The following is a 103825-nucleotide window of genomic DNA, read 5'->3' on the forward strand; positions in this document are numbered from 1 at the left end:
GGCTGCCCAGAGCCACATGCAGCCTGGCCTTGAATGCCTGCAGGGATGGAGGAGCAGAAACTGAGAAGGCATTCGTTTTATTTGTAACATCGTTATTCACTTATGCAACTGTTTCACTTCTCTTGGAATATCTTCTTGTTTGGAGGCATTACCTGTTGCAATGCAAAGAGGCTTCTGTTTGTACTTTAGGAAAGCTGATGGATTTATTCCCTCCTTGTTGATAGGGCAAGGGGGAATGGATTTAAACTGAGATGGGAGGTTTAGGCTGGATATCAGGAGGAAGTTTTTCACCCAGAGGGTGGTGACACACTGGAACAGGTTGCCCAAGGAGGCTGTGGATGCCCCATCCCTGCAGGCATTCAAGGCCAGGCTGGATGTGTCTCTGGGCAGCCTGGTCTGGTGGTTGGTGACCCTGCACACAGCAGGGGGTTGGAACTGGATGAGCACTGTGGGCCTTTTCAACCCAGGCCATTCCGGATTTCTATGATTCTATGGGTCCCTATGGCACCCTGTGCATCCTCAGGGCATCCCTATGGATCCTTATGGCACCCTATGGATCCCAGTCTCACCCTATGGATTCTCAGGTCATCTTATGGATCCCTATGGCACCCTATGGATACTTATGGCACCCTAAGGTGACCTATGTATCAACAGGGTGCCTTAAGGGAACCTATGCATCCTTAGTGCAGCCTATGGATCCTTATGGCACTCTATGGGTTCTTATTATAGAATCACTGAATATCACAAGGTTGGAAAGGACCTACAAGATCATCTAGTCTAACCATCCTCCCATTACCATTGCTACCACAAGTACTGGAAGGCCACAATGAGGTCTCCCCAGAATTATTAGCTTAATAGCACCTGATTTTCTTTTGAAGTTATGAATTCAACTTGTGACGTCTCACCTGCACTTCTGTCCTGTTCTGCTGTGCCATAAAGTTGCCATGTGATGCTCAATGGCTCCAGTGATGAACTTTTGCTTGTGTAGTTTGCTGGAGGCCTTATCCAGCAGGGAGCACAATGCTGCTATTTATACAGTTGTTTACATTTATTCCTTCACTTAATTTATGCTAAATCACTACAATTGGAATTTGGATATTAGAAATTATTGAGGTTGGTAGATAAAGTCCTAGCATGTTTTTAGATGAATCAATACATATTAATATATAACCTGATAAAGATAAATCTTTTTTAGATGTTTTTAGATAAATCAATAGATAAATCAATATATATTAATGTTTTTTAGATAAATCAATATATATTTTTAGATAAATCAATATATATTAATATATAACCTGATAAAGAGCTCAGCAGTATTTCGTGTGCTTGAGGCCTCCCGTCCCAATTAGGATGGGTAAGTTCAGACCTCTTTGGCTCCTGGTGCGGATATTCCCCATTCAAGGCAGAAAGATGGAACTGTTTTTCCATCATGTTGAGTTGCAAATCTCCCATTTCCCCCCTTCTTTCGATTCTGTTTCTCTCTGTTTATTGCTTTAGTTCCTAATTTAGCATCGTTAGAAAGTTAAAAGTGAGGGATTGCTGAATCAGAGCAGCGGATCCAAACAAAGCCTTGCAGGCTCGCTATAAGGTTCTGCTCCAGTTTCCTAACTGTCTTTCTGAACACACTCCTGCTCTGTCCTCCTCCGAGAATTCCTGCATTGAATGGCTGCTGGCAGCTCAGTTCTGTCGGTAGAGGTCAGCCTGACATTCTTTTAGAAGAGCACAGAATGGAAATCTGTAGAAATGGAGATCTTCATAACACAGGAAGCTGCTTCCACTGCAAGCAGCAGTGGGTGGTTATGGTGCTTCAGTACAGTTTGGGATTCTGTCTTGTCACTGCTTTGTATGGAATTGAAAGCTCTGGTTCCTAAATCCCTCTGTGTGTTAATGGGGCAAGGAATGAACCCCATGAAGTGACCTCACTCTGCCGAGGAGGCGGCTGATCTGTGACTAAGGCTGTTGGAAACTGAATTCTGTTGAGTGAACAGAGAGGAGGCAGCTCTGGGACAGACCGAAATAACCTGACAGGCACCATCCAAGCAGTTCTGATAAGGAACACTGGGGAAGAGGTGAAAAAAAGGAATAACCATGTAGGACAGTTTCAGTATGTGCGAACCCTGTGGATTACATGTGCCTGCATCAAGCCACCGTGGCTGTCTAAGAGGCTCTACCATGCAGCAGCAACGTGCTGTTGTGTGGGTGCCATCTCAGTTAAGATGCGGACACACATCTTCAACAGACACTTACTGACTGTTTCCAGTTCCAAGTGCAAACAGATTGATTTAAAATGATGCTTTTATTACATATCTTGCAGAAGATGCAGTCTGTGCTCTGGTTACCATGCAGTCTAAAAACAAAAGTAGAGAAAATTCAAAGAAGGAGTTTGGGAGGGGCCTGCAGAAAGAAGAATCTGGCTCTTTAAAGGTAAGTGAGGAATGTTTTGTTGCTCTTGTCAGAGAGAGCTGCATCACTGTGACACCGTGTGGGGCAGAAGGAATGCCTGGGGCCCACTACATTGTGCGGTGGAATTGCCAGGTCGCAGCCTGAAGCAGTGGTTGAGCACAGATGGGAAGGCACAGCTCACCCAGGGAGCTCAGCTGCAAGCAATGCACCTGGAGCCTGGATCCACCCCTCCTCACCCCCATTTAGGGGCTGGCAGCCCAGGGAATGGCATCTCCTAAGAATATGGTATAGAGACATGATCAGACTTTTCTTTGAGCTGAACGTCTGATTGCAACTCTGTGTATTCTGTTAGGAAGTTTGCAAGTTTGCAGGCAATGTATTTTTGTTGACTGAAAAATGAGTTGAAAATTAAAAAAAAAGTAAAAAAAATTAAAAAAAAAAATCAGAAATCTTGAAACCTATTCTCAAATTCCTTCTTTGTAGGGTTTGTGTCTCAAGTGTTTCATCAGTGATAGAGTGGGATGGAGTGCACCTTCAGTGTGTTTGTGGCTTACAGCAAGCCAAGCGGTGCAGCTGATGAGCCAGAACTGCCTCTCCTCCCCATCCTGACTTCCCATTCCCTCTGAAGCTTACAGCCATCAGTTGTAGCACCCCGTTGTGTTGTCTCATTGATTTCCAGTGATAGAAACTACTTTGCACCTTTTTTTGCTGCATGGTGGCTACCGACTCTTCCTGATTGTTACCCATGCTCTGGTACTGAGCCACACCACTTGGGCCATTGGCCACGTCACAGTTTGGATGAATCCGCCCCGATATGTCGTGTCATGCTGTACCTTGTAGGGGCTTCACAGATGTTTCCTCCCCTGTTGGTTCCTATTACACCAGCAGCTCCTGGCTCAGACTTCATCTCCGTTCAGCACACAGAGGCAGGAAAACGAGCGGTGTGTTTGCTGGATTATGGGTTCACTAATAAGGAGAACCGAAGTTTAGAAACTGCAGACTTTGCACGGGGCAAATGGAATAACTCGAGGTTCTAAAACGTAAAGTAAACTTTATTATCCTTGAACCACAAAATAGATTTCTTTGGTTGTACAAATGTCACTAGTTACAGTCTTGATGCGCTAATTAATTTTCCCTCAGAGTCTCTCAGGAGAGAAGGGGAGAGAACCCAGAGCCTGGCAGCGGGTACCAAAAAGGGAAAGGAGAAAGAATCACGTTAGTCACCAAAACAAATCCAAGATTGTTTCCAAAACTGCTCTTGTTAAAAAGCGTATGCTAAAATTAGGTTTCAAAAAGGAAAAGCTCCAATTGCTGATGATGGAAGCAGCCGTAGCGGCAGCTTGAGATATCCGAGTTCCCCCCTTCGGAGCCCTATCAAATTAAACCACGTGGAGTCAGTTCAAATGAGTTTGGCATGAAGGGAGATTCTCAACCATAAAAAAAAATGCATCCAGTCATTCAGCAAATGCATGAGCAGAAGTGCCTGCTGCTCCCAGGCCACGTCCCAGGTAAGGTTCAGCCCTGGCCTTACTGCTGGAGTTCAGCAGAGAGCACCAATGGATCTGGATGGACAGATCAATGACTGCTGAACTCTGATGCCTTTCTCTGTATTGGAGGCTTTAACAAAAGAAAAACCCAAACCAAACAAAATCCATTAAAATAAAAAGAAAAAAAAAGAAAAAAGGAACAGGGATGTTTTAGTTCAGTAGTGGGCAGTAGAGCAGCAGAGACTGATCTCAGTGTTGTGAGCAGCACCAGCCTCCTCCACGTCTGTAGAGCACGCTGGATGCGAACTGTTCACAGCCACTGTTCCATGTGTGGCAGCCAGGAATCACACCCCCACCCTTTTTTCCTTTTTCCTTTTTTCCTCTTGCTTGGACAAGCACGTGTTTGCCCTGTCCTATGCAGACAGGGGCCTGAAGTCAACACGCTGGCAGAGAGCAGCACCGAGTGCTTATTGCAGGTTGTTCCCAGATCCATTCCACCCCGCTGTGCTCCCTGTCTGGTAGGCAGTTACTCCTTCAGACCCCATAGGCACCCTCACAACATCACCTATCATCTCACAGCCAGTGGGACTCACCCACCAGCATCCTACCTGTAAGACCCCATTAGTCCTAACCTGACCCCAGCAACGCCACTTCCTACCCTTCCCCGTTACCTGAATCCTAACCCCCTACCTTATTTGCTGTTTACACCTCCCACCTCTGCCACCGTATCCTAAGCCCTCGCTATTCTGCTCGCTATTGCTGCCGTACACTCACATTGCTATCGTTCCTACAGCTTTTCAACTCCTTTCTCATTCCTGCCCCCATTCAGCTATGATGCGGACAGCCGACAAATACCCGTCCCTGTCTGAACCCAGCAGTGTGAAGTGGTTCACACTATGTGCACACAAAGATGTGTGCCTGGGGTAGATACCTGCCTCCCGGGACAGTCAAACACTGCAGGTAGGAGCAGTTCCCTGCATGGGACAGATGCTGCGCTCACAGAGGCAACGGAATGGAGCTGATGCTTCCAGGAGCTGGCACAGGCTCCGGCTCATTCAGTCTTCTTTTGAGCACACAGGTGTCAGTGTCAGAGGGAGGCACTTCACTAAAATTTCTTTTTTTTTTTCTTTTTTTTGTTCTTTTTTTTTTTTTTTTTTTGCCTCCAAGCTTCCACACACTCCCAAAAGAAAGTGAGGTGACACAGTGTGGGAGGTGGAAGAAGATGCTTCTTGGCAAAAGACTGGAAATTAAATAGGAGTGAAGGCTGGAACTTCCTTCTCATTCAGACCAGAGTAGAAGCTCTCGTATTAACCATTAAACAAAAGATCCAAGTTGAGGAAATAACAGCTGGAGCCCAACACACTCACACTCTATGTTCTCCCTGTCCTACCGCCCCCCCCACCCCCCACAATATTTACAGGCTAACAAACTGCAGCTGCCGTCTGTCCTACCCACGCTTCCTCTAGGTTAGCCATCCGTCAGTCCCGTGCCATCCCATTTGGGGTTAGGACGTGCCCCAGTGCACCGCTGGGTGAGAAAAGTAGGGCGGTTCACAGCCTTAAGGAAGTCGGTTGACCACAACGCTCCTGGGGTGCTCAGTTCCATCCGGAGCCCAGGAGGCAGCGCTATGGGCAGTCTGGTGCTACTCCTGGAGCACGGGAAGTTCAGGAGCCCCATGTTGGGCCATCCCAAAGCCCAGGAGCTTCGGATCGCCTACGTCGGGACTGCGGCCTCCAGGCTGCGCCGGCTGTGTCGGAGTTTGCGTTTGCTGCTGTACAGAGCCATCTCTTCAAGTGCAGATGCAGTTGGTGTCGATGAATCACGTGTTAATAGCATTTCCTCCTCCTCTGGCTGTCCATCTTGCTCCTGAGGAACTGCATAGATAACAGAAGCAATGGATTTAAGAGGAGGCGCTAGGTTTAAGTGCACGACTGGTGCAGTTAATGACAACATCATGTTCTGAGATGTAAATTACAGTAATGCCATGCCCAGAGCTTCTAGGTGATCTGTACCTGAAGTGGCACTCCTCAGCAGGCATCTTCCCAAACACCCAGGATTCACTGACAATGGCACAGAAGTGCCAAACTTTATGAATAATCAGTACCCAGAAGGGACAGTGGGACATGCTCGTGCTCGAAGCACTGCAGTAGTTCCAGCAGAGTGCTGAGTGCTGAAGAGCAGTGTGAGTATTGGTATGGCACTGAGAGAGGTGAGAGCTTTGGTTTTGCTTAATGCTGAAGCTGGAAGACTAAAGTGCTTTCTGTAGACTGCATTTTGGTTCCTGCACCAAAGAGCCTCCCCACAACAGTGGCAGTGCCACAACTGTGGCAGAGCGGACCCTCAGTTAATGTGGTCTGAGGCTTTTCAGGATGAGTTTTGCACCTGCAGTGCATTGAGCTTTCACGTACCCCAGAAAATCCACCCGTTCTGAAAATGTGGCTTGAACAACTTCCATGAAGAATTGGTGTAAAAAGGAAAAAGCTTCATGAAGCCACAGAATTTTTCCTTTTAGTTCCCGAGAAGCCCCTCTGAAGTCTCTGAATTGAGTAGAGAGCCTCAAATACAGAAATCTATCAGACCTGAGGTGGGCAGTCAGAGGTGCTGAGCTGCACTTAATGGCCCACCCCCTGCTCTACAGCCATGCTCATAGCAATGTCCCCTTCCTTACAGTCACCAGGTAGGAGCACTGGTTATGATCCAGAACCCTTCCTGAACTACTTGCGTAGCATCAACCTGCGGTCTGAAAAAGACTTGGAGCCAAGAGAACACAGGCAACCAATCCTGAACTACTGCGTAGCATCAACCTGCTGTCTGAAAAAGACTTGGAGAACACAGGCATCCAATGTGACATCTTGGAAGGGTGCTGGGACTGACAACCAAGGGGCTCACTTTCAAACAAAACGAACTGGAATAAAACGAAGGCGATGGCGGATTTGTAGAGAGATGTTCAAGCTGGGCAGAGGACTCAGTGTGGCTGGAGGGGGGTCACTGCTCTTAGAGCTGGTGGAATTTGCCAAAGGAGCCATCAAACATGCAAGTAAAAATGACCTCACCACAGCAGACTGCATTCTTCTAAAAGCTTTTAAACTGCTCTCAGCCAAAGCTCTTAGTGAAAATAAACTGCTGTGGGACAAGAAGACACATCCTTTAGTGTGTAAGTAAGTAGTTAAAGCAGAGAAAAATCACAGGAAGAAACGACCTGCCCTCACAAAACGCAGCAGCTGTCTGTAGCCGGCTCTGTGTTCCATAACTAACAAGAAAGAAGTGATGACGACTGCACGGAGCAACACTACAGATCATCCCACACTGTGCACTGGTGGAACTCCACTCCAAAAAGGGCATTAGGATCTGACAGAGGTGGCTGGGCAATAAATAACGTGGGAGGTGATGCAGATGTGTATACAGATTCAAGAAGTGAACAACTCTGATATTAACGCCTGTGGTTTATGGAATACAAAACCAAACACAGGTTGCAGTTTGGAGAAGTATTCTGGAAAGAATGACTTTATGCTCCTTTCTTTTATGCTCTTCCTTAAGCAGCTCAGTGTCAGATCATCCCAAGCCTTGTGCTGACATCGTGCTTTTATGCTTCTGCTTGAAGCTCGGGTTCAATATAGGAAGTATGTAGCTCTGAGTTAATTCTGTTGTCATTAGGAGGAGCTCTCTGAAAACACGAGCGCATCTCCTAGAAATGTAATTTCACTTTTTACTGTCAGATATCAGAACAGATGGGAGAAGAATCGAGCTTAGAATGGATCACCTCGAATGAAAACACCCAGATTTTCATTCTGAAGGTTGAACATCTCTGCAGCAGAATCCCCTTTGCCAATGTCCTGTGTATGGATCGGCCACCTGGAGTGGAGCCTTTGCTAAGAGTGATTTGCCAAGATAAAACTCATAACTGAGCTGTGTAAAATAGAAGAAAAACAAACAGCTGCAGAGTAGGCAGAAGGCAGCCTGCATCTACTGCTGAATGAAAGGAAGGCACTATTAAGGAGAAGGTACGCCCTGCTGTGCTCCACTACAGCACCTGGAATGAAGCAGGAGATGGCCTGAGCTGTCTCTTGTGGCTGGGAACACAAACTGCAGCCAGCACAGTAGGAAGAGATACAGAAGTCAAAACTTCAATGAAGTGCTTACTGAGGTGAGGTGCACAGAGCTTAGACCGCGTGAGTCACCTCACTGAGCTCCAGCCAAATGCCCCCCAGTGCCAAAGCAGGACGACCACCTGCACTAATGTCCCTAATGGTGGAGGCCATCCTCTTCACAGCAGCTGCCGGAGGCCAGGCCTTCCCACCCACATTCTACCACCACTCTTCACTCAAGAGCACAACACAAGGTTAGGCATGCTTGTAACAAACACTTCTCAGCAAATTAGCCATTAGAAAGCACAATGCAAATATCCTACCCAAAACTGAATGTGGCGAATCTCAAGGTTTCATTCTAGAATGGACAAAAAAACAAAAAAGGACAATTCTTCAAGCAGCAAGAAAGTGAGGTCCTCAGGGCTGACTCCACAGTCGGGCTGAGAAGAACACTCTAGAACCATGGATGGGACATAAGCAGTACAGAGGAGTCTCCTTTGGCCATTGGCTTACCTGAGTTATTTCTGTCCTCGACGTATCTGAGGTCATCAGCTGCATCAGGCGACTGGAAAGAAGAAGAAATGAGCTTTCACCTCTGTAGCAGCAGTGCCAGGTAATTTCCCCCCCAAGCCTACGATGCACTACAAGAAAAGCTTTTGCCTCAAAGGCTCTGGTGGTACAGCAGCCACAGCAAGGCCCTCACATTCAAGTTTGCTGCTGCAATCAAGCAGCCCATTGTCTGAAGCTTGAGATGCCTGCCCACCACAGCCCTCCTATTTGTCTGGGGAGGGAGGAGGGAATACTAAGTGACAGGAAAGGCAAAAAGCACGAAGGCTGTTAAAAAGGAGCAGAAACACGGGAGGGGACTGATGACACAGGACAGTGATATTTCCTTGAGGGTCCTGGATCCCAGTTCTGCACCTGCGCTGCTCTCAGGCTTCTTAGGCAAAATCAGTGGGTGTTTTTTTTCCTTAATTTAGTTGTCTATGGAATCACAGAAGCGTTAAGGTTGGAAGAGGCCGAATAGATTACCAAGTCCAACCCCAACCCATCCCCACCATGCCCACAAACCATGTCCACAGGAGCCACATCTCCATGGTTCCTGAGCACCTCAAAACTTCTGTCACCACGGCACCCACCTCACGCATCATTGCACCTACACTGCCTGTGGTGTTAGTTCTATCTGCGGTGTATTTGAAGAAGCCCTTTCTATTGTCCTTGACCCCTCTTGCAAGGTTAACCTTACAGCCTTCATGGAGTGAAGATGACGCCAGCAACCAACCAGAGGTGCCTGTAGTTCAGCAGATCAGAGCAACACGGCCATGTGAGAACAACACCTTTGGGCATGGGACAAAACTTGTGATGTGGCCTGAAAGTCGCTGCTCACCATGGCATCACAGAACTGCAGGGGTTGTAAGGGACCTCAAGAGATCACCACATCCAACTCCCCTGCCCAAGCAGTTCCCTCCAGTAGGTCACGCAGGTTGGCGTCCAGTTGGGTCTTGAATATCTCCACAGATGGAGACTCTACAGCTTCTCTGGGCAGCCTGTTCCAATGCTCTGCCACCCCTACCATAAAGATGTTCTTTTGTGTCCTAGTACAGAACTTCCCGTGTTTGAGTTTAGGCCGTTACTCCTTGTCCTATTGCTACAGATTACTGAAAGGACCTGGCCTCATCCACCTGCCTCCCACCTCCCTTTAGAAATCTATAAATACTGATCAGATCCCCACTCACTCTTCTTTTCCCCAGGCTGAACAGACCCAGGTTACTCAGCCTTTCCTCATTTGGGAGATGCTCCAGGCCCTTCATCATCTTTGTAGCCCTCGGCTGGACTCCTTCTAGGAGATCCGTGTCTTTTTGGGGCCGGGGAGCCCAGAACTGGACAGTTTTCTATCAGCCTCGACTGATACTTGCAGTTATTCCTTCCCAGGTGCAAGACTCTACACTTCCTCTTGTTAAACCTCATCAGGTTCATCCCTGCCCAACTCTCCAGTCTGTTCAGGTCTTGTTGAATGGTAGCACAGCCTTCAGGTGTGTCAGCCACTCCTCCCTGCTTTGTATCATCAGCAAACATGCTGAGGGTGGACTCTATTCCTCCATCCAGGTCATCAATGAAGATGCTGAACAAGACCTGACCCAGCACCAAACCCTGCGGAACACTGCTGGCTGGTTACAGGCATTCAACCAGACTGCGCCGCTGATGACCAACGTCTGAGCTCTGCCAGCCAGACAGTTCTCAACCCACCTCATCTATCCTGCGCTTTCTAGGTTTCATAACAAGGATGCTGTCAGGTCACACAACATCCACTGCTCTCCTCCCATCTACCCAGCCAGTGACGACATCACGGAAGGCTGGTAAAGCACGATTTCCCCTTGGTAAATCCATATTGACTACGCTTGATAACCTTCTTCTCTTCCAATTGCTTGGACATGGCACCCAGAACAAGCTGTTCCATCACCTTTCCAGGGACAGAGGTGAGGCTGACAAGCTCATAGTTCCCCAGATCCTCCTTCTCGCCCTTTCCAAAGACTGGAGGAACACTGGCCATCTTTCACTCCTCCCTCTTGCCAGGACCTTTCAAAGATGACAGAGGAGTCATGTTCAGCCATCATCTCTGCCAGTCCTCTCAGCACACGTGGGTGAATCCCACTGGGGCCTGTGATGTGTGTGCGTTGATTTTGGCTCTCTGACCAGATCCACCTCAATCAAAAAGGTCTCCCTTTCCCCAGACTCCCCCTCTTACCTCCAGGGTCTGGGATTCCTAAAGGCCAGACCTGGCATTACAGACTGAAGTAAAGCAGGCATTCAGAATCTCTGGCCTGCTCGGTGTCCCTTGTTACCACCTCATTTAATAGGGGACCCACATGTTCCCTAATCTGCCTTTTAATGTTGACAAGCTTTAAAAAAACCCTACTATTGTCCTTTACCTCCTTTGCAAGGTTTAGTTCCAAGAGGGTCTCAGCCTTCCTCATTGCACCCATACAGGCCCTGGCAACATTCCTATAGTCTCCCCATGCGGAAAGGCCCTTTTTCCACAAATGTGGAAATGTGGACTTTCTTCTTTTCTTTCAGTTTATCCAGGAGCTCCTTGCTCGTCTGCACAGGATGATAAACTTGTCCCGAGCCCTCTTTGTTTTGCTCTCACAGAAAACTTAATCCAGCTGCACGTAGTGCTGTGAGGACGTAGGCATCCAAGTACTCTGCATCTGTTCATCTACTGTTCTTCATTTGCACTCAAGACTTACCTGAGCTCAGCACTTCAGAACTACGCAAACCGAGCCTAGCACTGCAGAACTGCACAAATGTTTCACAAGAGCTCAGTATTCATTTTAATAATGCCAAACTCTTATAAAAACTCTGGCCACTGTTGATCCAAATCTTTCTTTTGGAGAGTCATCTTGTTCAGATCAAGAACAGCAAGCAGGAACTTTGTGTTCTTGTGGTAGGATAAAAAATGAAGGCTCTGTGCACTTCTGTAGAAAGCATTAGGGAGTTTCACAGCTACAAGAAGTGCCAGAAGCCCTCCTCCCACATCAGCTTTGCCTATTTTGTGCGAGAAACAACGTTGGTGGAGGTAGAAATAGAGGGAGATGATCATAGTCCAATTAAGTGCCTTAGAAATGAATGCATGTAAAATGCATGCTCTTCACAAGCAGCAGAGTACAGGGAGCTGTGACAGATCTGCCACGGTGCAGCCCAAAAGTAGCGCACTGATCCAAAGTCAGCGCCATCTGTGAGGTTATGGCTGGGAAGAAACTCAGCCTTTGAATGAGCTGCGGGAGGTCCAGACGAGCTGCCTGGTAACACAAAGGTGCAGCCTTACCCTGCAGAGGACCCCAATTCCTCCAGTGAAAGGAGTCAGCCAAGAACGGGAACTGAATAATGTTTAACTGCTGAGACTCCTCAAACTAGAGCTCTGATAATGTGGGAGGACACCTTGTAGACACCTCCTGACAGCAGGTTGTAGTCCAGCATGTCAGTATTTGCTGGCTCTCCATGCACACAACGAATGTAACTGCTGGTATCTGCTGAGTGCGCTTCATAGAAAGCTTAAAAAATCCTAAGATCCCATCATCTGCTCAAACCACCTGCCACAAACGCAGTCAGCTAACGGCCCACTCAGATACAAAACAGGCAGCACAGAAATCACAGAGAACGTCACTGAAACGACAGAGCAGCTCGAATGAGGTTTTCTCCTCCCACCAGAACTTTGTTAATGCACTTATGCCCACAATATGATTACTTCACCATTATGGTAACATCTACAGCAGAGCTAAAACTAAGACAACTCAGCACAGCTGCTTCTGGGGAAGGCTGCCGGATAATTCCAGCCTGAAGTTAACATCAGCTCCCATTTGCAATCTGTTGGCAACCTTTTCCATAGCTTCCCCTTCCCTTTTGGCTCTCGTATTTCACTCGTAAACATTTCAGGATCAGTTAAGGTGAAGATGTGGTCGCTTTGTATTTGCAAAGGCTTTGCCATCGCTTTCAAAACCATCCGGACCAACTTTTTAACACCTGACCGACAGTGGCTCCCCAGTACAGCACGGCCAGCTCTCATTGCCCCATACATGAGGGGGACCCTGATTCCTCACATCATTCAGCCTCTGCTCTGAGGGTCGTCACTTCGTATGCAGCACTTCCACTAAGTCAAGCCCTGCCCAATCCGACAGCAGGCAGAAATTCAGCATGCAGTGAATACCTGGATTTCGTAAACAGGTTTGGAGGAAGGAATAGCAGCAAATTCCCGGTAGTCAAACTTCTTTTCAGACATGGACTAGAAGGGGACAGCAAATGAGAAGAAAGAGAAAAGAGAGAGTGAGGAGAGAGGAATGGATGGACACGCAGCAGCATGCTGGGTGATCTATGGAGAGTTAGGAGCAAAGCATCATTCACGGTTAGTGTCAGTGGTGTCTGGATCCGGCCTCTGGGAAAGAAGGCATCCCGGGGACACTGGGACGCTGTATTTGTCCATCCTGCTGCCAGGGCAGGTGCTCCAGGTTGCACAGAAAACACAGCGTGCTCCAGTGAACTGCACATACGCACCAGCTCAGGTAAGAACAAGATTCCTGACTGCTCCAGCACAGCTGGCACTTAATTCAGAGCTGGCTGTAGTGCGTGACCTTGGGCAGAACCGCATCTCACCATTCTGCTCTACCAGTTTTGGCAGTTCTCTGCAGCAGTGTCCTGCTGCGCTCATACAGCACTTACTTAGAAAAGTAAGATGCTGATCTCAGCTTTTCAGTTTTATGCTACTGAGGAGGAGACAAGAAAACAGAGAAATGGAGAACAGACACTGCTGCGTATTTGTCAAAAAGGAGATGCCTCTGTCAATGGGCAGAGCTCCACGCAGCGCCCTCCTCACAACTCTGCCTCAGGCTAAGCACTGAAATGGGGGCTTCAGGGCCCAGATGCACGATCCACACCCAAAGTGAGTAACTGAGAAACCCCGGGATTACAAAGAGAACAAAAGCAAGCAGGATGTGTCATACCAGCCTTCCTGGTGAAGTGACGTTCCTGGGGCTGCAATCTGCAAGAGATGAGATGAAAACACTTTTTATTGAACGTCTGCATAATATGCAACACACGGGCCTGTCCCTTCCATTCAGCAGTTATTTAAGCGTGATAAAAGACCACGCTCACAACAGACACTTTCAAAACAAATGCCTCCTTCCTGTCTTTTCAACTCTGCTCTCCTTTCTCAGAACCACCACTTCAATGTTTCGGTCTCAAGTTTTCTGTGTGTCAGGAACATAAGTTTCCTGTGCTGAGAAATCTCACGTGCCCAAGCAGGCCCTTCCAGGCTCAGCTGAATGGAGAAACTGCATCCCGCACGTCTGCTTTCAAGCAAGTTAACCTGGAAAAGCATCAGCTCTTCCTCAGAAGCTGCTGTACGGTACCTTCCAGTGGTGTCGGTGATGGGGTAGGAACGGGCGAAGGTGACTCTGTCACCTGCTCCAGAGTGCTGCGCTTCTTTCCCTCCTTGGACTTGGCAATGACCATTTGGGCTTTAAGAGCATCCTGTTCAAGGGATTTCATCCTGTCTCAGAAAGGGGGAGGGAAGGGAGGAGAAAAAGACATCAGATATTGCTTTCTCTGTAAGAGATTAATGCCCTCTTCTGTGCCCAGCAGCTGGACCGCAGTCAACCAGCTGAGCGCAGAAAAGCCAGATGAACCCTTGGCTCCCCATAGCAGGCAGACTTTCAGAGCAGGAGAGAACAGCTCGGTTTGCTGTCATCAGCCATTGCTGTCCTGAAATGCACACGTTGTCACGTGTGCTGAGCAGAGCCTGGAGCTCAGCATCAGCCCACTGAGATGCTGCAGGCCTTCCCAGAGCTGCCGTGTATGACAGAGAGCAATTCAAACTGAGGAACACGGAGGGGAACTGCCAGGGCTCAACGAGTAGCTGAGTTTTCAGGGTTTTACTCTTCTCTGTGTTCCAAAGCGTGACACACTTTATCCCTCTGCTGCCACTGGGACATTATGAATCACCTCTGAAAAGAGGGGGTCGGCCCTCAGAAACGTCAGCTCCCACCCAACCAGACAGACCAGTGTCCCCCCATCATCATCCCCACTGACTGCCAGCAGTCCGCGGTACCTTAGGGGAATGAACTCCAGCACCACTGAATCCTCCCTACCCCGCTAAGGACACACAGCTGGGAGCACGGTGTTAGGATGGGGGACACAGACAGGACGGAGCATGCAGCTGGCAGGGATGGGGCTGTGCACACCTGGATTGGTTTCCTGACCCAGGGGTTCTCGAGGCGTGACTCTGCACTGGACTAGGCATCTGAGCTGGCCTGGCCCCGGGAGCAGGAGCCCATTGCCGGGACTGGTACAGCTTCCTGGCCAGATCCTGCTCGTACTGTTTAATACTGTCTTCAAGAGTTGAGGATCTGAGGAGGAGGAGGAGGAGGAGGAAGAGGAAGAGGAGAAGGAGAAGGAAGAGGAGATGATGGTAATGAACATCACAGCGGACAAATACAGGGAAAGAAAGAAACAGATACAGGAACATACCCTGGCAAGGAGAAATGTGTGTCTGAGAAAGGAGCAGCTATGATTACAACAGGCTCCTACACGTGGTCCTTCCCAACATCAACTGCTGCGGAAGGAGCAAACCTCCAGAGGGCAACCTGGGATGACGTACCCAGAAGTGCTCATTTCACAGCCTGCATGTTTGGAGGTGGCCCTCCTTACGTGCTGGGAGGACTGGAAGCATCAGCAGACCAACTCAAAAGGCTCAGCAATGGCTGCAAGGAGGCGTGTGCGTGTGTAAAGCTGACTGATGGAGTACAGAGTATGAGTGCGTCTGTGTGCACTTCATCACCTCCATGTGCACTGCACACTTATACACATCCGACCATCTGTTAGCACCTTTGTTTGGTCATTGTAAAATGGGATCACAGCGTACGCTGAGTCAGAAGGAACAAGGAGCACCGAGTCCAGCTCCTGACTCCATGAAGGGCAACGTGAGTGTTAAACCACATCTCTAAGAGCATTGTCCAAGTGCTTCTTCAGCACTACTGACAGACCTGGAACCACGACCACCACCTTCTGGTGCAGAACCTTGCCCTAATCCCCAGCCTGTTCCCCTGACACAGCTCTGTGCTGTCTCTTTGGGCCCTGTAAGAGATCCTAAGTTGGCTGTGGGCTGCCCCGAATGAGCTGCAGGCTGCCATGAGGCCTCCCCTCTTTCTCCTCTAAGTTGAACACATTAAGTGGCCGCTCCTCATACATATCATAGAATCACAGAACAGCTGAGGTTGGAGGAGACCTTAAAGATCATCTAGTTCCATCCCCCTGCCTTGGGGAGGGTTGCTAATCACTACATTAAGCTGCACGAGGCCCCATCCAACCCTGCCTTGAATGCCTCCCGAGATGGGGCATCCATAACTTCCCTGCGCATCCTGTTCCAGCACCTCACCACCCTCTGAGCGAAAGATTTCTTCCTAACATCTGAACTAAATCTCCCATCTTTTAGCTTAAAGCCATGTTCCCTTAGCCTGTCACTATCAGACGGTGTAAAAAGCCGGTCCCCCTTCTGCTTATAAGATCCCTTCAAGTACCGGGAGGCCACAACAAGGTCTCCCCAGAGCCTTCTCCAAGCTAAACAAGCCCAGTTCCCTCAACCTTTCCTCACAGCGGTGTGCTCCAGCCCTCTCATCACCTTTGTGGCCCTCCACTGGATGCACTCCAATTTCTTCCCCTCTGGTCCTTTAACCAACTTTGTTGTCCTCCTTTGGGCACATTCTCATGTTTTTATGTCCTCCTAATACAGTGGAGCCCACGTGCACCAGGCAAAGTGAGGCCAAACCAATGCAAAATGAACAAGCACGCTGTGAAGGGTCTGTTTGCCACATGCAATCTCAGAGCTGAGTGCATCCAGAAAGGAGCATTTCCACATTGGGAAAACCAGAGGGATGCACACAGACCTTGTTGGGCTGCTGCTCCTTCTCAACATGTGCCTATACCCCCTCAGTCCCCCCCTTCTCGGGCCACAGATGTCAGTATCTGTGTGTGCTGAGAACGCCCATGTAGGACGTGTCCTCCCGTGTCTCTCCCAGCAGAGGATGGGGAGTGGGTGTGTGGTGGTGGGGGGCACCGCATGTCCTGGCAGGGCACTGATGACACAGGGAGAAAAGGGAAAGCCCAAGGTGGTGCGAGTTGATGGGGTCACAAGTGACAGCACACAGACCAGAGAACTGGAAAGAAGCAGAAGATAGAAGATTAGAAAGGAAGTAATAAAATCATGCACTTAAAGAAAATACAGGTTAGTGAGGCTGCAGCCCAGCCTGCGAGGCAATCCTCCCCGCACGGCACGTGGGGAAACACGACGTGAGTCCTGGCTGCCACCACGTCACTATGCTGCAGGAGGTGGATCCTGAGATGACCACAGTCGTGAGATCCATGGCAGAAGGGACAGTCTGTCCTGGGACTGGAGGAGCTGACTGTGGTGACTGATCCCTGCCACTATAAGTCAGGCCTTAACACCACCCAAGGAACAGCAGACGCTTCTTTGGGAGCTGAATTAAAAGTCCACCTTGCTACCAGAAACAAAATGGAGCTGAGAAGCTGGTCTGCAGAACTTATCCACTGAACACTGAACCTGACAAGTGAGAAACTGAAAAGCAGGGCAGCTGCAAAGGGCTTCTTGGCATATTTTCCCTTAGCTCTAAAAGGCTTTCCCTTCACCAGCTGAAAATAAACCAAAAAAGCACCATGTTTAAAGGCAAGAGACTGAAGATTGAGAACACACTGATCTCTGTTCTGTCCGCAGTGGACAAATATACTCTTCTCAATGCTGCATATTCCACACTCACAAACTCTCCTTCAGCATCACTGCACTCCTGAGCAGCCGGCATGCGTTCAGTGCTATGAGCAGAGTCCTTGCAATGGCTCTGTCATACTTCTCCACTTCTATCTACCACAAACAAGGGTTTTGTTATGGCATTCCTCAGACATGCTCATGTTCAGGCTTAGGAGAGATCAGAGCTGACAGAACCTGCCCCGTCATCTGAGGGAAGATATGCAGGACGTGCAGGCGTGAGGGAGAGAACAGCCCAGCATTCCGCCTGGGAAGCGATGGTTGATCAGTCCCACTTCTCAAAGCAGAGTGATGCTGAATTCCAGGCGGGGAAGCACAGCAGCCAACTTCTGTTTTGTTGGAGCAAATACAACAGTGGAGGTTGGCGTGGTCATTTTTTAGTTTGTTTTTTTCTTTAAGACACCGAACATGAGCAGCAGCTCTACAGAAAATGCCATCTCCGAATGTGCCTGCGGTACTTAAACAGCGCCGTATTCATGTACAGTTTTTAATGTATTTAACGTTCACAGCCTTCCTGTGAGACACAGTCGCTGTTACAGTCTTCTTGCAGTGCGGAGACTCAGAGATCTGACCAAGTTCATAAGGAACCACGTGCCAGAGACAGAAACTGGATCTGGGATCAGACCCAGACCAAGTTCTCCCAAGCAATAGTCTGCAAGCACTCATCTGTTGCCCAGAGATGTGGTCGATGCCCCATCCTTGGGGACTTCCAAGGGACCAAGCCCTGTGCACGTTCCTGTTCATTGCAGGGGAGTTGGACCAGATGGCCTTTAAAGGCCCCTTCCAACTCCAAGGATCCCATGATTCTATGACTCTTTCTGTGACACCCACCCAGCTTCTCATCCTGTAATAAAAGGCCGATGCCTCTTTTACGGCAAGAACTGCCGACAAACACCCTTCCTTACACACGTACTGTTATTGGAAAAGGGTTTTATCCCTGGATTAATGTGAAAATACAGAACTTTCATTTGCAAATGAAGCCTCCTGAAAAGCCGTGACACAGAAACCGCAGGAAGAACATCAGCTAGAACAGGAGTGGGCAGCCACAGACAGCAGGGAGGAAACCTGCCAGACCACACTGCGGTCGCTGCTGTGCCTGTCTGTTGGCATTCCCATCGCTGGGGTGCAGGCAAAGGAGAGATGGCTGAGTGCAGATTCACTCAGGTTGGAAAGGACCTCTGGGGGTCACCTAAAACCACTCAAAGAAGAGAAAAAAGCAACAGCCGAGACAGACCAGGCAGAGGAATCACAGCAACGGAGCTGGAGGATGCCAAGAAAGTGTTTTCCTAAAGGGAAAGAGCCTCAGGAACTGCAAACCTGAGCTCAGCACAGCTCTAAATAAGTATAAGCAAAACCATAAGCAGAGCTGTTGTACGATGCAGGAACGTGGCACCGTTACGATCCACGTCTCACCTCAAACGTGAAGGTTTTAGGTGTTAACAGAATGCACAGCAATCCCTCCAGCATCACGACTGAGCAGTCTGGCCAAGGTGAGTCATGAGCTGCTCTTCTAAAACCTCCCATTCGGCCTCCCCAAAAAGAACATTTCGGATTTATTTTGAGTGCCCGAATGCTCTTGTAGCAGACAAGAAAGCTGTAAGCAGTTACAGCAGCAGCTTGACTAATTCTTTAAGAGGAATCATACTACACAGTGAAGGCCTGGACTGACTTCCAACCTAAAGCTCTACGCGTCACACAGACGCGTATGGGCTGCTTCTTTTCCATAGAACCTTGCTATCTTCAGGTCTCTGCAGACACAGTTGGAATATGGGACATCTCACTTACACGGCTGGTCAGAAGCAGACGAGTTCAGCCAAGCAGTGGATGCTCTGCACTGTTTGGCTGGAAGAAAGGCGCAACTACAACCTCTGCAAACATACGGCATAGGGAAAGTTCTTTGCTCCCCATTCGAGCACCCTGGATTCATCCCTGAACTGGCCTAGCAAAGGGAACAGAGAAGCTCGTTCTGTCTCACCGTGCTGCCCTCCACATCGCTCGCTTCTCTGCCTCCAGAGCACGACGTTCTGCTGGGGAAAGTTCCTTCTCTTGGCTGCTCAGGAGCTCAGGACTCTGCATCCTCAGTCTCTCCTGGTGCCGCCGCTCCGCTTTGGCCGTCCGCACCGGGGCCAATGCGTCCCCTGTTGCAAGACTTAATGGACTCAACCTGGGCAGAGAGAGAAGCAGTGAGAAACAGGCGGCCCTCATCCACATCAGTACTGCCTGCTCTTCTCAAGGTGTCAGTAAGGTGATGACCAACACCCCCAGACACTGTTCTGCACCACCAGGTCCAAGGATGTCATCTTGAGGGATGGAAGAATAACGCAAACACGGAGGTAAATTGCTGCTAAGAAGTTTGGTTTTTTCCAATTACAGTTTCATCTTCTCCACAAAATCCTTCCTTTTACACTCTGCATTTGTTAAAAAGCAGGAGCCCTGTGCTCCATCACCTGGCATCTCTGGGCCAAGTACGCTGCCCATCCACTTACCCAGTCATGGAGTTTGTTCTCTGTTCAGGCTTCATTCCTTCCTCCAGTGAGTTCCTCTGTGAGCTGTTGTTCTCATTCACCTCTGAGGACCTAAACCAGACGAGCACATCAGCCAGCAGTCCCACAGGCTGCCGTCCCCAAGGAATGTTCAGAATAGATCCACACCCCAGAACCCAACACAGTTGTTTGAAGACACAACCCATAACGTTTTTTTCCCCATTACTGCAAGCGTTTCCTTGTTCATTTGGTAACAGTTCATGCTCCCCAGCTCCCATTACATGATGGACAGCCTGGCTGCTCTCAGCCTTTTCCTTTGCTGATGTTGGATATGCATGAATGTTACCAAAGGCTGATCCTCCTGTGCCGTAAGTGAATGCATGTTTGGGGCAGGGCCTCAAAGTAGTGATTCTCTAAGCAGACATTCTCCACGCAGCTGCCTGACAAACTGAAGATGTTCACTCAATAACCAAACCACTGCACATCACACCAGCTGACTGTAAGCCAAACAATCCAGCTTTCTACAGGTGGAGGCCTCCCCAGTTGTTGAGCCTTAGCTGGCAGTCGGAAAGCTCATATACGTTTGAGCTTTCATTTTTACTACTCATGTTTATTTTGTTTAAATCCCAGTCTCAGTATGGCAAAAGAAAAAATATTCCAAGACGCATCCATTCAGCCTATTCTACTGCATCTCCTTTGTCCAAGCATAAATAATAAGCAATTGGAAGTCTTTTATGTGAGGCTGCCTGTCTCTGCACAGATAAGAACTGGGAACTGAAAGCTGGACTCATCCTCAGAGCTTCCCAGTGCTAAATTCGCTGCTGGCTGAGCAAAGTAACCTGATGGAACCAGCCTTGCAGTCCCATAAATTCCCACTTTTCATTATCATTATTAATGATTTTCATATCATTATATATTTCTGAAAAGAAAACCTGAGAACAGAACTGCACGTGGCACGTTCCTACATCCAGGAGAAGGTCGTGTCCAACCCTCTTCCCTGACCATCACTGATGCCGACACGCGCGAGCGGCACTGAGATGCTGCTCCATAGCCTTACCGAGTTGCTGGAGCCTGGCTGCTCCTTCCATTCAGCCTCTCAATCTTGTACTCGACTCCTTCAATGATGACAGTGGACTGCATGCTCATCTCAGGCACTTGTTTTACCATCTCGTCCTCTTCCGCTTCTTCCTCCAACAGAAGGGTGCGTTTCTGCTGCAGTTTTCGAGCTGCCAAAACAAGACCGACTCATCTGACACCGCATTAAACTCCATTAAATCCCCAGGGATGCAGACTCCAGGCAGGACCTGATGCTCACCATCCCTGCAAGTCTGTGTTGCTTTAAGTCTGCCCTCTCCTTGACACAGCATTTGTTTCTCCTCCACTCCACCAATGCTTCAGATGCAAAAGCTCCTCCCCATTCTTACAGTCCCGCTCTTACTCAGCAGGGGATCCCTCCCTCAGGTGGACCTCTTTATTTTAATCCCAGTTCTTGTGACTAGAGGTGACATCTCTCCCCATCTACCACACTTGGCAAGTCTCAAAACAAGCTCAAATTCAAACCTGAAACTCTGCAGTTCTCCTTCCCGCCTCGACCTTTGCATGTAAAGAATGTGATGCACCCAGAACATTTTGCATGCTGGAGATGTGATTCTTTCAGCCACACCACATTAAAGAAACTCCAAAGGACAGACACAACTTCTTTTCCTCACCTTCCTTTCTACCTGCTAGGATATCTGCTATCAGCTTACTCTTATCTTCAATTGCACTCACACTCCTGAAACTAAGAATGCTTCCAGTGCTTCACACCAATTCACAAAAAGCCTCTGAACGGGAACATGGGAGGGAAGGCAGGAAGAGCAGCTATATACAGAATGAGAGTCAATTCACAAAAGGAATTCTACTGCAGTCTTTGTGAGCAGCAGTGAGTCGCAGCCCCCACAGCCAGGAATTTAATCCCACCTGTATTTTCTTAGGGAACGAGACCAGACTTCACTGAAACCCCCTTCCAATCCAATCGCTGTAGTTCCTCACTGAACCCCCTTCCAATCCAATTGCTGTAGTTCCTCACTGACCTTTAAAGCGATTTCCAAGCAGGAAGAAACTGCACCAAAGACTACAGCAGTCATTTTCCCTCCTGTGAAAGCACTGCACAAAATCAGAGCAGTACGCCAGGAAATGAAAGCTCTTCTGTCACATCCTGCACAAGGATATCACAGGCAATATCACCTGCATCCCTGCAGGACTGCACCGGGATATAATCTCCTGCTAATCAACTTTGGCATCTTATAAAGAAACATCACCACGTGCCGTGGCTCTGTAAAACTGTTTTCAAGCATTTATGAATTCCAGGAAACCCTGACCCTGTAGCACCACCAGCTGTGCATGCAGTAACAGCACAGCAGCCAATAAAATCCTTCATGTTCACCTGCATCAAGCCATTACCAGGCCTTACAGAATCACATTACAGCTTAGGCTGAAAGGGACCCTAAGGATCATCAGCTCCAATTCCCCGCTATGAGAGGTGGTGGCCCCAAGCTGTGCCAGGGGAGGTTCAGGTTTGATGTTATGAAAAGTTAATTGTGAGTGGTCAGGCACTGGAACAGCTGCCCAGGGAGGTGGGGTGTTCCAGAAGCATGGAGGTGTGGTACTTGGGGATGTGATTAATGGGCATGGAGGGGATGGGTTGGGGATGGATTTGGCAACCCAAAGTCTTTTCCAATCCTAACGACTCTTTAACTATTAATTACCACCTACAAGCTTTTGCAGGTGTTGGATTCCCAGCGTGTGTGCTCTGATGCCTCCCACAGAAGGTGGTTTCTTTCACAGGCCAAATTTCCCTACACAGAACGAAGCATACCTTCCTCTTCCTTCATTTTCTTCAGGTCATCTTCTCCCACCAAGGAGACACGTTTGGGAGGTTTATCCACCTGCTGCTGCTTCACCTCCACCTCAAAGTATTTCTGCCTCTCACGGAAGGATCGCTGCTCAGGGCTGTGCAGTCCGCTCTGCGATGGCACCTGTGAAGATCCACAACGGCACCGCTCACAGAGAGACCAAGCCAAGCCCCAATGTGAGCCCTGTGCCTCAGCTATGTGCTCCACAGCACCTCCTTTCCCCTTCCCCAGTCCCCCCATGTGCCTCCACTGGGATCCTTTCTCCATATCCAGAGTCCCAAAGGCCTGAATCCTCTCTGAAGTGCTGTCCCGGCTCCTGCTCCAGCCATCAGACCTCACCTCTGGGGCAGGTTTGGGTTTCTCTGTGCTGGTCTGACCAGGACATTCCCAAGGATGCTGAGAAACGGGGACACACTAAAAGGATGGTTTTCTGCCATCACTTCTTCCCCACAACCACGGGTCACCGACGTCACATCAACTGCAACAGTCAGGGACATCACTTGGAGGAATGGCAAATTTACCTCGAGTTTAATTCTAAGAAGCAGAAGCTTCACAATCGAGAAAATAAATCCATGCTTAACAGAATAAATAACAGAATACCAGAAGAACAGAATTACAGGGAGTAAAAGAAATGGATCCACAAAATCCCTTTGTGAACCAGAAATTAGGAATTGAAAGGGCAAAATGAGAACTGCCAAGAATTATTACGTATAGGACTGTGTTTTAGTTATAGAAATAAAGATGAATCACGGGAGGAGAGAAAGAGACCACCTTCAACTTCAGCCTCACCTCCAACCAGGATGCTCTTGGAGCAGATGCAGCCCAGCCCTGTGGCTTGGAAGTTCAGTGGATCTCTTTGTATCAGAACAGCAAGGTTAAGACAAAGAGCCCTAATGCTCTGGGAGAGCAATGCTATGAAAACCAACACGGTTTCAACACTTTATGGGCAGGTCTCTGCAGGGCGACCACCTGCAGTGTAAGCAGGCACCAAATTCCAACGAGACCACTGCACATCCACCCCTCAAAGCAGGTCCGTATAAATAATAAACTAGTTGCTCTCCGTCTCCTTCCTACCCTCACTTGCAATGCTCCACCTTCTCTCTGTGTTCCGCTGTGTGGGTGATGTTGCCCCCAACCAGCAGCAGTTACCTGCGTCTCGAGCAGAGGGTGTGACAAGGGCACGGCTGCAAAAGTCTTGTATGCTTGCTTGACATTGATGGGAATCTCATCGGGAGAGGGTGGTGATGGCGGCTTTGGCTACGGCGACAAAAACAGAACATAAAACAAAATCACAGTTGCTATAAACAAAAAACAAAGCGTGGGGGAAACACTTCAAACTTCCCACCCTGCAAAACCTGAGCAGCGCCGTATGGGAGGGACAGCGACTGCAGCCGCGTGCAGAAAGGAGAGCAGTGCACCGTGCACGTGCTGTGTGCAGCAGCACAAGCATCACAGCCCCATTTCATTTCCTGGCTGGTGGAGGAACGATAGTTGTGGCGGCGCAGATCCTCACCAGCTTCACCTGAATTTTGTGACCGACCCCTCGGCCGTGGGGCCAAACCAACGTCATGGTGCTAAAGGATCTGCGCCCAATTCAATGAGCACGCACCCATCTGAATCGATGGGCTTTTGGAGCTGGAATACAGTGACGTGCAGTTGACTCTCAAACACTTCTTTGAACTGAAAAAGACAAATTCAGTCCGCTGGGAAATGGGAGAGAAGCGCTGGCCTTATCCAGTGTTTCTGACTAACAGAACCTTCCTCGTTGGAAAGCTCCTTTTTTCCTGGTTTTTTTCCTTCTTCCCCAGTGGCTGCTGTACTTCTGACTTGGTATAAATCCATACAGGCTCCAATAAGAAGAGAAGGGCTACTCTACAAGTATGCAGCGGCAATTCTTACCCAGGCTTAGACCAAAAGACTCAAATCCTTTTCTCCCATCAACATACAGTCCTGAGAATGAGAACCTCTGAAAGAAAACCCATCATTTTGCGTATCACCAAACTCACTACAGATGACATTGGCTTTTGCTCCACGATGCAAGGCGCTGACTAACAAGGTTTTGTGCCTCAGCATGACTCTAAGTGTCAGTGGAGCAGCCTAGGACAGGCTGAGTGAGAAGGAACTACGACCACTTACAGAGCTCTGGACACTGGAGCATGGCTCGGGTTGCTGGAAGGGATTGGGGCTGTCCCCGTCCTCCGAGTTATGCGAGGCTGCATTCTGTCGCACTCGAGAAAGAGGCTGAATGACGCCTGGCTTGGTCTGCTCGTGTCAGTGCCACGCGAGGGGGGAAAAGGCAGAGGAAGAGAGAGAGGGAGAGAAGAGAGTTGAGCAGTCAGGGCAGCGAGGTGCATCCTAGGGCAGGAGAGATACTGCAGCAAACAACAAACACCAAGCCATGCCTCCGGTGCATGGATTTGGAGAAGCAAACGGGTTCAGGCAAAGCAACACCAACGAGTTACGTGGAGCCCAAGTCACAAGGGAGAGTCTGCCACAGAAACGGCAGCTGCAGTGGTCAGAGGGGAATGGTTATATATAGATAGATATATAGATATGTCAGAGCTTGGGGAACCTAAGCAGCACGAATGGGAGATGCAGCTGGGAAGCATCAGCCAGGAACGGGTACTGGCAGAAGTTAGGGGGCAGTGAACAGAACACCTGCAAGGCCTCCAATCAGGAATGCAGACAGAGAGGAACAAACAGCTGAGACAGGAGACTGAGATGCCGTCAGTGCTGGGCGCTGTGTGGAAGTGAACAAAACTCCAAATACTTAAAGGGACCAGAAGCAGAACTGGCCATAAAAACCACGAGAGCAAACTGCTAATGTAAGCAGGAATAAAAGCTATAAACATTGACATGGAGTTTTCAGTGTAGGAGTATTGAAGACAGTGCATTTGTTCTGACCTGTTGGGACACTGAGAAAGAGAACACAGAGCCAACACTGTTGGCTGTCTTACTTCCAACCAGGCCAGAAGTAATCACACACAGGAGGAAAAGGCAAGCTTTACATGCTGGAGAATACACAGGGGACACTACTGTAAGGCCTCAGAGCAGATATACTTACTGATCTGCTGTCATCCTGCGATGCTATGAAATTAATGGAAGCCTGAAAGCAGAAATAGAAACGTCAGTGTGGGGTCCATAACGAAACCCTCCAACTAACCCTTCTCCATCCAAAAACAGACTTACAAAACTCTTTCTCCCTGCCCTTCTTCCCATACAGCACAAAGCTTTCAAGTCCCACATCAGCCCCTGCAGTGCATTCTCCACGTGGGGAGCAGCTCAAAGAGCAGCTTCTCCGAGTTCCTCTGCAAGAAGGCACTCACAATTCTCTGTGCTTCTCCACACGTTAACCCCCACCCTCTCCACTTCTCCTCCAGCTCAGCTGATCGTGGCCCCTCTTTGCACCCCCTGCACTCGAGCAAAGTCATCAGCACTGCAGCTTCTTGGCCATCTCAGCAGAAGGAGCAGGGAGCAGCCTCTGTGCTTCAGCAGCTGCCTGGGCACCGCTCTGCAGCAAGCTGTGGGGCACCCCAAGCCCACGAGCCGGGGAGGACGGAGGTAAAGGAAGCGAGCAGCAGGGCCAGGTGGGAGCAGCATGGAGCAGCAGCGCACACTGCACACCAGCGGGCACTTACAAAGCGTGTCTCCCTGCCTGGCCGAGCAGCTGCGGGCATCTGCAGGGGGGAAACACCAGGGGAGAGAATGGAGAGAAAATGGAGAGACCAGCGTTCCCGCGTGAGGCTGAGAGCTTCCCCAGCACACAGAATGCCCTCACCCAGTGCTACCACTGCCCACACGGCTCCCTGCCGCAGAGGAAGGCTCACTGCCCACCTCTGCTGTCAGCCATGGAGGAAGACCCACTGCACGCCCAAACCCACTGCAAACAGCTCCTTCCTCTTCATACCTTGCAGGAACCAAGTCCAGGCAACACTACTGAGCCTCAGGACAAAGGACTCCAGGGAACTACAGTCCTTCAGCCTGACCTCAGTATCAAGGAAGGTCGTGGAATTGATCATCTTGAGTGCAGCCCCATGGCACGTGCAGGACAACGCAGTGATTGTCTTACGTCCTTTAGTAACATCTGGGTGACCTCTTACATTCTGTATAATATGCACTGCTCAAGAACTAATTCTACCTGGTATCATCTCACCTGATATGCAGGAGACTGTTGTACAAGGCTCTGATTCAGGAGCATTAAATCACACGTTTGCAACAGAAAACTCAGAGATAAAATAGGAGATGGGTGGAGAGTGCCACTGGAGATAGGTTAATGGCTCGGCACTGTGACACCACGGCACCTTGGGAAACTAGTGCCCAAGTCTCTACTTACTAACAGCCACAGAAGAAGTAAGGAAAAAAAGGCTGCCAAAACGATGCGAAGACTGGATCTCAGAACATAAAGCAGCGAGAAGAGCTTCCCAAAGACCCTTAAGAGTCGAAAATGAATGACAAACTCAAGAGACAGTCATAAATGTTTTAAGAAATAAACAGAATCTCTCCAGCCATTCACAGCTCTGAACACAGGAAAGCAAGAGAAAAGCTGGAGAGATTGTTCAAAATGGTTCAGTTGAGGCACAGAGAACTGATGGCACAAAAACCCTGAAATGATAGAATATAACTTACAACTACTGCTACATAACGGGGAGATCCAACTTAAAACTGGGCAGGGAAAGGCCTGTACCTGTAGAAATGCTCCTGGGATGCTCCGAGCTCTGTAGGACACAGTTAAATCTGTTTTATTCTCAGAACTCAAGGAGGAAGGAGTGAATGGTTGTACTTGGAAAGGTTCCTCTATCTAAGGAAAAGACAGACCATCACTGCTACCAGAGGAGTCACATAGCAATAAACTACCAGGGTCCTCTAACACCAAACGACTTATCATTGAGCAAGCCCAACCAGTATTAAGAGTGAGGATGAAGGGCAGCTGGTGGCAAGGACACGTCACTGTGCCTTCAGTGCCAAAACACCTCCACAAAAATATCAGGGTATCACAAAAGTTGAGTACAACAGGTTGGAACGAGGAACGCTCCATCCAAACACTTGTTTAAATTTAAAATAATAACAGTAAACCAATTATTGTAATAGTAAACCAGTAATCCCACAGTGAGGGTTGTCACACGTTGGAGCTGCTGTCTGGAAAGATGTGGACTGTCCCTCCATGGAGGTGTTCACAATTTGGTGACCAAAACCCCGAGCAACCCGCGTGCTTTCCTCAACCAAAAGCTGAGCCTAAGGATGAAGCCAGTGGATATCCAGATCTCTGCCCGCTGCAGAATGAGGAGTATCATCCTCACCTCAAGAATACCTCCAGATGGAAGGACCCTAAACTCAGAGAAAGCTGACGTCTGTGGTCAAAGGAAAACTTACAGGCAAAGGGCTCAAAATGCACCTCTGAGCACACATCTGCTGTCAAAAAAGCAAATGGAAGGAGCTGGAAGAGAATGCATTGACACTGCCTTACTATAAGGGATAGCACCTTCCCTCAGTCTTACTGTGTCCCTGGTTAAGGACCTAAGAACTGAAGGAGATGCAAGACAGCATAAGGAAGCAACAGAAGATGGAGTGAACTATTGCCCACAACAGCTGCGGTGTTCCATCCACTACTCCCAGCCACGTGCTCTTGCTTCTTATTCCTGACTCTTACCACTGTCAGCATTAATGGTCACCTCACCCCAAGATGATGCAATTCACCTCACCAAGCTGGTTCAAGATTAACTGAGCAAAAAAGGCAGTTCACTTTTGTTAAGCTCAGATTGCTGGAACGGCTCAGCCAAAGACCAGGTAACTGCAGGTAACAAACAGGTAACTGTTTGGTCCCAGTAGTTGGAGAGCAGCCACACTCCCAGTGGATGCAAAATAACTGAGGACAGAGTAGACAGCTCAGTCTTCACTTCATGGCAGCTCATAATGCAACCCCAGTAGCACAGGATGTCTGTGAAGGGGAAACTCTGACATCCACCTCAGAGTATTTCATTTCAAAAGGCTCAACTGATGTGTGCGACCCACTGCCGTGGGCTGAGCGCCGAAATCAAAGACTTTATGGGATTGAAAATAAAAGATGACAGTTCATATGTGTGATAAGGAGAAGATGGTGAGACCAGGGAATGCTGACAAAAATAAGCCAGAAGTTACACGAAAACTTAAAGATAAAAATTCAGAGAGAAAGAGCGCTTAAGTCTTCTAGAATATCAGCCCCTTGGGGCAGGTCAGCCCAGAAGTGTGCACAGGATCCACTGGTTCTGTTCTAAAGAGCCAATGTGAGCTGCTGGCAGAGCCACCAGCAGGACAGGGATTGATCTGGGAGGCTGAGCAGCAGTGGTTTACAGAGCTGAGGTGCTCCCCCGAACCTTCATTCCCCCACTTCTTCTGATGCATGGAATTTAACACAGTCTGCATGAGGCACTGGTGAAGCCATTCTCAAAACAGGCAACAACGGCTTTGTAGTCATCTTAGGTACTCCCCTGCTCATTAATTACTCTGATAATTAAATTAACCCTCAGGGCAGGAGCTCTCCACTGACTTTACGACCAGCTAATTAAATTCTGGGTCTCTGAAACATTTTGAATGAGAAGAGCTCCTTCCCTTGTTCTCCAGTTGCATCCTAGAAGGGATAATTCTCCACCACAAAGGTATCACTCTCCAATACAGGAATGACTCTCAAATAGAGCAAGTATCCTCAGCTCCCTCTGCCCAGTTCTGCCCTGGAAGCATGCCTGCCTTCCTTCCCCCCATTGCCTGCCTTCCCCCCATTGCCAGCCTCGGGTGCAGCCCTCACCTGCTGGTTACTGGGAGAATAGGGGGTTTCTCTCCTCGAATTGCCCGTCCCCGGCTCAGGAGCCTGCAAGAGAGAAGACAAAGCTCCAGAGTCCAGCAGCAACTTCCACACATCTCTGTCTGCAGCGAGACCGGGAGACAGCTCTGATGTCCAGACTGAAAGCAACTATGGACCACTGCACCACAAGAAAGCAGAGTTAGTGCTGGCCCAGTGGAAGATGTCATCAAACATCAGAGCTCAGATTGCATCTGGACATCCTGCACAGCCAACCACACCAGGTTAAGACTTCCACCTTGTAAGGGCTTTTGGGAATCCTCCCCCCCAGCTCCGTGTTGTGCGGACACCAGGCAACAAAAGCCATCGTAACCAAAAGGAGACTCTTCCACTGCCACGTCCATTGCAGCTGGCCTGCAGCTGCGGAGCAGGGCAGAGCTCAGGAAGGACAAAGCTCTCATCCCTTCTGCAGGGACCCCCGCAGCAGCAGCACAAGAGCAGAGCCCCAGTAACCGTCATGCTGGTTAAGGAACGCCATTAAAAAGCATTTGAGATGCCTAAAAGTGGAAATGAGTCCTTTGGGATTTCAGCAGTTCTTGAAGCCAATCTACGGGTTTTGCGATTATTAATTATTACACTCATGCAGTAGTGAAAACTGTTAATGTGATTTGGGTCAGCTGTGGGCAACTGTGCTTATTTCTATACAGCAAGCCAGGGGATGTAACCTAAAGCTTACACTGGGGAAATACCTGGCCGTCCCTCAGAGCGCAGCGGCAGCCCCAAAGCCATCACTGCTCTCATGCTGCAGTGCAGCGCTCCCGTGCTGTGCCGCCATGTAATTCTATGATTCTATGTGCTATCATTCTATCACTCTATGTGCTATAATTCTATGATTCTATGTGCTATAATTCTATGATTCTATGTGCTATAATTCTATCATTCTATGATTCTATGTGCTATAATTCTATCATTCTATGATTCCATGTGCTATAATTCTATCATTCTATGATTCTATGTGCCATAATTCTATCATTCTATGATTCTATGTGCCATAATTCTATCATTCTATCATTCTATGTGCTATAATTCTATCATTCTATCATTCTATGTGCTATAATTCTATCATTCTATGATTCCATGTGCTATAATTCTATCATTCTATGATTCCATGTGCTATAATTCTATCATTCTATGATTCCATGTGCTATAATTCTATCATTCTATGATTCCATGTGCTATAATTCTATCATTCTATGTGCTATAATTCTATCATTCTATGATTCTATGTGCTATAATTCTATCATTCTATGATTCTATGTGCTACAATTCTATCATTCTATGTGCTATAATTCTATGATTCTATGTGCTATAATTCTATCATTCTATGATTCTATGTGCTATAATTCTATCATTCTATGATTCTATGTGCTATAATTCTATCATTCTATGATTCTATGTGCTATAATTCTATCATTCTATGATTCTATGTGCTATAATTCTATCATTCTATGATTCTATGTGCTATAATTCTATCATTCTATGATTCTATGTGCTATAATTCTATCATTCTATGATTCCATGTGCTATAATTCTATCATTCTATGATTCTATGTGCTATAATTCTATCATTCTATCATTCTATGTGCTATAATTCTATCACTCTATGATTCTATGTGCTATAATTCTATCATTCTATGATTCTATGTGCTATAATTCTATCATTCTATCATTCTATGTGCTACAATTCTATCATTCTATGTGCTATAATTCTATCATTCTATGATTCTATGTGCTATAATTCTATCATTCTATGTGCTATAATTCTATCATTCTATCATTCTATGTGCTGCTCATCCGCCCACCGAGGAGGGCGCTGCTCTGCAAAGATCTCCTCCTGCAAAGCGAACCCTTCAGCTCCCCGACCCGCACGACCCAGGAGAGCAGACGATGGGAAGCGGCCTCTTCTGACCGCAGTGCGGGATTAGATTGGCTTAAGCTAACTGTGACAGCCACCTCCTGACTGACCATGGCTGGATGTGGCATTAATCCGCCTTTTCTGGCCCTCTAACTACAAATCCAGATACGTATCCGTGGTGTCCGAAGCACAAACTCTGACTTTTAACACACTGAGAGGCTGTGGACCTTCTGTCACGTCTTGCTATATCTTTAAATGCCTCCACATGTGGGAAAGACAAACTGCCACCTCAGAACTGGGCTATGATCACCTGAGACAACTACAGCTGGTTGGTCAGCCTTGTTCCTTCCCACTGGTGTGCCTGTGATGGAGGGTGCTGTCTGCAGGAGGTTCTCTGCCTTCTCTTGCTGTCCAGACCCCCAAAAAGGCCAAGAAGGGATGAAGAGGAGAGCGGTGCTCACCCACGACACAACAGCTTTGGGCCGAGTCCTCCCGGCTCTGTCACAGGAACTTAAATACAAGCAGGTTTCCCACAGCAAAAAGGGAGATTCTTCCCCTGCAATCTGAAAGTCTGATGGACTGCAAGACGTCCTTCAGGGAACAGCACGTCCCTGTGCTGCAAGTTGGCTGCTTCAGCTGCACTCTTTGCTTTCAGAGGTCTAAAAATGCCTGCGCCTGCTGAAGCCCACAGACACACATGAGCTCCCGCAGAGCCACAGCAATCCTGCTGCTCCTGGAGGCTGCCCACGGTGCAAGGAGGACGTGCTGGGCCCCACATCCCGGCCTCATGCACAGTGTTAGTGCTGGAGGAAACCACAGAGGGCACACACAGAGCACGCGTTAGGTGGGAGCGGGGCCCAGGCCTCGTGCTGCCTTTGCTGGCCCCATGGTTTAGTAGGAGCTGAAGGGCTCCCGGGTGCCCACATGCTGCACGCCCTCAGAGCGCTTGCCTTGGAGTAAAGGTTGGTCTTCAGCACTCCCTCCCTGCCATAGCCCAGCGGGGGGCCCCCCAGGCAGGCCCTGCCCGCCGCCTTCCCCCTGCGGTTGGCCACCACGAAGGGGTTCTCGCTGAAGAGGATGGGCTGCGAGTCGATCATGCACTCTGGCTCCGGCTCCTCCGGCTCCTGAGGTGGGGAGCCATGGGTGGGATCCCGTTCATCTACAGGGGGCTTTTCTGCCCCACACGTGCGCCGGCAGGGCGACACGGGGTCCTGGGGGGGGCCAGGCTCACATCTGGAGGTCAGGGATGCTGGGGAGCAGTCCTGGCTGTCCTGTGCCACCGGCAGGGACAGCATAGCGCCGTCACTCCCTGTGCCAGAGGCGGCCCTATCGCACTGAACAGGCTGTGAGGAAACAGAAGGGTCAGAAAGACGTGAAGAGAGCAGGGCAAAGGAGAGGAAAACACAGGGCTGAAGGACAGGGGAGAGAGGGATTCCAGTAGTAATACCCACAGCCTTCTACTCCATCGCCAACCCTGTGACCCCCAGTGCTACTTCCAAGAGAGGGACCTTGCTGTCAGCATGCATTGCACACACTGCGCTATCAGCAGGCTCGTGCCCTCCTGCGGCATTCTCAGCTCCTCCATCACGCTGCCAAACACCATCTGTCTCACCCCAGCTTACTTCCACGTAGCCCCAGCACACACAATAGCATACATCTCTCGTCTTGCTCCACTGAGCTCCCACGCAGTCACACCACATCGCTATTCTCCATGCAGATCCGCCCCATCACGCGTTGTTCAATGGGCCCATTCCATCGCTATGCAGTAACAGCTCACAGCGTGGAACACAGCGCAGACCCCTCCACAAGCTCTTACTGCACGGAGCCCACCCCAGACGAAGCACTGACCTTTCCTCCCTCAGTACCATAAAAGAGTGTTTGTTACCCCAGCGAAGCCTTCAGCAGCGAAGTGGGGATAATGGCAGGACAATGCTGCAGCCTCCTCCTCCCAGCTGCTGGTGCAGCAGAAAGACCCTTTCAGCTCAGAGCACATTCCCCAGTTCCTGTGTCACGGCAGCACTCACCAAAATAGCTCTGGTGCCCGGGTGGGCTGCTGGCTCACAATGGCAGCTGAGAGGCTCAGGAATTCCTGTGGCCCTCCCCCAGCCCTCACCCCCACCCCAACCCAATGCAGTGGATGGCAGAGCCGTGGCTCAGACCCTATTTCTTCAGACACTGAGGCCCGTGCTACCCCCAGAAATTCCTCTATTGCTTCCCAACGCAAAGGGCTCCTATCAAAAAAATCTGCCTCCTCCCCACCGAAATCCAGCTTCCTTTTCCCAGAGTACCATAAATGATCCTAAAACAGGGCTACACCAGGATAAAAGTGCTCTAAAACATTGCTCGTTTGTGGATGCGCTCATTAGAAGAATGCCAGCAGTCTGACAGCGTGTGTTTGCCATCCAGCAGCCATATCACCCCGACGCTGCCTTTCCTTGCCAAGCTGGCAGCACAAATACCACTCCATCTCGGTTCCAGGCGAATCCCACAGCACCAAAGCTCCACAAAGAGTTAATAAAAAAGGAAATGCTGCTTTTAGGGCACTGTGGAAATGGGCATCTCCCCAGGGCTGCACAAGGCCTGGAGGACCTCGAAGTTCCATTCTGATGATGGACATGACTGGAGCTGAGCTTCACCCACTCCTCACACTGATCTCCAGCACTACTGCATGCGTCCCAGCGCAGGATGCCCGGCCCCATCAGCTCCACACAGACTATTTTTATCAGACAAGCAACTATTTCTATTTTGGGGAGGCAGCAATTCTGGCAATGCAGTGTGCTTCTCCCAGCCTTGCTCTGTCCCTGCACTCCAGCACAAAGAACAGTAATATTTCACTCTGAGTCCTCTGAGCGAATACAGAAGAAATGCATTTGCAGTTCTGACCCATCACTTTGCCTCAGATGCTGACACAAACCCCATATGAAACCAAACAGCTACGGAGGGAGAACCGCTGGCCAGGAACTGCAAGATTCAGACTGGAAAGCACAGATTAATTAAGTAACAACGGTGACACGTTGCTGACAGATGTAAAGCTGTCTTCATTTCTACCATCCAGAAAGCAAAACGGGACTTTGAGTGTCCTGCTGTCATTCAGGGGTAGTTTCCAAGCCTGTAATATACAGAAATTGACAGACTACAGCAGCTCCTTTGCTACTGTGATGGCATGACCCTGACTTCTGAGCACAGTACTGCTAGCACTGCGGTGCTGAGGAGCTGCTGCTGCAGAGGGCATCACCGAGAGGAGCGATTTCATGCAGCTTTGCACAACAGTTCTTCAAACGCACACAAAATGCATTCTGCGCAGTGTGAGCCCTCAGGACTCCTACTGCCAGAACAACCAGCACAGTGCAGATCAACCCGAGACACACAACCATCTGCCCCTTCTTCAAGCACTGCTCTTGGGGCATCCCCATGAGAAATTCCACTGCAACCTGCAGCAGTCACGAGCGATTGCACATCCTTCTGCCCAGCGGTGTGAAGGGCGGCTCTGCACGGCCTTGAAGGGCACTGCACAGCAGCAGAAGATATGGAGAACAGCTTAGAGGAGCAAGTGCTTGGTCTGAGAGCCACGAAAGCACAGACAGAAACAGAGTAATAGTGTGGGAGTGGGGCAGTAGCATCAGCCATCTTAAACCAGGCACGCTGTTTTTGCAGATGGACAACCTGCGAACTGAGTCAAAATGGTTTGGGTCGGAAGGGTCCTTTAAGATCACCTACTTCCAACCCCCACGCCTTGGCAGGGATACCTGCACCAGACCAGACTACCCGGGGCACAGCCAGACGTGGGGTGCTCACGCTTCTCTGGTCAGCCTGTGCCTTCACTGCAAAGACATCTGTCCTTACATCCTATCTAAACCTACCTTCTTTCATTATCCCTTGCCTTATCACTACGCACCCACGTGGAAAGTCCCCCTTTAGGTACTGGAAGGCTGCTATAAGATGTCTCCCCCAGAGCTTTCTCTTCTTCAGACTGGAGAATCCCAACTCTCTTTGCTGGGAAGGTGCTCCAGCCCTTTGAGCTGCATGCTTTTCTGCTGGTTGGACTGCTTGAACCTTCCAGGCTGTCATCACATGGGTTGGGTGCAACCAGAACCTCGCTGTCATTGGAGCTCATATCTCACAGTCAAAGCAGGTGGGATTCTTTCAAACAGAGCCAAGGTAGGGCTGAGCAAAAGACAGCTGGGAGAAGGAAGATAAACGAGCGCTAATTGGCCCTTCCCCTGAGATGGGACATTTATAGACGCTGCCCTCCATGCAGCATTCCAGGGCTGTGCTGCACATTCCAGCGCCAGGCGCTCCCAGGCTCAGCCATAGGCTCCCAAACAAAGCGACAGCTGCTTGCACCAGGCTGGCTTCTCCCCTTGCTTCCAGCTCCTCAGTTACACGAAGAAATGCTGGAAATACTTCAAATATTCTCCCGATGAAACAGCTTTTTTTTCGAGGACAGCCAGGAGGGAAAACCTCAAAGCTTGGGAGGATGGGGAGGAACAAAATAAGACCAAGTTGGTGACACAGTCATGAGATGACAGACAGGTATGAGGGAAGAGCTGTCTCAGTGGAATGAAACAGAGATGGGTAGAAGAGGTGATCTGAAACAATGGGAGAACAAAGACATATTTTGTCCCTGATGACATCGGCAAAGGGGTGGTACGTCCTGCAACAGCAGGAAAGGAGCTGGGGTTGAGCCTGAGGATGCGTAGCTCTGAAGGAGCAGGCAGCAACCCAGCAGAATAGGTGTGATGCAGGGAGGGCAAAGGAAACAGAGACAGAGCTGGGACATTCTAAACAACCCATGAAAGGCAGCTCTGTAACCTGCGGCATTTGTGGAATCGGGATTTTCTCTGCTGAGTTTCCACCGTGTATCAGAGACAGGAACACAGGAGGGCAGAGGGGCAGCAGTGGTGCCAAAGCTATTATCTGTGCTAGAAGGGATATGCAATCACTTCTGCTTTGCCTCCCGCAGTTCTAGAAAGGTCCTAACCTCTCTTTAAAACTTTTAGTATCGGCGCCCTGCACTCCTTGCCTTCTCTGCACACAGCACTGTCATCTTCTGTGCCTGGCAGCATCTTCCCCACCTGCTCCTGCAGCTTTCAGCACTTGCTTCTTTCCCCACCAATGCCCCCACACTCTCATCCACGTATATTCTTCCCTCCTCCTTCCTTCTGCCTTGTTCACATCACCTCCTGCACCAAAGCAACCAGAGAGGCCACCTCCCTTTCCGTAATGGGAAGCAACTTTGCTCCCAGCGTTTTCTCCTTCTAATCTTTCTGCTGCAGCTCCTCCTCTTTCAGACAGTTGAAGTCCACTACAGTTCTGCAGAGAGCACCACTACCATCACCCTTGGGCAGAGGAGAGGGCAGGAAAGGGAGCAACCACAGCTTCTCCCGCGCAGGGTTGTGCACTCGACAGCCATCACTTACAGTGCGATTGACTCTCTGCGAGCCACTGCTGGGCAAAGCAGCCAGGGTCCGATAGTCCATTCGCAAAGGTTCACTCGTGACATTCTGGAGAGGGGTGAGGGGGGGAAGCAAAAAACAAAACAGAAACACCAGGAAGAGATCAGGCCAGAAGTCAGCGACATCGACCACAGAGAGCAATTAAAAGGAAACCACCCCTCGCCATAGCCAAGGCTTCATCTCCAAACGCTGCAGGAAGCTCCCGCTGCTGGGATGTGAACCTGGGGCTGTTCCAAACGCAGCCACGGGGAGAAGGGACAGGCCTGGAGAAATGCTGCAGGGAAGTGACACACCGGGATGCTGGTCCTCCCCATTTCTCCTGTGCAGTGCACACATCCGTTCTCTTATAGGAAGAGAAAAGAATACTGAAGATATAGAACCAGTCTGCACCAAATCCAGAAAGATCTTTACAGTCTGGAGTTGGACATACAGGAGTTGGACTCGATGGTCCCTATGGGTGCCTTCCAACTCGGTATATTCCATGGTTCTATATTTAAGAAAGGCGATCTACAGTTCCTCTGCGCTATCTTTTTTCAGCATGAACTCACACCGTTTGTATGACTGTGCCTGACATCACTTCCTATTTTAATCTGCTTTCAGATTTTAGCCACTGTTTTTCACCACCTTTTCCTCAACCGCACTAAAGAGTTCTCAGTTTCTGCTACCTCCTCATACGCTGAAGTTGTGCTTTTAGAAGGGTAGAGGGGCGCAAGGAGAACACATGCAGAGGGCAACGAGTGCTTCTACTTTCGGGGGCTCCTCCAGCCCTTAGGCCCAGCTCTGCCTCTGCTCTCCATCTCTCCATCCCTCCCACCACGCTCCTCACCTCTGCCGCCTCCTCCTCAAGCTGCCGCGTGGCCGCCTCCCGCTCCCTACGCATCCACTCCTTCCATGCGACAGGACAGAGCCAGACCAGCATCCAAGCAGTGCAGGCAAAGAGAGAGGGAGAGAGGTCAGCTGCATGCTGGGCAATCATTCCAGAGGGAGAACAGAGGGGTGTGGAGAGGGCTGGTGTCAGGACGAGGTGAGCAGGAATCAGCACATGAGCTTGGCCCAGGGAAGGAGAAGTCGGTGTTGTGCTGGAGACGGGGCACTGCCAGCACTGCGATGGCAACAGCCATCCCACACAAGTCAAGACGGGGTCACCGGGGGAGGGAAGAGGGCAGGGAGCTCCAAGATCCTCAGCAGGGCTACCCCCGAGGGACAGAAAGTGGAGCTGAATCCCACGCAGCATCCCTGAGGGATGGGAGAAGGCTGCTTCTAGCTACAAGTGGGATCCTGGCACAGCACAGAGTGGGGAAGCTGTAAGGGCACGGAGAAACAAACCTACAGAGCACGAGCTGGTGGGCATGGAGGAAAATGTCCGAAAAAATCACAGGCTTGTTATTAGCATCACAGCCACGAAGCTATGGAGATGGCAATTGTATGGAGGGCTTAAAGCCATGGGTGAGTGCAGCACTCAGTGCAGCACATGAGTGTCATGAAAGCCACCAGTGACCAATCTCATTGCAGCTTCGGAGCTGCAGGAGGAAAGAGATAATATTCATTGTTTGTTCTAAAAAAGGAGTTACATCTGTGCATTTATAGACTGTGACTTTTTGCCCAGAGCCTCTGCAGCAGAGTGGGGGTTGTGGACCAAAGGAGCACAACTGCTCTGCTCTACGGCATATTTCAGCCCTTCTGAGAGCTCCTCTCCATCAGCAGCCCCCAGAGGGTCCTGAAGGCACAAGGCTGATGGATGGAACGCAGCTGAGGAACAGAGGGTTCTCATCAGCTATCAGGCTATCCTGTGCATTACCACCAGCAAATAATCAACACCCAACATCACACTCCAAACGTCAGTGATGAGACACATGAGAAGACACCAATGCTCCAGGGGGCTGCAGGACCCAAAGGGATACTCTGGGATATTTAAGCTGAAGTGTATGTTAGTGCTGGGTATGTATGCTTTGGATGAGTATCAGCTGCAAAACTGGAGGTCATAAAGTGAAAAGTAACAGGAGCTCCAGGCAGTGCTGATGGAGCTGGGCAATGCTGCAAGTCCAGCCCTGCAACATTCGAGCCATCTGGGGAAGCTCTGCAGTCAGGTTACAGAAATAACTGTGGCCGCAGAGCTGAGACAGAGAAACGTGCCATGAATCAGCGCATGGAGATTTGGAGTCACTAATATTGCTCTTGGAGTCTGAACTGCCAAAGAACCAAACTTGGAAGATGTATGCAGAGTGCAGCAGTGGTTCCTGAAAACTCTCCTACGGGAGCAATGGTGAGTATGGGCAGCTCAGGGACTGAACAACAGAGAGGACACAGGAAGATAAATAGATCTAAACTGGAAACCTGAAGAAATGCAAAACGTACACATCCTTATTTGCCAGGAGAGCAGGCTGTCAATGGACAATGCTAAAGAATCCGATTTTCCCTCATTTTCCAACAGGATCTGACTGAATAAATCAGAGATAACAGGAAAATCCAACTCCTGCAGGGACAAAGTTCTCGTGCCCAGCCAGAACAACGGCCATGGAAACTGAGCAGCACAAACTCCTGACTGAGGGATGGGGCTGATTCCTCAAGCTTTGAGCTGCGTGTTCCCATCTCCGCTCATGAAAGCTGTCAGATCACAGAGTGCTGTACAGACTGAAGTGATGAAACGTGGGGCTCCCGAGCCAATGGGCCGTTTTCCCCAACGTCACAGCTTTAAGAAAACCTTGGCCAGAAAGTCCCAGCGGGTAACAAGGACAAACTGCACAAACAACAGGTAAGTACCACCAAAGAGGCACGTAGGAAGGTATGCCAAAGCCAAAAAGCAACTACAGTAACCGAGAGGTGCTCTATGGAGAGAGAAGGCCCACAGCCCCCAACAGCGACCACAGCTGGGTAGAGGAGATCTGAGCCACTTTCCCCAGGGCCTGCAGCCTGGGCAGAACTGCTGCTGAGAACAAATTCCACCACACGAAACATCTCTCACCACTTTCTCCATTTCTTCTCTCTCCCACTGAGTCGCTTCTCTCACCATTTCCATCTCCTAGGAGAGACCAAAGTTAGAGCCGCTTCACCCCGTGCTCTCTCCCTGCGTGGAGCACGGCAACCTCAGGAAGAGTTCGGTGTAGTGCTGCTAAATGTGCTGGGAGCTGCTGATCCCATAAACACGAGGTCTGCTACTCGTTACGCTGCAGGTTCCACACACCAAGGGACATACTGGTATTCCACATACATACAAGTATTCCACTCCACACCACCCTCTCAGCCGTAGCCAGAACACCCACCTTCTGCAGGACCTCCAGCTCCTCAGGGCTTAAATCCCGGTCAATAGATGAGATACTTTCCAGGCTATTCTTGCGCCCAATGCCAGCAGCAAAAGGGTTTGCAATAATTCCTGGAGACATCTATGAAGCAAAAAACACAATAAAACGTGGCAGAAGTATGCCATACAAGATCCCATACCCTGGGCTACCAGATCCAGAGCGCTAAGATGCTCCTAGACGAGACAGGGCTGCTTCACAACTCAAAACCTTGTTTCAACTGTCAATTACAAAAGGAAATCGAGGGCTAGGAAAGAGGAGCTTTGATTAAAACAGGTACGGAAAGGGGATAAATTACCAAGGACTGAGTACGTGTTCTAGCAGAGGATTAAAAAAAGGCTTTCTAAGCCTCAATAAAAGAAAACTGAGAAGGCAGGGGACGATGGTGGGTGTTTCCCTGGGATTAAAGGTGAACGCCAATGGATAGGAAGAAAATATACTTTAAATATAACGTTGATACAAGAAAAAATGGCTAAAAGAATATTGCAGAAATTTGGTTTAAAAACCGCGTTTCTGTGCAGCACAGCGATATGGTGAGAACAGCTCTGTCGTCAGCAGGGGAAGCTACTGCTTTATGAACTGGGAATCACTTCTGGCCCATAAAGCAAGGGAGCAAACTTAGAACAACAAAACCCAACCAGCGAACCAACAAGAAAATCTACGGCAAAAGGCTGGAAAATGCAGAGAGAGGTGGGCTCCTCATGACGCTGGTCCCTGCAGGGTTCCTCGCACCTCCCCTCTCACCTCAATGGCAGCTGCAGCCTTGGGATCGAAGCCGTCACACACCAACACCAGGAGGGCATCACCCACGCTTCGGAGTATCTGCACTGCTTCCGTGTGCGTCATTCCCAGCAGACTCTGATGGTTCACCTCCAGGATGCGCATTCCCACCTTGAGCCGGCCGTCCCGCGCTGCAGCCCCAGAGGAGCTCACCTGCAGTCAGTGGGTGCAACGGTGGCATTACTCAGCACGAGCATCAGGACCGCAGCAGGAGGACGGAATACGAAAGAAATAAGGAAAAAAAGGCCGAGGCTACATGTCAGGGAAAGCGACTGAAAGCACTTTGATATATTTACAGGGAGAGCAAAAGAGGAAGAATTTGTGTATTTCAATAGAGGAAAAGCGTACAAGAAATCTATTATGGGAGATGAAAAGAATCTGTATTCGGAATACCATGATCCAAGGAAATAAACTGCGGTTTGTTTCTCAGTGAAGCAGGTGAGAAAGAAAGCTCGCGTGTCTGTGATTTACCTTCAGAGCAAAGCAACTCAATTTTTTGCTGCTGTTCTTGGGAGCGAGATGCAAAAATGCAAACAAGGGGCTAAGTAATAAATGAGTCAGAAAGACTTTCCGCTTCTTTGTGGTGGACAAAGGCGTAAAAAACATCATCGAATTACAGCATCGTGAAGGTTGGAAGAGACGTCTGGGATCACCACGTTGAGCCACAGCTCATCCCACCATTCCCAGCCCTCGGTGCCCCATCTCCACGGCTCCTGAAAACCTGGAGGGACAGCAACTCCACCCTGGGCACCTCGATCTGATGCCTGAATGCTCTTTCTGAGAAGAAACTGTTCCTAACATCCATCCTGAAATGGTGAGCTTTCCATCCTCTCTCTCCCTGCGCGGTATCACGTGTAACTGCTTGTTTCTTCCCAGCAAATTACGAGGGCTTATCCCTGCCCTGGGTAACCAATATTGTCAGGGGAAGCAACCTCACGTCACACAGTGGCAGGGCTCTGAAATGCCAGAGTCTTGTCTTCAAGAGTGCAAATATCAACGTGTGTTTGAGAATGAAAGCGCACGCTTTGTCGCCAGAACAAAGGAAGTAAAGTTAAGGGAAGGTTATTAATGGTTTTCCCCTTAGGACAAGGAAAAGAGACTGCGGGATTTGCTGTGGGCACCACGTGGAAAGGAGGGGAAAAAAGTACGACGTCTGGTGTAGGAGAAATATGTAAGCTGGGACAGTGAAAAAGAAATTGAATGATGGATTTAGGAGAAGATGCTACCAGGGACTGTGCAGAAATAGAGGATTCAACTTAAAGCACGCTGGGGAAAGGAACAGAACCCTAAATGGTCCTTACTTCTTCTATGGGAAACCAAAGCCTTGTAACAAAACAGGACGCACGCATGGCCAAGCTCAAATGAAGGTCTTGGTATGCCGGGTGTACAAAAGATGTCGCTGGGAACACAAGTTAAATAATGGCTTTAATTCAAATGCCCAGACTGAAACCAAAGAACCAACATGAATTACAACCAGCGCAACATAAAGGCTTTGCAAAAAGAGCATGGAAATGTGGAGCATCTTCTGCACAGCCTGCAGCTTTATGCCAAGAGAATAAGGGGAGCGCAGGGCACCAGATAAATTGCTGGGTGGGGGAAATGCAAGGGCATGCAGGGCTGGTTGTCGGGGCAGCAGGGGGGCACACGGAGCATGAGAAGATCTTCGAGGTCTTTTCCAACCTTAATGATTTGGCTCTAAGACAAAGATGATGCAGAGAACGCAGTGCTGGGAGAGGGGAACAAAACCAACCAGCAAAGGACGAGAATCTATTCGGTTTATTACTTTATAGAAGATGAAAGTACTCTGGAAACGAGAAGGAAATGCTGCATGGGATTTTTTTTAGGTTTTAAGGAGGGAAAATAGGTGTGCATTCACACAAATTAATGCCGACAGAGAGGAAAACACAAACGTGCGTGAATGGAAGGTGCATGTGTAGAAGTTGTCACATGAAGCTCAATGGAAGTCGACCAAACACTCCCATTTTCTTTCCCAGAGAGAGCAAATGCACAAGTATGGAAGTAAAACACGCTGAAATAATGGGAGGAAGAGGAGTATGTGGAAGAATATGCCCATAATGCCAACAGTCATCAGTATTACAGGGCGTACTGCACTACTCCCATTGGAACAGATCGTGAACTTCAAACCGTGGATGTATTTCAGGCTTCTGATTGTATTCAGCTCTTAACACCTCACCAACAGGGTTTTAAGAAGGAAGAGCCAGGTTACAACTTTAAATACGTATGTGTGATAATGAAGAGATCCAACAAAAACATCAGTTGAGGGAGGCTGAGAGGAAAGAACATTGTAAGCAGACACCCAAAAAAGGAAAGAATATATAATAATGCTCCATCTTTCAGCTAGTAGAGATATAGAGGTAAAATAAGCCAACACAAAATAAACACACAGTGGGTTGGGGAGCTGAGAGGTAAAGCTGAAATGACACTGTCAAAGCAGCTATGAGCAGTACCCCCTGCTCCCTACCCCTGGCAGCATGCTTAGCACAACCAATGGGAAAGTGAGCATCCACAGCACATAAGGGGCTGCTATTGTACAGCCCTGCACGGCCCCATCTCCTCTCTGCCTCACAGTGTGGGGACCCCCACTGCCAGGGTGACAAAGGGGCAGTGGTGCCCTCAGCACCCGAGTGCTGGGTTACTATGGGGTTATGAAGAGCAGCCATGGTTAAGCCCATCAGCACTGTCAGCTCCTGCAGGCTGGTTGTCAGGAGATCACAGAATCACTGATGTTGAAACCGACCTCCAATATCAGCACGTCCAACCCCAACCCAACCCCCCATGCCCATTTAAGCCATGTCCCTCAGTGCCACATCTCCACGGTTCTTGAACACCTGCAGGGACAGGGACTGCCCCACTGCCCTGTGCAGCTGTGCCACTGCATCACCACTCCTCTGAGAAGAAATGCTCCTAATATCCAACCTGAACCTCACCTGGTGCAATGTGAGGCCATCACCTCTCATCTGTTAACTGGTCACCTCTCATCTGTTAACTGGAGCGAAGGCCAACCTCCACCTCGCTCCAACCTCCTTTCAGGGGCTGGAAAGGATGATAAGGTCTCCCACAAGCCTTCTCTCTTCTAGACTGAACCATCCCGTCCCCAAAGCACAGCACTGTGCTCCAGACCCCTCACAACTCCACTGCCCTTCTCTGGACACACTTCAGGGCCTCGATGCCCTTCTTGTACTGAGGGGCCCAAATCTGAACACAGCACTGGAGGTATGGCCCCACCAGCACCAGTGCTGACATCCATATCCTAGAGCAGGGAAATGTCACAGAACTGGAAGCACTGTCTAGATTGGCAGCATGGAGCCCTCAGTGGGACTCAGAACAGAACTGCTTCTGGACAGCAAAACCTGTGATTCCCTGGGATGCCTCCAATGTTGTCTTCTCTGAGTCCTGAGTTGTGCCTCGTGCTCTCTTGGTCCGCCCAGATGACAGACAAGGCCACGTAACTGAGACTTCTAATGATGCTGTGCAACTGTAAGCCACGCTAAGTGATAGAGAAGGTGATAATAAGCTGTGCTGGATGTTAAATCCTTCTTTAATTCACAGCAAATCTCTAATTATAACCACAACCCCGCAGCCAGCCCTCAGGCTGCCCAGGATCCCTCAAGAAGTTGCCTTTTCTCTGTAGTGTGACAGTACAGAATCACAGAATCACTGAAGTTGGAACGGATCGCTACAACCACCACGTCCAAGCCCCAACCCACCCCACCATGCCCACTAAACCATGTTCCAAAGTGCCACGTCTCCACGGCTCCTGAACATCCCCAGGGATGGTGACTCCACCACCTCCCTGGGCTCATTATTAGGAATGATTAACTGGCAGATGTGAAGGGTCCACCATTCAGCAAGGAATAAGACTCTTCAGAGTAAGTGTTTCTGCTCTTAATGTGGCAGCCAGAGAAAGAAACGGTGACATTAACATGAAGATTCAAAGCAAGCAAGAGATGTGAAACTGCACTGTTCACCACTGTGATTGACAGCAAAGGAGTCGCAATATTATTTGATGAGGGTCAGGAAAAGCATCGGTTTATACACTGCATTTTGTTGAGAAGTGTGTGCTCCTTCATGGGGAAAAGTGATGTGACAAATGAGAACACACACAAAGGAAAGGAACAGAGCGCAGGAGGCACGGCAAGGAGCTCATACTGCACTCGGTGATGAAGGCAAATGCACCTCTGATTGGGCAGGAAGGCCCAAACAAGTGGGGTAGCAATCGGAACTGAGGGGAAAAAGGGAAAAGTACGTGTTTGTGTCATGGAAAAAGGACCAAAAATTGCATAGCAAATAAAAACAAGGCGAATAAAGGAAATGAAAGAAGAAATTTTACAGCTGTCATAAAAGAGGGAACATGAAAGGAAACACATTCACATGCTTCAGTGGATGGAGGAAACTAAAAGAGAACCAGTGTACCCAATGAAAAATGGAGACAGCACAGGAAACAAACTGTCTCGGGCATCACCTTTCCTCCTACCACTGTGTGCACACAAACAAGGGGCAGAATGTTCTGGTACCTTAGAAATGAAGATGCCTTCATCAGTAGGATCAAAGGGATTTCCAGCATGACCCTTCGCTCCACCCCGGATGCTGATGCCCAGCTTTTCTCCTGGAGCCTTTTCAATGCATATTTCCTGAAAATACAGAAAGATCTCATTGCTTCTGGCTTAAGACCAGGCTGGAATTGTAGAGGAAAAGCTTTTAGCAGATGGCCGTACTCTAAGAATCCTGAAAGGGACCAGACTGGGACGTTTCACTCACGCGGCAGTTGATTCATTTTTACAGGGCTCTGTATTTTTGACTACTTTCTACCTCTATTCTTCATGAAATGTGAAAACAGTCAGTTCTGACCACATATCATCACTGGCACAGCAACAGATTCCCTGCAGTCCTCAACTGGGTATGAACTTATGGGACAGTAGGTTCTGTGACCCATTTTAGTGGGGGTTTGGACTCGATGATCTCTTGAGGGCCCTTCCAACCCTTGTGATTCCGTGATTCCACCACGAAACAATCACAGAACAGTTTGGGCTGGAACAGACCTTAAGGATCATCCAATCCCCCTGCTGTGGGCATCACATCAGGGTACATCAGGCTGCCCTGAGCCCCATTCAGCCCCATTCAGCCTGGTCTTGAACATCACCAGGGATGGGGCACCCACCCACAGATTCCCTGGGCAGATGTACTGTGGCCTCAGCACTCTCTGAGGAAAGAACTTCTTCTTTATATGTAATCAGGTCTCCTTTCTTTTGGTTTAAAGTCATCACCCCACGTCCTGTCACTGCAATCCATGATAGAGCCCCTCCCAGTTTTCCTATAGGCCCCATTTAGGTTCTGGATGTCTACAATGAGGTCTTCCCAGAGCCTTCTCTTCCCCAGACTGAACAACCCCAACTCTCAGCCTCTCTTCTATGAAGAAGAAAGTGCAGTCCCTGCTCAGAGCCCACCTGCATGCCGGGCGGCGGTGGATCTCGCCTCACTACCACGGTCAGCTCCTGCGTGTTGGAGAGCAGAGCGTTCACTGCCTCCTGGTGGGTCGCGTGGCGCAGGTCAATGCTGTTCACCTCCAGGATCCTGTCCCCTACCCGGAGCCCACTGCGAGACGCCAACCCACGGGGAATGACCTGCAGAAGATGGTTCGTGTTACAACCAGAGGAGGACATTTTTCCTTGGAGAGGCACTGACAAATCCTGCTGATGAACAGCAAGTAACTGAGTGTTACAGCTTCGGCAGCAGGAAGCTGAAGGGCCAGTTTTTATGGTGTCCAAAGGTAAACCTTCAACACCCTCTGAGGCCATTTTGACTTTCTCTCTGCAAATGAAGCTTCCCGAGAGGTAATTAATTCATCTGTGAAGAAGCCGCTCAGTGCACCGATGGGTTAATGACTCTCAGAAAGCCTCCACTGCAGTTCAGTAAGGCCTCTGACATGGTGCTGAGCTATCAGGCGAAGAAGCTGCAAAAGGGAAGAGAATATACTGCATAGTGTCAGGGAAAACAAACAGGACATCGGTGTGTCTTTGCAGAGACTTCAGCTGAGTCAGCAGCGCACCACTGCAGTGCCAGCGGGTACGCTGGGCTGTATTACAAGAGAGGAAGCTGTAAGCTGAGAGAAGTGTTTTTTCCCCACCAACCAGCACTTGCATCTGGGCTATATGAAAGACACAGAAAGACACCAACAAACTCATCTGGATGCTTTCCTGTGCAAGCTGCTGTGGGGAACTTTTAGAGGGGGTGGATGGACTGGGTGGGCTTCAGAGGTCCCTTCCAACCCCTGTGGTTCTGGGATTCTGGGGTTTTTGACTCTCTGAAGGGAGAGAGGGAAGGGAAAAGAGATGGAACAAAGAAAACTAAGTGTTAGGAATAAAACATTCTTTGTAATGGCAGCTGAACATTAGAACAGATGCCCAGAGAGAATGCGGGATCTCCATTTTTGGTGGCACTCAGAACCTGACAAGGTCCTCAGCAAGTTCCTCTAAGCTGATTCTGAGACCAAATGACCTCTACAGGTTCCTTACAACTCCAATGACCTTCTTATCTCACATGTTAAGAAGGCCGCAGTGGAGTCAGAGAAGGTTCAGAGAAAGGCAACTAAAATGATGAGAGAATGAAGCAGCACCTCGTAAGGAGGAACACAGGTTGTTATTAAATCATAAAACGGCAGAGATATATTTAATAGAAATGAGCTCTTTACACATGCTCACATTCCCCCCCCTCATCCCGCTTACTTTGTTTTTAACCTACACTACACTTTTCAGAACTACATGATCCTTGAGGTCCCTTCCAACCCGGGTCATTCTGTGATTCTGTGATTCTGTGTGACTCTTGCACCAAAATCTTTCATCTTAACCCCAATAATGAACGTTTGCTGCTGGGCATTACCTTTGAAATGAAAACCCCCGGTTCGTGAATCCCAAACGGGTGGCTCGAATGGTCGCTGCCTCCCACGATGCTGAGCCCCAGAGGACCGCCTGCTTTTACCAGGTGAATCTCCTGCAAGGAGCAAGAATCGGAGTCATGGAGAATGAAGGACATCACACTAAGAATCAGGGATGCCTTGTGTGAGTGAGCACAAGACGAGTTCCCACAGGACAAGGGGGCTCCCCATTACTTCTCGATACCCCGACAACCCACCACAAAAGACACTCAGTGCCACACACCTATTACCCAACTGCCTATTGCCCAACAGCGTCCCCTATTCCAGTGGCTCACCTCAATGGGATACTGATCCTCCAGGCCTTTAGAGAGCTGGCTCCTTTGCAGCGAAGGCGTCTCCTCTGGTGGGCTCTCCCCATGGCTGGGGGGTGGTGGTGGGGAGTGCATGCGCACCCACGGTGCGCCAGGCGTGTCTCCCTCGCCGGGCTGCTCTGCACCCTCTCTCTCTACCAGCAGGACGATGGTGGGGGAGGATGCGGTAAGCAGCGCTACGGCCTGATCATGCCTGGCTTCTGTCATGTCTACCCCATTGATCTAGAACAACCCGCAAACTCAGCGTCAGACCGTCACCTCAGCACACCTGGCATTTCAAACACACACCCTGACACCCACTGACGCCCTGCCCCTCTCATAGTCCATTTCCCAAAGCGCAGTGTAACTCAGAACACTCCTTCCTGCCTTGCAAAGGGACTCAGGCAACTTCTCATTCCTGGCTGACCACAATCCTCTTTGCAGACAGCTCCCCGACCCCTCTCACCTCCCCTGTGCACTTCCAAGCTCCAGCAGCACCAATGATGCTCCAGGGGATGACAAAGACCAATGGTGATGCACCACCTCCTGGATGCTACAAAGCTCTCTGTTGCCACTTTAACTATTGCTAAGACTACCTGCATATTCATGACCAAGAGAATACCTACTGCTTGTTTTTGGCTCTGCATCCGAGCTTTCCTATCGGGTCACAGAAAAAGAAGCCCAAATGGTTCCATTAGAGGAATGGGTCCAATGACATTAATACGGGAAGAAGGCAAAGCAGCGATTCCCAGAAGTGATGTCATGGCACACCAATGTGCCACGCCATCAGCTGCCTCTGTGCTCAGGCATTTGCCCTTATCAATCACTCCCCAAGCAAGGACAGAGGCGATGAAGAGCTGAAGGGCACAATCTGATGTGCAGCAGGACCTGCTGAGAGCTACTGGGCTGCTGTCTGCCCACACTGGGCAAAGTTATGGCAATCATGGGAGGATGGTCCCCGTTTTAAGTCATGAAAAGCGTACTACATAAAATATAAAATCATTTGGAAGCACCGAGAATGGGATTCAATCAGTCAATAGCAAGTGTCTGGCGGACACAGAAGGAAAAGTAGAATTCTTTTAGACAAGAAAACATAATGCAGCGTGCTCTCCAATCTCGCTGTGGTATCAGTGAGAGAGATGAATGCTTTGGACAAGGAGGCACTTGCAGTACAGAGGGAAGCAGCAGCGTCATTTGCAGAGCACTGGAGAGACTTCATCTAAAAACCTGTGCAGCTGTTAACAAAATGAACAAAACGTCCCAAGAAAAGCCTGCAGGACGAGCAGAGGAACAGCCTGGCCTACAAAGAGCCTGACTAGAAGAGACCAGGAAGGATGTGACTGCTCCCCGTGAGAATACAAGGGACATAAATCAAGAGGAGAGCTAAGCTGGAACACTGGTGCCAAAAGGACCAAACGTGCCATGGAAACATTAACTTTAAAAAGTAAAAGGTTCTTTAAGTTCTTCAAAAACTTCTTACAAAATGAACAGCGGCTGCTCAGACAGTGCACAATCAGCCTATGAAACAATAATCTGACAGGATTTGTAGCCTGATTCCTCACTATCTAACCCCAGAATTATTCTAACTACTCCCAGGCTCCTTCCAAAATAACGGCTCGTCAGCATAGAAGGCAAAGCAATAAGCAGGAAAGATAAACAACATGCTGCAGATGCACAAACCTAATGAAGAGCAGATAACAGAGACAAGACTCAGGGCACCCACAGACGGATCATTAAACAAGCTGCTCAAAAGGTACCATTTATGGTCTGATTTTGAGTGGTTCTGTGTGGAGCCAGGAGTTGGACTCCATGATCCTCACGGATAACATTCCAACTGGGGATACTCTACGGCTTTTTCTATCTTTTCCTACCACTGATGAGAGTGGTTGGACCACCAGCATCCAATGGTATTCCCCCAGATGTCAACGGATGAGAACACAAGATGTCCTTCACTCACAGCATGTCCCATCTAACAGCCTGGACAGAATTCGCTGCATCAATTGCTCATTAGGACTCTTAAGCATCACTACTGCCCTCAGCCTCCCCCAGATAGGGGTTCTTATGTTTAATCCCAGACCTAACCCCAAAAACCAGCTGCCCTTGGCCACTGCTCCCAGTCCTGAATCTCCCTGCTAGATTTGATGGTTGGACTTGATGATCTTCATTGCCTTTTCCAACACTGATGATTCTATGATCTCAAACAATGTTCATACTTCCCAACTTTACCTTCCTGCCCCATATGCTTTCTGCCCCATGTCTTCCAATACCAAGAAGACTCTCAAGATGTCCATCGCAAAACTGTGTCAGGTTCTGACTCTTATATAACAGACATTAGAACACGGAGAAGGCTGGAGAGTTAGTAATGAGTCACCGGTGAGCTTTGTGGGGTGTTAACTTTGAAGAGAGATCTAGGCTGGGATCTTCGGTTCTTGTACTCAGAGATCCCTGAAGAAAATAAAGGGAGTTTTCCTGGCCCTTCTCTGCAGAGAAGTCCAGGATGGTACAGAGCACAGGGGAAGACCACGAAGCTGTGCCGTAATTATTTCCCCAAGAAAACAAAAATTCGTTGACAAAGTGAAACAGAGGCGTGACTGGGAGACCGTGACTTTGGTGAGTATTATTGGCTTCGTCCTGCTGGACCCACAGGCTGCATCCCAACCAGAGCCCTCCTGCTCCCCCCATAGGGAAACACGAGCAACCTGCAGAACACATCTGGTTAATCACCATGTCCTGAAAAGCCTTCCAAAAAAACAGGAAAGCTGTGACAAATACGGACTTCTGTCACTCTGACACTGCTTCAAGGTGAACGGGTATTCTCAGCATCCAGAGCAGCTCCACGGGCCTGACCTTGCTGCAGAACTGTCCAGAGATGGGGGTAAAACTCCCAGAGCTGCTCATGTGTTTCTAAGAATGAGCAGAAACTCTCAAGGAATAAATAGACGTGAGAGGTCTCAGGATGTAACACCGCCACCATGGGGGTATCACATTTAGCAGCGCACCCCACAGGAAGGAAAGGCAGAAGAGCAGCTGCTACCAGGAGGGATGCCTGCTGGGGCTGCTGCGGTCAGACACTCGCTGGAAGGTGCAGACATTGTATGAATGGTTTGATGTGAATGAAAATGCCCACGGAAATGAATATAGGGATGCAACGGGGTTTGACTTCTGACTCCGTTCTGAAATCTCATGATCCCTTCTTGCCACAGGCACAGACAATTAATGCCATGCAATGGGCAATCACGCCTCTCAGTCATGTCTCAGTGGAGCATCAAAAGAAGAGCAAAACCAACATCAGTTGGGCTATGGGGAGGGGCTCCTCGTCAGGAAGTGTAACAGCAGGACAAAGGGTAAGGGCTTCACACTAAAAAAAGGAGATTTAGACTGGACAGTCGGAAGCCCTTCACTATGTGGGTGGTGAGGCATTGAAGCAGGTTGTCCAGGGAATGTTAATCGTGCCCAAGGCCGGGCTGGATGGTTGCATCCCTGCCCACGGCACAGGGATTGGAATGGATGGTCTTTAAGGTCCCTCCCAACCCAAACCATTCCGTGACTCCTCGATTCTGTCTGACAACAACCAAGGCTCAGCTTTGGGAGGAGAGAGGAGCATTAGGAAACAAGGAGAGATGTTGTATTAGTTCAGGTCTCCTGGCAGGATACGACTGCCAGATGTAGGCCAAAGCTCCACTACAGCTTTGTGCCAGAGCAAATACAACACAGCCCCCAGCCTAGGGATAGAGCAGACAGAAGCCAGCACTGACGAGGCTGTATCAGTGTTTACCCACACCAACTCTGTGGTAACACGTGCTCTTACCACAACAGCTGGATCAGAAACCCGCCACCAGCACCAAGAGGCAGGAGCTTTCACCTGGAGGCAGCATGCGAGCTTGGGAGGAGGGTCAGGAGGCTCAGCAGGCTCTCCCCACAGGAGGGGAGCCAGTGACACATCAGGCAGAAAGACTGAGGTTAGAGGCAGCAGTGAGATCAGTATCACAGCACAAACAGGGGGGCAGTTGGGCCCAGAGGTTGAAATGAAAGCAGAGGAAGCAAAGCACTCCGCGTGCCCTGCCCAACTCCATGTTACCTTCCCTCTCCTTCAGCCAGCACTGACCACTGCTGCCCCTGCACACCCCTTCCCTTTAAGGAGCTTAAAAAAAAGGACTCCAAAATCTAGCACTGAAGACAGGAAAAAAGCTGAGGCAGGGCAGGGAACTGTACTTGTGCCTGCTGCCCCAAGGGCAGGTCAGCCCCTTCCCATTCCCTCCTGCTGTTCCCTGAGCACCCACACTCACCGAGATGACCCGGTCTCCTACGTGCAGGATCCCGTCCCGATGGGCTGCACCTCCCTCTGCGATCCGAGAGATGAAAATCCCCTGAAATGCAATCAGAAGGGTCAGGCTCTCCGGTGCCTCCCCAAGGCTTTGCTCCGCGGCACCAGGCGGGTCTCAGCCCATTCCCCTTTGCAGAACCCTCCCCTGGCACTTCCCCTTCGTTTCTCACTCCAGCAATCCCCGTTCTGCTTCCGGAGCCACCTGCAGGGAGGCCTTCATGTGGCCAAGAGCCCAGAGCATATGTCAAGAGAACAGCAGCGGGATTAAATGTCGCTGGCAGGGATTGTGAGCCTCGGCCCCACCTCCTTCTGAACTTCTCCCTTTCCCTGAGCTAACAGCAGATGCTGTCTCTCAGGCCATGCCTCGCTGCCTCTTGCCCAAAGAGAAGGACAGACCCCGTGCTGCCTCCTCAAGCAGTGCCAAGATGCAGAGACCAGAGCCCCTTTCCTCCCCACGAGCTGTCACTGACCGTGTCACCAGCCCGGTACGGCGTGGAGCCTTTGCCACCGGCGATGCTGAAGCCCAGACCCTTCTCATTGCGCATCAAGCAGGTGGAGTATCTCTCGGTGGCAGGGGCCCCCTCGGGTCTCTCTGGGAAGCGGAGGCCGCCTCTCCTCTCTCGGGGGCTGTAGTCGTCCTCAGGGCGCAGCGGGGTGACGGTGATGGCGTTCTCCGGTTCCACCATCCGCTCCCGCAGGACGGTCATGGACACGGAGCTCCCCGACCCGCGCAGCGCTTCCACGGCCACGTGGTGCTCCGCGCAGTGCAGCGACACACCGTTCACCTGGGGATGGAGAGAGACAGGCACAACCCTGCCCTTCATGGGCACTCCCCTTCCACATGCCCACATGAGCAGCTCCGGCCCTCAACACTCCCCAGCACAAGCGCAGTTCATCACCATGCTGGACCTGGCCCTGAGCACCCTGATATAGCTGTGGGTGCCCCTGTTTTCTGCAGTGGAGTTGAACCAGATGGCCTTTAAGGGTCCCTTCCAACTCACCACCACTCTATGACCCGATGATCCCCTACAAAGCTCTCTGCTGTCACTCTGTCTCCACTGGAACAGACATCACCTGCTGCCCTAACATGATCCTCCTTAGGATGTACGGCCAAAATCCATAAAACAGCAGGTGAACAACTGGCTGATGGGCTCAAAGAGTTGTGGCCAATGGGGCTCCATCAGGATGGTGGTCAGTCACTGGCGGGGTTCTGCAGGGCTTCATCTTTGGGCCCGTTCTCTTTGAACTCCTCATCAGTGCCTTGAACACAGGACTTGAAGGACGGCTGGTCCTGTGTGGAGCCACAAGTTGGACTCCGCGATCCTTACGGATCCCTTCAACTCAGGATGTTCTACAATCCTATGGTCCCAAATCTAACTCAAATATCATTCCTCCTTCAGGGCATTTAAGATCCTTTATCGGATCTTCACCACGGCCTTCATAAGGGAGCAATGCTATCCTTACTCTAAAGGGGAAGAGATATTCCTTACCACTCAAAGCCAACGAGAACAGAACTGTTACAACTGACTAGCAGATGCAGCAGTATATTAGAAAGGAGTGTTACTGTGAGGGTACACCTGATTTTACAGGAGGCACAGATGAATGGACATTGTGTAAGGTAAATCAGAACCGACAGAGTCTTTTCCCAAATCTTTAACTGAAAAAGTATCTGTTTTCCATGGAACCACGCAACGCCATCAATTTAATTGTTGAAAACAAAAGGAATGTTCATTCATCTCTCAAAACCCGCAAGAGCTGACTCTGCTTTTTCTGCAGCAAAGTGCGATTCGATGCACGCAGCACAAGGATGCAAGGTGGCACTTAAGGCCCTGGAATATAGATGAAATCGGACTAGACTTCTACTGCAGTCAGTGCCACTTGGTGAACAAGAAGGGAACGTGCAGTCAGGTAGATGCCAGATCTCTGCTGCCCAGATACGGACATAAGGAGGAGGGCATAAGACGCCCAGGGACACCACATCAGCTCTGACAAGCAGCACAGTGCTCCAGATACAGACCACTTCTTCTTCTGGCCCCTACCCAACACCGTAATGACATCTATTCCTCGTGTGATGCAATCAATCTTTCCTCAAGTGGATCTCAATCCTGTATGATTAATCGTGCCTCCAAGGACCTGGAGGCAGGCATTTGGCTAGAGGTTAAGATTTATATTACGAGGTTCACTTTTACCCTTTACCAGCAAGTAGAAAGGGACAGCACACAGAGGCTGGCTGCCCCGCCTGCTGGGCACACGGACACACTCAGGAGCATTTCTTCCCATCTGAGTTACAGAACTACAGAATCCTTAGAGTTGGAAGGGACCTTTAAACGTCACCAGGTCCAGCTCCCCCACAATGAACGTGGACATGCACAGCCCAACCAGGTTGCCCAGAGCCTGGTCCAGCCTCGCCTCGAAAGGCTTCAGGGATGGGGCATTCTCCACAGCTCTGGGCAGCCTGCTCAGTGCCTCACCACCCTCGCTTCTGCAACACTTCATTTGGGGAAAGTGAACACAGGAGCGATTTCTGTCCTTACAAAGAAGCAAAAGATTCAGGGTGACATTAATGAAACAATTGGAGCCAGGAGCATTTTGTTTTCTTGTTGCACGGCTCCTGCTACTCAATATGGCCTCCAGACCACCATAATGGATAGAAGCATCAACCCACACCCCTACACTCGTTAGAATTATTTATGCCCTCACAGCAGCTCAGCTCTTACCTCCAGAAGCTTGTCTCCAACACGAACCCCTGCACGAGCTGCAGGTCCCTCCTCTGAGACACGGGAAATAAAGATGCCCTGGGGAAAAAAAAAGGAGATGGGAGTCCATTCCTCAACCCTGCAAAGCATGGAAGGAGATCGCAACACCTCATCCGCCTCATGGGAAAGGAGAAGTTCCCTGCCAACCCCACACCCTGCATGTGCGGCCATGACATTCACATCACCCCAGTCAGGAAACAGCAAGAAGGGAAAAAGGCATCCCATCCCATGGCTACCCCGCAGGGGACACGAGGGAAAAGGGGAGCATGGGGAGGACAGCACAGCTGATGCCATCCCACGTGCTTAAGCCAACCCTGTACTTTTCTCCCTTAGAGTCCTGCATACAAAGACGGGTGGGAGAGAAACTTCTGCTCTTGCTGTTACTGGTCGTCAGTAGCATGAAGGCTCAAGAAGTTGTGTCCCTGCACTCCAGCCCGGGGGTGAAATGTACTGAGCAGCCCCCAGAATGCCAGGAAGTGCTTTTTGTTGGCCATTGGGACCATGCTACTGGGCAGGTCAAGAGCCCTCTGAAATCCCATCGCAATCACAAAGCTCCTACATATGGACATCCAACATAGAGAGAGGCAGTCCCTGATAGTGTGTGCTCCCATAACGACACGGTCCAGAGCCTTACCTCGTCATCACCCTTATAGGGGGTGGAGCCTTTGCCCCCTGCGATGCTGATGCCCAGCCCCCCCGTCTGCCGCACGATAGTCAGTGTCAGCTGGAAGCAGAATGGACACGAGTTACACATCAGCACAGGCAGGGAGAACGGCACAAACATCTCGAAGAGCAAAGGATGACGACTTCAGAGAACATGCACAAGAGCACAGACTTTATCCGCATGCTTCTGCTCGTGTATTTAGGCAAGCTTGGCATCTGTGTCTCAAAGGGACCAACGTTACAATATAGTTAAACCGTTTATTCACAGATGAGTCCTGAGCTGTATCTCAAGACCAAGAGTCAGTTTGCCTGTAATGCACACACTGGAATGAGATGTCCACCACAAAGCAAACTGAGCAGGATAGGGCTGGGTAAGGAAACGGGGATGGCGTTCTATGGCAGCCCAGTTCTACCACACGGCTCCCTTCGGGGTGCATTCTGCACAGCAGCTGGGAGATGGAGGGCTATCCCAATCGAAGCACTTAGTCACAAGAATGGCACACCTAGAACACCCCGAAGGGACACCGGGCTTTAAAGCATTGATGGAAATCAATGTGTGACTCTGGAAAAGCCATCTGCCTTGTCTGGTGGCTCCTTCCTCTCCTCCTCCCTGCATGTGCAAGCTCACATCCTCCCTGCAAGCTCTCCTCCTCCCTGTGGCTGTGCAACCCAGAAGTCTCTCCTTCCCATCTCCCACCTCCACACACTGAATTATGGCCCCCTCCAACAGCAAAAACTCCCTCAAGCTTGAACGGACATTGCCTACATCCAGGACACCAACACAAACTGTTCTTCTTGCTCCAGACATGAGAAGGAAGGTAGGAAGCACACAGTAGGAAAGAGAAAGGAATAGGACAGGCAGGAGACTCTGGGATCTGTCAGGGCCAAGGAGCTGGTGAGGTTAAGTGACAAATATACAGAGGCTTCTGGACAGAACTGAATTTGCTGTCCTGCAGATGTCAGTCCTCTGGAAACAAAGTCCAGAATGGAGACAGGCTGCTGCAGAGGTGTCCAGCTTCACCATCTGGGTTCACCTGGCTTGGCCAGATAACACGGCAAGCAAAGGAGCAGGAAACACCTTCCTTAATGCTCTCCTTTCAAACCCCTCTTCACTTTACGCAGGGACAGAAGCAACATCCTGCGGGGTCTTCACAAGACCAAAAACCCCAGGAAATGCAGAACTGGAATGAGGCTTCTTGCCATTTCCTCAGTACGTCTGTAGTGCAAGACCTGCAGGCTCAATTAAACCCAAATACTGACAGACACGGATCTTCTCAGGTGGTGCCATTAGACAGCATTCTGCATCACTGACAGCACATTTTGAAGCCTGTGATAGATTAGATACACCATGCGTGTGTGAAAGCCTTTATCGGGTTGTAACTAAAAACATCCACCTTAGAATCATAGAATTACCCAGGTTGGAAAAGACCTCGAAGATCATCAAGTCTAACCAAAGCCTAACCATAGTACCCTAACTAACAACCCTCTGCTAAATCACATCTCTAAGCACCACATCCAAATGGCTCTTAAACACATCCAGGGGTGGCGATTCAACCACCTCCCTGCGGAGCCCATTCCAGTCCCTAACCATGTGTATCCCATTCCAGTCCCTAACCATGTGTATCCCATTCCAGTCCCTAACCATGTGTATCCCATTCCAGTCCCTAACCACCCTTTCTGTAAAGAAGTTCTTCCTAATATCCAACCTGAACTTGCCCTGGCGCAACTTGAGGCCATTTCCCCTCATCCTGTCACTTGTCACCATTGAGAAGAGACCAGCCCCGCTCTCACTGTAAGCACCTTTCAGATACTGGAAGAGAGCAATAAGGTCTCCCCCCAGCCTCCTTTTCCCCAGCCCAAACAGCCCCAGCTCCCTCAGCCTCTCCACATAGAACTGGTTTTCCAAGCCCTTCACAAGCCTCATTGCCCTTCTCTGAACCTGATCCAGCACTTCCATGTCTATTTTGTGCTGAGGTGCCCCAAACTGAACACAGCACTCGAGGTGAGGCCTCACCAATGCTGAGTGCAGGGCAGGATGACTTCCCTAGTGCTGCTCACCATTCTTGATAAAAGCCAGGATGCTGTTGGCCTTCTTGGCCACCTGTGCACACTGCTGGCTCATATTCAGCCCACTGTCCATCAGCACACCAAGGTCCCTTTCCATCAGGCAGCTTTCAGCCGCACTTCCCTAAGCCTGTAGGGCTGCCTGGGGTTGTTGTGATTGAAACACAGCACCCCACACTTGGCCCTGTTGAAACTCATGCCCATCGATCCAGTCTATACCTTCGTTCTTTACCAGTCTACCGTCTTTCCTCCAGCCTCACTAGTTATGGATAATACCCTCAAGGCTTCGACCTAATGATGCAAAAAACCTTTATCAAGCCCAGAAAACTAGATTCCCACACATGGGCTACAAAGTGCTTTAGTAACAGGATGGAGATGTTCTAAGGTAAAAGAGCTGATGGTTTCACTCAGTGACTGAATGATTCACGTCCAAATCACTATTTTTGTCCTGGTTTTGACAATGAACAGGGAATACACAACCTCACCGGTTGAGGTCACTTCCAGTTGCATGGCCTGTTGGTTATTGAAACCAACTGAAAGATAAACCACAGAGCAAGAGATTTCACAAATTCACTGAAACCAGACTAAAAACATGGAAAAACAACTGGGCTGAGGGTGAAGAGCCTCACTGCACCTCATGTCTAATCGTGTGAGCTGAAAAAACAGAACCCCAGGGAGGAACCAGGTATAACCAGGTTGAAAGACGCTGCGGGAACACCAAATGGGTTTGAATGGGATATAAGGGTATTTAGAAAGGGGATTCTGAACTCTCAGAGCAAATGAGTCCTCCCATAAAAACGCTGTAGTAAGAAGAAAAGTGTGGCCAGCAGATGGAGGGAGGTGATCCCTGCCCTCTACTCCGCCCTGGTAAGGCCACATTTGGAATCCTGTGTCCAGCTCCCCAGTTCCAAAAAGACACAGATCTCCTAGAAGTCCAGCAGAGGGACAGAGAGATGATGAAGGGCCTGGAGCATCTCCTGTGTGAGGAAAGGCTGAGTAACCTGGGTCTGTTCAGCCTGGGGAGAAGACAGCTGAAAAGGGATTTAATAATGTTCATACATTTCTAAAGGGAGCTGGGAGGCAGATGGATGAGGCCAGGCTCTTCTCAGTGGTAGCAATAGGACAAGGAATAATAGCCTAAAACCTGAATATAGGAAGTTCCATACAAGCACGCAGAAGGGTGGCAGAGCACTGGAACAGGCTGCCCAGAGAGGTGGAAGGATCTCCATCCACGGAGATATTCAAGACCCACCTGGACATCTACCTGTGTGACCTATTGTAGGGAACTGCTTGGGCAGGGGGTTGGATTCAAAGGCCTCCTGAGGTCCTTTCCAATCCCTGCGATTCTGTGAAGCTGAACCGGTGAACATTTGTTTGAAATCTATGAGAATAATATGAAATGAGTATATACTTGACAAAAAAGGAGCTGGCTCCAGTAGCCTGTACATGCACTTTTGTTTTCAATTCAGAGCTACAAAGATGATGAAGTGTCCAGAGGGCAATAGGAGTGAGGAGCTGCTGAGGTCCCTTGAATTGTTCTGCCCAAAAAACAGGAGACTGACGGGAAGCCTCATGGCGGCCTGCAGCTCCTCATGTTGGCCTGCAGCTCCTCATGGTGGCCTGCAGCTCTTCATGGCGGCCTGCAGCTCCTCATGGTGGCCTGCAGCTCCCCATGGTGGCCTGCAGCTCCTCATGGTGACCTGCAGCTCTTCATGGCGGCCTGCACCTCCTCATGGTGACCTGCAACTCCTCATGTTGGCCTGCAGCTCTTCATGGCGGCCTGCAGCTCCTCATGGTGGCCTGCACCTCCTCATAGCGACCTGCACCTCCTCATGGTGGCCTGCAGCTCCTCATGGCGGCCTGCAGCTCCTCATGGCGGCCTGCAGCTCTTCATGTTGGCCTGCAGCTCCTCATGGTGACCTGCAGCTCTTCATGGCGTCCTGCAGCTCCTCATGGCGGCCTGCAGCTCCTCATGGCGGCCTGCAGCTCCTCATGTTGGCCTGCACCTCCTCATGGCGGCCTGCAGCTCCTCATGGCAGCCTGCAGCTCTTCATGTTGGCCTGCAGCTCCTCATGGAGGCCTGCAGCTCCTCATGGTGGCCTGCAGCTCCTCATGGTGATCTGCAACTCCTCATGTTGGCCTGCAGCTCTTCATGGCGGCCTGCAGCTCCTCATGGTGGCCTGTACCTCCTCATGGTGGCCTGTACCTCCTCATAGCGACCTGCACCTCCTCATGGTGGCCTGCAGCTCCTCATGGTGGCCTGCAGCTCCTCATGGCGGCCTGCAGCTCCTCATGTTACCGTGAAGCTGCCACTTCAGCCTGAAGCTGGTACTTCCCTGAACTGCCACCAGCGACCAGGCAAGGTGTGAAGGGCTGGAAGCACAGCGTTGTGGGGAGCAGACCGGGAGTGGGATGGTTCAGCCTGGAGCAGACAAAACTTAAGGGACACTTCGTGGCTCTCTCCAGCTCCCTGAAAGGAGGTTGGAGTGAGTTGGGGGTCGGCCTCTGCTCCCAGGGATCAGCGATAGGACGTGGAGATGTGGAACCTGGGGATGTGGGCAGTGGGCACGGCGGGATGGGCTGGGGTTGGACATGAGGGCCTTTCAACTGGAGATCCTTAATGACTCCATGACTGCACCGAAGTACAAGCCAAGGAGGCAGCAACACTTCCCAACTTGCTCCTCTGCTTCCCTTGGTCCCATCTGTGCTTCTACGTATATGTCTCTGAGGAACACGCTCAAATAAGGACTGGCTCCATTCCCACCTGTTTTCCATGGACCCTATACAGCTATTTTCTAACATACAGCTATTTTCTATCATACAGCTATCTTCTAACATACAGCTATCTTCTAACATACAGCTATCTTCTAACATACATACAGCTATCTTCTAACATACATACAGCTATCTTCTAACATACAGCTATCTTCTAACAGAGCCTCCTGATCCCGCTGGCTTTTCCCAGCCGCAGTGAATAAACACGAACTATTACAAAGAACCAAATGCTGCACTCACGGGCAGTCTTGCTCTTCCAGTATCTGCCAGGGATATCTGAACGCTGCCCAATAGGTCTGGGACAGCATCCAGCACTGTGTCCTGCAAAGCCCAATCAAGGGCTTCTACATCTTGCTCTGAGCAGGGGCACAGTGGGCAGAGAGGCAGCAAACCCGACTTTCACAGGTCTCTACTGGCATGGCGTGGAGCTGCTGCATTTCAGAGCTGCTGAAAGACCAAGCTGTTTCTCCAGGCATACCCAAAGGAGCTGGGTTTAAGGATGTCATCTTCACAAGGTGGCAGAATATTTTCTGCATCCAGACATATTGTTATGTGTACATTTGGAGGCAGGTACGTGCCCGATCCCTGCAGCTTGAAGCTTTAAGCGGGACTGGATTGATCACAGTGACACAGAAAAGGCCAATGTTCAATGAATGCCTCCCAATTGTATTTGGATAGAAACATAGTGATGTGTACATACCACAAAGAATCACACCCTGACAGGTGCTAAAGAACCCATTAAACAGCCCCAATATGGGAAATACACTTAAAAAGCCAGAAGGACTAAACAACGTGTACCTGAGAGTCCAAACAACCGGCCAAGATCTCCAATATGCTCACAGAGTCGTTAGGGAATCCTGGAATCCTGGAGCCCTGAAATAGCATCACTGTTGTGCAGCTGGGTTGAATCTTCCATGGGATGATGCCTGCCATGACCTGACAGCCATCCCAGAGGATTAACCTGAGAACCAGCACACTTGCCTCTGTGCAGGCAGACAAATAACACTCACACCAAGCAGTTCAACCTTCTGGAATACCTCACTGTCACAAACTAACAGGCAAAAAAACCCCATCACCACCGTGATTCCACTCCTCGACCAGACACCGAACCTGGCTGATAATACAGCAAAACTCATAAGCAGACTTTGGTAAGCCCTGGTGCTTCCTATCACCATCTGTTCTTCCTGACGCTGTGGGATGTTGGTGTTGTGTGAACATCACACGAGCTGACGACCAAGCTCTGGTCACCAGCGGAGAACCACGAGGCAGGTGGGCTTCTGCAGAGATGTTATCAGGCCTGATCTTATTCCAAATCACAGACCCACAGAATGGCTGGGCTGGAAGGGACCCCAAGGGTCACGAAGCTCCAACTCCCCAACAGGCAGAGCTCAGGGCCCCATCCAACCTGGCCTTCAACCTGGTCCAGGGATGGACGGAGCATCCACAGCCTCTCTGGGCAGCTGTTCCAGCACCTCCCCACTCTCAGAGTAAAGAGTTTCCCCCTGACATCCCACCTCCACCTGCCCTCCTGCAGCTTAACGGAATCACAGAGAAAAAAAAAAAACCCAAATTTTCAAAAAAAATCCAAATATTCCAAATCTCCAACAGGAAATGATGTTAACTGCTGTGTTTGAGGGGAGGCCAGGATGCTTCAGATACAGGAGGGGATGGGACAGGACAGAACGTTTTGGGGTTTTTTATGCCATTAAAGACTTCCTAGGAAATGATAATTCAAGGGATGAAGAGGATTAACAGTCCAGAAATCCTACATCCCAGATCACAAGGACCGGGGGAAATAATGGTAAGGGATAAGTCGCATTGCCAAAGATTGCAATCCATCATCCCCAAAGGAAGTCCCGCATGCTCACCATCAGAGCCATCGCTACGCAGACACCACTCAGCTCTGTGCCTTTCACCCGGAGCACCTCTGCAAAACAGAGGTCCTCACAAAGTGACGTACCGGGAGCCAAAGGCTCTGACTCACCGGGAAAGATTAGAGGAGCTAAATGTGTCCTTGTAAGCAGGGACTGCTGAGGACACGTGGCCGGGCTGAAAATACCGATGAGCAAATGGAAGGGGAGAGACGGCGGCATGAGCTGGTGAGAACCCAGCTAAAAATGAACAGTGGAAAAAGGAACGTGGAGGAAAGGTCCTGCCTGGGCACAGCTGAGCTGAGGGCTTCCTGGCAGCAATGGTGCTCACTGGTCCTTTAAGATGGTCTGTCAGTTGCGGGCAGCAGAGGTGCCCTGCAGTGCTACGTGCCCAGCTGCGCTCCTGCACAGCCCGTGGGGAGGCTGCAAGACAACGGTGCAAATCTCAGTCAGTGAAGATGACAGAAAGGATGCCATTTATTCAATGGATTTGGAGCCATGGATAAAAAGCCCTCCAGGCACACAGAGCTGTGATCAGTTCTTCTGTTAACAAATTCCACAAGTAAGGATTTAAGGAACTCATCCCAACAAGGCAGCACCGTGGTTTGCCATTGCTACAGGGGAACATCAGCAGTAAAATACGGATCCCAAAAGGAACTGGGCCGGCTGCACCGCAGTACAGAACAAGGCAAAGTCCTTCTGGAAGTGACAACATCCCACTTCCTGGACATCAGAATGGACAAACACACGGAGCTCCAAAGTGTTTGTGGAGCTGGGAGCAGAACAAAAGCCCACGTGCCGGGCATGCAACCAGAACAAGGGATGTGGAAATGCATTATCTTTCTTCCTCTCTTTAGTATTAAGGCCTCTTTATTCCCACACCTTTGGTGGTACACTCATTCCTTTGGTCTCGCTCTGCCTACAAAATCTCACCTTGAGATTCAGTCCAACAGCTTCTCATGGCTTTCAGCATCCACAGTGAGGTGGCTGCAGGGAACTTTGGTTCACGGATGGGAAATGGAAGGAAAAATGATGGAATATGGCGTGCCGCAGTCTGATCACAACCTGCCGTATCAGCCACAGCCAACAAGGTTAGCGCAGAACAGCGTTGGTTCCCAGCTGTCATAAAGACCCGGAGACTCGAGGGAGAGTCCAACGAAGGGCTGTAAAGAAGATGAAGGTCTTGAAGTAGCTCTGCTGGGGAGAGAAGCTGAGGGACTTCTCTGGGTATCCGTGCTACAGCACAGGCTGGGCCTGAAGGACCCTGAGGTCATCATTCTATTCCTGTTGTATCAGGGAACCAGAAGAGGAAAGTCCTTCACAACTTCTTGGCCTGTGTGTTAACTGATAACTACTCCCCACACAGCCCTCAAACGTTCGGTTTGGCAGCAGCATCCCTTACAGTGAAAGCAAAGATCAGGTCTGTGACCACCCGAGGGACCTGAGTGGCCCCAAGTCTATGGGTGCGGATGAGGTGCGTCCCACAGCCCCAAGCGACCTGACTTGCTCCCGGCTCCAGACTGATGACAGAGCAGAGGAAGCTGACGGGATCTTTTCCGCCTTCCAACAAAAACCTCTAAACCTCAACCATCAGCCCAGCTTCCTCCTAGGGCCCTTCCAACACGAGAAGGAAATGGAGCTGTTGGAGGGGGTCCAGAGCTGGGCCACGGAGATGAGGAGAGGGCTGGAGCACCTCCCTGTGAGGACAGGATGAGGGAGTCAGGGTTCCTCAGCTCTGGAGGGACTTCATAACAGCCTTCCAGTGCCTGAAGGGGTGTAGAGAAAAGCTGGGGAGGGACTTTTTATAAGGGCACGCAGCAACAGGACGAGGGGAAATGGCTTTAAGTTGGAAGAGAGAAGGCTGAGACAAGACATCAGGGAGAAACTGTCTTCCAGTGTCTCACCACCCTTGCAGTAATCACAGCACAGGCTGTGGATGCTCCCTCCTCCCTGCCAGGCTGGATGGGACTGTGAGCAGCCTGGTCTAGCAGAAGGTGTCCCTGCCTACAGCAGGGGCTTGGAACTACATGGTCTGAAAGGTTCCTTCCAGCCCAAGCCTCCCTATGATTCCGTGGAGGGCAATTGCCACCATACCCTCCCCAAATGGCCTCGTACAGCTGGGAGAACACATCACAGGAGCAGCAAAAACAGACAAAGCTCCTCAGCCAACACAAACTGCCGCTGGAAAGCAGCTGGTGGCTCCTATTTTCAGGCACTCTGTTGCAGACCCATTATGACCAGGCAAACACAAGAGAGGATGCTGCTATTACTGCAGACAATGCAGCACCAAGCAGGACTCGGGGATCCCTTTGCACTGCCAACCTCCATCTTCACAGCAGCTCTTCTGCGACTGTCTCTTAGCAAATCCTCTGAAAGCAAGCACAATTCAGTTGCAACCTCATGCCTTCCACCAGCAGTTTGATGTGCTGCTCCATTCAGAAAAGGCCATTTCCATCCGTGCTGTAGAGACTAAACCACAAAAGCACTGGGAATTGAGGCAGCAGCACAACCCCATGCATCAGCCACTCCTGTGCTTCCATCCAATTCTGTTTTCCTCTGTAGCAGAGCCCCATTGGCCTAACAATCAAAGGAGCTCCGAGGTGTGTGCACAGCACAGGGCTCCCTGCCCCTGATGCTGCAGTGCTGGTTGTAGTTGGGCAGATGCCTCCAGCTCTGCTCTGATGAGCTCCGACCCCGACTCAGTATTAAGCCAGAATCAAAACCCCACATTTTCTTCCAAGAGTTGCATAAAAACAGACCAAGATTGAGATCACAGCGCTGTGAGTTTACAACCCTCCGACCCCCCAGAGCTAAACTGCTGCAGGGCACCTTCAGCCCCCCCCAAACCTGGAGGATCTCCATCATTTTGTCCCTGTTTGCTGCAGCAGCACCTCACCCCTTACATGGCACCGCACAGTGGGGCCACAGATCTGTACAAAGAAGGAATGGCACTACATGGACAGCAGAACAACGTGGGGCCTCTGACCAGCCACCCTGCCCAGAGGCCTCCAAGAAGCCCTGGGCACTTCCATCAGATGCAGGCAGAGCAGAGGCAGGGGACGAGGAAGGGCAGGCAGCTGCCTGCTGATACGAGGCTGAGGGTTCCTGCAGCAACCTCCACATCCTGACCTTGAGCTCAGTGAGGAACAGGAGCAGTTCCCCAACGGGGGACCAGTAAACACCTTCAGTGAGGTGCTGCCTCTTTACCTCTGACTGCAGAGCTGCTGCACCAAGAGAAATGCAAGAAGTACAAACGTATTTTCCAGTGACCTACAGCTGAAGAGATAAAAAACCTTCAGGACACGCAAACAGCGCACCAGGTGTCAGCTCACGCTTCGCTCGAAGCAGAAATGAAGTGCCTGACATCTCCCTTCCAAAGCATCCTCTGAAACTGAGAAGAAACTAAAAACTAAGCAGAGCCTCCCCCCACACCTGAGGGAGGAGCAGAGAGGTGTTCCATGGTCAGACAGGCCAGCAGCTCAAACAGTGAAGACACGGATCTGGTGCCACTGTGCTGACCCCAAGGGAAGCATCCCCTGTGCAAGCAGCTCCTGACACAGTGGCTGCCTCCTGGCAGGGGCAGCAGCACTCTGCCTCCAGCAGCTCTCTGTGGAGTCTGCCTGCAAACGGCCACTGATGAAGGGGATTAAACAAACTGAAAACTCGTGTTTTAAAAAGTAAACATCAGGAAAATAATGTGTCCGTGTAATCTGAGGATGAGCCAAGACAGCAAAACCGCATTCAAACCAGGGCGCAGAACACGGCACGTGGTCGAGGCTTTACAGCTCCTCCAGTGCCACCTACACCCTTCTGATGTCCCAAAGCGCTGCACGAGAGCAGCCGGTGGCACGGTGTCCATAGAGGCTGTGTAGGATGCCAGCACCATTAACAACCTCCAGTGCACCTCCATCATGCAACGGCACAATGCCTTGAGATCCACCTGACCCCAAAGAGTGATCCCAGCCGATCCCGGAGCCCTCTGCTCCTCCTGGGCTACCAACAACTCCTGCATGTACGTGCACCATTTCTTCCTCCCCCTTCCTCAGCACGCAGCAAACAGGAACTGAGCCTCCTACCCACGAGCCCTCCGTTTCTTCGCATTCCTCCCATCTCAGTCTGGATCTGCAGCAGCCATTCTCACCTCAGGGACGGAGAGGGAGGGAAAGGAGCAGGGAGAGGAAAGCAGAGGAAGAAACAATCATGGTGTTGGTGATCGGTCAGGTCCAGAAGCCACTTGACCCCAATAGATCAGAGTTCCCCTACAACGAGGGGGGAGCCTGGGAAGCAAATCAAGCAGACGGAATGATTTTCGGCAGAGAGAGAACAGTGGGAGTGGTACAGACCTCTTCCTCCTCAATGCGAGCAGGTTCAATCAGCAGATTATTGGCTTGATCAAACGACACCCCCTGTTAGGACAGGAACCAGCAAAGAGGCATGCGGATTAGTGGAGCATCGACCAAACCCGCCACCACAACCACCACCACCACCCAACACAACACACAGACGCACATCGCTCCGGCACAACACCGAGCAGACCCCGCTCACTCCGCTCCTCACCGCCACCTCCCAGCGGGGACGGGGCTGCTCCCACCTTGACAGCGTGCAGCCCATCAGCACGTGTTGGCCGGCTGCAAGCTGCCTCCAAAAGGCCTCACTTTGTCTGTGCCGACGCACCGAGGCTGTGGCCTCCCAGTTCAAAGCTGAGCACCCTTAGCTGCCTTCATCCCCCCATACAGAGCGGCAGGGTGAAGGAGGAAGGAAGGGACAGCCCAGGAGAAGCGGCTCGTGGTGCCACCAGGTTGGCAGCAGAGTGAGGCCATCCCAAACCCATCTATGAAGGGAAATGCTTCTGGTGGGACAGTGCGTCCAGGGATCCCACTCATAAACAGAGGAAACGTGCTCCCAAATGCAGGAAGGTGCCCTGAAAGCCAGCCGTCCTGATTTAGGGACCCGGCACCCTGCGTGCCCTGCCTGCCTCCTCCTGCATGAACCTCCACTGGGACTGACCCCCCACGCTCCCACTCCTCCATCAGCTCAGGAGGAGAGCTCGGATCTGGAGCGGGCGTTCAGTCCAGCCCAAGAAAACCAGACCTGTGGTTCCCAAGCAGAAGGCTGAGCTAGTAACAGAGATGACTCTTCCTAACAGACACCAAACGAGCTTTGAGTACCAGCTTGAAAGAAGCCTTTGGGTCAGAGCGTTTTGCCACCACGGCAGGCGTGCACGCAGGGCACTCAGGACGGCTTCACACACCCTTAACAGCAGCAGCCACAGCACGTTTTCACCCTGAAGAACTTCAGAGGCACAGAAGGAAACTGCATGCCTCATCCCTAAGGAGCCAACGTCAGCTCAGACTGCGAGGCAGAACGCACCGAGGGAAAGGTTCCGAAGGAAACCCGAGCGCAGGAACCTTCCCTGTGCAGTCTGAACTCCACCACAGGCTTGAAATGATCCCCACAGTCTGGAGCGTGTGCAGTAACAGCAAAAACAGGTTTAACTGCAGCATGTTCCACCAGTTCAGACCTGCACCTCACCCACACGACCTGCTGGTGCCACACAATGTGATGGAGACCCACCTGCATTCGGCCTCCCAAGCGCACCTCATAAAAACATCGCCGCTTTCAGCAATAACTGCTCTGACCTCACACGGTGTCCCCTAGAAATATTGCCCTCTGCCACTGCGAGCAGCTCCCCCCAGCACCAACCTGCGTCCCTAACCACGCAAACACGGTGGGGTTCATCCAAACAGAGCCAAGGATCTCCGGACTCCTCAGCCCCCAGCAGGACCACAAGGGCCCGCTGCTGTCCCACATAGCGGGGAACTCCACAGCAGAAGCTGCCCCAAGAACCACACAGACTTCATCAGACCCCCCCGCGCTGGGGCAGGCACAGGGTAGCACTGAGAAGGTGCTGCAGCCTGATTCCACGGCACAGCAAGAACCACGGCGTAAAGGCAACGGGAAGCGGCCTGAAGCTGGTGGTGAGGTCCTTCCAGACACACAGCTCATCCTACTGCAAACAAGGTGCAACGGGAGCAGGTGAGGACACGGAGAGCAGTGGAGGAACCGTCAGCAATACGGGAGCTGCTCCTGCAGCACAGACCACAACAGCACGCACAGAGGGCAGCGGGCACGCGTGTGCTCCCAGCACCAGCAGTCAGACACAACCAGCGTGGCACAGCTCAGACAGCTCACTGCAATGGCCCCAGATGAGCTTCAGCTCTCCCACCCTCAGCACATCTCTATGCAAGTTCTGGGGCCTGCAGTGTTTCCGCTGGTGTCACGTCAGCCTGCTTGCTGGCTTGGAGCAGAAGGGAGCTCTGGCACCCTCTGGTGCTCTCCTCCCACAAGGCCTCACCTTCACGGACGGCTGAGCAGACAAAGATCCGTTCTTTCTGTCATCCTCATCCCACGCTTCCTCCTCATCCTCAGGCTCCGCGTTGTTGTTGCAGCCCCCCAACTCCTCCTCCTCTTTGGGGACTCCGTCGCTGTTCAGCCCCTGCAGGAGTGCCACCACGGCCTCCGGTTTGGGCAGCTTAGTTATCTTGAAGTGTTTCTTATAGTGAGGAGTGTCCTTGCGGATGAGCCTCTGTTTCTCCACTGGGAACGGCCGCTCTTCATCTTCATCTTCATCCTCACTCCTTATCAGCGTGTCCTCAGCAAAGTGTACGGTGGGCTGCAACGGCAAAGGCCCAGAAAGGCTGTGAGCCTGGGATAACAGCCAGACACCCGCCCTCCCTCCAGCACCAACACAGGCAAAGCCAGCACCTCTGCCTTTGTACTACAGAAGATGCAGGAATACCTCTTCATTTCCCTCCAGCCGTTGTTTCCCCCCCACCCCGTATCAGCACCTTCACTCGGACACACCGTCAGCTCTGTGGGCTGAGGGTACCAAAACCGCAGCCCTGTTACCCCCACAGTCCCCATCCGGCTCCCACGCATCCTTCCCAGCCCTCAGCAAAGCCAGCTACACCAGGACCCGCAGATCTCCACCTGCAGCCCCACGCCATGCCTTTCTTTGCCTGCAACTTCCAACCCTTCCAGCTCTTAGCAGGATCCCGCCGCGCTGCCCAGATCCCCACCTCATTGTATTCCACCTCCGCATCTTCATCCTCCTGGACAACGGCTTCCTTTTGCTCCTCTGCAGCTCCCGGCTTGGCCTCCTTCTCCAGCTCCTGCACCTCCAGCACCTGCCCGTTGGGCCGGCTGCGCTGCCTCTCGTCCCCCTGCTCCTCAGCCCTGCAGTCAGCAGAGGCGGTGCTGTTGGAGAGGTGGGAGTCCTCGCTGCGGTTGGAGGTGGCGCTCAGCCTCTTCTCCTAAGATGAAAGGTTGTGAAAGTGAGGACGGAGGGCCGGGCAGGAGGTGGTGCCCTGCAGTGACACTGCTGCAGGGTGGAGCACGTTTTGTTGCCAACAGAACCGGCCTTTTCTTCGGGCTGCCGTTTCACGCAGCTCCACCTGCATCATCACTGCTGCGGGCTCTTATGGTCAGCACCACCCGCCAGCAGCAACGCGGCACCCCACGACTCTGCTCCCGTCTTTAGTCAGAAAGCCGGTGAGTTCCTCTCCCTGCGCTACGACACAAGTTGCACCCAATCCCCCTTATGCCCTTCTCTGCATCCTGGCTACGCCTCCTGCCCCATCTGCTGACCCAAGGAGGGCTCTAACCCACGGAACGCAGGCAGTCCGTGCTCAGTCTGCTCCCACGTTTCATAGAATCACAGAATCATAGCATTACCCTGGTTGGAAAAGACCTTGATGGTCATCAAGTGTAACTGCAGCCTAACCATAGTACCCTAACTCTAACAACCCTCTGCTAAATCATATCCCTGAATTTCCCAAAGGTGTTTTTTCCTGCCCAGCTCACAAACACGGCCGCCCCATTCCCCGGGTTTGCTGCAGGTTCTCTGCAGCTCTCCGTATCTCAGCAAACTGCACTCACTTCGGAGCTGGATGAATTCGGGTCTGCAGCAGGCTTTGCAGCAGAGACTTCGTTGCGCCGAACTTCAATCACCTTCTTCATAACCTTCAGCTCGCTGGGATGAGGGGTCGCTCTGCGCTGTAAGCCCTTCCAAAGCAGAACACAGAGCAAAGGTTCACAGTGAGAGCAGCCCTAACACTGCGTGAGTTCAAGCCACGTGTTCTACCAGACCAGCGGAGCCCCAGCTGGATGTGACCCAAACATCACAGCGCAGGACCTGGGCTGGGCTTCTCTGCCAGCACTGAACAGCTGGCAAGGGGAAAGAGATGGGAGAAGACAGCCCAAGCAGCAGCGGTAAAACCATCTCGGTGCTGGGAGGACAAATGAAATTTGCTTTATTTGAAGGATTCAGACTAAAATAACCTCATGAGATAGAAAAAGAAAGAGAAAATACCCTGTATAACTTGCTGTAAACTGAAACTTCTTCCCTTCGCATCCGTAGCTGAAGGAAAATGACCGGCCGTCCCTTCTGAGTCCGTCTGCACTCAGAGCGTGGTGCCCCTGTTCCCATAGGATGGTAACAGCCCCCCAGGAACTCCTTACCCGCCTCTCAGCTCCAGACTCCTCCTCGTCGTCTCCTTTGGGGTCATCCAGGAACTGAATCACGCTGACTCTGTTGAGGTTGGTGTCCGTCCAGCTCTCATCCACGCTGTTCTGCAGCAGGTTCTCTGTGGAGAAAGGCAACAGAGCGGGTGCTGCTCTGAACACAGGGCTGTGTGCTTGGATGAAAGGAGCTCTCAGCCTATTGGGACACTCTGCCCACAGCAAAGGGCTCTGAGGGCATCGGATGCACCTCCAGACCTTCTCACCAGCCTCTACAGCCTTGACAGAACCTACCGAAGGGTTCGGGCTCACATTTTAAGGACCAGAGGAAAAGGCTGGATGAAGGCAGAGATGAGAAGCACCAACACAGTGACAATGTCACAGCAGGAAGCAAACCTCAATTGCTGACATCCATCCTAAACCTGCCCTGCTGCACCTTGAGGCCGTTTCCCCTCGTCCCATTAGCAGTGAGGAGAGCCCAGCCCCGCTCTGCTGGGAGCACCTTGCAGCTACTGCAAGAGAGCAATCGGGTCTCCCCTCAGCCTCCTTTTCCCCAGCCCAAACAGCCCCAGCTCCCTCAGCCTCTCCCCATAGGGCTGATTCTCCAAGCCCTTCCCCAGACTCATTGCCCTTCTCTGGACCTGCTCCAGCACCTCTGTGTCTATTCTGTACTGAAGTGTCCCAAACTGAACACAGCACTCGAGGTGAGGCCTCACCAATGCCGAGTACAGGGGCAGGATGACTTCCCTAGTGCTGCTCACCATTCTTGATACAAGCCAGGATGCCATTGGCCCTCTTGGCCACCTGTGCACACTGCTGGCTCACACTCAGCCCACTGTCCATCAGCACACCAAGGTCCCTTTCCATCAGGCAGCTTTCAGCCGCTCCTCCCCAGTCCTGTAGGGCTGCCTGGGGTTGTTGTGATTGAAACCCAGCACCCCACACTTGGCCCTGTTGGAACTCGCACACTTTGCCCTGGCCCATCGATCCCGTCTATCCAGGTCCCTCTGCGCTGCCTTTCTCCCCTCTGGCACATCGACGCTCCCTCCCAACTTGGTGCTGTCTGCAGACTTACTGAGGGTGCTCAATCAAGGTCCTTAATAAAGATGTGAAATAGAAGCAGCCCCAGCACTGAGCCCTGGGGGCTCCATTGCCCACAGCTCTTTGGGCCCGGCCATCCAGCCAGTGCTTCACCCAGTGCAGCATGCGCCCATCCGAGCTGTGGGCAGCCAGCTTCTCCATGCGGATGCTGTGTGGGACGGTGCCAAGGGCCTTTCTGAAGTCCAGGCAGACCACATGGGCAGCCTTACCCTCATCCACTAAGCCACCTCAGCCCAAGCAGCCCCGGCCCTAAGAGCTCTTACCCAGGCTAGGGGAGGGCTGCTGGGGGAGCAGGTAGCACGTCAGGACTTTTTCTCCCGTCTTTTCGTCATCCTCCGTCTGGAACTTCAGCATGGGCTGGGATTGGTTCTCCGCCAGCCACAAGGCTTTCAGGTTAAGGTTTGTCAAAGCAAAGGGCAGATTCTGCAGCCTGCAAGAGAAAGGAAAAAAGGACGATTAAACTTGCTGGTAATGGTGAAACCCACTCAGCTCCAGACTGCATCAGACTGAGGGAGTCGCTGTAGCTCCCCCACTTGTGTCCATGCAGAAGCAGCGACTCGCGCTGCACGTGGCTCTGACACAGCCACAGGGTGGGCTCCGCCAACACAAGGAGCTCAGAGCAGAGCGCAGCCCCTTCCTGTTTGGTTTTAAATGAACATTTCTAACCTCTTCCACGTGCAGCCTCTGAATTCTACGCTTTCTAAACAGCAGAGCCTCAAATGCATTGCACTGCTGCACGGGACGTGGTGCTTGGCAGGAATTCCTTCCCCCCAAGCTTTGAGTACAGAAACATGCAAAGGATCGGATGCAAACTGGGAAGAAAACAGCCTCCATCCCTGCATCAGCTGCAGACCTGCCGTACAAGCACTGTTTGCCCAGGCTGTGTTTTGTACGTGGCTGAGGCTTGGGCTGAGTTTTACTCTGTAGATACTGATGTTCCTAATGAGACACCTGAACAGCACAGAGGGCAGTGGTAAAAGCCCGGCCACGTTGCCAGAGCAGCAGAGGAACTGATCTGGCACTGAGAATGTGAGCCAGGCGTGCCCACTGCAGCTCCCAGCTGTGTGTAATCAAACAGAAACATGTCTGTATCTGCACAACAGGGACGGAGAGCCCAGCACCCGCTGCACAGCACTGCCAGGGGATGAAGGCACAACAGTGCAGGGTGGGAAACAGCCGAAGCCGCTCTCAGGTGTGCGTGCTGTGATGAGGACGACAGGCTCGTGTGCTCTGAGCAAGCAAAGTGAATGAGAGCAGGAAGAGAGGGAGGCACGCTGCTGCTGCTGCTGCTGCTGCTGCTGCACTGAGAAAAGCCCAACAGGAGGCTCCAGAGGCACCTCTCAGCACCTCCAGCCACAGCAGCACCTGGTAGGGCTGTGGTAAGGCTTTGGCACCGACTACCTGAGGATTGGTGACAAAACACTTCAGCATCTGGAGCCATTGATGCAGTGGGTGTGGATTTCCCAGGTCTTTGTGCCACACGCAGCAAAACGTCCCCAGGTCTGCCCATCCCCAAACCGGTTCTACTTTAAGGCCGAGTAACACAAAAGGCCAAAAGGCAGGCAGAAAGTTGGAGGGACACAGACTCTTCCAGAGCCCTTCACAGCCCCCCAAACCGCTGTGGGATCAGCACAGACGCAGCGCCTCCCCAAACAAACCAGGACCCACATGGTGGCACCTATTTGTGGCAGCCTCTTTAGAATCATAAAGGCTGGAAAAGACCTCCAGCATCAAACCCAAGCACACCCCATCAGCTCAAGTTCCAAACCTCCACTGTTCCCAAACGCCTCCAAGGACAGCGATTCCATCACCAAACACCTCCAAGGATGGATGGCGATTCCATCACCAAACACCTCCAAGGATGGATGGCGATTCCATCACCAAACACCTCCAAGGATGGATGGCGATTCCATCACCCCGCTGGGCAGCTGTGCCAAAGCCTGACCAGGCTGTTAAGAACAGCCCGGAGGTGCCCACGGATGCTTTGGACGCCCGCAGCCTTTCACCCTCCTGCTGACCTGTTTCCTGCCACGTCCAGCACGTGCAGCTCGGTGGTGTTGGCGAGCTCTGCTGGCAGCAGGGCCAGCCGGTTGTCGCGCAGGGACAGAACGTTCAGGTTGGCGCAGCCCCCAATCTCAGCCGGGAGGGACGTCAGACGGTTCCGATCCACGTTCAGGTTTGTCAGCTTGGTCAGCTTCCCCAGGGACTTGGGTAAGGCCTAGGAAGGACACGATTCGGTGGCTAATAAAGGACAGCAGAATGGGAATAAAGCCCTCTTTACAAAGGAAAAGAACCCCCTTCTGTCCTAATGAGAGGAGATTCCAGCAGTTCTCACTACGGCCTCAGGTCAGGTTCTCCCCCAGGTTTGCAGCCCGTTCCGTGCCAAGTCTTTATGTCAGGACGGCTGCTGCTAACACTTACTGTCAGCATGTTCTCTGTCAGGATGAGTTCCGATAGATTCTCGCAGTCCCCGATTGACTCCGTCACCTCTGTCAGCCGATTCTGGTCCACCTTGAGGATGGAGAGCTGCTTCAGCTGACCTGCCCGGAGCAACAAGCAAGCGTGAACTAGGCCACAGAGAGCTACGCTGTCCTATGGTCACCTGCCCTGAGCACCTCCCAAGAGGGATTTCCTAACCCAAGAACAGAGGCTCTTCTTCCCAACCAGACTTCATCCATGCATCCTTCCAGAACCTGAAGGGACCTGATAAGCGGGAGGGAAACTGACTTTTTACGCCTGCAGAGTGTGATAGAAACTGCTTTAAACTATTAGAAGGGAAACTGAGGTGAGGTGTTGGAAGAAATCCTTTACCTATGAGCAGAGCGGCCCTGGCACTGCTGCCCAGAGAGGTGGGGGTGCCCCATCCCTGGAGGTTCTCAAAGCCACTGATGGGGCCCTGGGCAGCCTGACCTGGTGGGGGACGACCATCCCACAGCACAGGGTTGGAATTGATCATTTCTGAGGTTACTTCCAACCTAAACCATTCTAGGCTATGAATCTACAACACAGAGCAGGAACCAAAACGCCCTGCACGGTTCTGCTCAGCAGCACCATCTGCTGCTCCTGCACTCTGCCGCCAACCGCGTCCATGCGGCCCAAATGGGTTCTCATGCACAGCAGCACCCGAAGCCTCCCCAGAGGGGGAGTCCTGCCCCACCTGCCACCCCAGTACTCACCAATCCCATCCGGAATGCACTCCAGCAGGTTCTGTGACAGCAGCAGGTCTGTCAGCGCTACCAGCCCACTGACCTCGTTGGGCAGCTGCTCCAGCTTGTTCTCCGACACATCCAGGCAGACCAAACGGCGCAGATTGCCCAGCTCCTAGGACCAGAAAGGAGACCCTGTGGCTCGAAGCGGCAGCACGGGGATGGAGCGGAGCGGTGCAGCAGCGGTGCTGAGCAGGCACTCACCGGAGGCAGAGCAGACAGCTGGTTGCGGTCCAACCACAGCTCCCGCAGGTTCGGCAGCGCTCCCAGGGTATCCGGCTGTAACACAGTGTGGTGTCAGCCCTCCCGCAAGGAGAGCCTGCTTTATGGCCCTCCAAAGCCCACCAAACCCCCGCAGCGCCTGGCGCTCATAGCACTATCACATCTCCTAAACCACTTATCCAGAGGTGCTCTTTGCGTCAGCGTGCAGCAACCTGGCTGGGAACGTTTGGGCTGCCGTCCTGGCTGCAAGGCTCCAGCAAGGAGCACGGGAGACAACAGCAACGACCTTCCATCAGTGGGCAAGACAGGAGGCAAAGAGGGATTTGGAGGGGCTTTCTGCCAAAAAACCTTCCAGGTGTTAAAAGCAGAATGAGGAACAATTCAATCCACAGCTGCGAAATGAAACAACTCTCACTGGGTTTCCCCCCATGGTGAAGGAGAGCTGGGTTTCAGGGCTGAGCGTTGGCTGCCAGCACACTGAGGCTCTGAGCACTGCATGGAGACAGCCCTGTTTGAGGGCACACACTGTGTGCTGGGCTGGCACCGCTGCCAGCAGAAACATGGGATGATCCTGTACCTTCTGGCTGAGAAACTGAATGGGAAAGGGGGAAGACAAAGCCGGCCCAGCAGCAATGAAAAGGAAGGACAGCGCGACAGAGAAGCAAAAGGAAGCAGCAGACAGAACCTCCCTGGAAAGGAAAATCCTTCCTCGGCAGCTGCACTGCAACAGAGAACATCTCGGAGCAGAAATAGGCGTGCACAAGAACAGCAGGGAGGGCCAACGTACCAAAGGCAAATCATGCTGTGAACCACGATGGGGCAGGGCCTTGTGTGCAACCCGAGGGGCTGCTGCTGTGCTCAGACAAACCCCATCGCATGCACAGAGCTGCAGGTGCTGCCCCTCCCCCCCGGCCCACGCTGCCTCCCCACCACCCCTCACCTACCAGCACTTCCAGGTCATTGCCACCAAGATCCAACTGCTCTAACTTGACGAGGAATGAGAGCGAACTGCGAGATACGGGGAGTAAAAGGAGAGGAAGGAAGAAAGGATGGAGGGTTAGCATCATCTGCAAAAAAAATCACACAGTTTTGACCAGTTCCTAAAGCTGAGGGAGCATCCCACCCCTGCACAGGCTGAGCCAGGGGCACCGATTGCTTCCCAACATCAGACTGCACAGGGAATGGTGCTCAGCAGCATCAGCAGCTCCACAGCAGGCAGATCCCGCTGCCACCCCTCTGCCCTCTCCCCCTCCCACCTTAAAGCATCGTGATAGTCAACAACCTCAGCGCTGCTACCCAGTCTGTGCCAAGGATGGGGAGCACAGAGCAACAGACGGCCGTGATGCAGCAAAGAAAGGGGCCATGCTGCCAGCACGGTGCTTCAGCAGAGGTTAAGACACACAGACAGGGAGATCAGTGGTCAAGGTGCTGCAGGAAGCCTGCGAGGAAGCGCAGCCAGTCCGCAGCGGCGGCTCAAAGAGGTGCCCTGTGCATTCAGAACACGCTGTGCACCCAAAGGCAACCCCACGACAGCAGGACTCGGTTCTCCTGACGGGTCCCGGTGCTCTCAGTTCAGCCCTACTCGTCAGCTCCAACAACTGCTCCCTTACACGGGGCTTGCAGGCTCTACAGCAAGGCACAAATCCCATTTAAACCCTGCCTACGCTCCGCAGCGAGACTTCAGACCTCCATAAGGGATTGTCCTCATAAAGACATGACTGGATTTGTCTGTCAGGGCGGCTCTGCAGCTCAGCAGCACCCAAACAAAGGTACTGGAGGCTGAAAGTGTGTGAGAAGGCAATAACAAGTCCAGCCTACTGGACACGGGCAGTAAAATAAGGGCACCGCGTGGGAACAGAAAGCTCCTGTCATTTGCAGCAGTGGATTTGGAGACAAATGACTTGAGCAAAGGTTTATTTTGCACTGTCAGAAGGATCCTGTTGGGCAGCAGCATCTCATTACAGAATCACAGAGCAAAATAAGCCAGAAGGGACCCCCGAGGATCATCGCCTCCAGTTCCTGGACTCCTGTTAGAGCTGCACATTTGCTCTGTGTACGAAGCAGCCCCGACTCGACCTCAGCACCTTCACAGTTCGGTTGCCAAAACGAGGCCGAGTGAGCTACGGAATTCAAGCTGATGTGAGGTCCTATGAGATGCGTCAGGAAAGAAAGGCACCCCTGGGCGCTCCGTGAGAGCACATCAGCACTGAACACGCTTCCAACTGACTGGCAAGATGTGTCCCAGCACACGTGTCCCTTTAGATGTGTCCCTTCAGACGTGTCCCTTTAGACATGTCCCAGCACACGTGTCCCTTCAGACGTGTCCCTTTAGACATGTCCCAGCACACGTGTCCCTTTAGACGTGTCCCTTTAGATGTGTCCCTTTAGACGTGTCCCTTTAGACATGTCCCAGCACACGTGTCCCTTTAGACGTGTCCCTTTAGACATGTCCCAGCACACGTGTCCCTTTAGATGTGTCCCTTTAGACGTGTCCCTTTAGACGTGTCCCTTCAGACGTGTCCCTTTAGATGTGTCTCTTTAGACATGTTCCTTCAGACGTGTCCCTTTAGACATGTTCCTTCAGACGTGTCCCTTTAGACGTGTCCCTTTAGACATGTCCCAGCACACATGTCCCTTTAGATGTGTCCCTTTAGACGTGTCCCTTCAGACGTGTCCCTTCAGACGTGTCCCTTTAGACGTGTCTCTTTAGACATGTTCCTTCAGACGTGTCCCTTTAGACGTGTCCCTTTAGACATGTCCCAGCACACGTGTCCCTTTAGATGTGTCCCTTTAGACGTGTCCCTTCAGACGTGTCCCTTTAGACGTGTCCCTTTAGACATGTCCCTTTAGACATGTCCCTTTAGACGTGTCCCTTCAGACGTGTCCCTTTAGACGTGTCCCTTTAGACATGTCCCTTTAGACGTGTCCCTTTAGACGTGTCCCAGCACACGTGTCCCTTTAGACGTGTCCCTTTAGATGTGTCTCTTTAGACGTGTTCCTTCAGATGTGTCACTTTAGACGTGTCCCTTTAGACGTGTCCCACCAGACGTGTCCCTTTAGACATGTTCCTTCGTGTCCCTTCAGACATGTCCCTTCAGACGTGTCCCTTTAGACGTGTCCCTTTAGACGTGTCCCAGCACACGTGTCCCTTTAGACATGTCCCACCAGACGTGTCCCTTTAGACATGTCCCACCAGACATGTCCCTTTAGACGTGTCCCTTTAGACGTGTCCCTTTAGACATGTTCCTTCGTGTCCCTTCAGACATGTCCCTTCAGACGTGTCCCTTTAGACGTGTCCCTTTAGACGTGTCCCTTTAGACGTGTCCCACCTTTAGACATGTCCCACCAGACGTGTCCCACCACATGGGAGAGATGAGCAGCAGCAGCAGCTGCACAGGACGAACTGAAGGCCACCCAACAAAGCCACATTTTGACAAGTTAAGGTCATTGCAACCAGGAGGATAAACCTTGCGATCACGGATTGGCAGCACTGCAGCCACCCGTCCTGATGAGGCATCTTGTTTTCTGGCAAGATCACCTGTGCTCGTTTAAAGTCATTCCTGGGCACAGTTTGCAGGCAGACGAAGCACAGATCTCAGATGTGATTAATAGATCTGACACAAATTGCTTTGGCCTTTAAGACTCTCTCCAGCTTTGGAAACGATCCCGTCAGAGGTGGAACATGGAAAGAAGCTGGAAGCGCAGAGCAGAACGAGCGTGCAGCCTGCACTCAACAGAGGAAAATCCCCAACTCAGAGCAGGGTACAAGGAACCAAAGGAAGGTGGGGGCACTCCAGATCGCCCAGAAACCAGCTGGGTTTTGTCAGACTCAATTCTCAAAGCCCGTTTGCTTCCTGGTGTCCCTGGATGGTGAAAAGCCACCGGGATGATCCTTTATTGCAGCTTGGAAGCTTGGAAGCCCAGTTCTGGATGCAGCTACTGGACCTCTTTTCTCATGCAGTTTATCTCAGTGGTGGGTTCTGCCCTTGGGAAAACTGAACTCATCCAAAGACAGCAGTGGGCATCACCGCCCCATCCAAACTTATCCAGCTTCAGCCCCTGCCTTTGCTGTTGTGGCTCTATTCCACGTGGGCTCAGCTCAGCCGGAGATATTACGAGGACACAACCTTCCTGCAGCAGGGCTTCAGTGTCAGCTTCTGTGCTCAAACGATCTCTGGGACTTTGGGGTCAGGAGGAGACGACAGAGTTAATTCGAACTAAGCTCCTACCAGCTGTGATGGCTGGGAGCTGCTCAGTGCAGACTCAGCCCTGGTTTGGAAAGGGCTGCCTGGACAGTCTCAGCCGATTGTACAGGTAGACGTAAGTGATGCCATACGAACAGGTTTGTACAGGTAGACATAAGTGATGCCACACAAACCCTGCAGATCCCAGAGGAAAACAGCTGCCACTAAGAGCCTGCGTGAGGCTCAGCAGCGTCCTGCAGAGGGGGAGGCACAGCTGGCACAGAAGCAGCGGGCTAAAACCCCAAACACTTACAGCGCTTCTCCCATTCGATGCCTGTTTTGCACTCGTTTGAAAACAAAATAGGAGAGTGTAGAAGAAAACGGGCAGCCAGACTGAATGCTTGCCACGAACAGAAAAGGACACTAAGGAGGGATGACAGCACAGCCACTGAGGACAGAGCGTGGCCCCAAAGAAGTCAGCTGGAATCCCTTCCGACCTACAGGAGTGAGCGTTAGCTGGATGGACAGGCAGGCAGAATCCCAGCTGGCAGAGCTGCTGGAAGTGCGGCAGACACTTCTCAGGGGCTTCAAACCAGAGCTCTTCCAACACCCACACCAGTACCCTTTTATCCCCTCTTTCCAAAGCAATCCTCCTTTGTTCTGCCTTTGGAGGAACAAGGATTCCAACGGAACCCTGTCTGTCCCAAAGTCAGACCCGACACAGAGGCCGTAAGTATCTTCCCCTGCTCTTGAGCCCTGTGCCATTTTGCTCCCTCCTCAGGACAGTTTAGAGCTCCTGAAAGAAGCCCTGAGCTCTCCCAAGCAAAATGACAGACCCTTGACTGTAAGCCCACAACAGACCAGCAGCAGCGACTGGGCAGGAGACCCCCGAGGCCACGTGAGACTCACGTTGGTAGAGTCTTCAGCAGGTTCTCCCGCAGCTCCAAAGTCACCAGGTTTGCCAGACTGCAAGAGAAAAGGGAATGAGGAGCCGGATTCACTGAAGGGACGGAAATACAAGAAGCCACCCCTATCCCTTCCCTTCAGACGGCCTGCACAAGAGCAGGGCTTATTTCATCACCACGGGGCAGACCAGACCTGTTGGCAAAGGGGCAAACGGGCTCTCGTTAAAGGAGAGGGAGGACTCGAGAGGCCTGGATTTACTCCCTGCCTGTGCCACCGTGTGCAGGGCAGCATCAGCAGCTGAGATCTAGGAAAGGAACCTCCTTGCAGGCTGCCCCTCACGACAAGGGTAATGTCCAGAGGCGCGTTATCAGACAGCACGTCCCAGAGAGCAGCAGGCCGCAGCTGGAGGGCACGAGTCCCGTGAGCACGGAGCCCCACTCCCACCTTCCCCTCCTTTCTGAGGAGCGGAGCCGGACTCACTTCCCGATGTCGTTGGGCAGGCTCTGAAGGGACACATCGTTCAGGGCCAGGTGTCCCAGGCTGCGCAGCTGCGTGAAGCCCTCGGGAAGCCTGTAAACACACAACGGGACACAACAGCGTCAGGGCTGCGCACAGAGCCGTGCTGAGCTCTTTGCTCGCGTCCTACAGCCAGTCCTACACCAGCTGGTGCAGCAGGTGCCAAGGGGAGAAGCAGGAAGCGGCCGTGACCCAGGACACGCTCTGCTTCCAAGATGACATCACTCCCTCGCACCAAAGTCGCTGCGCGGCCAAGTGACAAACGTGGCTGCAGTACTGAAGCACGAAGGCCAGACTGTGCCACATCACCGCCGAGACCTGAAGGGAAGGAGGGGGAGCAGCTCCTCCAAACACCCTGCGATGGATTCAGCCACGATCCTCAGAATCGGGCAGTACTACCAGAAGGGTTTTGAGGTATCATAGAGGCCCTAAAGAGCAGAAATCCTTCCCTGTTCTTAGGCTGGAGCAAACGATGCGCATCCTACAACTGCGAGCCGCAGAAACTGACAAATCATTGCAGGGTTAGCAGGGCCCGCAGTGCTGCATCTCACTCCTGTGCCTGCAGTGCTGCATCTCACTCCTGCGCCTGCAGCGCTGCATCTCACTCCTGTGCCTGCAGCGCTGCATCTCACTCCTGTGCCTGCAGTGCTGCTTCTCACTCCTGTGCCTGCAGTGCTGCATCTCACTCCTGTGCCTGCAGCGCTGCATCTCACTCCTGTGCCTGCAGCGCTGCATCTCACTCCTGTGCCTGCGGATCCCCGGTGACTGAAAAGCTTCTGCACTTCTCTCAGAGTTTGGCACCACCAGAGGGAAGCAGAGACTTGAATCTATTGAAACTTGACTCGGGAAGCAGCAGTGTGGAGAGCAGTGGGCAGGGGGAGGCAGGCAACGCACCACAGCAGTGCCTGAAAGCCTGCTTCCTCAAGGCAGGAAAGCCAGCACTGTGCAAATCCAGAGCTGTAGAGGCAGAGCACCGAAGAGAAGGCCAAGTGCTGTTCTTGGCTGTAGTTATGGCTGCTGCAACACCAAAACAACCCAACAATTCCAAGGGACGGCCATCCTTAGCCATAAAGAGGTCCAGTGAAGGACAACACGCAGCCTCCCCGCAGTCCTCTAATCTGACCGGTCCTCATCCACCCTGCTTTGTGCAGCACAGTGATGGAAGGCAGAGAGGAACCACCCTATCCTAGAAGGACAGAAGTCCTTGCTGCCCACACCAATGGCATTGACACGAACAAAGCCTCGGCAGCCCAAGCCACAGACCCTGCAGAAGAAGGGGCTTGGGGCTGGCACCAGCTCTTCCCTGCGCTGAAAGGCCCACGTGGCACGGAGCGGACAAGGTCTTGGCACAGGGAAGACGACTGCAAGATGAACGAGGAGCTCCAGCTCTCGTTCCCAGCTGCACAAAGGAGCCGCAATGACCCCCTACCTGGAGAGGGGATTCCCACTGAAGTCCGCGATCTCCAGGGATTTGCAGAATTTGATGCTTTCTGGGATTTCCGGGATGTCTAGAGGGGAAAAAAGAAAAAGAATCAGCGGCTTTGGAAGAGCCTCTCGTGTGGAAAACGGGACACCCAGCACCAGCCACAGCCCGAGACACAGCACGACAAGGGGACGTTCACAGCCCTGGCCCCACGACGGACCGCTCTGCAGCACTGCCCAAGGGAAAAGGCTCTTTGAGAGCAGGTGGGGCGCTGAGCTCCGACCTTACCATTGCGGGAGATGTCCAGTTCCACCAGCTGCATGAAGTTGGCCACCTCCGGGGGAAGCCTCTGGATCTCATTGTCGCTCAGGCCCAGTTTACGAAGGTTCAAAAGCCTGAAGAAAGGCTGGGACAGAAAGAGAACAGGAGTGGGTCAGCAGAGCTCCGACAGCGCTTCTCACCTCAGGGCAAAGCCGAGTTGAATAGAGATGGGACTAATAAAGGTCTCCTCGCAGTGCCTGCCCCGGTGAAGCCTCAGACAGAGACGAGGGTGAAAGCTGGCATTAAGTGAGGCTACCTTTATGATTTAACACCCCCACCGTAACACTGCCCTCCTCCTCCCCCTGTACGGCACGATGTGAAGCACAACACCCATCCGAGGCATCCAAGCACTGCACAATGCAGAGGTCACTGCACGGCAGACCCGTGATGCTCGTGGGCACGGCTCACAGAAAGGAGAAGAACAAAGGGACATCCCAGCTGAGCTCCCCTCCTCACTGCACAGCATTATGGCAGTGCAGGGCATCAAGGGCAGGTTCCCAACCCGCAGGGAAACAACTGCACCACCTGGGCTGGAAAAGGAGAGAGAAAACCACCTGCGGGCCCCAAGCACCAAGAGCAGGAGGAGGAAAGCAGCATTTCTCATAGAAACGTGGGCTCAGGGTGACCCCGGGTCCTGCTGCTCCAGCAGCTTCTTCACTCCCCTGCCCTCAGAAATTGATTAATTGGTGGTAAATGAGAAGATCCAATCATTGCCCATTTCCAGGCATTAACAGCTCTCAGTACGTTCACCACCAAGCGCAGCATCACGATCATCAGCTCCCACAGCCCTGCAGATGCTTCCCCTGTGGGACACGGGGTTTGGGATGGAAACCAAGCTGCGCTGCTCCAAACCCACCACCCTGTGCTGCTGAGCCTTGCCCTGATACCCAGCCTGACCCTCCCCTGGGTATCAGGAAAGAGAAGCCCGGACCAGGAGCAGAGCAGGAGCAGAGCAGGAGCAGACCAGGAGCAGACCAGGAGCAGAGCAGAGCAGCTCACACCATAGAAGGGACCACGATGAGGTCCATCACCCAACTGCAGACACTCCTCTGCTGTAGACCAAAAGCTCTGCGGCAGAAAAGCAGAGCCCTTTTGACGTCAAGCAGCATGGGCTCTTTTTAATTCAGTTTATCTAATGCAAAATCAGTTTAGGAAGAAAGGAAGTAGGTGAAAGTCCACACGACAACAAAGCCCCAAGCGGAGCAGGAGATTCGGAGCTTGATTTGCCATTGTTCCTTGGATCCTCCTCCTAATTTTAGAGCGCAAGGAAATTCCAGGCAAGGCATTGTGTTCAGCTGGGGAGGAGCTGCTGATGGAGAGCAACAAGGGCAGGAGAACATCCACAACCCACAGCCCCAACTGCTGCGTTCTGCCACGGACTGCCAGCATCCCGGGGCACTTGTGCAGACTGCTGGAAAAAGCACAACAGAATCTACTGGAATGAAAGCACGTTGTGTTGAAAGATACGTGGGGGTGACGTGCTGCCTTGTGCCAGCACACCTACACCGCTGCAAACCTGTGCACCAGCTGCTGGGACACCTTCAGCTCCTCACACCCAACTGGCTTCACTCCTGGGAGCCACTTGCTCAATGCAGGATTGCAAAACCTCCCGTTCCAGGTGCTTCTTTTTCACACCTCTCACTGCTTCCTGACCCAGCACCAATGGAGCATCACCACACCTGTGCTCCTTTTTCACCCCTCTCACTCATTCCTGACCCAACATCAATGGAGCATCACCACACCTGTGCACAAACCTCCACTCAGCAAGAGGCACAACAGCAGAGAGTGCTGCCATTCCACGTCCCATCTACACCAAGCAGAGGACCCTTTTTCATCGCTACCAGGACTGAAATCAGTGTGAAGTAACCTCACACCGTGCTGGAATGGAGAGCTGACAGACCGGCACGCACTGAATGCAACACGATGCCAGTTTGTGCCCGGCGCTGTGATTTGGAACCCCCAGCTCCAACCGCCCCGCTCAGGGAGCAGAGCTGCACAACGGACCCATTTGGGACAGCAGAACGAGAACAAATTAACTTTAAAACGATTGCTGGGACTCAAAGTGAGAGCCCGAGCAAATGACTCTTTGGATAGAGCTAATTATCCCTTCTTCTAATCACCGTTAGCCTTGTTCCGCGCAGCGGGCAGAAAGCAGACGGATTAAGTACTGTGAGAGTCTATGGAGACTGAACAGAAACCTACAGAGGGTGGTGATGCACTGAACAGAGGAGGCTGTGGATGCCCCATCCCTGCAGGCATTCAAGGCCAGGCTGGATGCAGCTCTGTGCAGCCTGGGCTGCTGGTTGGTGACCTGCACACAGCAGGGGGTTGGAGCTGGATGAGCATTGGGGTTCTTTTCAAGGCAGGCCACGCTGTGACTCTGTGAGTGCACAGTGAGGGCAGTGAGTGAGGGATGCACATCCCCACATCCAACCTGAATCTCCCCTGCCTCAACCCGAGGCCGTTCCGTCCCGTCCCGTCGCTGTCACACAAAGGCCAACCCCAGCTCTGCTGCCCTCAGCACACAGCCCAGGGCCTCGGGGTCCTTCCTGCAGCCAGAGCTGAGTGCAGAGGGACCATCAGCTGCTGCTCTGCTTCTGGGACAGGCCGGGATGCCGTCAGCCTTCTTGGCCACCCGTGCACCCTGCTGGCTCGTGGTCAGCCATGACCAACACCCCCAGACCCTTTACCTCCGCGCAGCTTTCCAGCACTCCACCTCACACCTGCAGCAACACACGGAGCTCTTGTGACCAAAGAGCAGGACCCGGCACTCGGCCCTGTTGGCCTTCATCCCATTTGCTTAGTCCCAGCCATCCAGAGCGTCCAGCTCTCACTGTAGGGCCGTCCTTTCCATGCACAGACCAATGCTTCTTCCCAGCTCGGTTTCCCCCACAGACTTACTGAGGGTGCACTCAGCGCCCTCATCCAGATGGCCAATAAAGACGTTGAGCGGGGCCATCCCCAGCAGGAACACGGCTCCTGCCATTCACCAGCAGCAACACGGCTCCTGCCATTCACCATCAGGGCAGCCCCCTGCTCACCACCTCGCTCAGGTCCTGGCTGTCAGCTGGTTTGTTACCCAGCAAGGAGTGCACCCATCCCAGCTGTGGGCTGCCAGGAGACCTGTGAAGCTCCCAGCATCACCACTGAGGCTGTAGCAAAGCCCCAGGATGTGAATGAGGGGTTAACAGAGCTCTGGGTCAGCTGGAGGAACAGCAGCTTGCAGAGCAGGATGCCAGGCTGGGAGCCACCCCCAAGGGCTGCCTTCTACTGCAGGGCAAGGCTGGGCAGCGCCGGCCTCCTCCCTCTGCTTGTTCATTCAGAGGAACCAAGAAGTGGAAAATGCAAAAGGAAGAAAGGAGGTCGGATAAAAGGATCAGAACAAACCCTTTGAAACGCCACTCGACCGACTCATTTCCCATAAACAACAGCCAACCCTTCCCATGGGGTTAATGGCCAAGGAGCTCCCCCAGCCTGTGAAGCAGCCCCTTGCTTTGGTCTCTCTGAAGTCATCCCGTCCCTCAGCCGTGTCACCTCCAGCCGGACACCAAGGTAGTGACCACTGGGCAGCGTCTGCTCTAGGCAGAGGGACACCCTATAGGCTGCAGCACGGCAGAACACAGCCCGCTCAGAGCAAGAGGAGTCCAAGAGGAGCCCAACAACCCTCACACAACCAGCACGGCCCTGCCCGCGATGCTGCTCAGATAAGGGAGCAACGACTTCTCCATCTGGAGACCAGGAACTGCCTTCACCGTGTAAACACGGCCTGTGCCAGAACTGCACATTGCTGCGGTGCATTCCAAGCTCCGAGAGCCCCACGTGGGGTTTGGACCCCTCCTGGCTTCCTCAGCAACAACCCGAGCCTGTGGCTGCCCCGAGGAGGACAAGGGCCTGGAGCCACAGGCGTTGCATCAGGTGACGATGGCAGCGTGCTCCTGCACTTGCAGCCCAAGCTGGAGGGGATGCAGGCGCAGCTCCTGCTCACCTCCCAGCCCTGGCGGCGCAGCCATGAGGACTGGCCCTCCCTGCAGCTCGTTACCTGTAAGAGAGTTTCAAGTCCAGCTGTCAGGCCCCGCTGGAACAGCCCCACCGCCTTCAGCAGGACAGCACACGTTTAATTAAAGGCCAGGGCAGACTCTGGAGCAGGAGGGTAATTACAGCTCTCCCGGTGATTCACAAGCCCAGGACCTGGTTCCCATGCTCCAAGAACCGGGTCGCGGCAGCGCGCAGCACAGCATGCAGCACAGCGTGCAGCATAGCGTGCAGCATAGAGTGCAGCACAGCCTGCAGCACAGCGTGCAGCACAGCGTGCAGCACAGCATGCAGCACAGCCTGCAGCACAGCCTGCAGCACAGCGCGCAGCACAGCATGCAGCATAGCGCGCAGCACAGCATGCAGCACAGCCTGCAGCTCAGCCTGCAGCACAGCGCGCAGCACAGCATGCAGCACAGCGCGCAGCACAGCCTGCAGCACAGCATGCAGCACAGCGTGCAGCACAGCGTGCAGCATAGCCTGCAGCACAGCGTGCAGCACAGCGTGCAGCACAGCCTGCAGCACAGCGCTCAGCACAGCGTGCAGCACAGCATGCAGCATAGCGTGCAGCACAGCGTGCAGCACAGCACGCAGCACAGCGTGCAGCACAGACTGCAGCACAGCCTGCAGCACAACATGCAGCACAGCCTGCAGCACAGCCTGCAGCACAGCACGCAGCACAGCGTGCAGCACAGCACGCAGCACAGCACGCAGCACAGCCTGCAGCACAGCTCACCTCCCAGCCCCACAGAGAGCCAAGGCATGGATAGAGGCACCGACAGCATCAGCGGCTCCTCAGAGCTCACAACCAAACCAGAGCACAGAGGGGCCGCCCTGCTGCCAAAGCAGCAACGTGTGTCAAACCCACCATGAGAAGCGTGAGCAGACCAGGGCTGCTCCTCCTCCTCCGCCACCTGCGATGAAAGGAAGAGCCACGCTTTGATGGCAGCGCCAGCAGGGTTGCCTCTGGGGAAAGGCAGCTGCCTGGGAGAGATCCACGCCGGGCTGGGAGCGAAACTACAAAGCAAAGCACTTGGGAGCCCGTCACCTCTAAGGCTGAACTGGGTCCTTCTTCCGAGTCACTGCGCCCAACCAACGCCAACTCCATGACAGGTGAGGCTGCAGAACCAGAAAGTCTTCCACCCAGCAGCTGGACACACAGACTGAAAGGCAGCAGAGCGGAACGGAGCAGGAGCGGCCCAGCTCAGCACAGCACAGCACAGCACAGCACAGCACAGCTCAGCACAGCACAGCATAGCACAGCACAGCACAGCTCAGCACAGCACAGCACAGCACAGCTCAGCACAGCACAGCACAGCACAGCACAGCTCAGCACAGCACAGCACAGCACAGCTCAGCACAGCACAGCACAGCACAGCTCAGCACAGCACAGCACAGCACAGCACAGCACAGCACAGCACAGCACAGCTCAGCACAGCACAGCACAGCACAGCACAGCTCAGCACAGCACAGCTCAGCACAGCACAGCACTGCACTGCACAGCACAGCACAGCTCAGCACAGCTCAGCACAGCACAGCTCAGCACAGCACAGCACAGCACAGCTCAGCACAGCACAGCACAGCACAGCACAGCACAGCACAGCTCAGCACAGCACAGCACAGCTCAGCTCAGCACAGCACAGCACAGCATAGCACAGCACAGCTCAGCACAGCACAGCACAGCTCAGCACAGCACAGCAAAGCACAGCTCAGCACAGCCCAGCCCAGCCTCTATTTCATCTCCAGAGCAGAACCCAGCACACACCTTTCCCTAACAGCCCCAGCAGTTCGTATTCCCAGAGCATGAAATGCAAGACAAAGGAAAGGTTCCACCTGAGATGGAGTGAGAAGCAGGAGCAGAGGTCAAAACTTCAACCACCGTAATGCCAAGATTAGAACAGCATGGAGCTCGTGGAGGGGCAGCAGCCAGGCTTGAGGCTGATGCCAAGAGACCTCATAGTCCCTATGGCAGACCTCACTGCTCTCCACCGCTCCCTGGAAGGAGGCTGCAGGGAGTTGGGGTCGGCCTCTGCCCCCGTGTGACAGCAGTAGGACAAGAGGTGACGGCCCGACCTGCAGCAGGAGCCATTCAGGTTGGACATTAGGAAGCATTTCCTCCAAAGGGCAGTGATGCACCAGCAGGGCTGACCAAGGGCCGGTCCTCAGAGACCCCTCTGTGCACTGCCAGGACCCTTGGGCTCACCCGAGCAGGACCACATGCAGCAGACACGCATCCATCCCAAACAGGGGATTTTGCTGGATACCAAAGCCAGTGACAGCAGCGCTCCATAGAAGCACAGAATTACTCAAGACCTCAAAGATTGAGTCCGACCACAGCCTGACCATAGTACCTTAACAACCCACTGTCCATCAGCACACAGCCTTCGCTCCTTCACCATGGCAGCTTTGGCCTCTGCTGCCCATGGGCACACATCACAGCACCTGCAAGGCAGCAACGCCGCACTCCTAAGGAGGAACTGCACTATGAGAGCTGAGCATTGGGCCCAGCAGCACCGGGCTGCAGATCCACATGCAGTTTGACTGCTCCCTGCTGCAGCAATGCAGCCGTCCGTAATGCAGCCCAGTAATGCAGCGCAGTAACGCAGCCCAGTAATGCAGCCCAGCAATGCAGCCATCTGTAATGCAGCCCAGCAATGCAGCCCAGTAATGCAGCCCAGCCGGATTTCCGAGGCTTTCACCCCACGGACCAGGCCGTGAGGAATGCACTCCAAACACATGAAAGTGCTTCCCCATCAGGAGCGCATTCCAGCTGAGACAAAGCGGGCTGCCTCCGCCAAGCGCTCAGCCAGCTGCCTTCTTCCTACAGCCATTGAAGCAGGGCAGAGGAATGCAGCCCCCCCCCGGGGGAGCGCAGCAACGGCTGGGCTGCAGACAGCAACAATGGCCCAGAATCCGATGCGGGAGCAAAGTGGAATCTCTGGTCCAAACGAAACAACAAACTAAGTCAGAGCTGCAGAAAGGAAATGCCCGAGTCAGAGGGAGATCCACCGCAGCTGACGTTCTGCTCTTGGACCGAGCGGCGGGTTTGGGGTTCTGCTGGTTCCATGGCTCTTTGTACACATGGCTGCAGCCATCCATCGCCTCAGAGCGCATCTCAGATGAAGCAACAGCAGGAAACCCATTTGCTCTGCAGACCCATCCTTCCTCAGTCATCCCGCCCCTTCCCGGCACAGCACCTCTCGCCATGGTCCCCTACAACCTCCACACCAGGGTCAAAAAGGGACCCGATTCCCCACCTCCTCCTCAGCCATTTTCTGACCCAAGAAGAGCCGGCCAGCAGTTACAAAGGCACTTTCCTTATCTGCGGTGTCACAGATGTTAGCAGTGGGGAGCAATGCCAAGAGTCAGACAATAACCCAGCCCAGCTGTGTCACGCAGCAATGCATTTGCTACCTGCGATGATGACAGGTACGCAGCGAAGCTGTGCAGGGAGAGATAGAGAAGCCAAAGCCCATCCAGAACAGAAGTTGAGCACTAAGGTAAAGGACAACAGCAAATACTTCTATAACGCACCAACAGCAAGAGGAGGGCTAGAGAGAATCGCCATCCAATGCAGGATGCTGAGGGCAGCTTGGTGACCAAGGATCAGGACAAGGCTGAGGTACTCAGTGCCTTCTTTGCCTCAGTGTCTGATAGTAAGACTTGTTACCCCCTGGGCATGCAGCCCCCTGTGCTGGTAGATGGGGAACAGGATCAGCCCACAGGATCCATGATGAGATGGGTTTGGAGCTGCTCTGGAAGCTGGGTGCTCAACCAGTCCATGGGGCCGGACGGGTGGCAGTCTGCAGTGCTGAGGGAGGTGCTGGATGTGGTTGCCATCCACTCCATCAGCCTTCAGCAAGCTGGGGATGTCCCACCAGACTGGGGGCTGGCGAATGTGAGGCTGGAGAGACGATGCTGGTGCTACAGACACATCAGCCTCATCTCAGTGCCCAGCAAGGCGATGGAATGGAACATGGTGGGAGCCATCGTGGATCGAATAAAGCTCAGCCAGGGGATCAGGCCCAAGTCAGTGTGGGTTTATGGACAGCAGATCCTGCCTGACAAACTTGGTTCCATTCTATGACAAGGAGACCCGCTTAGTGGATGAGGGTAAGGCTGCCCATGTGGTCTGCCTGGGCTTCAGAAAGGCCCTTGGCACCGTCCCACACAGCATCCGCATGGAGAAGCTGGCTGCCCACAGCTCGGATGGGCGCATGCTGCACTGGGTGAAGCACTGGCTGGATGGCCGGGCCCAAAGAGCTGTGGGCAATGGAGCCCCCAGGGCTCAGTGCTGGGGCTGCTTCTATTTCACGTCTTTATTAAGGACCTTGATTGAGCACCCTCAGTAAGTCTGCAGACAGCACCAAGTTGGGAGGGAGCGTCGATGTGCCAGAGGGGAGAAAGGCACCGCAGAGGGACCTGGATAGACGGGATCGATGGGCCAGGGCAAAGTGTGCGAGTTCCAACAGGGCCAAGTGTGGGGTGCTGGGTTTCAATCACAACAACCCCAGGCAGCCCTACAGGACTGGGGAGGAGCGGCTGAAAGCTGCCTGATGGAAAGGGACCTTGGTGTGCTGATGGACAGTGGGCTGAATGGGAGCCGGCAGTGTGCACAGGTGGCTAAGAAGGCCGACGGCATCCTGGCTTGGGTCAGCAGTGGTGAGCAGCACTAGGGGAGACACAGGAGCTGATACTGATCAGGGCAACCACAGCACGGCAAATCACTACCTTGGGGACCACATTTTGGGGCTGGGAAAGGTGAAAGGAAGAGTGAAACGTCCGTGTGTGGAAGGAGGGAGCAGGAGATCCTCAGACAAATGGCACAAACAGCTTCTGTGGGCAGGAGGGACACAGATAGGAAGGTGTCAAAGGCTCCTGCAACCAATTGCTTGCAGCTGAAATCGTAATTGCAACCGACGTGGTAACCTCGTGCAAGGAATGGATGCAGGGCTGCAGCCCACAGCAAACGAAGGCAACCACCCCCCGGGGCTCACAGCAAAGTGCACAGCCAGTTCTGGTTGGTAGCACGTTAAGGTCTATGGAAAAGCACGTCCTTGTCCTCAGCTCCTGGAGACGCACGAGCTCCGTTTCCCATAACTGAGCTGTTATCCCATAGCTGAGCTGTTATCCCACAACTGAGCTGTTATCCCATAGCTGAGCTGACTGCTATCCCATAGCTGAGCTGACTGCTATCCCATAGCTGAGCTGACTGCTATCCCATAGCTGAGCTGTTATCCCACAACTGAGCTGTTATCCCATAGCTGAGCTGTTATCCCATAGCTGAGCTGTTATCCCATAGCTGAGCTGACTGCTATCCTATAGCTGAGCTGTTATCCCATAACTGAGCTGACTGCTATCCCATAGCTGAGCTGACTGCTATCCCATAGCTGAGCTGACTGCTATCCCATAGCTGAGCCGTTATCCCATAGCTGAGCTGACTGCTATCCCATAACTGAGCTGTTATCCCATAGCTGAGCTGACTGCTATCCCATAGCTGAGCTGACTGCTATCCCATAGCTGAGCTGACTGCTATCCCATAGCTGAGCTGACTGCTATCCCATAACTGAGCTGTTATCCCATAACTGAGCTGACTGCTATCCCATAGCTGAGCTGTTATCCCATAACTGAGCTGACTGTTATCCCATAACTGAGCTGACTGCTATCCCATAGCTGAGCTGTTATCCCATAACTGAGCTGACTCTCAGCTGCTACCTCTCCAGCACGAGACCTTCCCCTCCTCACCACCCAGGACTGGTAATAGGGATGGTTACAGCACGCAGAGGATGATGAGGGTGACCCAGCCTGCTCTATTTACCATCTGGGTAGCAGCACGCCCAGAAAGTCGGCTTTCAGAGCACCAAACCCTCATCCATGTGTACACATTAACTACGCAGCTCCTGAAGGGCACGGAGCGCCGCCAGCCCTGTGCACAGCTAACAAGCAAGCCAAACCAGTTTGCTGGCAGGTTCTGCTCACGGAGGCAGCGTGCAAGTCTGACACAAGCAGCACACTGTAGGTCTGACACAAGCAGCCCTTGCTGGGCTGGCCGTCTCCAATGGTCTCCGATGGTGATTCACGGCTCCCAGCTTGCTGAGGGCAGGGCTATTAGCACGGCCAGGTGAAAAGGAGCAGCTGCGCTCCGCCGTGCAAGGAAATAAAAGCCGCCATCCTCCTCGCCAGCCGCAGATGCCAGGCAATTAAAAGCTTCATTAGGCTGGGAGGCTCCTCCTCAGCTTGGGAAAGTGACAAATGCTTTGGCCCCGCTCCGGACGAAGGACAGCGATGCTCTCACAGCGATGCTCTCACAGCGATGCTCTCTCTCACAGCGATGCTCTCACCCCGAGCAAACCGCAGACCCACCGCCGCTCAGAACCCTCGGGGTCCAACCAGTTATATGTGTCCTCTTTGCCCCCTGCCCCAACTCACAGCTCTTCCTGCCCAGGCGTCCCTCCAGCGCCCGGTCCCCACGTCCTGCTGCATGCTGCTGTCCTGCTGCTGTCCCGCTGCATGCTGCCGTCCTGCTGCATGCTGCTGCCCTGCTGATGTCCTGCTGCATGCCGCCGTCCTGCTGCCATCCTGCTGCATGCTGCTGTCCTGCTGCATGCTGCCATCCTGCTGCATGCTGCTGTCCTGCTGCATGCTGCTGTCCTGCTGCATGCTGCCATCCTGCTGCATGCTGCTGTCCTGCTGCATGCTGCCATCCTGCTGCATGCTGCCGTCCTGCTGCTGTCCTGCTGCATGCTGCTGCCCTGCTGCTGTCCTGCTGCATGCTGCTGTCCTGCCGTCCTGCTGGGCCTCCTCCCGGCCCACCACCTTGCTCATCACCTGCAGCTCAGCTCCACCTCCTCCTCCTCCTACACCAGCTCCCAATCTCTGTTCCACCCAGATGCCTCCCATGTCCCGGACCTGAGCACTGCTCAGCAGAACACACCGGCCCCACACAGTGAGCAGTGAGCAGCTCTGAGGCATCAGTCCCTGCAGAAAGGGATGGACTGCAGAACGTCACCGGCTGGAAGAGACCCATAAGGATCCCTGAGTGCGGATCCAGGCTCTGAGTGCAGATCCCCACCGACCACGCTCTGCTCCATCCGCCACCTCCAATGGTCCAAACGCCACCCTGCCTTTGTTTTGGGCGGCCCTTGTGGGTCTCTTCCAACTGGAGACATTTGATGGTTCCACGATTCAAACTGCAGGTTGTGGACTGTGTCAGCAGGGCACAGCAGAGCTCAGCACAGAGCCGGGCACAGCAGAGCTCAGCACAGAGCCCGGCACAGCAGAGCTCAGCACAGAGCCGGGCACAGCAGAGCTCAGCACAGAGCCGGGCACAGCAGAGCTCAGCACAGAGCCCGGCACAGCAGAGCTCAGCACAGAGCCGGGCACAGCAGAGCTCAGCACAGAGCCCAGCACAGCAGAGCTCAGCACAGAGCCGGGCAGAGCAGAGCTCAGCACAGAGCCCAGCACAGCAGAGCTCAGCACAGAGCCCGGCACAGCGGTGCTCAGCCAGCACAGAGCCAGGCAGATCCCTTTGGACCCCAGGCACCCATTGAGGAGCGCAGGGAACGCCTTGAATGAGATGTATCACCTTCCATTCAACCACCACATCACCCAGCAGCAAACCCCACAGCAAGGCAGCAGATGCTCCCAGCATCGATCTCATCCATCACCCCGAGCAGGCAGAGCTCAGACACCACCGTGCAAAACCCAGGCTCGGAACAGACAACGTTCCACATGGGGCAAATAAAAGGAGCAGCAGCAGACAGCAGGCAGCTGAGCCACTTGGAAACCAGCACCACCGCCTTTACAAAGTCCTATTTGCGCCCCCAAAAACAAACCTGCCCCAGCTGGGTGCGCTCACAACAACTGCCTGCTCTCCTTCATGCTCTTCTACACGATCCCCGTTTATTACTCCCCCGTCCCTCCCTACACCCACCATTCTGTGATTGACCACCCTGTGTAGCACGGAGATCCCCACTCCTCTGCTGGAGGCCCTGCTTGTGCCCACACCCCCCACCAAACCCCTTTCTGCTCCTGCTCCCCTTCTGACCTCATCCCGACTTCTGGGGCTGCGGGGCTACAAACACCATTTATAGAACAACGGCCTTAATATTTTTTGCCCCCATTTCCTATTGCTTTTCTGATACTTCCCCACCAGAAAAGCCCGAAAGCTGAGGATGCTCCATCACCACCAATGGAGCCGCGATGCCGGGCCAGGTTGTGGTGTGAGCACTGGGGCTGCAGAGCAGATGAAACCCACTGAGCTCAGCAACTGCACCCAGCGGTACAGACACAGTGAGAGCAGAACGGAGGCACCGAGGTGAGGACAGACGCAAAGCGCTGCTCTGGTGGGCAGGGTCGGACCCAGCAGGCTGCAGAACGAGCCCAGCATCAGCACCAAATTACACTCATTGCCCAACAGATGCTCCTCAGAGCTGCAACAGAGCAGCACCTTCAGCTCAGGCGGAAGCCTGGACTGCTCTCCATGAACCAGGTGAAGGCTGTGACTGTCGGCAGGGTGAGGAGGAGCCAGGATCTGCAGGGCTGTGTTGCAACCGGCCTCCTCTGCAATGGGACACTCAGCCAGCAGCCCCAACCTGCCTGTCACCACAACCCTCCCGGCAGCCTCAGCCACGTCTCCCTATGGAGCAATGGGACGGAGCCAGCACAGGATGACCCAGAGCTCCTCCCAGGCCCAGAACGGCTCCGGGGGCTCCAGGCAGGACAAGCAGGCAGGTACAGGGAAGTGCTGCGACAACAACGGAGTCCGAACAGGCAGGGATGCACTCAAGGCTTCGTGGAGCAGAAACGGAACACATCATCATGGCCAGAACTAAAAGCGAAGGTTTGGGCCTTTTTAATGTTCTGATTTGTTTTTTCTTGCAGTCCTTATGGATATAGGAACATGCCAGGAGTCACAAAGTGGGCCATAGGACCATTGGGTTGGAAGGGACCTCAAAGATCACAGAGCCATGGGATGGTTGGGTTGGAAGGGACACCACAGATCACAGAGCCATGGGATGGTTGGGTTGGAAGGGACCCCAAAGACCAAAGAGCCATGGGATAGTTAGGTTGGAAGGGACCCTAAAGATCACAGAGCCATGGGATGGCTGGGTTGGAAGGGACCCCAAAGATCACAGAGCCATGGGATGGCTGGGTTGGGAGGGACCCCAAAGATCACAGAGACATGGGATGGTTGGGTTGGAAGGGATCCCAAAGATCATAGAGCCATGGGATGGTTGGGTTGGAAGGGACCCCAAAGATCACAGAGCCATGGGATGGCTGGGTTGGAAGGGATCCCAAAGATCACAGAGCCATGGGATGGTTGGGTTGGAAGGGACCCCAAAGATCACAGGGCCATGGGATGGTTGGGTTGGAAGGGATCTCAAAGATCACGGAGCCATGGGATGGTTGGGTTGGAAGGGATCTCAAAGATCACGGAGCCATGGGATGGTTGGGTTGGAAGGAATCCCAAAGATCACAGAGCCATGGGATGGTTGGGTTGGAAGGGACCCCAAAGATCACAGAGCCATGGGATGGTTGGGTTGGAAGGGACCCTAATGATCACAGAGCCATGGGATGGTTGGGTTGGAAGGGACCCCAAAGATCACAGAGCCATGGGATGGTTGGGTTGGAAGGGACTCACAGATCACAGAGCCATGGGATGGTTGGGTTGGAAATGACCCCAAAGATCACAGAGCCATGGGATGGTTGGGTTGGAAATGACCCCAAAGATCACAGAGCCATGGGATGGTTGGGTTGGAAGGGATCTCACAGATCACAGAGCCATGGGATGGTTGGGTTGGAAGGGACCCCAATGATCACAGAGCCATGGGATGGTTGGGTTGGAAGGGACCCCAAAGATCACAGAGCCATGGGATGGTTGGGTTGGAAGGGATCCCAAAGATCACAGAGCCATGGGATGGTTGGGTTGGAAGGGATCCCAAAGATCACAGAGCCATGGGATGGTTGGGTTGGAAGGGATCTTATAGATCACAGAGCCATGGGATGGTTGGGTTGGAAGGGACCCCACAGATCACAGAGCCATGGGATGGTTGGGTTGGAAGGGATCTCAAAGATCACAGAGCCATGGGATGGTTGGGTTGGAAGGGACCCCACACATCACAGAGCAATGGGATGGTTGGGTTGGAAGGGATCTCAAAGATCACAGTGCCATGGGATGGTTGGGTTGGAAGGGATCTCAAAGATCACAGTGCCATGGGATGGTTGGGTTGGAAGGGACCCCACAGATCACAGAGCCATGGGATGGTTGGGTTGGAAGGGATCCCAAAGATCACAGAGCCATGGGATGGTTGGGTTGGAAGGGATCTCACAGATCACAGAGCCATGGGATGGTTGGGTTGGAAGGGACCCCAAAGATCACAGAGCCATGGGATGGTTGGGTTGGAAGGGACCCCACAGATCACAGAGCCATGGGATGGTTGGGTTGGAAGGGATCCCAAAGATCACAGAGCCATGGGATGGTTGGGTTGGAAGGGATCTCAAATATCACGGAGCCATGGGATGGTTGGGTTGGAAGGGATCTCAAAGATCACAGGGCCATGGGATGGTTGGGTTGGAAGGGATCTCAAAGATCACAGGGCCATGGGATGGTTGGGTTGGAAGGGATCTCAAAGATCACAGGGCCATGGGATGGTTGGGTTGGAAGGGACCCCAAAGATCACGGCGCCATGGGATGGTTGGGTTGGAAGGGATCTCACAGATCACAGAGCCATGGGATGGTTGGGTTGGAAGGGATCTCAAAGATCACAGAGCCATGGGATGGTTGGGTTGGAAGGGATCTCAAAGATCACAGGGCCATGGGATGGTTGGGTTGGAAGGGATCTCAAAGATCACAGGGCCATGGGATGGTTGGGTTGGAAGGGATCTCAAAGATCACAGAGCCATGGGATGGTTGGGTTGGAAGGGATCTCAAATATCACAGAGCCATGGGATGGTTGGGATGGAAGGGATCCCAAAGATCACAGAGCCATGGGATGGTTGGGTTGGAAGGGACCCCAAAGATCACAGAGCCATGGGATGGTTGGGTTGGAAGGGACTCACAGATCACAGAGCCATGGGATGGTTGGGTAGGAAGGGACCCCACATATCACAGAGCCATGGGATGGTTGGGTAGGAAGGGACCCCACATATCACAGAGCCATGGGATGGTTGGGGTGGAAGGGATCCCAAAGATCACTCCATCCTCACTCCGGCATCAGAACCGGGCTGGGCCGGGACGAGGGAAGCGGCGCAGAGTCACCCAGGTGGGAGAGTCGCTCCCAAGCCCCCCCCGCCCCCAGCCGGGGGCCCCCAACTCCGACCCCCCCCTCCGGGGGCTGCAGGGAGCGCTGCGGACCCCCCTGACCGCCCCCCCGGCCCGCAGCGCTGCCCTCCGAGCCCCGCACGGCCCCGCACGGCCCCGCTGCCGTTCTCGGTCCGCACCTCGTTGTCCCCGGATCCTTTTTGCCGGTTGGAGTCCGCAAACAACAACAAACTCCCTCCGTACCGTGACGGTTCGCAGCCCGGATCCGACCCTCGGCCCGCACCGTCCCCCGCTCGGGGCTGAAACCAAAGCTCACACCGGGCCCCGGGAGGGGGGGGAGGCGCTGGGGCTGGAGGCGCTGGGGCTGCACCCCACGGGGCCGCGGGGCTCCCCAGGCCCGGAGCCTCCCCCGGGAGCGCCGCGAAGGCCGCGACGACGGGCGGGGGGAGGGAGCGGAGCGGAGCGGGCCCGAGGTCGGGGGAGCGAGGCCGGGCCGGGCCGCGAGGAGGAGGAGGAGGAGGAGGAGGAGGAGGAGGAGGAGGACGAGGCCTCACCTTGGGCAGCTCGCGGAGCTGGTTGGCGTCCAGCAGCAGCTCCTCCAGAGAGCGGCTGTAGCGGTAGATCTCCTCGGGCACGGCCTGCAGCGAGCAGTGCCGCCGGTCCAGCGCCTCCACGTGCCGGTTGCAGCGCCAGAGCGGCGGGACGCAGCGCAGCATCGCGGCCCGGATCCGACCGGGGGGATCCGGCAGCGCCGAGCCGGGAAGGGCCGCCCGGGGGGTGGAGGGGAGGGCCCGGATGTGCCGGGAGGAGGAGGCGGAGCCCAGCGGGGAAGGGACGGAACGAACCGCCGCTACGGGAGCGGGAGAAACGCCCACAACAAGGACCGTACGAGGGAGGAGACGGGAAACTGAGTGCGAGGGGAGGGGAGGGGAGGGGGGCGGAGGGGAGGGGAGGGGAGGGAGGGGAAGGGGAGGGGAGGGAGGGGAAGGGGAGGGGAGGGAGGGGAAGGGGAGGGGAGGGAGGGGAAGGGGAGGGGAGGGGAGGGAAGGGAAGGGGAGGGGAGGGGAGGGGAGGGGAAGGGGAGGGGAGGGGAGGGGAGGGGAAGGGGAGGGGAGGGGAGGGGAGGGGAGGGGAGGGGAGGGGAGGGGAGGGGAGAGGCGAGAGAGGAGGGGAGGGGAGGGGAAGGGGAGGGGAGGAAGGGGAAGGGGAGGGAGGGGAGGGGAGGGCAGGAGAGGGAGGGAAGGGGAGGGGGGCGGAGGGGAGGGAAGAGGTGAGAGGGGAGGGGAGAGGAGGGGAGGGGAGGACAGGGGAGTGGTGGGAGGGGAGGGGAGGGGGATGGGAGGGGAGGGGAAGGGAGATGGGGAGGGGAGGGAGGGAAGGGGAGGGGAGGGAGGGGAAGGGAGATGGGGAGGGGAGGGAGGGAAGGGGAGGGGAGGGAGGGGAAGGGGAGGAGAGGGAGGGGAAGGGGAGGGGAGGGAGGGGAAGGGGAGGGAGGGGAAGGGGAGGGGAGGGAAAGGGGGAGGGGAGGGAAAGGGGAAGGGGAGAGGAGGGGAAGGGGAGGGGAGGGAGGGGAAGGGGAGGGAAAGGGGAAGGGGAGGGGAGGGGAGGGGAAGGGGAGGGGAGGGGAGGGAGGGGAAGGGGAGGAGACGGGAGGGGTGGGGAGAGGAGGGAGGGGAGGGGAGGGGAGGGGAGAGGTGGGAGGGGAGGGAAGGGAAGGCAGGGGAGGAGAGGGGAGGGGAGGGGAGAGGTGAGAGAGGAGGGGAGGGGAGGGGAGGGAGGGGAAGGGGAGGGGAGGGAGGGGAAGGGGAGGGGAGGGAGGGGAAGGGGAGGGGAGGGGAGGGAAGGGAAGGGGAGGGGAGGGGAGGGGAGGGGAAGGGGAGGGGAGGGGAGGGGAGGGGAGGGGAGGGGAGGGGAGGGGAGGGGAGGGGAGAGGCGAGAGAGGAGGGGAGGGGAGGGGAAGGGGAGGGGAGGAAGGGGAAGGGGAGGGAGGGGAGGGGAGGGCAGGAGAGGGAGGGAAGGGGAGGGGGGCGGAGGGGAGGGAAGAGGTGAGAGGGGAGGGGAGAGGAGGGGAGGGGGAGGACAGGGGAGTGGTGGGAGGGGAGGGGAGGGGGATGGGAGGGGAGGGGAAGGGAGATGGGGAGGGGAGGGAGGGAAGGGGAGGGGAGGGAGGGGAAGGGAGATGGGGAGGGGAGGGAGGGAAGGGGAGGGGAGGGAGGGGAAGGGGAGGAGAGGGAGGGGAAGGGGAGGGGAGGGAGGGGAAGGGGAGGGAGGGGAAGGGGAGGGGAGGGAAAGGGGGAGGGGAGGGAAAGGGGAAGGGGAGAGGAGGGGAAGGGGAGGGGAGGGGAGGGAGGGGGAAGGGGAGGGAAAGGGGAAGGGGAGGGGAGGGGAGGGGAAGGGGAGAGAGGGGAGGGCAGGAGAGTGAGGGAAGGGGAGGGGGGGCGGAGGGGAGGGGAGAGGTGAGAGAGGAGGAGAGGGGAAGGGAAGGGGAGGGGGAGGGGAGAGGAAGGGGAAGGGAAGGGAAGGGAAGGGAAGGGAAGGGAAGGGAAGGGAAGGGAAGGGAAGGGAAGGGAAGGGAAGGGAAGGGAAGGGAAGGGAAGGGAAGGGAAGGGAAGGGAAGGGAGAGGAAGGCAGGGGAGGAGAGGGGAGGGGAGGGGAGGGGAGGGAGGCAGGCAGGCAGGGGAGGAGATGGGAGGGGAGAGGTGAGAGAGGAGGGGAGAGGAGGGGGACGGGAGGGGACGGGGATGGGGGAGGTCCCTGTGACCCCGAGGGGCGGCGTGGTGGGATGGGAGGGCAATGAAGGGAAGGCGAGGCTGCGCTCAGCGCCGGGAGTTGCAGTGGTTGGTGTGAGAGGCGATGGGTTCGCGATGCGCTGGGAACGCCCGGAGCGGAGACGGACAGCGATGCCTCCTACGGGAAGAGCCGGTGATGGGCGATGAGCAGCGGCTGCGGATGGAGCCGCAAAGCGGAGGGGCGGCGAATGGGGGCGGAAATGGAGGATTCAGGGCAATACAGACGGACCTGGATAGACTTGATCGATGGGCCGAGGTGAACGGAATGAGTTTCAATAGGGCCAAGTGTGGGGTGCTGGGTTTCAATCACAACAACCCCAGGCAGCCCTACAGGACTGGGGAGGAGCGGCTGAAAGCTGCCTGATGGAAAGGGACCTTGGTGTGCTGATGGACAGTGGGCTGAATGGGAGCCAGCAGTGTGCACAGGTGGCCAAGAAGAAGGATATTAGGAAGAACTTCTTTACAGAAAGGGTGGTTAGGGACTGGAATGGGATACACATGGTTAGGGACTGGAATGGGATACACATGGTTAGGGACTGGAATGGGATACACATAGGGACTGGAATGGGATCCACATGGTTAGGGACTGGAATGGGATACACATGGTTAGGGACTGGAATGGGATCCACATGGTTAGGGACTGGAATGGGATACACATGGTTAGGGACTGGAATGGGATGCACATGGTTAGGGACTGGAATGGGATACACATGGTTAGGGACTGGAATGGGATACACATGGTTAGGTTGGACTTGATGATCTTCAAGGTCTTTTCCAACCTGAGTCATTCTATGATTCCTACAGCCTGACTGCAGCAACAACCAGCAAACAGGGACCGGGCAGGACGAGGTGAGGGTCAGGGTTAGGATAGGGTTTGTAGGGCTAGGTTAGGGTTAGGATAGGGTTTGTAGGGCTAGGTTAGGGTTAGGATAGGGTTTGTAGGGCTAGGTTAGGGTTAGGATAGGGTTTGTAGGGCTAGGTTAGGGTTAGGATAGGGTTTGTAGGGCTAGGTTAGGGTTGTCAGGTCTAGGGTTACAGTTAGGGTTTGGGTTAGGTTAGGGTTGTTAGGGTTAGGTTAGGGTTGTTAGGGTCTTCAGGGTTACGTTAGGGTTTTTAGGGTTAGGGTTTTTAGGGTTAGGGTTAGATTAGGGTTTGTAGGGTTAGGGTTTTTAGAGTAGGGTTACAATTGGGGTTTTTAGGGTTAGGTTACAGTTGGGGTTTTCAGGGTTAGGTTAGGGTTAGGTTAGGGTTAGGTTAGGGTTTGTAGGGTTAGGGTTAGGTTAGGGTTGTTAGGGTTGGTTGTTAGGGTTGTTAGGGTTAGGGTAGGGTTGGTTGTTAGGGTTAGGTTAGGGTTTGTACGGTTAGGTTAGGGTTAGGTTAGGGTCAGGGTTAGGTAAGGGTTTTTAGGGTTAGGTTAGGGTTGGTTGTTAGGGTTAGGTTAGGGTTGGTTGTTAGGGTTAGGTTAGGGCTGGTAGGGTTAGGTTAGGGCTGGTAGGGTTAGGTTAGGTTAGGGTTTTCAGGGTTAGGGTTACAGTTGGGGTTTTAGTTAGGATTTTTAGCGTTAAGGTTAGGTTAGGGTTCTTAGGGTTAGGTTAGGGTTTTCAGGGTTAGGGTTAGGTTAGGGTTATGGTTAGGTTAGGGTTTGTATGTTTAGGGCTAGGTTAGCGTTTGGTTAGGGTTTTATGGTTGTTAGGGTTAGGGTTTTTAGGGTTAGGTTAGGGTTTGTATGTTTAGGGTTAGCTTAGGGTTTGGTTAGGGTTGTTAGGGTTGTTAGGGTTAGGGTTGTTAGGGTTGTTAGGGTTAGGGTTAGGGTTGGCGATGCTCTTGGTTAGGTTAGGGTTTTTAGGGTTAGGGTTATGTTAGGGTTTGTATGGTTAGGGTTTGGTTAGGGTTTGGTTAGGGTTTGGTTAGGGTTTTTAGGGTTGTTAGGGTTAGGGTTGTTAGGGTTTGTAGGGTTAGGGTTAGGGTTGTTAGGGATTGTAGGGTTAGGGTTAGGGTTGTTAGGGTTAGGGTTGGCGATGCTTTGCCGAATGAAAGCAAGCTGTGAGCTGTGCAAGGGTTGGCTGGGATCACGTGGGGTGGGACGAGGCCCTTCCCGCACGCTGTGAGTGCAGTGCCACCACCTGGATGCTGCAGCCATTCACCTTCACCAGCGCTCATTAACTGCTACCAGCACAATGGAGCTCAGCCGGGCAGCAATGCCAGGCATGGCCCCATGGAGATGCTCCCTTGGAGCCGCTCTGCTACGGGGCTGGGCTGAGAGCTGGGGGATGTAAGAGCAACAACCAGTTGATCCATCAGCTGGAGTTGAGGCCTCCAGTACAGACTGCGGGCTGCAACGCAAGGCCGAGTTGGGAAACAAGGTCATTGTGGAGGGGCTCTAAGCTTGGAAGTGTAGGACACAATCCATTACTGCCCATGTGGGTCCAACAAGTCATGAGAGCACTTGGCGTGGTGGGAACCAGAACTGCCCCCTTGAGCCCAGCTGCGGTGCTGGTGCTGACCCAAAGCTCTTATTGCAGCATGTTCAGGTACAGGTAACGACCCACCAGCCAAATGAGACCCGACCGTGGGGCAAGGCAGGCAGGGCACAAACATACTAAGATCCATCTGGTTCACTTCTGGGCTCCGCTCCATGCTGTGGCTCCTGGGAGCTGCATCTCCCCCTGCAGGCCCTGGGCAGGAAGGCTCCGTCCCATTGCTGCCCCAGCTCTCCCCATGGCTCATGGTACCTCAGCAGCACCTCCG

General features: G+C 52.7%; 1 protein-coding gene across 16 annotated transcripts; it reads right to left on the reverse strand.

The window, feature by feature from the left end:
• Positions 1-3442: 3442 nt before the first annotated feature.
• Positions 3443-99212, reverse strand: SCRIB (scribble planar cell polarity protein). 16 transcript variants are annotated; one of them, XM_072327685.1, is made up of 44 exons: positions 98843-99212; positions 82961-83078; positions 82679-82757; positions 81214-81303; positions 80737-80793; positions 76588-76651; positions 75626-75700; positions 75392-75536; positions 74637-74755; positions 74234-74433; positions 72479-72645; positions 71115-71239; positions 70533-70658; positions 69674-69907; positions 68950-69267; positions 66938-67000; positions 55856-55945; positions 55183-55260; positions 52936-53250; positions 52428-52508; positions 48127-48384; positions 47797-47907; positions 46365-46541; positions 45435-45551; positions 40864-41052; positions 40084-40203; positions 39786-39842; positions 37650-37709; positions 36788-36871; positions 29459-29521; positions 26319-26357; positions 25745-25786; positions 24817-24942; positions 23830-23937; positions 22644-22803; positions 20844-21012; positions 19790-19879; positions 19279-19467; positions 14710-14874; positions 13879-14018; positions 13471-13508; positions 12681-12755; positions 8489-8540; positions 3443-5764 (listed from the first exon to the last, which is right to left on the reverse strand). In XM_072327685.1, exons 1-44 carry the CDS (start codon positions 99002-99004, stop codon positions 5604-5606), a joined length of 5496 nt encoding a protein of 1831 aa, XP_072183786.1. In that variant the 5' UTR covers positions 99005-99212; the 3' UTR covers positions 3443-5603. The 16 variants fall into 16 exon arrangements, with proteins under 16 accessions (XP_072183786.1, XP_072183789.1, XP_072183788.1 ...); XM_072327688.1 differs by lacking the exon at positions 66938-67000; XM_072327687.1 differs by lacking the exon at positions 39786-39842.
• Between the last annotated feature and the right edge of the window lie 4613 nt (positions 99213-103825).

This window comes from Excalfactoria chinensis, chromosome 2 (assembly GCF_039878825.1).
Source record: "Excalfactoria chinensis isolate bCotChi1 chromosome 2, bCotChi1.hap2, whole genome shotgun sequence".
Taxonomy (NCBI): Eukaryota; Metazoa; Chordata; class Aves; order Galliformes; family Phasianidae; genus Excalfactoria; species Excalfactoria chinensis.

Excerpts from the sequence above, each read along its gene's own strand:
- SCRIB (XM_072327685.1), bottom strand. The coding sequence starts at position 99,004 with ATGCTGCGCTGCGTCCCGCCGCTCTGGCGCTGCAACCGGCACGTGGAG. Across the intron at positions 72,646-74,233 it reads CTGGACGTGGCAGGAAACAG|GCTGCAGAATCTGCCCTTTG; the intron begins GTCAGCAGGAGG and ends TTTCTCTTGCAG. Across the intron at positions 14,019-14,709 it reads GGGTCAGGAAACCAATCCAG|GATGAAATCCCTTGAACAGG; the intron begins GTGTGCACAGCC and ends TTTCTGAGACAG.